The following is a 121,896-nucleotide window of genomic DNA, read 5'->3' as shown; positions in this document are numbered from 1 at the left end:
CCTTACCCCTTCCTGTATCTGTGTTCTTATTACAGAGGTCAGTCTCACTATTAATTACAACAATTTTTGAAACCATGCAATTGGTTGGACAATGAATTCAGAGCCTAAAAAAGCCTAAGAAAAATGAACATGTGTAAAAATGGCATGTAGAGTAATTTGTAGACCAATACTGTGACTGCTTTCTTTTTATTCCTAGCCTGAGACCAAGTTAGGTCCCTTTGAACCAGAGGATACCAGTTCCTGCCATGACCTTTTTTAAATCCATGATTAGCTTCTTTTGTAGACCATTTCCTCCCTAGCTAGATTCCAAATCTGTTAAATATGATATTTCACCCTAAGGCAGATTTATAGGAGGTGACTAAGTCAGGTCTCTCTAATATGTTCTTGACAGGTATAGCATTCTGTAACAAGTCATTTCTTTCAACTTTCCATGTATTACATTAAAATTATGAGTATAGAGAAGGAGTATATATCAAATCAAATCACATCAAATATCTTTATTACAATCTATGACCGCCCTTTACAATAAAAGATTACAATAAAAAGGGAAATAGTTTAATGAGGACTCCTTGGTGCTTTCTGAGCTTGGTTGCCTTCTTGCAGGCATTTCATTATTCAACGAAGGTAACATCATTACTTCAGCTAGCACTATGGTAGCATTGGATGATATTACCTACTTTGGATAATGAAATGGCTGCAAGAAAACAAGCTCAGAGAGCACCAAGGGCCCTTCATTTCAACCCTGAGCTAATGATGTTCTCCTTTAATACAATAATTCGTTATTTGGGGAAAGGAATAATAGGACAATAAAACAGCATATCAAAATTTTATAAGTTAGTGAAGATATCTGGCCCCAGAAGTACAGATCAAATCCTTGCTATCCTTACAATGGCATTTGCCTTCCTCTCTATCAAAGTAATGTTTCTACCCCCCCGCCCCCCGCAAAGCAAATAATAAATGCTATTGTAATATTGAACACCCACTACATGGAGATCCAGATTCTCTGCTATTCTGCTTCCCCCCCAACATACGTGTCAAAACAGCTCTTCTGCTAAATAAGCCAATCTATCTACTTTGTTTACTCGGATTGGAATCAAAAGCTCTTTTTTCCTCCCTCCGGAGCAGTTTTTGGCAGATCTTAACAGTAAGACAACAATTTAGGCAATCTAGAACTCTATTCAAATTACTGTGTTCATTGAGCGTGCATGGCTTCTGTATAATTTAAGACTTCCTTTATTATTCTGTTGATAATTCAAAATATACAGGTGAATAAATGGCAACACTGATTCCTAAGTTTATAGAACATTTTCCCCAACTACACCCATAGGGCTCCTGTGGGAAAAAAAGCAACCTTTCAACCTTTGCATTAGGCTTGTATGGTAATAAATAATAAAGCAATAATAAATAAGTAAGTAAGTAAGTAATAAAGGGCACTATGTTCACTTTATGGTGGGGAGGGAGAGACAGACAGAGTGAGCTACTTCACGCCTAACCCTATTCAATATACAAGGACAAACTCCATTGAACACAGTGGAACTTTCTTCTGCTTATATTTGTCATGCTTAGCATATTAATGTCTTTTAGAATTCTGCACATTTTCATGTGAACATTTATTAAGTTAGTGCTATAGAAAATAAAGCATGGCTTCTCTACCTTTTAGTAGTTATGCAGAATTTAAAAAGCACTTACAGCTCTATTACGGATCAGAACAGAACATGAATAAGCAGCATGATGAAATCCAAAACATCTGAAGTAAAAGTTCCATCAGCCCCAAACGATCAGGCTAATAGGGGGCTGTGGTGGCTCACGTGGTAAGACACTGGGCCTGCACACCGCTGAGGTCGGCAGCTTGATTCCCGTAAACAAATAAACTGCGTTGGATAAGAACGGAGCCTCCCCCGAATGTCTACCGGCATTCAGGCATCCCACAAAGATAACACCGCCCGAAAAAATTCCCTTCACAGAGGCAGCCAGTCACAAACAACTGAACAAACAAGGAAGCTCAGAGACTCCACAGTTCAATTCTGAGCTGCATATGTTTTCTTCTATTGGAAGATTGTACTTTTAATTATTGAACTCTTTTCTTTAAGATTACAGATTGTCATGGTAAAAAAAGTTAAAATTATATTTGTTTGAAAAAGTAATAGGAATCTATGTGCATACATCCTGTCAACACAATATAGAAACGCTGTAATGTATGATATACAAGTTTAGTAGAATGTAAAATCACCTATAGATTAACTTAATTGTCAGTTCCTGATGACTTGTTAAAATTTAGATTAAAAAAAAGTTAAACTGAGATTCACAAAGTTCTAAATCTGATCTCCCTACCAGATATTTTTAAGGTATCTAAGGTCCCTGCTGTGTTTTATATAGAAGTTAGGATCTTGCCTGCTAGAAATCAATAATAATGGAATCTGACAAATTGCTTGTCCATTGAATTCCAAAAATGGAAACCACTAAAAAGAAAGTGCTATCCATCACTCCTGCCATATTAACCGCTAAAGATAGTGGTGGCTAACTTAATACATTAGTATTTCCATACATACAAAATGGTAAATACTTCATTGAGTTGAACTCAATTGCTGGGAATTATGTGTCCTTGCTAGGATAATTATATAAAATAATATAAAAATAATAGGGAGACAATTTGCCATTACTTTCTTCCAAGATGTTTTTTGACAATGTACTATATAGTTGCTGGAGTTCATGGTAGTGTCTTAACTATTGAGCAGGCCTAAAGCTTTTGGGGGAAGGGCTGTAGATCAACCAAGGTTAATTAGTTGCTGTCACTGCTGCAACATTCATCATTGCTAATTATTATATTTATTTATGTATGTTAGGAATAACAAGGTTACCTAACGTAGTTTGGGTAAAATAATATATATAAACTATGATAGTAAGTTTAAGTGTGTGTCACTTTAAACTGCAAAGTATGTAATTTTGGGTGCGGTTGTGAAATCGCCATAAGAGGGAGCAAGAGAACCTGCTGGATTACTGATGATTGATGGTTTGCTGGATTGATGGTGTGCTAATGATGGTGTGCTAACTGCGTGTTCCCTGCTGCTGAAGGAAGAAAGGAGGTTTGACTTCTTCATATCTCTACTGCGAGGAGATATATTACTGGACTGATATTTGTAAGTTTACTGACCTGTTTTTCGACACTGGACTTTGCAACTGAATAATCCCCGGACGGACTGAACTAGTGAATGATATATGGACTGTTTTGACTATGCTAAAACTCTTACTGGAATAAACTATTTAACTAGCACAGTGTATCTGTTTTACTGAGTGTAAGCTACAAAAACGTTTATCTCACATATATTTTGCCTGCCTGACTGACTGCCGTGCAGATTCTGCTAGGGTGTATCCCTAACAATGTATTTATTTTTGTCAATTGCTTACAAGATAATAGGTATAAGTAAAAACATAGTTATGGATACATGGATACATATAAGAAAAATAAAACATAAAAGAAACAATAGGACAGGGACGGTAGGCACGTTGGTGCGCTTATGCACGCCCCGTACAGACCTCTTAGGAAAGGGGTGAGGTCAGAAGTAGACAGTCTAAGGTTAAAGTTTTTGGGGTTTGGGGAAGAAACCAGAGTCAGGTAGAGTATTCCAGACATTGACCTCTCTGTTGCTGAAGTCGTATTTCCTGCAATCAAGTTTGGTGCGATTAACCTTGAGTTTGTATCTGTTGTTTGCTCTTGTGTTGTTATGGTTGAAGCTGAAGTATTCATTGACAGGTAGGATATTGCAATGTATGATTTTATGTAGTATACTTAGATCGGACCGAAGGCGGCGTAGTTGTAGGTTTTCTAGGTCTAGAATTTCGAGTCTGGTGGCATAAGGTATTCTGCAACGAGTAGGAGTGAAGAACTCTTCTTGTGAAATATTTCTGGACTTTCTCAACTGTGTTAATATCAGATACGTAATGTGGGTTCCAGACTGATGAACTGTATTTGAGTATTGGTCTAGCAAATGTTTTGTATGCTCTAGTTATTAGTGTATTACCAGAGAAAAAGCTATATTAAGATTAGGTTAACAACTCTTAACGCTATGTGGTTACAGTGGGCTCTAGCACTTAGATTATTAGAGATGAGTACTCCAAGATCCTTGACAGAGTTTGGATCATCAACAAAGTCTTGACTATTCAGCCTGTATTTTATTTTCTGATTTTTTTTTGCCAATATGTAGGACAGAGCATTTATTTGTTGAGATTTGAAGTTGCCATTTGTTTGACCATTCTGATAGACAGTCAAGGTCTTTTTGAAGGGTAGCAGTATTGTCTGTGGTGTTGATTAGCTTTACATCATCAGCGAAGAGAAAGCACTTGCTCTTGATACGATCAGAGGTCATTTATGTAGATTATGAAAAGAGTTGGTCCTAGAACACTGCCTTGGGGGACACTACTATTGACAGGTGCAGAATTTGATAGGACGCTCCCAATTTTGACCATTTGTTGTCTGTTTGACAGGAATGCTTCTATCCAGTTATGCAGGTGTCCAGAGATACCATAAGATTTTAGTTTTCGGAGTAGTTTGTCGTGTATCACTGAATCAAAGGCTTTACAGAAGTCTATGTAGATTGCGTCTATTGCTTTGCCCTGATCGTGTTGTGTAGTCCATATGTTTTTGCAGTGTAAGAGTTGCAGATTACATGATAGTAATCTGCAACTCTGAATCCTGAAACCAAATTGTTTATTAAAGAGTATGTTGTTTGTTTTTAAGTGGAGGATGATGGATTGATTAATAATTGATTCCATGACTTTACAAGTGACACAGCATAAAGAGATTGGTCTGTAATTTTCAACTAGGCTGGGGTCTCCCTTTTTTGAAGATGGGGATGACCGTGGCTTGTGACCATAGTTTTGGCAAGGAGCTGGTCCAGAAAGAAATTATATCATTTAGAAAAAGCTTATCATGAGGTCGGTAGCATCTCCCATCAAGCTGCCTGCACCCATTCAACTAGACCCTAGTCTCCTATTTATTTTCAGTTCTTCTTTTGGACCAACAAGAGATATCACAGAGCATCTGGGAAGCTATTTGTCAGACCAGGATATTATGGTTAATCTTGACTTCCCTATTGCTATTTTTAAACACCCATATTTTCCAGGTGTGTTCCCAATTGCCTTACCTACATAGACTCCACCCTTTTCTAGATGTTGTCTCTACACAGCATAGCTTCTCTTTGAGAGAAACAAAGTTCAGAAAGTGGATTCAGCAGTTAGGACCTGATGCATAACAGTTGAAATACTACTTGCCTTGCTCCTTACAAATTCTATAGAAGAAAAGCCACACACAGAGCTGAAGGGTCACAAAGGGAAGGAAATGCAGCCTGCCTGAGCAGGGTAGGAAGCTCTCCTGCTCTTGATCTGCTAATTTCCTGAAGGCAGCATTAGGACCTAGGCAAAGTCTGAGGCAACCATTAGAGGGAGAGAGGAGAATAGCAGCTCTCTTGGAAAAAGGGTTCCACCCTATTCAGCTTAAAATTAAGTAATGGTTGTGATTCGTCTCCGGGAGAGCTGTGGCAGTGGGCTGCCTGCTGAGATTCCTGGCAGGCCTCTGGTACCAGCCCAAACTCCAATGTTCCTGTACCTTTCCAAATAGCCTCTTCTGGCAGCAACCAAAGAGGACAAAAAACTAGATTGTGTTTTCTCGGGGTTATGTGTAAGTGAGATATGAAAAGTTCTTTCATTTTACTAACTCACGTTGTCCTTCTGGATTTCCTAGCTACATCTCTTGTCTATTAACAGAAATGGTACCTTGGATTTCATTAAGTTTAAAAAAATCCTACACACTGTCTTCTTGACTATAAGCAGTAGTGTACATTAGAATGCAATACATTAAGGAAAAACAGATTCCACAATAAGTCCAGTTATTTCACAATGGGTTAATGAGCGAAGTCAAACCCGAAATACAGCTTGAGTGACAGAAGTTTACTGAAAACCAGGGAGGAGATATAGAATGGAGCAAATGCTTTGCAAATCAACATTCCCAAATTCAGTCGCTATCCTTCCCAGTAAAAACAATAAAAAAGTACGTAGAATTATTTCTCTTCTCTGAGACCCAGGAGAACTTGAGGACTGACCTGCTGTAAATAATATTTCATATAGCCACATTGCATATGAAAGTCCCAAAAGCTAATACTGTACATTGTTCTTATACTTTTCCAAAGATATTTAATTTATACTAGACAACACATGACTCACTGGGTCGTTTATTATATTTTTAGCTTTCACCTTTCTGCACTACCATCTCCCTCTTTTCTTTTATATATAATGTAACCTGGCACCCATTGCTCTACCCTTCCTGACTCTGAGCAAAACTCCAGTGAACCCTCTTCCTCTTCCCCTTTGGCTGATCTGTGGAATTGCCGACCACTGTGATGATTGGAGTGGGAACTAAGTCATAGACTGTGAGGAAAACTGCAACCCTGTTCCCCATCCTGGCATATTCCAAAAGGACCCCTCCCTCTAGGGAACAAGAAGGCTCACTCGTCAACTATCAATACCCACAGCCAGACTTGGCCAGCAGATTTCTGAATTGCTCCCTCATCCTTCTCTTCCTGCCCACCACCATTAAGAAATTTCAGATTTTGGCTTCAGTTCCAAAGCAGCCAATTGCCACTCATCCATCAGGCCTTGCCACCAGCCAATTTGGCACAGGGACTACGTTGAGGTGGAAAAGAAGGCGGAGATACAGCTTTCCATCTTCCCTTCCCTTACGCCCTGGGAGGTGTAATCAGAAATCATGATCACCTGAGTGCAGCCAATCACAGGGATGCCACAACAGCCACAACTTTGCAAATTAAAGCTGGCGGGAAGATGCCTGACATCACATAGGAGTAATGGGTGCTAAATTTTGGACACATTCTTTAACTTAGTCCATTTGAGGTACCTTGATTTCAAACTTGTTGCCCTGTGATGCATCATTTTGCCCAGTTGAAGGTTATAAGCAGGAGAGTTTTAGTAGTATATTTACATGACATTCTCGGGAATCTTCTCCAATGTTTCATTTCAAAGTTGTAAAAATGCTAATGCAGATTAATGCAAATATGCCAAAAATATTGTCTTCAGCTTGGCCAAAAGCACCTTACAGATCACCTGACCAGCACTGTGTCTTTAACAGATGGAATAATGAGCAGAATGAATACCATTGTCAGATTATCTCCTTTTCATTCTATCTGAAAGCCTGAACTATTAAGGGTAACTATCAACTGATTTATCATGGATAATTCTAGTTCATGACCCCCTTGGACAATTTAGAGTAAGTGTCTTCATGATGAATAGGGGAAAAGCCGAAAGCGTCTAGCAGGTTACCTCATTTCTTGAGAGGGCTCTCTTTCTGGCAGGCTACAGGCTTAGCATCCCCATAAGTCCTGGACTGCATTTGAACTCATCACCTTGAGGAATTCCTCAAAAAATGTCACTAATATTTCCTGGCAGAGAATAAACGTTGCAAAAACCGAAAGTGAATTGAGATTGGTACAATACTTGCAAAGCTCTCTGCAAAGGCAACTGCATGGAACATTTATCAATGCAACTATTATAGGAATGACCCAGTTGAATGTGCCTGTGTGCTTTCAATGTCATGCAACGGCACTCTGGTACGGCAGAGATGAGCTCAAATGAGAAAATATATCCCACCACAAATCTGAGGAGAGCAGTACTTATCTCATTTACTCCATATGCCACTTGCTATACTAAGGGAAAGACAACTTCAGGCAGTTTGGATTAAATCCGCAATCCCTTGCTTTGAGCCAAGCTGGCTGGTCCAAAGGAACTTTAGACAAAAAGAGGAATAATGGGGTGGAAAACTAAGACACCCAAAAGATCTGATTCAAGTTTCAAAATGGAGAGTGAAAGCTGGACAGCTTCATGCAGAAATCATGGAAGATATCAAACATTTATTTCTTATAGTGAACAGGCAGCTAGAAGTTGAGCTCATTGTTTTCAAGGTTTTTCAAAGAGAACTTACAGAGAGGTCAAGGGAACTCCTGTTGATAAGTGTGTGATAAATGCCATTCACTTTGTATGGCTGAAGCCACTTTCACAACACTAATAACACTGAAAAGTGGATTAATGCCTTCCAGCTTAAAAACCTAACAACTCCTTGTGCGTGCACAATGCAAAGGCCAATAATTGGAGCTTGTAATTGTCACAGGCTGCAGTCCTAGGCTTATTTCCAATAAACTGACACTTTTTAGAAAATTGCTGTGTGATTTGATAGGAAGAAAAATACAAAAAGCAACCACCAATACAGAGGTTTCAAGCTGAACCAATTAGAAAAATAACAGCCAAATTGTTATTTTATTCCATACTCCAACTTAAGCGTTACACTGCCCTCCAATGGAAGTAATAACTAATTCCCAACAGGAAAACAGAAAGCCAAAAGAAGAAATGTGCTTAGAAATCCATTTGTGAAGAAAAATATGGAATGGAAACAACCCAATTTAAACTGGTGAGTTTCCTTTTCAGCATTCAAGTCAAGACATGCTTGCTTACCTATTCCAGGTAGGTAATCTACTGTATTTGCTCTTCATTAAAAGAAAATCCAGGTTAGTTTACTGCTATAGAAGAAAGCTTATTGCCCTAAGATGTCTACATTGTATTCATTCTGTAATTTATGTATGTATGCAGCAGCATGTCAGATTTTGAGTGAGGCTCAAGGGCCTAATTAGAAAAATAATCTTAATAGTTCAGGGAAACCTGCAACATGAAAAAGGGAACAGCACAAAAGCCTGTCTCTGTAAATTAAAAATAGCCCCTTGTGTATTTGCATGCTCTTTATACAACCCCCCCCCAAAAAAAACCCCCATCAAATTGATGCTGATGCTGATTATTTATAAATTGAACAATATTTCCACTTTGTCATAATAAATCAATCTAAACCTAAATCCATCTTGTGTTATTCAAAGCACATCTACCAACACAACCATGCACAAAGATGTTTGCAAAATGACTCAGCCAACCACCTTGAATTGGACCTGGAAGCAAACTGGTAACCAATAGAGTTCATGCAACAGTGGTTGTATATGCCACCTGAGGGCCTCCCAGAATTGTGCATGCTACCGTGCCCTGGACCAGCTGTAGCTTCCAAATACTCTTCAAAGATTAGCCTGATGTAAAGTATGTTGCAGTAATCCAACTGAGACATACGTAAGGCATAAATGACTGCATGAAAGGGCCTCAGGAGCCAATTGCTTCTAACTCATGCTATCTAATAACAGTAACACCTTTTTGTTTTAAATTTTAGATGAAAAAGAATATTGGGAGAGTTAAGTGTGTATTTTTGTGTAAATGAACTTCGTATCTGCCACCAGTCACAAATGGCTTCCTCTTTAAAAAAAAAAAGATTTCTAAACTAAGTAAATGCAAATTCTGAGTTGAATATCTGTTCAGGGGCATTTTATTTGAGGATTTGGTTGTAGCTACTGAAAAACAAAGTAGCTATTGCAAGCCTGATGTCTCTTCCCATATCTTCTAGTATTTTTACTCACAGAATGAATTACTAAACCTGAATAAAGGTACATCCTATTGTAGTTAAAAAGCGCTACCCTAGCTTATTTTTAACTTTTTTCCCCAATAATTGCCTCCACTATTTTTTCTTATGCAGGGGAGATTCTGAATTGATTCCAGTCATCTTCACTAACATTAGCACTTCAGAAAACCAAATTGGATAAATCATATCATGACATCAAGTTCTTCCACAACCACTCTTTGTCTGGATTTTCTACAAATAATGAAGGAAAGGGCTTTCACATTAGGAAAATGGAGCTGAGACACCAGAATTGGAGCAATAATGGCAAGACTGAAAATATTAATACTGCTACATTTCTTTTCTGGAAAGTTTTCCAACAATGCAACTCTTTGGATTGAAAATAAAAACATGCAGAACACTTAGATAAGCTGTACATAATCATCCATAACAGCCAGCTATGTCAAACCAAAGATTGATCCAGTCAATGTCCTGTTTCTCACTCATCAACAAGTTGCTTCCAGAAAGCTTTCAATCCAGGCAACAACATCCCTTAGTCTGGCTTTCTTTGCCTCTTTGAGTGCTGCTGTAATCATTTCACAGAAGACAGAGATGAGAGGATCAATATTCTAAGAATGTATGATTTTTTTTCCTCCTATAAGTTCAGTAAATTGCCCTTTAAACCACAATACACAATATTTTAGCAAATATCTTTATCCAAGATACAAAAACGGGATCATACAAAAATTAGTATCATTTTCCAGCCTTGCTCCTTTCATTATCCTAAGGTTAAAAAAAGAATTAGATACATACATACATACATTTTCTCAAAAGTTAAATAAGAAAAGGAGAGTTTCAAAGATGGCCAGAAGAAACCAGCATAATTCTCAACCAGAATTTTCATTCTCAAAACAAAAGAAAACAACGGTGACGTATAATCCATGTTTGAAGATGTTTTTGCCTCTGATACTCTCAATTAAACAGAGGATAGAGACTGTCATGATGGAGGACACAAATGCACTGGCAGCTAGAATACCGGTAGCTCCCCAGTAATTCTGCAATCAAAATAATGAATAATCTATGCACTCCAAAGAAGTCCAGATCATTTCAACCTCTCCACCTTCTAGGACAGTTAACAATGTGCAAACTTTTTAAAAACCAAATTCCCAGACAAGGGAATTAAAATTCATGGCACTATTCTCTGCCACAAAGAAAAACAAACCCAGAGGGGAGTTGTGGGTCTTCTGAATGTTCGGCACTGGCTTAGAATCCTAAATCCTAAATCAAGTCTCTAGCAGATTTATTTTAAGAGTCACTGGCGTGACCAAACAGCTTCACAGTGCCCGCTTCTCTACTGCTATCGTATTTGCCATCTTTATCATCACAAGCGTAGGCTAACAGCGGGTGTTTTGGATGCCAAGCAACTGTGAAGGTTGGAGACTCGCACTGTACTTCCCAGAGCTTCTCCCCTAAAAAACAAAGACATAATTAGATACTGCCTTTGGGACAAACTAATATAGTTCAGGCCCTATATCCTTAGCTCATTATAGACAAGAATGCAAGTTAGGAAGTACTGTACTGTTGAAGAAATGTTTCTTTTATTCAGAATTATAAGGGCAATTTTAAAAACCCTCTCAAGAAGAAAACAGCAAGATTTTCAAAACAGGCAGGGGTGTCAAACTCATGTCATCATGGCGGTGTCATGTGCTATATCAGGACTTTTTTCCCTTTTGCTAAACGACATGGGCGTGGCCAGGGCGTAACGCATCCGACCCATGGGCTGGGAGTTTGACAGCCCTAGCTTAAGGCATACAGGAATTTTCATATAGTTCATTCATAGGTATTATGTTTGCCGAAGCATAACTCTGCCAGATATACAGTATTTAAACTGAGACTAAAAATCGTACAAAACAGAAGATAGGGAAAAAATAAAGAAACATCAATGTGTGCATGTATTTTACTAGCCGTTCTTTAAAAAATGTCTTCATTCAGTTGATCTCTTCTCCTAATAAAAGTTAAATTACTTTTCAGTAGGCAGCGAGAAAGCAATACTTACCTGTTTCTACTTCAGCAATATCAATGAAGTGATCTTCGGAGGCTGAAGCCAGCATCTTGCCATCACAGCTAAAGCTCAGAGTCCTGACAGGCCAATCAAGTCTAAGATCAGGAAGCAGAGAAGGAAATAGAGAAATACAGATTACAAGAGGCGAGGCAAGCGCCTTTGGGTAGCACAAAACAGTCTCGTTTGTCATTCTTAGAATCTAGTTTTTTCGAAAGGAGAAATATTGCCACTGATCATACACATGTCATTTAAGTACAATAACTAATTTTTATCCCAATTATTAATATTTTTTAAAATTATCTAAGGCAGAGATCACAATATCTTGCAGTAATGCATTTTGTGCTGTATGATTTTTGTTCTTAATCTACTGGCAACTGGTTTTGTTAGATTATTCCTATTTCTCATATTATTAGACAGAAAAGGACAATTCTCACTAGTTAGCAACTATACCACCTCATTTATGTAAGGTATAAAATAACAGTTTACTCATTGGCATCTTGGTCTCTATTTTTGCCTAAGAGAAAATCCTTTACTTGACCCCATACTGCAAATGTAATTACACTTCAATACAGGTGGGGCTCCACTTACAACAGTTCATTTAGTGACCATTCAAGTTACAATGGCACTGAAAAGTGACTTATGACCATTTTTCGCACTTACGAACATTGCAACATCCCCATAGTCAAGTGATCAAAGTTCAAATAATCGGCAGCTGACTCATTGATGGGTCCTGGGATCATGTGATCACTATTTGCGACTTTTGACAAGCAAAAACAATGGGGAAGACAGTCACTTAACTACCATGATACTAACGTAAGAACTGCAGTGATTCACTTAAGAACTGTGGCAGGAAAAGTCATCAAAGGGGGCAAAACTCACTTAGCAAATGTCTCACTTAGCAACAGAAATTTTGGGCTCTATTTTGATCATAAGTCAAGGAATATTGACTATGAGCACTAAGATGGGGCACTCCTATTTATTTTTAATAATTCTTTCAGAATTTGTTTACAATTTTTTTAAAATAGATTTTAGAAACTATTAGGTTTTAAACTTTAAATCATTTGAAATACCCAAGCACACTGTCTTTCTTAAAAACAAAGTAAGGTTTACTTTTTAGTCAACTTACTACATATATGATCTATTCAATAATAAATCACAGCAGCAGTGAAAGAACAAGAATGGAATTTAAACAGTGTAATAAATTTTACATTAAATCTTTTCTTGTTTTCCATTATCATCATCATTTTTTTCAGGATAACTATATCATCACAGACCGTAGGATATGCTTCCATTATATATCATTAGACTATACTGCATAGCTCACATATTGCACTATTGCATTTCTATAGTGCATCCTTCCAATTACTCTGCCCTTAGCACAGTATTTTGATTATAAATGTTTCCTTCTATTAATCTCAGAAAAGTAGCAATTATTTATCTACAAGCCTAACATCTGGAAAAGTACTTTTTAACACTTTTAATACAACTCACCTAGAAAAGCATCGTACACATACCAGCTCATCCACATCCCAGAGGCTAACCAATGCATCAGCACTTCCAGTAGCAAAATACTTGCCCGTTGGATCAAACTTAATACAAATGCAATTTGAGGGGTGGGCATTAATTGACTGAATGGGTTTCAGCTCTGGGTAACTGCAGAAAAGAAATAAAAACAGTTTATTAAATGCACATACAATTCACTGACTAGGACATACCCTGAAATCTTGTTTAACAATCTCTAAATGTAAGGCATGCTCCTTACATATTATATATCAGGAACCACAAGCCGCATAGCTGAATAGCACATCGTACTTTATTTTAGCACCAAGGAATTATAAGCAAATATAAAAGAGAGTGCATGATCCCTTTAATACATTTTAAAAAATTAAAGGCAGAAAAGTTTGTAGTTGATACAGGTATATGCTACGTCAATATGCAGATCTTTAAGATACCACAAAATTCTGTTCATTTTGCTGCAAAAGGTATGTCTCTCCTAATCTGAAAAGGCTGCTAAAAGGAAAAGAAAATTGAGATAGTGTGAAAAGAAGGGAGGTTGCTTCATGGTTTGCACACATAAGAAAATGGGAACACACAGGATAATAATTGCCCTTATATAAGTCAATTCAAATACAAGAAGAAAATTTGTTTTAGCATAATAAAGTTCTAATAGTGAAACTCCTCTTCTGCTAGCAAATCTGGAGGCCTGAATAATATTCTGGATCCAATATCCCAATATTCCTCATCTGGTTAAGTAATAAACTGATTAAAAAGAGGGAAAATAGAATATGACATTTTTTATTTAGTTTTTAAACTACTTAATTAGTAGTCCTTCATCGGAATAGCTTTCATTAGTGTCAAAATGGAGCAGACAATTGAAATACAAATCCCTACTTGGCCATACAGTCCACTAGGTGACTCTAGAACATCCCAGATTATTGCTGAGAAAACAAAAGGATAGGTCCATGTGTGCCATCTCACATTCCTTGAAGAGCAATTAAAAATGACTATCTAAGCTGAAGAAAGAAAAATGAGGCAGTAGCCACCATTAAGAGGTGAAGAATTAAATTCACGATACTTTGCATTTTAATATTAGTACATCAGGAATAATAAATAGAACAGAAAGAACTCTTATGGGGAAACAATATTCCTGAAAATGGAATGGTATTTATATTAATGCTGGGTTCTTGGTACACTCTGAGCTTGATTGTTATCTACCAGGCCAATGTGCAAGGAAACAGCCAAGCTCAGAGAACACCAAGAACTATATATATTCTCTTTTATTTGCTTTGCATTGTACAATCCTGAAATAAGATGATGAAATAAGAAAAAGCTTTGCAGATACTAATGTACCACTGAAATCCTCATATGAGCTCCAATTAGCAAAACTAGAAGGCAGAACAAAGAAAAAATATCTATATACAAGGCTGCATCTATGTAAAAGGCAAATATACTTTTCCATCACCACTTAAATCAAAAGACAGGACAGCCAACTCACTTGCTGTCCTTCGTAGCAAAGGCCACGGTGAAAGTACCTGAGGATGTTGATGCATCCGTTGCCATTGGTGAGGAAAAACATATTGTTGTCATTATTCCAAGATATCTCATTCACCTCAAACTTGAATTGCTCTTCAGCTTTGGACCGATGTGTCTTAGCATCAATGAATGTGACAACATCATCTTTATTCCCTACTGCAATAGTCTGGCCATCAGGGCTCCAGCAGATGTTAATGTTTTCCCCTGTAAAGGAAAAGAGAAAAACAAACCTTCTGATTTACTAATTGCAGCAAGAAAAATTTACATAGGCTTTTGTATTTCTAAAGCAAGGATGATAAACAGAAAATACAACTTTATAATATAGAAATTATTAACTAGTAATTTTATAATACAACAGTGCCACTATTGCGCATTTCAGACTTGACTATGGCCATTTATCTGAAGAGAGAAAAGAAAGAGAAAAGAAAAAGAATGATTTGGTCAAATACCACAAAAAAACTATTTCTCCCTTAAAAGCAACATATATTAAAATCATGGTGTTCATAGATATATTAGTCACTTTATATGATGATCAGGAAGCAACAGTTAGAATTAAATCTGGAATAATTTTGTCCCCAAGATCTCTTAATTAAGAAGAAAAATACCTTTTGTATTCACTGTGGTAATGCACTTAGTGGTTCGAACGTCCCATATACGAATGGTTTTATCACCAGATGCTGTGACAAATAGATCTGGGTTACTAGGATGCCAACACAACTGATCCACACTATCTCCATGACCACGATAATTGTTTTCCTTGACCTGAAGGGCAAAAAATACAACAATCTTCAACAAACTCTTCTGCCCTTCACAATCATTTTATCACATGCATTCATCATAATCTAATGGTCAAAAAGGCCCAGCAGAGATTATACTACCTGAGACTTCTCAAGAAACAACAAGAGTATTAACATCATTGCCCAAAGGATCATTGGTTGTCCTTTCCTCTCCTTGTAAGAGCATTATAGCTCCCACTGCCTTAAGAAAGTTCAAAACATTCTTAAAAATCCATCTCATTCTGGGCACCCTTTTTTTTAAAACTATTACCATCTGGCAGACAGTACAGGACAAATAGGCTGAAAAACAGATTCTATCCCAGAGCAATAACTATACTGAATTCTATTGTATAGTGCAATATTAATGCAATATCAAGGGTTTTCAATTCGATTGTATAGAATGAGAAGGATGTGTGTTTGTGTTTTATTTATATAGTTATAATATACACTGAAGATGGCATTTAATTTCATTGTATGAAGTGCAATGACAATAAAGTAAACTAAACTAAATGCTACTATATATCATTGACTGTGCAGGATTTGATTCAAGAATTCTCTGTATGCACTTTGACAGAATTATAGAAGAACAGTTGATAAATAAGGTAGAAGGTACTCTACTACATTGCCCTACAGTCTTCCTCTGTAAACAACTGTTCTCAGATGTTTAAAGATAACAATTTAGTTTGCTGATGTTAATATGGAAGTCTCTTGCTGTCACCTTCTAGGATGGTCTTTCAGCTTCCTGATTTATCCTAATCCAAATATACAGAAGAATTACATTTAAAAATATCTCAAAATCAAAGATATAAACATTAGATCAATGAACTGGAAACAAACATGCTAGAAAGTGAATATTGGTAACAACGAATTTGCAAAAAAAAATCAGCTATCACTTTTAAAATCTTATAAGGTGTTTCTGAAGAGTGCGACTTGTGCTTTGTAAACTGTATAGAAAACATAGCAAAGGCCAAAAAACTGAAAAGCATCCATTTTTATTTCAATACTAAAAAGAGGCTTTATTAAACAAGACTCAAAAATCATAAACAATTGGCCTTATGCCCCATATTAGTTTAAAAAATGTTCAAGATTTCACAACCCACGTTGCAACCATATTGTGGAACAAGAGGTAACAGATGAACAACCTGAATTCAGACGAAGCAATCACACTGCTCGGATCCATGGATAGTGGATCAGATTGCTGGCATCCGTGGATAGTGGAAAAATCAAAAGTGTTCTAAAAACATTTTTTTTTTTGCTCTATTGATTATATTAAGATGTTTGACTATCAGAAACTCTGAATAGTCCTTAAAATCATGTGTTCACGGGTACATGAACCATCACCGATGACCCAAGCAAAGGAGTTTTTAGGAACTCTAGAGAAGACTGGATCGCTATTGATAAGCCGGACAAAAATGATCTGCTGCCTTCGTTACGAACATCCAAAAGCCACCAACCAATGGAACCAAAGCGAGTCCCACCGAATTCAAGACGGGCTGATTTTCAATCCGTTATTGTCGCCCTTTCCCAAAAGAGGGGGGGGGGGGGGGGAGAACCACCATAAAAGGCTCCAATCTCCACATCGACCGTCGGGAGTCCAATCAAGCCGCCACGCTCTCCAGCACCTTTTTTTCCACTCCTTCCGTCCCTTGGACTCACCAACCGGTCTTTATCCAGCAGGAAGACGCTGGCGGTCTTGTCGAAAGAGCCGGAGGCCAGGCGATGGCCGCAGCAGCTCCAGGCCACCGAGTGGACCTTGGCTCCGTGCGCAGGGAATTCGCGGCTCCGCGTGTTAGCCCGGAACTTCTCCTGCATGTCCCTCACGTAAGGAGAAACAGCCATGGCAGCCCAAGCCCGGCTCAAGCCCGAAGAAACTTACACTCCCTCCCCGCTTCTCCGCCGAACCACTTTCCTTCCGAGTTACAAAGGTTCCACTTCCGGTATGTTATTCACGAGGGCGAGAGCCTCTCGAAGAACGGGTTTCTGGGCGCCGTAGAAGTATAAAATGACAGAGGGGTTCTTTTTACCACCGAGATGTGCTTTTACTAGTATCGCTTGGCATCTCTCGGATGGATCCCTTTATGTCTTGAGGGGTGGAACTTTCTCTTCATTGATGCTCGGGAAGGCGCGCTGTGCCTTCTAAAGGAGAAACGTCAGCTCGTTTAACTGAAGGGGAAAAAAATAGAATGCCGTATTTTACGATAAAATTTAGAACGCACAGCGAGAGATTTTGTGACTACTTTTTATACCTACTACTCAACCTAATCAATGCCGCCCTGCTTATGACATGCACTATAGAGAAAGTTTAGTTTATTTTCCCTGTTTCCTATCATAGAATAGAATAGAATACTTTATTGGCCAAGTGTGATTGGACACCTAAGGAATTTCTTCGGTGCATAAGCTCTCGTGTGCATAAAGATATAAGTGATGAATCATGATCATAGTCATCATAAATCATAAAATACAACACTGATAGTCATAGGATACTCAAAATCAAAATCATACTAGAAAATAAATAAAACAATATAGATACAAGATACAAGTAACAAGGTTATAATCATAAGTAGAAAAGGAGATAAGTAATAGGAAGGATGAGAAGAACAGTAGTAATACAGTCTTAATAGTTTGACAGTGTTGAGGGAATTAGTTGTTTAGCAGAGTGATGCCATGTGGACGAAAAAACTGTCCTTGTGTCTATTGTTATGTGGTGCAGTGCTCTGTAACATTTTGAGGGTAGAAATTGAAACAATTTATGTCCAGGATGTGAGGATTATCTAGCTATTTTCACAGTCTTCTTTTTGACTCCTGCAGTATACAGGTCCTCAATGGAAGGCAGGTTGGTAGCAATTGTTTTTCCTGAAGTCCTAATTATCCTCTGAAGCAGGGATGGGATCCAACAGGTATAACTACTGGTTCTGTTGCTCTGTGTCGCGTGTATGTGCGAATCGTGAGAGTGCAATTTACGACCTGCTGAGCTGCCTAGACAGCTGAGTAGCGTTGTGTGCGGGTGTGCCAGGTTGGAAAAGCCCTTTTTTCCTGCTTTTTCAGCCGCAGCTGTGCCATGCAAAGCAGCTGCAGTTGAAAAGCAGGAAATAAAGGACAGGTAAGAGCCCGGGCTGATGGCTGGGCCAAAACAGCAGTAGATACAGAACCAGTTCTGTGTCTGCTGCTCTTCAGAGCTACCGGTTCTGTAGAGCCGGACAGAACCGGTAGAATCCCACCCTGCTCTGAAGTCTGTATCTGTCTTGTTTGATTGCTGAGCGAAAACAGACAGTTATAGAGGTGCAGATGACAGACTCAATAATTCCTCTGTAGAACTGGATCAGCAGTCTGAGCTTTCTGACTTGGCACAGAAAGAACATTCTTTGTTGTGCTTTTTTAATGACATTTTTGATATTAGGTGTTGTGTAATGGGCTTCAATAGGCAAGAAGCAGAGCAGCATAATACAACAACATTTATTGACTGTAAACCGGAGCTGAGAAACAGCAGGCAGAGGCCTGTAATTTTACACCGGGGCTACAGGGCCTTAACCAATAATACTTGAAAAAGCCTGCCCAAATATGACTGTTCTAAGTTTCCCTCCAAAACAGTTGGAGTTATCAGTTGGGGGTCATCTAAAGGTTACTCTCACTTTAGCAAGGCCTAACACAACTTTATATGCTCAATACATAACATTAGGTGTCCATTTTAAGTCTTGAGATATGATAGAACCTAGAAACTTGAAGGTCTCTACTGCTGATATTGTGTTGTCTAGTATTGTAAGAGATGGTAGTATAGGAGGGTTTCTCCTGAAATCTACCATCGTGTCTACTACGGTTTTGGGTCTGTTTAGTTCAAGATTGTTCCGGTTGCACCACAAGCCTAACTGTTCAACCTCCCATCTGTATGAAGATTTATCATTGTCTCAAATGAGACCAATCACTATTATGTCATCTGCAAACTTCAGTACTTTAACAGAGAGGGTCTTTTGGGATGCAGTCATTGGTATATAGAGAGAAGAGAAGTGGAGAGAGCACACAGCCCCGGGGGGGCGCTTGTGCTAGTTGTACAGGTATCTGATGTGATTTTGCCTAGCTTCACCTGCTGCTTCCTGTCTGTTAGGAAGCTTATGATCCACTTACAAGTCTGGTCAGGCACAGCTAGCTGATTTAGCTTAGTTAGAAGAATATCTGGAATGATGGTATTGAATGGCGACTGAAGTCTACAAAGAGGAACCTTGCATAGGTCTTTGGAGATTCAAGATGTTGTAGGCTGTAATGCAGAGCCATATTAACAGCATCATCTGTCAATTTAAAATATCAGTTAAAATAAAATAAAATATCAGTTGTAAAATATCAGAAAGTGGGAAGTTGTGTCCATTCACCAAAAATAGATCCTCTTTAACTGAAACGATGTTGGTTTCAAAGCCATCAAAACCTCAAAAATCTATGCCTGTGCAGGAAAGTCAAAAGGGAAATAAATGAAAAATATTGCTAAGATTTTCAAGAAACATCTATGCATATATGGAAGTGAGCAGTTCACCAGACTTAAATTCCAAGCATTGATATAAATCTGATACCTGCACCCTGCCAAATGAAAAAAGTTAGGTTGCAGAAGTTTGAGATTATTGGAATAGCAAAGTTTGATGTGGCCAGGATATTTTTTGTAATGTAGATAAAAGCAGGGGTGGGATTCAAATTTTTAACAACTGGTTAGGTGGTGTGGCTTGGTGGTCATGTGACTGGGTGGACGTGGCTTGGTGGTCATGTTATTGGCTGGGTGTAGCCAACTTAATATCTCTCACATCGAGACATGCATCTCCTTGCCTGGCCTCTCATGACTGTGGAGATGCTGCAATAGTCATAAGTGTGAAAAATGGTAATAAGTCACTTTTTTCAGTGCCATTGTAACTTTGAATGGTCACTCCACACAAGCAAAGTACCAGAAAAGGAGGGGAAAACTCCAGAGAAGTTTCTGAGACAGGAAGTCTAGTCCTGCCAAGAATGTAATAAGGGTTAACAGAGAGGCAGTTTCTGTAAGCAACACCAGAATGTTTCCTTCCTGCCTTCCTTACAGGATTAGGCCAATAATTTCTTCTAATAACTGGTTCTCCAGACTGCTTAGAATGTGAACAACTGGTTCTAGCAAATAGGTGCGAACTGGTAGAATCCCACCCCTGGATAAAAGCTCTCTCCTTTGTCAATCCTTACTGTTATATAAGTTCACTAAGAAACAGTATCATGGAATCAGTAATATCATCTGATTTTCTACTCCAAAGTGATCCCAAAGCCACTCTAAAGTTTCCCAAATCTTCCCAAAACTAGCAGTTATAAATATTTGGTGCTGATACCATTTTGTTTAACTTATAATATAATATGTTTATAACCTCAATGAAATAATGTGGTGGTGTTGCTTAACATATTAAGGTTTATCAGCGTTCTTTTTCATGGTACTGCAATAGAATGCAATCAAAATTTTGCAAAAGTGGGATTTCAAGGGTTCATTGCCATATAATCTGAGTTTGGCATAGTGCTAACCAAAAGCAATTCAATAGCTTGTTATCATACAAGATGTTATAAATTAATAATCCACGTTGCGCGCTTATGTCAGTGGTTTATTTTTGTAAGGATGTTAGTGTTTGACAATCTTATTTCATCAAGAATTCACACAAAGGTTGATATATGTGTACAGTACATTTTTGGAGAAAAGATCGGTATAAATGAACTGCTGTTCCATCCCATTTGTGACTTACAAGCTTTCTATCCTGAAGATGAGGTTTGTTTTGTCTACTGTAATGAAAACAATTCCTGGAGGAGTGGGTGTGTGTTAGCACCGCAGACACATAGAAGGAATGTATGCTAATTGGGGCCTTGAAGTCCTCACTTCTCAGTATAGTTATCGAAACTGCTGTGGGAATACAAGTGATATTTTCTTTTTATTAAGACAATACAGGTAGCTCTCCACTTACAACCACAATGGAGCCCAAAATTTCTGTTGCTAAGTGAAACGTTTGTTAGTTTTGCCCCATTTTGCCCCATTTTATGACTTTTCTTGCCATCCTTTTTAGGTGAATCTCTTCAGCTGGCAAGTTAGTAACATGGTTGTTAAGTTTCCCATTGACTTTGTTTGTCAGAAGGTCGCAAATGTGATTACATGACCCACTGGATTCTGCAACTGTTATAAATATGAGTCAGTTGCCAAGCATCTGAAATTTGATAATGTGACCACGGGGGTGTTGCAATGGTCTTAAGTGCGATAAATGGTCATAAGTCACTTTTTTCAGTGCTGTTGTAACTTTGAATGGTCACTAAATGAACTGCTGTAAGTCGAGGATTACCTATAACTCTTTCTTGGGGATAATAACAGCAAATGAATGGAAAAGTTACTTGAGTCCTGCTGATTATGAATATTTATGCTTATATTATCTATTGAATATATATGTGTGTGTTTTCTTAAGTTTTCGCGGGTACTTACATGTATGGCATTCAGCTTTGTTCGGGTATCCCACGTCATTGTAGTTGTGCTTTTAAAGTTGTAGCAACGTTTCGGCAGAATCTCATCTGCCATCATCAGGCTTCTGTATTGTGTTCGTCTGTGAGTCAGACTTTTACAGTTGTTTCAGTTTTAAATTTGGGGCTAGCCTACTGCTGTGCCAGAATGGTTTTTTCTTCATCCTGATTGTTTGGGAGTCTTGGTCTGTGTTTATTGGTCTTGGAGTTTGCTGTGTTCTGCTTGATTGGTGTTTCTAATATCTTCTGTCTGTTTTGTGGCTTTTTTGTGTCTTGATTGGCTGGCAACATTGTGTTCCTGTATTGGAGGCTTTTAGTGCAGCTTGGCTCCAAGTAAATGGATGGCTATTATTTGTTAGGTAGCTAGGTTTCATCTGGGTGCCTGGTTGGGGTGTGTTTGAGCTGGGGGTATCGGGGGGATCTTTTGTGCCCAGGTGTTTGCTTGGCTAGTGGTGTGGAGATTTTTTTGTTTGTGAGTGCAGGCTTCCAAATGATTGACAGTCTGGTGGAGTCATCTCTTCTATTCATGCTTTCAGATCTTTTTTCAATCTCTATGGCTTCTCTGATAATTCTGTGGCTGGGATTTTCTATAGTGGCTGTGGTTTTGATGCCATTGAAGTTGATGCTATGACCTGTGGCTTTCATGTGTTGGACTAGTGAGGAAGTGTGTTCCAGCTTTTTTACTACATTTTTGTGTTCATCCAGGCGGGTACTTATTCTTCTATTGGTCTGTCCAATGTATGTGGCCAGGCATGATGCACAGGGGACTTCGTATATGCCTTGGTTTTCCAGGTCAATTTTAACTTTGGGGTTTCTAAGGATGGCTGCTATTTTTCTGTCTATTTTGAAGGCAGTCTTGATGTGATGCCCGTGTATATATGTATATATATGTTTTCTTAAGTTTTCACGGGTATTTTTCTTCCTTTCCTTTATGAGTGCATTCTTGTCTGTAGGAATCCCTCTCACTATTTTCTGGAGAAAAATTCCTCCAGCGTACACTGAATAAATAATAACTGCAGTGAGCCTTAATTATTTGCAGTGGGGAGTGGGTTTTCCTGTGTTTGATTCCACAGAAACTGGAGTTGGAAGTGGGATTCACAGTCTTTGAACTGCAAGGGAGCAATAGCTGTGGCGCCCCATAGGATGAGTTTTGTGAGATTGAATCCATGTCTGTTTCCACTACCACAGAAGGACACTGTTTAGGAGTGTGTGTAAGGCAACAGTCTGTGTCTAAATGTCTATTTTAGCTAGAGAGGTTTGTTGAATGTGGTCCCTTCCATTCCAGTTCTCAGCGGCCTCTGTTCTGCTGTGAGCTCAACTGAACAATGACTAAAGGTCATTGGAAAGGAAAGGGGAATTTGGCTTTTGGATGGGTGAGTATGATCTTTCTTTGTCAAACAAAGACTGTCCCCAAGTCTTGTTCCTCCCTGGTCAGAAACAAGCTGAGACATAAGTACAAAGACCACAATAATCAACACAGGAAAGGAAAAGGGAAGGCCAGCCAAGAATACTCTACAAATCCCAATATGGATAGAAATCATACAGATAGGTAATCTGAAGGGGAAATGTAAGAATCGCTGGGAGGAATGCAGATGAGAAATTTACAGTCTCAGTGCGTTGTGCAGGAGGCTCCAAAGTTTATGAAACACTGGTTTAGACTGGGAATGGTTAAATACACGGAGCAATGAATATAGTAAAACTGAGCGGTCATACTGTGCACAGGGAAATTGACAAATACATTGGATGCCTTTCATGGGAGAGGAGGTGGTGGGACTGGGAATCCTTTTGACTCAAGACTGCTGGGGACAGTCTGAGTGCAAACTGAGATGTTTAAAAGAAAACTATACCTTTCGCCCCTTCCTTTGATCTGCTAGCCCCATCTACTTGAAGAGATCAGGGTGACCTGGCTCCAATCTTTGGCTTCTAGGAAGATATCAGAGGAGAATGGAGTGGGAGTGCAGAATCTGCAATTGTGCAGGCACTTCCATCTGCAAAACAAAGGGTGAAGGCCAGTTGGAGAAGGAGCTATATTCAGCACTGACAGCCAGATCAAGTAAAGAAAAAGTGTGTGAACATATGGCATAAACCAAAGCCTCAGAAGTTTCCCACTTTCTATAAACAAGATAAATAAACTAGACTGCAGATAATGAAATCACACACACACACACAAAACATGAAAAGCTAGCACAGCTGAAAGCAGCCAAGACTCCCACAGAAGTAGTTGGACTGTTGTTCTTTTCCAAAATCAAAAGATAACCTTCCTTACAGAAAAATTAGCAGAGACTTTTGATTAATTATAATAAATTTGGACTTTGAATAATTATAATAAATATAATTAAAATGGAGAAATTTTAATTGCTGTCAACTGAAACTTAGAGAGACAGACAGACAGACAGACAGACAGACAGACAGACAGACTGGTGTACAATAACATACAACTGGGCTACTTTCATTTCTGGTCACAATTTTTGAATGAAACATGCTCCTTCAATTCAGCAATCAATTATATCATTGTCTCCAGATGTTTTCCTTCTAATCTGGTCAAGGATCAAAATTAATCCTATTGTTGGAAGTTATGACCCACCCACCTCCTAGAAAAATGAAATATTTTACGATATACTAAACGGGCAGAATATTTCCCCTAGAAAAGAGAAGTAAAAACTCAGTGGCAGAAAGTCAGCCCTCCTACCCTTGCCAATGGGGCCATTAAGGCCTGAGCCAGTCTATTTTTCATAACAAAGGAAAGATAAGTTTAATTGGACCCTAAACGTACAACTGAACCCATGTACATCAGCCAGCAGCATTCAAACAAGCCTGGGACACAGGCCCACAAAGTTAACCAGGACACACCCCCACCCCAGAAACCAAATAGATGGCAAACTGCAACCAAATACAAACTTCTTTTAAAACATCTGAGCTGAAGAAGTTGAAACTCCAAAACATATTAGATAGAAAACAGCTAAAGCAAACACCCAAAAGAAAATAAACCAAGCCAAAGTAATTAGAACTTTAGACACATTAGAAAGGAAAACATTCACCAGAACACAGTAATAAAAACATGAAGAAACCAGACGTGCAGGAAGATAGGAATTAAACCACTATAGCGAAGGAAAGAAAACAAACCCAAGAACATTAGCTAGGTATAAACAGAAAAGCCCAGGATATTGCAACAAATATACAAACAGATTAATTACCAAGAACAAACAGCAACAAAGGGCTAGGAAAAACAAAGGTTGGACTATAAAACAATTACTCACTCAAACACGCTATCATTCACTTGCTTTCCGCCCCAAAGTCACCCCAGGACGGAAGAACCCAATCACAAAAAACAAGATTTAACACCATAAAAACAATTGTGTACACAAATCAAAGAATCCCACTTGGAACTGAACCCAGAAGGATATTTCTTCCAACAATAGATTCCATGCAAACACAAGCGTGGAAGTGTTTTTGTTACATTGTCAATGTTAAGGCATTGGTGAGTTTACTTGTTTGTTTGTCTGTATTTATCTGTATAAATTTGTGTGAGAAGTGCATAAAACAAAATATCAATGTGAGAATCTATTGAATAAACAGAAAAAGTTTGGACATTATATTGTTGAAAGGTGTCAAAATGCCTTTCTTTCGAGGATTTGATTTTCCTGCTGGGAGAGCTCCGGTGCAAGGATACAGACAACTGCTTGAAAGCTGGATCTTTTTATTTTTCAGGAAGACGGGGGACAGCGAGAAGTCTGCGTTCCTGGGCTAGCTGGCTTCTTATAGTAAGTCCCTGGTTTTTATACCCTTTTCTCCCTTTGTGAGTTGATTTCGTGTGAATGTTTGTATTTGTGCTTAATGTTTCAAATCCTGTTTGAGTTTGCCTTTATTCCCGCCGGAGGGCAAACTCCGCGGGGTGCGGAAGGCAAACTCTACAGGGTGGTTAGATTGTATTATCGTTTTTTTCTAATTTCTTTTAGCTTTATAATGGTTTTTTTTTCATATTTGTTTTGTGGCAATCTCCTGTCTGTCTCTTTTGTAATTTATATTTTTTTGCGTCTTTTGTCTGTTTGTTTTGCTTATTTGGTCTGTCCTGTGTTTGTAAGGGTTTCCTTTTCTTATTTGTCTAGTTTTCTTAATTACTCAGGCTTTTGTCTATAGGGATTCTTTAATACCTTTTATTTGATTCCTTTTCCTATGTAAGATTGTTTTATGGCTGGCCTGATGTTCCCCTTGGGCTTTTCCTGTTTGAGTGACACTACTGTCTTCGTGAAGTTCCCTTTCCACAATATGTTGTCTCTTTAAAAAGCTGGATTTTTTTCTGTGGTGAGTGCTGGCGTTGGCCATCATCACATTCATCATTTACTCTGGTCTTTGTGAGTTTTGTATGAATTTTGTGAGAAGTCAAGAAAGTTGAGAGGTTTCTATTCCTCTTCTATTATTTATTTTTCATTGTTTGAAGTGCATGTTTTTTCTTGCTCCTATTTGCTTTCACCTTTCCCTTCTCCAGATTTTGTAAGATTTGCTACTACCATGTCTGTCTCTTATCTGATATATTAATTGAAGGTCACAAGGAGGAGGTAGAAAAAGAAGGGACACAGTACAATTCCAGAGAAAACCATTGGGAGCTGTCCACCCATATACCTTTTTCAAGCTTTTTTTTAATACACATAACAAATTCAATCCTTTGCATTTGCAGCAAGATTTCATTATCTCTACCTGTTCAGAGTGCAAAGCATGCAGGGTAATTCTTTTTTTAAAAATGTGTTTTCTATGTGTACTTGATGAAAACATATTTAGAAGAGAAACATGTTACAGGTGTCCTCTGCATATTGAGTTAATATGAGAGACTCCATGAAAGTGCTAAAATGGACAAAAAGGACAGAGAGAAGGTTCCAGGTGTTTTTAAGGAAAAGAAAATTCTCTATTAATGGCAATAGACACAAGTAATTCAGAAGGAGTGGCCAAACAGGAGGGAGAATGATTTCCCCCTCTCGAGCCCTAGTTAAAATGGAAGCACAAGAGACAGACGTTTGATTCATTATAGCAATTTTTTTTATCAATAGATTATGTTTAGAGAATACTGTATAAATGAGAACTAAAAGCATGAACTTTTTTAAAAATAAATTTTTCATTTTATTTTATATAAAGAAACTATCATTTAAACCGTGTGTCGTCTGGGTTCAAATATTTTGTGCAATAACCATTATAATTAGTACATATTCATTACTATCATATCATTACTCTATTCTCACTTCATACTATTACACATGATATACCTAATTATAATAACAATTCTTAGCATATTTAATTTCTTGTTCTCATGTTTACTATTTTTCGCTAGTCTTCTTAGATTTTCTAATTTCCATTTTTATTCTCCAGCCATTGATATACCATATAATATTCAGTTTGTTCCTTTTGTTTAACTGCAAGTGTTAACCTGTTCATTTCTGCACATTCTGATATTTTCTTGATCACATTCTCATCTGTCAGGATCTTTTCATTTTTCCGATTTTGTGCAAATACAATTCTAGCTGCGGTCAATACATGAATGATTAAGTATAGCTTTTCCTTACTATATATTTCACGTATAATCCCCAATTGAAATATTTCCTGTTTTAAATCAATATATTGCTGTTTCATCTTTTCCAACCACGTGTGCATTTTTGTTCAATATCTTTTAGCTTCTACGCATGACCACCCCATATGGTAACATAATCCAGGTATATGATGACATTTACAGCATTTAGCTGATTTATTTTTAAACATCCTTGCCGGTTTTGCCGGCGGAAGGGGCCATCTATAGAACATCTTATACAGATTTTCTTTGTAAGCAGTTGACATAATTTCTCTCCCACCGTTTCTGCCATTTGTCTAATTCTAAAAGCATGCACTTTTAACCTTGCACATCAAAAATGAAATTCCAGTTAAGTTGAATTGAACATGGTTCAATTTTTTGAAGCCAGTAAAATGAGGACCCAGCTTATTGGGGGCAATATGTTGATATTGTAAACTGCCCAAAGACTACTGTAAAGCATTATGGAACAGTATATAAATCTCTTACTATTTCTACACACACACACACACACACACACACGGGTGGGATTCAAATTTTTAACAACCGGTTCTGTGGGCATAGCTTAGGTGGTGGGCGTGGCTTGGTGGTCATGTGACTGGGTGGACGTGGCTTGGTGGTCATGTTATTGGGTGGGTGTGGCCAACTCAATATCACTCACATCGAGACACGCATCTCCTTGCCTGGCCTCTCATGACTGTGGAGATGCTGCAATAGTCATAAGTGTGAAAAATGGTAATAAGTCACTTTTTTCAGTGCCATTGTAACTTTGAATGGTCACTCCACACAAGCAAAGTACCATCAAAGGAGGGGGAAAAAACTCCAGAGAAGTTCCTGAGTCAGGAAGTCTAGTCGTGCCAATAAGGGTTAACGGAGAGGCAGTTTCTGTAAGCAACACCAGAATGTTTCCTTCCTGCCTTCCTTACAGGATTAGGCCAGTAATTTCTTCTAACAACTGGTTCTCCGAACTGCTTATAATGTAACAACCAGTTCTAGCGAATAGGTGCGAACTGGTAGAATCCCAACCCTGCACACACACACACACACACACACACACACACAAATCATTATTTACACAATTCCAGCATTTGCTAAACACAGGTTCCCTTTTTCTATGCAGTCATCTCTTCCCATGACTTTATTTGGTGTTTCATCAGAGTAAGCATTCCTGACAGTTTTAGTAAGACAATTTTTCTTGTCTGGAGAGAAATGATCAAAAAGCTATCCAGCAGGTCTTCAAACTACTGCAGTCATTGACTCCATTTTCATCTTTCATCTGTCTGCCATTTCTTCCCTAGAAGTCCAACACAATTATAAATATGATGGGGTACAAATTGATGACAAAAAACAAAGACAAAGTTTAAGACAGACTGATGTTGCTATTTTATCTCAGCCAGAGACGGTTGCCTGGGCTATAAATTTAATAATTTATTGATATTACTATTATTACCCACTAGATTATCTGCTAAATGTCAAACCACAGCTGATCTGGCTCTAGCTACTTTGATCAATTTCCTCTTGAAACCTAACCACGCATAATCATATAGAAACTTTTCTTTTGTAACTTCTTGTTTCTAGTGCTTACTAACTATTTACTTAAAACATTAATATTCAAGTGGGTTTAAATTCTTTCACAGAATCAGTCTCATAGCCATGCTAATGTCCTAACTTCATTAATGGCTTCCTTTATTCTATGCATCTTTAAGGAAAACCATTTATTAGCAATTGGGTGAAAAGCTAATTGCTAACTGGGTGAAAAGCTAATTGCTAATGGGGTGAAAAGCTAATTGCTACATCTTTTGTTTGATCTTTGTTTAACTACTGCATTCTTAAATCATTCATACACAATTGACTCCATCTTCATCTTACCTCTTGACCTCTTTAAACTTTTCAAAAAAACCTCTAGGAATTATTTTGAAACCTGCAGAGTTACTGATCCTGACTCAAGAGAGGAACTGTGCAGCCCCATCATTCTGACATTCTCTCATAAATCTCCCTATTTGTTGCTGATGTATGCCTATGCTTAATATGGAGTGAAAGTTGCTTTTATACAAATAAATAAGCCTTTAATAGCCTGAGTAAAATTGGGGAAGCAAGACCGCTCCTGTCATTTTGAATATCTAAGTTCAATATCCTTGTGCAAAACATCGACTATAATTAAAATTTCCTTTCCTCTATAATCGAGGAGGAAACTTCATTTTACATTCTGAAAAGATGGAAGACTGAAGTGGACACAGCACTGAGGCAGAGTAGTTAAGGGTGTGAGTTAACTAGCTAAGTCTTGTTCTTGGGTTATGTTCCTACATTTCAGGTAGAGAATAAAATGATCTCAACCTATTTAAAGGCTTACATTACCTTTTCATATATTTCCTCTCAGCTACCTTTGATTTTCTGTAATTATGATTAGAAGGAATGGGATCTTTGGAAAAACAAGGTTTGGAAGCTGCATGCGGCCTTCCTGTTGCTCATCCTTGTTTGTATTGAAGGGGTGTCAAACGTGTATGGTCACAGTGTTGTCACGTGACATATCACAACTTTTTCCCCCTTCCCTAAACTGGGCGTGGGCGTGGCCAGCACATGACACATCCAGCCCATGGGCCGTGAGTTTGACAGCCCTGTTGTATAGCATGCAGTCACTAGTGGTGGATGGACTGCCTCTGGTGTCTCAATGATCACAGTGCATTTTTGCTTTTCTTGTTTACCTTCCAGATTCTCTCTTTGAACTACTTGAAGATCTCTTGTTTCCCCTCTTTCTGGCATTACTGTGTTTTCCCCAGCCTCAGTGTCATTCTTTGGAAATGCTCCTGTTCAGTTTTGCTGGAAGAGAAGACATACAACAAGAATCATTATATCCCCTGTTTCTTAGCATATCTTTTAGATTGCCAGACTATGGAAGGAAGACAGAATGAAGTAAAGAAATGAAGTCCCTAGACTAGTAGGCTAGCCACAGGAATTGGTGCCATAAGCAAATTATGAAATCAGTCCCTCAGACCCATAGAAATACTTATAATTTTTATTCAATCGCATCCCCCTGTTCTTTAGTATCTTACTTAAAACCCAGCTCATCTCATGGATGGACCATATCTGAATTAAACCTTCTCCTCCTGATCCTAGTGATCCTAATTAAAAAGTCCAATTCTCTATTTTAGCAACAAGCTCAGCACTGGGAAGATAATTGTTTTCCTACTGCTGTAGGCAGAACTGTTAACAAAATCTTGATAATAGGAGGATTATCCTTCACCTCATTTTCCCCAAGGAGAAAGCAAGACTAAACCTTCCCCAAAGAATTCTTAGTATGATAGTGATGTCTGCATGAACGAAAACAGATGTGTCTGCTGAGATAACAGGAAGTATATACAAGTTATATGTGAAGATAAGGTTATGCGACAAATTGGAAAAAGAATTATGTTATGGTTCACCCATCTGTTTGTGCAGATCTGCAAGAACCAACAAAGAAGTACAAAAAGAAACTCTGCTCTTTGTGTAGGAAAAACAGTGCAAAGTACAGTTTGAATCTTTTTTTGTGTATTTTAGGAAAATAAATGTAAAATAATTTTCTTCTATTAAAACATATTCTTATGTCAAGATATAATTGGTCCTACATATCATTCACATGACATATAAACATATATTGTGAAATAGAAATTAATTTAAGAATTATAATTTATAGGCCTGTTTATGTCTTCTGTTATTTGTAAACCAGTCAATCGTGAGTTACACAACTATGGTTAAAGAGCATTGAATAAACCCAATCACAGTGTGGTTTTCAGAGCAAACTCTTTTTGTGATATTTTGTCTCAGAAGCCAAAAAGGAGTAAAGTGGGAATATATTAAAGAAAATACTTATTATATGCATTTCCAAAGTCTGGCAGTTATGGAAGGTTATACAATCTTCCAAGTCCAGCAATACACTCTTTCTACAAAATCAAGTAGGTCTTGATTATATTGTACATGTGACAATTAAAATGATTTGATATTGGTATAAAATATTGATATTTCTATATTGCCGCTATTGCATATCTAATAATATTTTTGGATTTGCAATTCATAATTTTTGAATGTGGGACAGTAGTTCGTTTCAGCCTCAATCTGCATGGCCAACATCTTGAGAGCATCAAATTAAGCATCGAATTAAATTGATTTTCCTTCCTGCTATTCCACTGTTATTCCAAATCATCTGCAATGTTACTAGATCTTTCCCCTATATTGAAGAGATTAGGTTTCTCAGATGGAACTCATCTAAAATTGACCCTTTCCTAATTACAAGTATATATTGCTTAATATGCTTATCTTAAGTCAAGACTTTTGTTCAGTATCTATATCTCAAGAAGTACTATCTAATCCTGTTTCTAATTATTGTCCATAGCACAGCTTCTTGACTATTAAATCTCACCAGACAGGTCCTGCAATCATTGTTTCTAATAGTTCCTCTCCTTTGTGTGCTGTCCTATTGATTTAAAGTTTACCTATGTACAAAAAAATAAACTATAAAACCCTTGTAGGGAGGGACCAAGTGGCACAGTAGTTCTTAAACTTGGGTAATTGCCCAAGTGAACAATTTGGGCATAATCTGGAGGTAATGGAAAAATTTATAACTGCTTGTGAATCAAGGATCCATTTTGGAACTGCCACTGCCAAGACATTTATGTAAACCAATAGAGTCTGACTACAATGTCAGTCTCCCAACAACTGCTTAAAGTGAATATTTCAAAGACTTAAGCCATTAAGTCAGTAATCATTCCATGGTTAAAGTATAGTGTTTCTATCATCTAGTAGTCATCTCAATTTTTGCAGCCCATGTCTGGTTGTTCTATGACCTGGAGCAGGTGTCGGCAACCCACGGCTCCGGAGCTGCATGCAGCTCTTTGGGTCCCCTGCTGTGGCTCTCTGTTGGGTGATCCCACCACTGGCTGTACCTGCCCCTTGCTGTCCCCTCCCAGTCACTCCTTGCCTGGTCTGAGAATGTAAGGGCAGCAGCAGGGGATGGAGAAGCGTCCGGGGCTGATTCTCTGGTGCCTCACACTTGCTGGAGTTTCTTCCAGCCCTTGTTGGTACTGGGCATGCCTCGGTTGCTTGGGGAGATGTGCAACCTGCTCTCCGCCCTGAGACACTGGCCTGATCCAGCCGCAACTGATACCGGCCTTACTAACACAAGGGCTGGCGAGTTAGAATGGGATCTGGCAGAAGGGATGACGGAAAGGGGGACAGGCCCACAGAACTGAGCCATGGCTTTAAAACTTGTATGGGGGTCAGGGGACTCCCAGAGGATGCTTTTCAATATGAAAGCCGCTGGCAACACCACTCCACTGGAGGAGTAAAGAAGCTCAGGGCAGCGGGAAAAGGGGGCTGGCCCCGCCAAACCTTGCACGCCCACTCCAGAGGTCAGGCTCGGAGAAAGCTGGAGTGCCCTCGCTAAAGACACTCACCCATCAGCTGGTCTCCCCCACTTTCTCTCTCTCTCTATAGGTAGATAGGTAGATATGTAGAGATATCTGTGTGTGTCTCTCTCTATGTCTGTGTGATATGTATCTCTCTCTCTGTGTGTCTGTCTGTCTCTGTCTCTCTCTGTCTCTCCCTCTCTCTCTCTTTCTCTCTTAAAGGCACAGCTGGGCCAAGCCAGCAAGCTCTCCTTGGGGCTCTTTGCTACTCCTTTCCTTTCTTCTTGGAAACTTTTGGGAAATCCGGGCTGGCTGAGGAATGAATGTGAGCCGCAGTGGAGGCTTCCCTTTGGCCAACCCTCCCCCCCTTCTCCTCTTGCAACCCCGACTGGCTATGGTGGGGCCAGGTAGGTGCGCATGAGTGGGGAGACCTTCCTCAACCCAACAGCTGGGCTCAGCCAAAGAGCAGCAAAGGCATGTGCAGGACGGGCAGCAGAGAGAGTGGGGGGGAGAGAGGATGATAGAGACGGGGGGGGGGGGAGAGACATAGGTACAGAGAGGGAGAGAGAGAGAGATGAGAGAGAAAAGGGGGAGAAAAAGAGAGAAATGAGAAAATGGAAGGAGAGAGAGAAAGAGGAAAAGGAAACGAATGAGAGAAAGAAGTGGGAGAGAGGGGGGCAAGGGAGAGAAATGAGAGAAAAGGAAAAAGACAGAAATAAGAAATTGATGGAGGAGGGGGGGAGAGAGAGAAGAGGAAGAGAGAGAGAGAAATGAGGGGATGGAGACCCTCTTCCCACAGAAAACACCCAGAGCCACAAAACCTGGATAGGCGTGGCTGGGGGTGTGTGTCATGTGACTGGATTGGAGTGACCTTGAGTTGGTTGTGCCCACCCAGGTTTTGTGACTCCTGGTATTTTCTCTTCTGTGGGAAATGGTCCAAAATGGCTTAAGGTTGTGCAAACCTGACATAGAGGGACAAGAAGAGCGGAGTTTAAATGAGTGTCTGGCTAATTTATATAGCACGCTTAACCTTATTAGTTCAAGATATACAGGCTGAAACTGCAAAACTTACTAAGTTTGGTTGATTTAATCCTAGTTATGTTTTATGATTTAGCAAGTACTGTGTACTTCCAGAAAATTAATTTAAGAACCAAGAGAATTTAAGTATATCATGTGAACTTAACCATGTGTCCAACTCCATTACTTAGTCCATTAAATCAAATCAAAGTATCCCTGATAAACAGGTTCCGAATCTCTGCTTGAACAGCGACTCGAAGGCATGCAGACACACACCAAATGTTTCCGTTTAATATTGAGATGTGACATCTTGTCACCGTATCGTTAAGCTTCCTGACACTATTTTGGCATCCAAGCAAAGCGCTTGGCTTCAAACCAGTTCCTTTCCCTTTTGGAATAAGTGAAGATTTCAGCTTCACGGCTGCCGCTGCGCTTTGAGGGAGAATGTCCTACCTAGCTTCAAAGAATAATTTTCAATACGAAGAAGTTAGGAAATCTAGAACGGGTCAGAGTTGCATTAAGCCGAGGCGAAGGAACAGAAGCCAACCGCTGCGTGGGCGAGGACCTGACCGGCCACGCCTCTTTCGCGGGCCACGCCCTCCGGAGGCGGACCGCGGAAAGGGGCGCGATGGATGAAGGTGCGCTGCACCCCCGAGAAGCGCATTCGGGAGAGGAAGACTTCGAGGGTCCCTCGCGGCTCCGTCGCGGGCGCATTCTCCAGAGGAGGAAATGGAGGCGAGGGCAACTGTCGCGGCCCCTGGTGAGTCGGGCAGGGCAGAGCAGGGCGTCGTTTGCCCGCAGTAAAGATGGTGGTGTTTCCTGTTTTCGAGGTTGCGGGAGAAGATTCCCTTGATTGTGGTCGCTCTTCACCCGGCGGCTTCTGGCTGTCCCGATTTTTCCCCGTCTGCCGGAGCCGCCGGAGCCCCCGCCCCCACCCCCGGTCTGTCCTTCCCCTCGAGCCGCTTCTTTTCTCGGCGCGTGCTGCGGCGAGACCGGGGGAGGCTTGCAAAACGCCGGGCTCGGGTTTCCCAGAGCAGCCGGGTTTGGCGAGCGGGGAAAGAAAGATCCGTCCTTCGGATGAAAACGCGAGTGGCAATAAAGCATGCGGGGGTAATTTAGGGGGAAGAGGAAGCGCGCTTCTGAAGCGAAGTTGCCCGTAGTGTCGTTTAATGCTGGGTTTCCCTCTTGCCCTGTAAAGCGAACCTGCGCTGTCTTCGGAAATCCTATTGCTTCTTTATCTATTACACGCGTTTCCCCTCGGCTCCCGGGATGGAGTTTATTGGGAGAGGTCCCTGCGCTGCGGTTTCCTTTGGAATCCCGTTTCGGCGCTTGATCGTGTCGTGCTCTTAACCCTCATTTTAGCTCCCAACCGGCTTCTCTCTCAACACCTCAGAGCCATTGGAAACTGCCACTCGCTTGTCCATCTCGCCCAGTCCTACTGGCAACAAGACTCCGGGGTCTTCGAGACCCCCTTCCCTGTCCTCTGATCTGCTTAAGTCATGAGGGATTGAACCTCGGGGTTTCTGCTTGTAAAATATCTGCTCCACCGCGTGACTCTAGTAAATGCCCTAATGTCGGCTTAAAAAGACAGTCCCGATTTAAATGACAATGGCCGATAACGGTAAAATTCCTTAAAATAGTCCAAGGGCTGTTGACAGATTAAACAAGGAAAGTGTCCCGACCTGAAAGTCTGTAGAAACCTGTCCCAACCTGAGCTCACCGTATGGTTCATACAATCCAAGCTATCTATCGCTTGAAACGATAGATAGCTTGAAACTGAAACCTGAGATTGACTTTCAGTTTAGAGGAAAATTGGTGAAAGTAACATCACTCTCGCTGAATCTGACTGGGTTTTTTCCCCCTTCGGACAGGGAAGTTTGCAAGGATGTATGTTATCATGATACAATGTAATGTAATGACTTAAATCACAGGATAGCAAAAATTAGAAACTATCTTAAGAAACAGAAGAAGAAATGGATGTTGATTACATGCAAATCCATGAAATGTCCATATTAAAACATAAAAATGCTGTATGCAGACATCTAGAAATAAGTTCATACAATTTCCCAAGTCTATACAATACAGGTGGACCTCAAATATTACCACAATAGAGCCCAAAATGTTTGTTTCTAAGCAAGGCAATTGATAAGTCAATTTTGGCCCATTTAATGTCCTTTTTGCCACAGTTATTAAGCAAATCACTGCAATTGTTAAGTGAATCATGTGGTCTTTAAGCAAATCCGGCTTACCCCATTGACTTTGCTTGTCAGAAGCTAACTGGGAAGGTTACAAAAGGTGATGAAATTCCCCGTCATAAATACACGCTAGTTGCCAAGGGTCTGAATTTTGATCATGTGCCCATGGGGATGCTGCAATGGTCATAAGTGTGAAAAACAGCCATAAGTCACTTTTTCAGTGTTCTTGTAACTTTGAATGTGCACTAAACAAATGATGGTATGTCAAGGACTACTTGTATGATTTGCTGAAAATAAAAGAAAGCCATCACATGCATCACCAGGAGAAAGGAAGGAAAGTGGCGTGTCTAGCAATTTCTGTAACAATCTTTGCAGCAGAGGATTGACACAAAATGAAAAAAGTAATGGCCAAAGTTCTATGCAAGATGATTTGATAGTACTATATTGACCAAATGTATTAATTTTCTAATATAGTCTTGCTAAAATTGGCAGCTCTTTGAAAACGTTGGGAGTTTAAGCTGCTTTGGAACAGGTGGAACAGGTTATTACTGAGCATGATTGGTGAAACATGACAGATCATTATTAAAATGTATTCAATTGTTTGCCAATTCACTTCCATTCAGTTCCAATTCTGGTATGGTCTACAAAATGAGTGGCTCCAGATGAATGAAGGTCATTCTGAATGTGCATAGTTTGGGTGGTGATTCTAATTGTTTTATTTTATTTTACATTGAACATTGTTTCTCTTGAACTGTGAACAAGTTTTAAAATATTTTGAAAGTACTGTTTAAGAAAACGGAGAAAGAATAGAATAGAATAGAATAGAATAGAATAGAATAGAATAGAATAGAATAGAATAGAATTCTTTATTGGCCAAGTGTGGTTGGACACACAGGGAATTTGTCTTGGTGCAAATACTCTCAGTATATATAAAAGAAAAGATACATTCGTCAAGAGTCAAGAATCATAAGGTACAACACTTAATGATAAGTATCTTTGAAATAAATAGTAACTATCATGTTGGAATTACACTTTCCAGAACTTAAAATTAAAAATGTAAAATTATCTGGCATAAATACAACTTTATCATGCCAAAAGATAAGTGTCTATAACTCCCTGGGGAAAGCCATCATTTGCTACCTTCTCCAAGCTAATACAGCTAATTTAGCATTGTACTGTTGACTAAGCAACCTTCTCTATGATGATACCCTCAAACACAGTGGTGCTTAAAAGTTTGTGAACCCTTTTGAATTTTCAATACTTCTACATCAGTATGACCTAAGACATCCATTCTCCACACAAGTCCTAAAACTAGATAAAGAGAAGGCAAGAATATATTTGTTCATTTATTTATAGAGGAAAATGAGCCGAAACTCTCAACTCATTCACCCTCGTTGCAGTCCTCATTTATTCCCTCTGTATCATCCTCTTTCAGCTGATCACTCACTTTTGTATTCAGGACATATCAACCATTTGTTCTTGGCCCCCTTTCTTCTTGTTTTGTCTCACACACAACACAAATAACTCCTTCCCGCTATGTTTTTTTCTTCTTCTTCTTAATATACCAAACTCTTACTGTTATATAACAAGGTGGAGATACACGTATTTATGCCGTCTTTGTTTCTTTCAAGTTTCTTTCAACTTACTGTGAATATTTGTATATCTTAAAATCATTCAGTTTGTTTATTTTGTTTAGCATATGGCATATCACACATGGACTAGCAATATATATGAACTTTTCACCTAGATGAATAAACACAATAAAATATAAATGTTAAAGAGTTCTATGTTCAAATACCAATGCTTAGGCCATCTAACCACTCAAATGCAGCATCGTTTATATTTTTTAAAAAATCAGTTACTGGACCGGTTTTTGCTGTCAACTTATAGCCAGTCATAATGTGAACTACAGTTTGACGTGTGACTCCGCAGTCACACTGAGGGGAGGATACTCTGCCCCATTTATACAGTGAGCCCCAGCAAAGGTGTGAGATGTGAATCCTGTTCAGGATTGTCCATTGCTGACATGGTACTTCAGTAGCCTGGCACCTTTTATGTGGGCGCATTCAGTGACGCATTTGGCTTTAATTGTTGTTCGGCAGATGTTGTGCCAGTGGGGGCTTCCTGGATATGAGTCTTCCGGTTGATAAATGAGGAAGGTCAGCATGTACTGGTAGAAGTGAGTTGCTCATAATTTTTCTGTATTCTCTCATAAGTGCATTTTATCTTTGTAAAGCTGGCAGTGCTATTTGGCTCAGAACAGGAAGCCAGCTAGTCAGGGTGGTTTTAATACATCCGCTTATAATCCTCATAGTGTTGAGCCTGGCATTACTAGTATGGCAGCTATTAAGCCATCCAAGGGCACAGTATTCTGCTGCAGAGAAGACAAATCCCAGTCCTGATAACCTCAGGGTGGCAGCTGAAGCTCCCCATTAATTTCACATAATTTCTGGAATATGTTGTTCCTATTATTGGTTTTTACCACTGTATTCCCTAGGTGTATCTTGTAGGAGAGAGTCCATTACTCCATGGTACTTTGGATGAGGATCATAGGGGAGGGAGTTGTTGTTTAAGTAGATCTTCAGAGCTTCATATGCTAGTTTGTTGTTAAAGTAGAAGCACATAATTACTATTTTTCAATTTAATCCTATATAACAGAGATGGTTAACCTTTTTCTCATCGCATGTCGAAAGTGCAGCTGTGTATGCACGCATGTGTGCAGGGGATTCTACCAGTTCACACCTATTCTTTAGAACCGGTTGTTAACATTGTAAGCAGTTGGGAGAACCGGTTGTTAGAAGAAATTACTGGTCTAATCCTGTAAGGAAGGCAGGAAGGAAACATTCTGGTGTTGCTTACAGAAACTGCCTCTCCGTTAATCCTTATTACATTCTTGGCAGGACTAGATTTCCTGTCTCAGGAACTTCTCTGGAGTTTTTTTCCCCCTCCTTTTCTGGTACTTTGCTTGTGTGGAGTGACCATTCAAAGCTAGAATGGCACTGGAAAAAGTGACTTATAACCATTTTTCACACTTATGACTGTTGCAGCATCCCCACAGTCATGAGAGGCCAGGCGAGGAGATGCTTGCTTCGATATGAGTGATATTGAGTTGGCCACGCCCAGCCAATAACATGACCACCAAGCCATGCCCACAGAACTGGTTGTTAAAAAAATTGAATCCCACCCCTGCATGTGTGCCTGCACCCATAATGCAATGTGCAGCCACACCGTACACCACATACCTCTGCACATGCACACACATCTCCTGCGCACCCCCTGCACATGCACAGCGGATACCTGGCAATCAGCTGGCTGGTGGGAGGTGCACGCACATGCGCAGTGGACCTGATCCGGGCAACAGCTCACATGCCAGCAGAGCTCACTTCTAGGTTTAAATCTAATCCCTCTTCACCCGCATTAAGCTCTTTTTCATTTGCTCCACAAACATTTTTTTATTGCCATCAAAATTATTCTCCATTTTCTCAGCCATTCAATCTTAGCAATTCCTTGTTTTCTTTAACAACATTATTTACAGCTATCTTGTCTATTGACACATTTTTCAATCTCTTTCTCTCATCTTCCATGTTTGAAGCAGTCATTTCCTGTGTGATTTTTTTTCCTTGTTGACAATCTCTCTCACTTCATTCCACTGTTTCATACTTCCTGTTCATGCAACTTTGCAGCCAACTGTGCCATTTGCAAAAATCATTTTTACTTGATTCTAAGTAGCTTCCAGGACATGTGTTGTAATCTACTTTCCATTCAATTAGTTGAGTTTTTCTTTCTAATATTTCTATCTGCAGATCTCATATTTTCACTTCCTGACCAGGAGGTTGGACTAGAAGACCTCCAAGGTCCCTTTCCTATCCTAGCCCATTCCATTCCCACTTGTATTCTTTTCTTTTTAGTTTTCTTTCATGCCCATTTTTTTCTCTTGACCTATCCAGTCCCCACCCCCAAATTTAATCTCATATTCAGACCATCTTATCATTCTTATATCCTTTACACATTATCCCAGTCTTTTGTGGTAAGCAATCGTATCATCCATGCCCTTAAATTGTATTTCTTCATGTATGCATGAATAAGCTGCATGTTTGAAACACATATTTAAGACAGACCTCCTTCTAAATGAATACTGTATGAACTATCACCATTGCATTTTTCATCTTTTCTTGGGTCTCTGAAGGATCCAGTCTCTTTTTGGTGCTTTCTGCTCTCAATAGAATAGAACAGAACAGAACAGAATAGAATAGAATACTTTATTGGCCATGTGTGATTGGACACACAAGGAATTCGCCTTAGTGTAAATACTCTCAGTATACATAAAGAAAAGGTACATTCGTTAAGAATCAAGAATCATAACGTCAACAATCAAATCATACTAGGAAACAGTCAATATAAATCGTAAGGATACAAGCAACAAAGTTACAGTCCTACAATCACAAGTGGGAGGGGATGGGTGATAAGGAGTGATGAGAAGATTAATAGTAATAGTAGTGTACACTTTGTAAATAGTTTGACAGTGTTGAGGGAATTATTTGTTTAGCAGAGTGATAGCTTTTGGGGGAAAAACTGTTCCTGTGTCTAGTTGTTCTGGTGTGCAATGTTCTATAGCATCATTTTGAGGGAAGGAGTTGAAACAGTTTATGTCCAGGATGTGAGTGGTCTGTAAATATTTTCACAGCCCTCTTTTTGACTCGTACAGAATACAGGTCCTCAATTGAAGGCAGGTGGGTAGTAATTGTTTTTTCTGTAGTCCTAATTATCCTCTGAAGTCTGTGTCTGTCCTGTTGGGTTGCAGAACCAAACCAGACAGTTATAGAGGTGCAGATGATAGACTCAATAATTCCTCTGTCAAACTGGATCAGCAGCTCCTTGGGCAGTTTGAGCTTTCTGAGTTGGCGCAGAAAGAACATTCTTTGTTGTGCTTTTTTGATGATGTTTTTGATGTTAGGTGTCCATTTTAGGTCATGTGATATAGTAGAACTGAGAAATTTGAAGGTCTCTACTGTTGATATTGCGTTGTCTAGAATTGTAAGAGGTGGTAGTATGGGAGGGTTTCTTCTAAAGTCTACCACCATTTCTACGGTTTTGAGTGTGTTCAGTTCCAGATTGCTCCAGTTATACCACGAGGCAAGTTGTATAACCTCCTGTCTGTATGCAGATTCATCGTTGTCTCGAATGAGACCAATCACTGTTGTGTCATCAGCAAACTTCAGTATTTTAACAGATGGATTGTTTGAGATGCAGTCATTAGTATATAGGGAGAAGTGGAGAAAGCATACAACCTTGTGGGGGTGGGCTGTGCTAATTGTACAGCTATCAGATGTGATTCTGCCTAGCTTCACCTGCTGCTTCCTGTCTGTTAGGAAGCTAATGATCCACTTACAAGTGTGTTCAGGTACCGCTAGTTGGTTTAATTTACTTAGAAGAGTGTCTGGAATGATGGTATTGAATGCTGAACTGAAGTCTACAAAGAGGACCCTTGCGTAGGTATTTGGAGATTCAAGGTGTTGTAGGATGTAATGCAGAGCCATGTTAACAGCATCATCTGTCGATCTATTTGCTTGGTATGCAAACTGCATGGGATCTAACAGTGGATCCGTGATAGTTTTCAGGTGGGACAGCACAAACCTTTCAAAGATTTTTATAACTACAGATGTTAGAGCAACTGGTCTGTAGTCATTCAGTTCCTTGATGGAGGGCTTCTTTGGCACTGGGATGATGGTAGAACGTTTGAAGCAGGAAGGAACATAGCACATCTCTAGTGATCTATTGAAGATTCGGGTGAAGATGGGGGCCAATTGGTCAGCACAGACTTTTAAGCAAGAAGGAGTTATCTTGTCTGGCCCTGGTGCTTTTCCTGGCTTCTGTCTGTGTAATAGATCTTGGACTTCTTATCATTATCCATTTGTTTCACTTAGCAAAATAGGTTTCCCCCTGAATTACACTTATTCCAAAAGTTGCTCCATTTCACCATTCATTTCTCCATTCACCATTCCCTGATATGTATCATCCAGCTCTTAACAAATAATGCTTTCATTCCTACCCAATTTAGTTAATGTCATTTCATACATTCTGAGATACATTTTAGCCCCTTTGTTCATAACTAAATTATTCCTTCACTTAGCTCTACTCCACAAGATCAGTCGCCTTCATCTACGGAAGATCGGTTGCTTCTGTGTCTCTCTCTTAAGAACACAGAAGATTACCTGTTTTCTTTGTCTCGTTTGAGTCATTAAAGCATGCCTTTTAGCATTTATTCTGTCTACATTCTAGGTCACAACTCTTCCATTTAACACAATCATCACCAAACAGATCCATTGATATGATTTCTGATGCCCACCATTGCTTTGGTCATCAGGATTACCTCTTAGTATTTTTTTTAAATTAGTTTTAGTTGGACCTGCCCTACTTGCATTATTCCCTATTAACAGTAACGACTTTCTTACCAGTCAATTCTGGCCCATTTTGGCCAAAGTGACACAAGTGCAACCAAAGCCTTGTTGTACCCTTAGTATGTTCATGCTTCCTAGGCAAGCTAAGATACCTAGAGACTGCCTTACAAGCCAGCTACTATCCCACCAGCTAGGAGGTTTGTGTATTGTGCCAACACTCAGGATAGTAGCTATTATCAAATAAGATTGGATTAATCTATTGGCACTCATGGGTATTTTGGCTATTCGAAACATGTTACTATGACACTGTTATTTTGGGGGGGGGCTTATAATAGGAAAGATATTTCTTCTGAGAGTTTGGTGAACCTTAGTATGAAGAAGAGCGAAGCAGCTGGAACATCTAAGAATTAGTAAAATAATCCTCCCTACTTTTCTTTTGTGCCTGCTGCAATTAGCTAAATGCTTTCAGAGGTAGCAAGGGCAGGAAGGAGTGGGTGATAAATAAACACTGACCCTGAGATTTAACAGTCTGATTACAGCGCTTGACCTCCGTTCCCAGGCAAGGTCATTATTCTTGTGCTTTCTGCATCTGTCAATGGGCAGTCAGAAAATTAAGGAGGAATCAACAACCATTTAGGAAAAAAACATCTTGCCAGCGCTCTTAATATGTGTGTTTTGCTGCTTTATATAATGAATTGAAGCTATGTTGCGAATGTTGGTATAAGCAAAACCAACTGCTACTTATTCAGCGAGAAATCTCCCCTTTGAATCCATCTTGTGCCCAACAGGTAGATCAGGACCATTTATTTTGAAAAAGGAGAAACCAGTTTAGCATACTGATTTTTTTTACTCTTTAAAATGCATCCTCTGTAATTTTTCACGCTTCAGTTACAAATTACTCTTGTTTCATTAAGCAAACACTGAGATTTGCAACAAAGTGTAGCAGTGCAAAGTACTTCTGAAGACATCTTGTTCCAGAATCCCAAATTCCCTTCCTTCTTTTCCCCAATCTCTCAATTCTCAATTTTTCCCTTGAATAGATAGCATTTTAATTAAACATGCTCAGTCTTTGTTGGACTGTTTTGCTTGCTCTTTTTTCCTTTCTTTTCTTTTTTCCTTTTCTTTTTTTGCCTCCTGCTTCCTCCCTCCCCAAACGTTTTCATCTAAAGCAAATCACATTTCTTAGGCTTTCTTCTACTTGTCTCCTTCTCCTATATGAATGATAACAGATGTCGATATGACTATTTTGACTACCTAAGGATCCACATTCAGAGACTCAGTTAATCTTATGTAGAGATACCAATTTAACAATCTAGTACCCCCTAGCCATATCATCAATAGCAAGACTACTAAAAAGTGACTTTTCAGAAGTATTGAAAAATACTGAATAAGACCAGATTTTATTATTATAATCCAAAAATCTGTGGAGCGCATCAGGTTTTCCAAACTCAAGTGGTAAACACAGAATTTGGCACTTGCATTTTCTACATTTCCCTGTATATTTAAAGTTTATCCAGGATTTTAAGTGTGTGTGTTTTTTCTCTTCAGTAATGTATTTTATTACTCAGAAAACTGATTGACTCTCAAAAGTTTGAAAGACTAGGAAATGGGGAAAGTAAGTTAAGATTGAAGCTTTTGGGGATTCCTGCTGGAAATAGGTCAATGTGCTTGCAAAGTCAATTAAAGTTTGTGGGTCACTTTTCTCCCCTAAAGAAATTCCGTTAACCCACTAATTCTGAGGCATCTTTCAAATATCACAAGATTCTAGCAAGAAGAGTTCAAAAACCTGAAGTAGTGGCAGTTTAGCATGGCAGTCTATGCCTTTTTTTAACTTCAAGAAACCATTTTTCTCTTCATCCAAAGGTCAGTTCCTGAAGTTAAACCTAGCCTTTTCAGAGACTAGGCAATATAAATTTATTCTGAAGTCTTTGAATATGTACTTACAAATGTTAAGAACAAAACAAACCTGGGTGAGAAAGAAAGGGATTTTACCTGATAAATTTGCTACTTGTAGAAAGACATCTAGGATCTAAGTCTTTTATTGATTGCTTCATGATGCATCAATCACAAATATCAAATGTATGTAATTCTATATAAAGGCATGAAAACCCCCTGTTAATAAACCCCTTTTGCTTTCTTTGAAGTAATTTGTATTTGGGAGGGAGATGAAAAACCAACTTTGCAAAAGTATTAAGCTTTCTCAAATTCAGTGACTGGGTTCTTTCCAGCTCCATGCCAATCGGGTGCCTGAATTTCATAGGCAATAACAATGTTTTTTTCTTCAGCTTCCCCATGTGAAGCTGAAAGGCTGTGCTTAGGCAGTAATGTCCTTAGTACCTGGGCTAAAGCAATAGTATCATATCTACTGGTGGGTTAACGTTCTCAGCATCCCTGTATAACAGAGATTTCCAAACTTGACAACTTTAAGACTTGTGGACTTCAACTTCCAGAGTTCCTAAGACCACAAATCTTTAAGTTGCTAAGTTTTGAGACCCCTTCTTCATAAGAAGGAATTGTTGTGGTGTTGAGTTTCTGTTTGCCGTTCTGCATAATGTTTCAATAAATGAACAGGAGGCGAAGCAACTGACCAGAAATTAATATATAGGAGTTTTCTTTATTTTCCAGATTTCCTGGAGAGTGCTTGTTGCTGCATCTGACCTGGCTCAAAGTCAACAAAAGTCTGGGTGTTCAAGTGAAGACTTGAAACTGTATATGCTTCTTTGGATCCAGTCCAGCCTTTTAACTACCTTAAATTATCTCCTCTCCCCTGTCTCTTTCTGTAGGATATTATTGATCTCACTGGAGAAGACATAGTTGTGCGAACAACAGCGTGCAATGACTTGGAGATAATTGATCTTACAGAGCCTGAGGAGGTCATGATCAACTCCCTCCAGAACCATAGCTGCTTTGCCTGGGATTTGAAGCCGTCAACTTCAGTCTGTCCTGAGCCCATCAGCTCTTCTAATGTTCTCACTGTTGTTGATGCTGAGAGCAAATGTACTGTGCCAGTGGCCATGTGGGTTCAGGACCGTGAGCGATCTTCCCCCAAAGTAGGTGTAGGAAAACTAGGCTACCTCCCGAGTAACAGCTTCTCCTGCCATTCCAACTACAGTGAGGAATCTGAAGGCAGCAGCCACACCACTTACAACAGTGATTTGGGATCTTTGGGAAGCCCTCAGCTGGAATCTGATGTTTTCTCTTTCTCATCAGGCAATGACGGTACTGAACGTCCAACGCTATTGAACAGGGTAGCGTCCCCCCAGGCTTGCTCATCTGAAAAAAAACCCAACTTGCAGTTCTATCCCCGGCATCAGAGACCACCCCCAAGCCTCTGCTCCTCTTCTTTGAACACTGCCAGATCTGTTCCTGGAACTGATCGGCCTTTGCACCAGGCAAACAAACCACGGCATGCCATGGAATCAAATGTTCAGGAACAATCCAAGCGGACTGATATCAAGGTCTGGTTGAAAACGCTACAGTATTGCCATGGAATCCCTGTACACCATCCTCTTCTCCAAAATGTGGTGGAAAAGGAGTCAAGAAAGGTAATTTGCAGGAGATAACCATATCCCAAGCAGGACTTTGAAGTACACATCCATCTGGATTTTAGAGTTTCTAAGACTCAGAATTGCAGCGAAATACATTGGCTCCACAACTCAGCTTTAGATTGTATAAGTTTGTTTGCAGAAAGCTATCAGTTCGTCCAGCTCAAATGAATTGATAGGACTACATTTCCTATCAAATAAAACAAAACATGAGGAAAGTCACACTTTTTCATCAAAAAGTCAGTGCCACTTTAAATTGCTGACAACACAGCCATTTTGGGGGAAAGTTGTTTGTTATAAATATTCTTGGGTATAGATCTAGTAGGTGGTTTTATGTACACAGACATCTGGTGAATTTGCAGATCATGAGATTTAGTCTTCTTTCTATCCAAAGCCAATGGTAGCATCAAAGCTGTTTGCACAACTAAACATCTTCCAGGTACATTACATTTACCCCATTATTAAGGCATAAGCATTTTTGTCCAAAAAGAATAGATTAAAGTTTTGCCATGTGACAGAAATGGAATGGAATGGGTCACGCTGGGACTTTCAGCAGGCATGGCCAAACATTTGGGCATTATGTTATGATTCCACAGTTCAAGGCTTTATTAATAAAAATTATGAACATTAAAACCTCTTCTCCAAAATATAGTTGATAAAAGCAGAGTTCCTCTCCGATTTTGTTCAGATATCATCTAAGCTAAAATATGATTTACTTTGTTTTGGCTCAGTATGTTATGGAAATTCAGCCAACTGTATTAATTCAGTAAATTACAAGGAAATCACTTATGGGTTCACACAATGTGCACATCTATCAAATCTCAACTATCAGGTGGTGCCTTGTTACATTCTGATTTAACTGTTTGGTATTGTGTTATAAAAACTTAATAACAATCTCACCTCCTCTAGGAGGCACAGAGTTCATATTAAAGTACAGATAGCAACATGTTCTAATTCATGTCATCCTAGCAGTGTATGTTTCTTGCTGAATCTTCTTCCTTAATTGAGTTGTCAAACAGAATCTCCGGCTTGGTTACTGAAAGGTGGAAGGCATCTCATCAAAGAGGATAAGGCTGAGACCAAGCAGATTGTAATAGCCAACATCAAATGAGGCTTGAGCCCAATAAGGCCATATGCATGTTCAAATTAATGCACCCGGCATGATAAACCAGAACGGAGATGTCTAATGTGGTACCTGTGGGCACCTCCTTTAGTGCTTCTCAGAACCACTATACTATTCCACTCATTGATTTCATAAAGACTGTTGAAAAAGCAAGTGCCAGCCTCTTTTTAAGAGTCCTTGGAGTCCATATAGACCTCTTAAAAATAATAATGGTAAATGGTTGTAACCCACAGCTTTGTTGATAAATATATCTAGTGCTCTGAAAAAGATCAAATGAAAGTAATAATGAGTATCCTGGAGACAGCAGCAACTTTACAAGCTACACTGATATTAAAATAATACATGCGAGATAACATAATTATGCAAATAGCATGATTATACAGTGACATGATGTTTAAAGAAAGTACAAGAGTCATGTCATTTGTTTGACGAGACCATCATGCAGGTACAGTCATTTCTTCTCCATCCCTACCCTCCAGCCATACATACCTATAGGGTGCATCAGGGAATCATATCACCAGCCATCTAATGGATATTGTATAATATTGGTTACATTACTGTAGCAGCCTTGAGAAAATGAACAATTCCCCAACGCCTCCCCACAACCCCATCTGTGGGGGTGGGGGAAACCTATGATGTGTGTCTGCTGCTCCAAGAGGTTAGAGATCACTGAACCAGAACAAACATTTGCTAATCTTCTCTTTTATTGTAAAAATAGTGCTTAATATCCCAGAACATTCCATTTAGTGAAATGGTTCAGTTTAAGACCAAACACACAAGTTTTGCAAGGTTTGATTTAGAACGTTTGTCATTTTCAACTGAAACTGAAAGAAATATTCTAACCAATGTCTATAATTTGTATGCAATAATCAAAATTATTTTTAAATATGGGCAATCTTAACAATAAAATTATGTGATGTTTTTCACCCCGTATAATTACTACCAGATACTATATGCATGTTGATCTTCCTTTATACACAGGATAAAAGACTAAAAACCCAACCTATTCCATTCCGGAGATTAAATATGGTGTCCAGTACAATGGAAGAGAATTTTTTCCAGGGAACCTTGGATTTCCTTATGGACTATGTATCCTATAAATACTATCCACCAAAAGATGTTACAACCTTTGTGGTCAGGCAGATTCTGCTGAGCCCAGAACATCAAGAGGGGCAACAGGAGATACAGAAGGATGCTTATATGTTGTTGATGAAAATCCAGGCGTAAGTGTTCTCCCACTCCTCCAGTTATTTGGTAGGATTTTGTATCAGGCCATTATTCCTTTCTTAGCTTTGTGGTTATGGTATCAGTTAAGATCATAATCGATAAGGCAAAGCTTTGTTCCCATAGCAGAGGTTTTCATAGATAATTGTTCTGCCCTTACTACATGTTAGTCTACGTGGAGCTCAACATGCAGCTAAACCCACCTATCCAATAAAACAGACTGTGCGTAGATCTGAATGCTTTATTGAAAGAACAGGATATGGTAAAACTGGGGAAAATAGGAATACATACAATGAGAAAATACAAGATAGACAGTATTGAGTTACTGCTGAACATAACAATTAATAAATACAAGTCATTTAAATCTCAGCAGTGATGTTCTGTATGTGGGATATAGGTTTGTCCTTGGATGACTTGTGCCACAGATTAAGATGGATTCTTCTTTGTGCTCCTACCTTCTCCAAATGCTAAAGCAAATGGAGTCTGGCTTCCCAGCATGCACTTATTTTGAAAATGCAGGCTGATAGGTAAAAAGGTGGGGTCAGCTTCAAACAATATACTTGGTATTTGTCCCTCCGGCCACTAGATGGGGCTAGAGAGCAACAGCATATAAAAGTTATATGCTGGGGCATGACAATATTATTTCTAAATGTCATAAGTGCCAGAGCTCAAAATGATTAGCGATCCCTTCCCTAAACTGAAGGGATCTGAGCGTTAATCTTTTTTTTTTTTAACAAATACAACTCAAAGAAACAACAAGTTAGTTTTAATTTGAAATGTACTACAGGCAAGCTGTTTAGCAGAATGTTTTAACAAATATGTGATGGTTTAAAAAGCTTAATTTTAATTTTTAGACTTCATCCAGCAACAACTGATACAGTGGTGTGGGACTGGCAACTGCTCAGTGAGGTCATGGAAGTGCAGGTATGTTGATGAGCCCCCTTTAGATGAGAAGAAAAATCTTTAATATGTAAAAGCAAACAGTTTGAATCAAACCAGTCTGCTTTGAAGATACAGCAGAAAAAGCCACTGAAGTTATTAGTAAACCGGAGCTTATTAAGCAATCACACCTGGAACCACATGACTGTTCTGAAAGTAGAGCTGAAATGAATTAACCCTATTATATGTGGTTTTGATGCAGCAAAATGCCCTGCTTCTCGTATCTTAGACATCTCTACGTGGCCCTTGTATTCAACCTGAAAACCCTGATTGTTCTTGAAAGCTGTCTTGGCACAGTGTAGCCTTCCTGCCATCCACTGCTCACAGTCAAGCCATCTGACTTCAAGTTTTCCTTAACCAAAGCTGAGTTACATTTTTCACCATCTCTCAGTGTTTTCCTATGGCGACTCACTCACATCCAGCCTGTTGGAGCACATGCATCTTGTAAGTCTCACTTGCTTTCTGCCTGGGATTTCCAAACAGGTGTAGCTAGAGCAGCCAGGAGACATAGCCCTAGTCAACAGCTAGGAAGTAAATCACAAATCACTTTCAACTGAGCTCTGGCACATCAATTATTTGGAGGAGATCCTATACATTTACAGAAGTAGCAAAACTGGTTAAAATATACATATTCTCTCTCTCTCTCCCCTCCCCTCCATCTCTCTGTTTCACACACACACACATACACACACACACACAAACTGCTTCCCGCATACTTCTCAACTAGGTGCCAGGCAGTAGCAAGTGGATCAGAAGGTGCCAAATCTAGACAAGCCTGGACAGGCTACCTTTTATCCCCAAAGTCCTTTTGTAACTCTGTATTTATTTGTACATCACATTTGTTGATTTACAAATCTGATTTACCAGCACTTGATGGGATGGGGGTGGGTGGGTGGGTGGAAGGTTGCAGTTGTGCTCGGACCCAGACTATTTTGTCTGCTTCGTGTGACATTTCTCCTTTGTTTACCTAATAATTAGTTTCCTTCTTATCTACCTCCTCCAAGGGTTTCTTTTTTTTTGACTAAGTTCCTGGTTTGTGTCCCCTCTGCTTAAAACTGCATTTTTTGGTTATGCCACTTGCAGCCTAATAGTGCATTAGAGGAAGCCTTCCTATTTGCACCAAATGTCGCTCTTTGGCAGCAGTAGAGTTGCTGATGCAATAAAGTGCAGGAAATGACCAGGCTGAGCCCGAGGGAGGGGTCAAAGACATCATCAGTCCTGAGTCCCTTTGCACCAACAAGAGATCGCTAGTTCAGCTCCCCTTGAATTCCTTCTACTCTTATCTCCCACTAATTTCTCTTGGCTGGTCAGCTTACAAGAGAGCTCAAGCTTACAATAAATGTTTATACCCATTTGAACTGTCGGGATCATCTGATTTTCCTGGCACTTGTCAAAGAGGTGGGATTCATCTGGTGAACATGTCAGCAGGCACAGCAGCAGATCTTGCACTAGCTAAATGTAGAGGATTCTCTTATCCCCCCTAATGACCTGCAGCATTCTGGGTGTGCAGGGTTGCTTTTCTACCATGACCTTCATGTCATGAAACAGACTTTCCTTGGAAGACAGGTTTTCCCAATAATCATTGCCTGCCTGAAGTTGGTTTAATAGGAGCACTTCTGGAAGGTTTAGTTTAAATGTGGGATGGCACCAATCGTGTGACTGTTCTGAGGAGGTGTTTTTTTTTTTTTTAGAATGCCCTAAATAGCTAAGTCTTGAATTCCAAGAATAGGAGTTGGATGCTGGATCATCCACAAGATTAGCAAATGTCATTAATAATTTAATTTTTCTGTCCAGTTTTTTACTGTTCACTTTCCCTGTTGGAAGGGCAGAAGCTGTATGGATCACATGCAACTGGCAGAGCCCTCTGTGACTACCAAGCAGTGTGGGTAGTACACATCACATTTTGCAGCCAAGTCCATCTGTGAATCAGGCCCCCCTTCTTGTTTTTGTACCGGCTGCATGCATAACACCCACAAGTCCCAACAGGTTCTTTTTTAAACCCTGGGTGGGTTGATTCCCCCTGTTCAACTTTAACTATGGGTTAACAAAACAAGGTGCTGCACTCACATACAACTCTATGCACAAACAAACAACATTAATGGATTGATACCCTGTTTTATATAAAATGCTAAAGCCACAAACTCCATCACAAATGAATCAATGAGGCAGAACATGGGACAAAGCCAATTGTTGAGAGATGCCTCGTTTTTATGATTTCCTCTTACAATATCAGTGTTCCACCTCAGTTTGTCTAGTTGGTAACCAATTTACTTGGGTGCGACTTCCACTATGTGTGCAGATCAGTTGCTTTCATATTGGTACACTACTGTGACTCATTATTCTGTCTTTCAAATTGTCTGACATCCACAGGGAGAGATGATTCCTGGCCGAATCCTCTTCTTGCAGTATATGATACAGACCTTAGAAGATGACTTCCAAAAGAAGATCAGGACTGGCGTTCTGCACAGATCCATTGCCAAGGCAGTCCTTTCCTGTGACAAGTGCTTCGGAAATGTCAAGTAATTTGCATTTTCACTCATTGTCAAGAATCCTGGGGCTTTGGGAAAATCCCTTGTTTCCAAATATTGTCCACTGTTTGGATGTATTGCCAAAGCAAACTTGCCTGAGCCTCAGCTAAAGCAGTGGGGCTGGAGGGTGGGGGACAAAGCAAATAGCAGGTAGGGCACTTCCTCTTCTCTCTCTCTCTCTCTCTCTCTCTGGCTTCTTCTGCTGTTCTTTTTCTTGTATGCATAGCAGCCTGCCAAATAAGAGACAGGTTGCTCTTTCCCTCGGTCTGATTTGCCGTCATGCAAAGAGCTATGGAATTTAGGATGGGGACTGCAAGTTCCTTATCGTCCACCTAAAAATATTGTGAAATATTGGACCAGCTACCTGTGTGAATGGGACTTCCAGGGATGAAATGACAAAGATGATTGTGGCAGAGTGAAGAGCCAGTGTGTAGACCATAATTCCTCTCTAGCTAAGGAGAGGACTTGAGATCACCCACAAATGCTTCGGATAGTTGCTTCTTGTGTAGAGATTGCAAGCTCTAAACCTGGTGGGTTTAGAGCTCTGGGAGATGAAGGTAATCACTTGTGGAAACTGCTTGTTAACTACTTTTCAGCTTTTACAGTGCCAGCTGAGATTCCTTCAAACGTTAGCAAAAAAAAAAAAAAAAGTCTTACATTTTCTGAAACAAACAGAAAAAGTGGCTAAAACTCTGATTTTACAAATCAGGTTTTAGATTTTACAGACTGAGGGCCCAGATAAATTTGAAATAAGATTTTGAAATTAATTATAAAGAATATTTCCTGTGAGAAAATGCTTTTTTTTAGATTATTTTTTTAAAAAAACCAAGAATTTAAAATTTGGACACTAGATGAAATTAAAGGAACGAAAGATTACATTTAAAAAAGAGAAGATGTCACACTGAGCATACAAAAGAAACCACCTGATGTCTTAATAAATAAAAGGAATATACAAATAACAAACCAAGGGAGTGATCTGGGTAATTTTCCTACATTGGATTTACAGAAAAGGCTGGTTTAAACTTTGAAGAACTTTGTGAAATAGGACAAGGAAAACGTGAAAAGAAATAAAGTTCTAGGATTATTTGAAGGGACTAAAGATCAAGATCATTAGAAGTAAAAGGAATAAATATAAAATTAGTTTATTTGATTAAGATTAAAATAGATATTATCTCTGGAAATCCTTACCAGACTTTTGCTGACAAAAGGACTAAAACAACAAGGCTTTATGGATTTGTTTATAAATAAGAGATGGGATATGGAAAGAAGAGAAAATGTGTTGTTTTTAAGAGATGATCAGTTATTAATTGTTTATACTTGTAAGGGAGGGAATCACTTCCTTTCAGTTACTATACTATATTAATATTTTTTCTTCCTTTTCTATTTTTTTTGCATCCTTATTTTTATTCTTAAAGTTTGTATTAGTTTTTATTCTTGTGAATTGTATCTTTAATGTAATTACTATTTTTAAAACATGCATGACCAATATCTGAAATTATATATCACATGTGTGCATTTCTAATTCCTATTTCTGTTCAGGGAAGTGATTAAATGGCTAATAGCCGTAGTCACTGGAGCCAGATTTTCTCAGCACAGAAAATTGCTGCAAGAAACCAAAAATGTATTGATAGACAAATCCAGAGGTCAGAGCTGTAACTCTATTCCAGAACTTTCCTTAAATGAGACCATGCAGAAAGACGATGCCTCCATACAATTTCAGGTTAAAAAGTAAGCAGATTCAAAAGTTTGCTTTCTTGGAAATTCACATTACAATGTTTTTCTCCTTGAATTCTCCTAAATCTTAAATGAAATAATATCTGTTGTTTTATGTAAATAAATAAATATTTCCAAACCTGGGATGGCCTAAACACACCCCAAAAGTGTTAATTGTATGGAATGCACTTAGTTATGACTGACTTAAAATGGAACTGTCTTTATCTATCATCTACTCTATCTATCTATCTATCTATCTATCTTTCTATTTATCTATCATCTATCTTTACCCATCTCACAAGTTTTACTATGGGTGGCTCATAATAATTAAAAACAACAGAAATAGTAAAACATAAACACTGCAGCATATAACTATCTTAAAACCATGTTTAAAAAATGAATAAAACAATTATGGATGATGAATATAAATCATACATCCATTTAATATAACAATTGCCAAGACTCATTACTACTGCTGGATCCTCAGATATGATGGCACATCTAAGTCATCAGGCCCCTCTTAAATCTACATTCTGGGGTAATGACCTTCCAGCAGGCAAGTACTATGACAGAAAAGGCTCTGTTCCTGGGTCTCATCAGATGTCATTTCCCAGTAGACAAGACCTTTAACAAGCCTTTCTCGGTGGATCTGATGGGATGGTAGATGTAATCAGGGACAGGCTGTCCCTCAAATTTCCCTGTCTCATTCCACACAGGGCTTTATAGGTCATTACCAATATCTTGAATAGCACCTGGAAACCAATGAAGGAACAAAAATGTAACAAGTGCTGCTTCAAGAGGGCACAAAAATGCCCGTATATTTGGCACCAGCTTCCAAATGCAGGAGGACAGCCCAAGTATAGCTTGTTAGAGCAATCCATTTACTGTATACACAGTATGTATTACAATGGCAATTAAAGATGTCCTTTATCAATATTCTCTTGGCCAGTGCCAAGAGAAAAAAGATCCATAGCCTTTCCCTCCTATTACAAGAGTGATACAAAATATAACAGAAGTATGTGATCTGGCTGCTGTTCATGGGAAGAGCATTCAGTTCAACCCCACTATATGGCAGGTCAAGCAGAGAAAGTAGTTTTGATAGCAACTCCACCTTAGGAGCAAATTGTTTGGCTCTCCTTTCATTTTTTTTTTATTAACCCAAGGCTTCATGAGTTTCATTAAATTGCAGATTCCAAATGGTATTGTCTAGTGTAATTCAAGAAATGAAAACAGTGTCCCAAGTCTTCTGATATGAGTATGACCTTAAGTTTGTGATGATTATCTTAGCCTGTGGTTTCACACTTCCACTTTTGAATTTGAGTAACATTTTGTTTCCTTGATTTAGGGAAGCAGCACTTCTACAACGGATGCTTTCAATAGCAGTTGAAGTGGACAAATCTCCAAATTGCAATGCCACTAAAATTGCAGATGTGATTTTTGCTTCCTTGTTGAATATTCCCAAGCGGGGCCAAAGGTAAGGGATAAATAAACTATTGAATTCACTCTTCCTCAACACTTACTTTTTCTGTATTGATGTGCAACTCTGCATTAGCCGTGTTCTCATTAATATTCCTAGATCGGTCAGGTATTTCTGAACAAAGAGCAAGTGTTGAATTTATGCTTTTTCTAAAAGAAGAAGATTAAAGATCTACCGCAGAGTTGGAGAGCCATGCCAAATTACTTTTTTAAATACAGAAAGAATGTAAGCTAACTACATGTTCTCTGGTGTATGCATTTGTATGCTGTAAATATAGGATTCCTTGGAAACCTGTGGATCTCCAGAGGTGGCTAAACTAATATCAAGTATCTCTATCACCATTATCAGCAATAAAGGTCACTAAGAACTAGAGAAGAGCCATGTGGGGAAGTCCCTAGATTCCCATCCCTCCCTAGTAAAAAAATAAATTTTAAAAGACCTTTCACAACACACAGAGGCTGGTCAACCAAACATACAGCAGAATGATAGCGGAGCTTGTAAAAGTCTACAAAAAGGTGGCCAGGAGAAATAAGTCACTGATCACTTTGCTAATTGTGAATTCTAAATACTTTCTCAAATGACCACCATGAATACTTTTGAATTTCTCTCACCCAACTTGGGGGAAAAAAAGATCCATGGAAGATGAAGGGAGACTATTGACGAGCATTATCTCCATGTATGGATTATATCTAATGACTGATTTTTTCCCCATCATTTATCAATGAATCCTGTCGGTAAATACTATATTTTGTGGCAATGAATTCTGGAATTACATTTCACAGAAAAAGTACATGTTTTACTGGTCTGAATTTGTTATAATTCAGATATATTGAATCATGCCAAAATCTAATAGTGTATGACTGAAAAAATAACCTTCCAGCAATCCAAAGCCCTTGCTCAGTTTTACATACTTCTGTAACATCCCTCTTTAATTTAGAAAATATATTCTGATAACACAAATTAACAGACTACTAATCCATTTGCCAGAATTTATCTGGTTCCCTCATCCATCCAGTATACAGGATCTAAATGGGTGTTTTGCAGTCTGCCTGCCAGGTGGTTTGACTGCAACTTCCGCTATGCCATGCTTGGGTGCAGTTCAGCACACCTAAAGGATGGCCAAGTGAAGAAAACTGGTTTGCTTCATTCCCATGGCAATAAGGAACAATTTGGTTAAAAATTAATTTTAAAGTACTTAGGGAAAATATTGTTGACATTTGGCTGTGTTCTAAAGAAAGGCATCTTTAAGATCTTTTAAGCTATTTAAATTAGCTCAACATAAAATGGAAGATACTATCTGGGGAATTTTTGAGGCAACATTCTAAAAATTCAGGCTTAAATTTTCCAAGTAATGTCCATTCTACAACTTATGCATTTTTTTGCTAATAGTATCTCTGTGGAACTATGTTGTATACCTAGTATCTTGGAAAGAGTACTATTGAGGTGGTTTTAGGACTGGATGTAGGTTGTAAAATTTCCAAGTTGTAGTATAGAAGCCTAAATTACATAGTAGCACATTTCAACTTCATCCCCAGGTCACTTAGTAAAAATTCCATTAGTCTTATGGCTACAGTTTTAATATTAAAAAATCAGCCATTTTGATAGTACAGCACATCACATTAATAACATGTCTTCAGGCTGTGAGTGTTGAGGTCCTGTTTATCAAACTGAAATCAAGCAGATAAGCTGAGAATGTAATCTACCCCAACCTTGACTGAACATTTCCTAGGTATCAAAGTAAACATCTGCAGCAGGATAGCATATTTTGATTTTTCTCTCGGCAATAATTGAAGTTTATAAGAGTGTTCAAACCTTTTAGGCAAGCTTCAGGGGTCTTAAAAAGAGCGTGAAATTTTCTCTAATCCACAGAGAATTGAGACCATCTATGCTGCTGGTTTGTCTTTGTCCAGACAAGTTTCATTTCATCCAATGATGCAGACTCAGAGAAGACTCTTTCATTTGACATCTTTGTTTCCTTATATTGTTCTTTTGGTTTAGACGTGAGCATCTTTAAAATTTCTGCTCCCAAACTAGTGCAGAACATAAAACTTACTCTTTCCAATGTGTCAACTTGCAGAGACATCTTTCTGAGCACCATGGATTGTCACCTTCTACGATGCAAAGTGTTGGAGCTCATTTTCCAACATAACTGCTCAATACCAACCAAAGAGCCTTTGTCTTTGACAAAAATATTGCATTTTCTGAACCACGTTTCCTTGCTGCTAACGTATCAGGTAATTTAGTGCTTTTTTCCTTCATTTAAAATTAATAGAACTGAAACCCAAAATGTGGTGTGCATCCCTACAATGTTTATGCATAGGTTTTAATATGTTGTTGTTGAAAGTTCTTTGAAATATAGTATTTCAAAGCCCTTTTAAAATATCAGTATGCAGCATTTGTGAAAACCTGAATAAAAATCCTTCTATTCACAGGACAGGGAAAAATTGTGGCAGAGATGGGATGAGATACTTCATCAAATGAATTTATTATTGCTGAGTTACCGTACAATAGTTCTAGGTAAGCAACTTGCTTATGGCTCATAAACTTCTTTTTATAACTGTCTGATTAGGGATCAATATTGTCAGCTAGAGGTATTAGGACAATCTTGCATGAATTAGCAGAGATACATAAAATAGTTTAAGCTGAAATGGCTATTTCAAGTATTACAAGCTTGGAGGAAAATGTGCCATACTCAAAATATTGTCCCCAGCTTTAGATAAAAATAAAGTACACTGCTCAAAAAAATAAAGGGAACACAAAAATAAGACATCCTAGATCTGAATGAATGAAATATTCTTATTAAATACTTTGTTCATTACATAATTGAATGTGCTGACAACAAAATCACACAAAAATTATCAATGAAAATAAAATTTAGCAACCCATGGAGGTCTGGATTTGGAGTTACACTCAAAATTAAAATGGAAAAAAAATACTACAGGCTGATCCAACTTTGATGTAATGTCCTTAAAACAAGTCAAAATGAGGCTCAGTAGTGTGTGTGGCCTCCATGTGCCTATATGACCTCCCTGCAATGCTTGACAATGCTCCTGATGAGGTGGCGGATGGTCTCCTGAGGTATCTCCTCCCACACCTGGACTAAAGCATCCCCCAACTCCTGGACAGTCTGTGGTGCAACGTGGCGTTGGTGGATGGAGCAAGACATGATGTCCCAGATGTGCTCAATTGGATTCAAGTATGGGGAACGGGCGGGCCAGTCCATAGCATCAATGCCTTTGTCTTGCAGGAACTGCTGACACACTCCAGCCACATGAGGTCTAGCATGGTTGTGCATTAGGAGGAACCCAGGGCCAACTGCACCAGCATATGGCCTCACAAGGGGTCTGAGGATCTCATCTTGCTACCTAATGGCAGTCAGGCTACCTCTGGCGAGCACATGGAGGGCTGTGCGGCCCCCTAAAGAAATGCTACCCCATACCAATACTGACCCACTGACAAATTGGTCATGCTGGAGGATGTTGCAGGCAGCAGAACATTCTCCACAGTGTCTCCAGACCCTGTCACGTCTGTCACATGTGCTCAGTGTGAACCTGCTTTCATCTGTGAAGAGCACAGGGCGCCAGTGGAGAATTTGCCAATCTTGGTGTTCTCTGGCAAATGCCAAACATCCTACATGGTGTTGGGCTATAAGCACCTGTAGACGTCGGGCCCTCTTACCATGTCATGGAGTCTGTTTCTGGCCGTTTGAGCAGCCACATGCACATTTGTGGCCCGCTGGAGATCATTTTGCAGGGCTCTGGCAGTGCTCCTCCTGTCCCTCCTTGCACAAAGGCGGAGGTAGCGGTCCTGATGCTGGGTTGTTGCCCTCCTGCGGCCTCCTCCACGTCTCCTGATGTACTGGCCTGTCTCCTGGTAGCGCCTCCATGCTCCATGCGCTGACAGACACAGCCAACCTTCTTGCCACAGCTCGCATTGAAGTGCCATCCTGGATGAGCTGCACTACCTGAGCCACTTGTGTGGGTTGTAGACCCCGTCTCATGCTACCACTAGAGTGAAAGCACTGCCAGCATTCAAAAATGACCAAACCATCAGCCAGACAATATAGGAACTGAGAAGCGGTCTGTGGTCACCACCTGCAGAACCACTCCTTTATTGGGGATGTCTTGCTAACTGCCTGTGCTTTCCACCTGTTGTCTATTCCATTTGTACAACAGCATGTGAAATTGATTGTCAAGCAGTGTTGCTACCTAAGTGGACAGTTTGATTTCACAGAAGTGTGATTGACTTGGAGTTACATTGTGTTGTTTAAGTGTTCCCTTTATTTTTTTGAGGTGTATTTCCTTTCATGCAATTTTAAGTCCCGGTGCTTTGCAATTCGCTTATTTCTGTTTGTTCATAATTCTTTCAAACCATCGGAGAGGCATGAGCCAATGTCAGGCATATCTTTTTATCTGCTACCATTGGTTGGAGTAAGTCTAACCTTATCTATCTATCATCTATCTATCTATCTATCTATCTATCTATCTATCTATCTATCATCTATCTATCTATCTATCTATCTATCTATCTATCTATCTATCATCTATCTATCTATCTATCATCTCTATCTCTAAATCTAGAATCTGTCATCTATCTCTGCCTACCTACCTACTTACCTACATGGTTGTCCATCTCAAACAAATGACCCCAGATGATGAACAATCATAAAATCAATTTAAACCAATTAAAAACCCAATGCAAAAAATAAATAGAAGTCAAGAAAAGTATAATACACACATATAACGATAACGAGGAAACAGACTCCTTCACACATTCAGGCCCTCTCGCCAGTACACATAACCAGTTCTTCAAAGGCCAACAGATTCTCAAGACCATCCTAATACATGAAGAGAGAATGTCCCAGAGGGCAAGTGGTATTGCAGAAAGGTACAAACTGTAGATCCCACAAACAGACATTTCTTCACTTAGGGACTCAGAGCATGCCCATCCAGACTGTATTGGACAGGTAGAAACACTGGAAGATGGTCCCTTGGGTAACCTGTGAGCCACTGCAGGTCACATAGTGATCTTGCATGTGTCGAGTTTGTTTTGTTGTTCAGTTGCCAAATCGTGTCCAAATCCTTGCAACCCCATGGACCACAGTATACCAGCCCCCACCCCCACCCCCCTCCCACCATCCTCCACTGTCTCCCGACCAGTCAAGAAGGGTATGGATCTAACACAGAAGTGATCAAACAGTTATAAGAACTCTGTCCTCTTTCTCAGGCTTGACAGGATGAAACTCTTCCCAAATTACTATGCAAGAACCAGTTCCCCATAACTCCCAACGGCCCTGCTCCAAGGCTGGAACTCAACACAGTATATCCAAGTAACTTTATTCACTAGATATGCAGCATATTTCTCACAGTGACTTGAACAGGGCCACGGAAGGACTATCTGTAGATGTAATAATAGCAGAAAAATAATTACTTTTTGCTATCTTTAATACAAGAGAGTCTCTAATAGCAGCTCTAGCTCATGTTTAATCATCCTCACTCTTTATCATTTGCAGCAGTACTCTTCATCTCTCTTTAGTTCAACCATAAATCTAGTGAGAATTCGGAGAGTCGTGAATGTAGAGGCTACTTGGGTGTAATCTGGTCCATAGCCACAGCCATTTTCTCATTCCAGCAGGCAGGAAGGCTTCGGCTGGACCATGTACCAAATTTTCCAGAACCCCAAATTCCCTCTGGAACCCAGTCAGGTCCATCAGTCATCTGAAGCAGGCCAATGTAATATGTGCAGCCTCCTTATGGAGTGGGGTGGTACCAGACAACTGGATACTCATCAGGGAGTGATCTGACCATAATGGGAGAAATTAGGTCAAAAGTAGGGTTAAATATATGAGATTAAAAACTATTCAAGACAAAAATTACTTGCTTGATAGGTTTGTTTCCGTTTTAAAAGTATTTGCTTTTGGGAACTTCAAAGGTCTCCATTTGTTCAATATTTCTCTTTAAGGCAGTAAGCCAACTGCAAAAGTAAACAATCCATTGTGTACTTTTTCTTTGCAATTGAGTTGGAGTCTGCCAAAGACAAAAACTGTTAACTCTTGCAGCAACACTAAATATAAGGGTCGTGCATTATACAAGCATACATGCGTTTTTGGAAGAAGCCTCAAGTCTGTAATCTTTTTATTTGTACTAGATGGATTTACTTGCTGACAGCTGTTTAGGCTGACACTGACTCCTTGCTTCTATGAATTCAGTGTTCCAAATGGAGTTGTTTGGTGCATCAGTATAACACTATTTTTATTTTGTGTGCAACCTTACAGGTTTGCCATCACTTGTTAATGCAAAACAATTATTTATGAAACAAATATTGCTATATTTTAGCATTTTTAAAAAAACTTATTTTTTTCACACATTAATATCAATTAACATGGGATAAAATTGAGATTTTCCTGTTACAACTACATGGGTAATTACAACTAAAGTATCAGTCTTATGGTAAACAAACTATAACTAACAATTGCTTCTACCCTTTTTTATAGGGCACTTAAGAGACTCAGTGTATGAACGTATTAATTTAATTATCAAAGCTGCTAAACCCAAACTACAGTCAAATGATTATATTGAAAAAAATAAAATAAAGCGTAGCATTTACAGCATCCAGAAAAAGCTCTGCCAAATTCTGGGACAGCAAATTCCCTCCCCCATCAAAGAAAAGATTGAACTACTCCAAGTATTGCTTTTCACTGCTATGGATATCTAACTCCAGGAGAACTATTGGATACTGACAGATGGACCTCTTTCTAATAAGGTCTTTAAAAAAAAAATTGAAGCTTTCTTTGATTGCAGTAAGTTGCACTGTATTCTCAGACACTGGATAAGTCAAGGACTTGTCAAGTTTATTCTACATTTCGGTTAATACCAGTTTTGTCTAGTTTTATTTCTATTTGTTTTATACAATTTTATAATAAATTTTACTAACTGAAAAGTGGAACGAGCTTGGTCTTTTTTAAAAAAAAAGATTACAGGTTATAGGAGATTAGATAGATATGTAAGACTATATTTATATGTAAGATCCACCAATAATAGGTCATGCTCTGAAATAAATCTTACATGCAGGGCGGAGAGCTTACTATTACAGTTAATTCTCAGTTTATTTTAGTACTTGAGACCAGAATTTTTGTTGCTAAGCAATGTGGTCACATTGCTTAGTGACAGCAATCCCAGAACTCCCCGTGCCATCATTAAGTGAGGATCACAGGTCATTAAACAGGTTCCAGGCCGTTGTAAGCAGCCAGTAGGCAGATAAAGAGGCTGTTGCCATGCAAGGGAGGGCGTGCAGGTGGCCTGTGAATGTGGCAGGGCTGCGGATGGCTGCTCTGGGTGGGGGAGGATGGGAGTGACTTACTGGAACCAGTTGTGGCCTTCCCTACTGGCTTCCCCATTGACTTTTCTCATGGGAAGCTGGCAGAGAATATCACAAATGGTAATTGTAAGACCACAGAACACTGCAACTGTCATGTCAATCAGCTGCCAAGTCCCAAATCACAACACTGTGTGGGTGCTAGGATGGCCAGGACCTTGAGGACCAGTCATACTCATTCAATGCAGTCATAACTTTGAACGATCACTGAAGAAGTAATTAAACAAGTAGTACTTGTACACTGTGCAATAATAGCCATACTAATCACCAGGTTAATTCATGTTTGTTTATTCTGCAAAAGTATTAGGCATAGAGACATGAGCGTAAAACACTACCAAATAAATTAAACATTAACCAAGAAGCAAGATCACTGTCTCCTGGGTACAAGCAGTGATGAGCTGACACAGCACTATCAAAGCAATACAGGTCCAAGATGCAGCTGTTGTGAAGAAAAATGGAGTGTTACGTCACTTAGATATAGAAGCACCCACAATTTATAGGAATTTGGATTGAATAAGGTATAGGACCAATTTAGGACATAAAAAGGGTTCGTGAAAATTTGCTATTCAAGAAAAAAGGTTTTATTGTAGAGGAATGCTTTATAAGTTTTCATCCCACTGCTGTAAAATACCATTCACTTGACATTTAACATTAGACTAAAGAAACAGAAATAATATATATGCTCATTTGCCTTAAAGCATATATTACATATTTTTATCTTTCAGTGAATGATTCTAAAATATAAATCTGTAAAAATAAACATTTAATCAATCATTAATTGTAACATTCACAAACTGAACAGCTGAATTAAAAATATTCTCATGTTCTATTAAGTAATTTTATTTTGGAATCCTTTGCCTCCCAAGGAAGTATGGGAATGTCTGGTTTCAGTGATATTCTATTTCAGTCTTTTCACAGAACCATGGCTACAATTTAGTAATGGGAGCACATATATTCAAAACAGTTTCAACTATTTTATAGCTATATTTTTTAAAGTTTACCTATGTAAAGCAGCACACAACTTGTGGTCCAAATTTCAGTGGTAGATCACTTTGCTTTATAGTGTACCCAGAGAGCCATTTGAGAGGGAAAAGGCAATAAATTAAGAAAGTTTTCCAGATCTCATTTCACCCCCATTTATAATTCTGGGCTAGAAGGCATAGAGTCACCTTTTTAAATCAGGGATTCGTGAGTGGAATGGAATCTACTTAAAGATGAGATCAGAGAACATACAAGAACATACTTGCACCACTTAAGTAGAAATACTCCTAAAAGCCAGAGGGAGCAAGCACATTCAAGTCCCGGGGTTTAAGATTGTGAGAATGTGAAGACCGCCTCTTCTCTTCGATAGGTGGAATATCCATCTTGGGAGGCTTAAAATTTGCAGAGTCCTCTGACATCCTAGTGGCCTGTATACGCATCAGTTCCATTGGAGATGGCTTCTGAGCACCCTTATATGTCTGAATGGCAAAGCCTCCTAAAACAATGTACAGTAATATGAAACAGATTACAATAAATGCTTCAATATATACCATTGCTACTACTAGAATTTCAGCAAAGATCAATTTGGAGAGGAAAATATTGCTAACAATGTCTGATAACAGCTGTTCCAAAGTTACCAGGAATTTTCCAACTCTTTGAAGATAACTTGCCATGATATTTCCAAACAGACTCCATCCTTCTCACCTTGATCTCATACAGCATCTCAGCATCCACCAGGCCAACCAACCTGCATTTGGAGCCCCACGACTTTCTGCAACCATCCTCAAAAAGGGAAAGTTGGAGACCAAGAAGTAGAAATAGCAATAGCACTTCACAGTGCTATTGGGGGGGACCTTACAGCCCTCTCTAAGTGGTTTAAAGAGTCAGAATATTGCCCCCAACAATCTGGGTCCTTATTTTACCGACCTTGGAAGGATGGAAGGTTGAGTCAACTTTGAGCCACTCAAACTCCTGAAGTGAGCAATGAGTTAGCCCTGCGCTACTGCATTCTAACCATTGTGCCCCCACATCTCAATAGTTGTCAATCTATCAAGATCCAGAAAAGGCTTCAGAAGAAAGCATCCGCCTCCTCAAGATGGAAGACTACCTGCTACCTCTAGGAGACATTAACTATCTTCCATATCTATACTTTTACTTCCCCACAATGTTCTCCAAAAGAACCAAGAAGGACATAGATCTAGCACACATGGCAAAGTTCATCCTGAGATAATCCTATCATTCAGAGTCCAATCACCCCCTCTGATTTAACCACAGTCCAAGCCAGAGGGAATGATGTGTAATGATTTTATTAACATGTTTCCTCAAAATTTTGAAGTGATGCTCAGAAAAATCTTCCTGCATCCCAAACAGGCACAGGGCACCTTAAATAGAACTGAAAGAACACAATCAGAGTAGAGAAGTAAAAAGTGAATGGCTTTATCATATCATCATCTTTATTACCATGCATAAACTCTTGTCTATTCAATGAATGGTCACTGCATTGAATGCCCTCCATATTCACTTCCATATTCCAGAGATCAACCAGACATTGAAAACAATTGAGTATGAGATTGATGAGAACATTCTGGAGTGCCTCCAGGTCTATCAGACATCTGGGGCAGGTCATTTTAAGAGCACCCTTTCTGGAAGTTTTTAGAAAAATGAGTGTTGTAATCACCAGAGTCTGACCTGGCCAGGCAAAGACTAGCTCTCATATTCTCCAATTTGATATGAGATGTCCATGCAGAAAAAACAAGCTCTCACATATGGCTGCCAATGTGTCTCAAACCTGAGATTAGTTGGAACAAACACAAGATTGCACTGTGACCACGAAATCCACAACCCTCTCAAGAGCATAAATATCCATAGCACTAGCAGTCAAGGACACTCCAGAGCTATGATGAGCCCTAGAAAGGATCTTGCTGCCCAGCAAGGTGAGCAGTATATAAGCAAGATACCTTGTTCCTATAATCCAACACAGGAATTCAGCATCTGCAGATAATCAGCTCCAACAGGACCAGGTATTCTATCAAGCAGCGCTACCCTACCTCCCCTTGGGATCAGGAAATTTGGGGAATAGAAACATTGCTGCTCTCCCATAATTGTATCTCAGTAATACTCTCCTGGGATTTACACACTTCTTTTCAATAATTGAGGATTCCAGATCTATTCTAATCCATTTACAAAAGTTTATCAAATTGTAATACAGAAAACATCACCATCAGCTAGGTCAGGGGTGTCAAACTGGCGGCCCAAGGGCTGGATGCATCAGGACAGCCCACCCCAGCTCCGCGAAGAGGAAAAATGTTGCAATTCATCACGTGACAACAACGTGATGCAGCAAGTTTGACACCCATGAGCTAGATCCTAAAAAGTAGGGAAATAGAAATAATAATCCTAGAAAGTAGGGAAATAGTATTCAACATTCAAGACAGAGTTAACGCTCTTCATTGTAAGTTTCATGAATGCACTAAGACCTGTGCTACCGTCTTGCAAAAAGTTGTATCCTTGTAACATGGCAGAAGTTCTGCAATTCCAATACAAAACTACTTAAAATTGTATTTTATTTTTAAGGCCTTTGGTATACTTTCTTCTTTCTAGCCTTAATTTTCTAATCTCAAATTGGATTTTTGATCTTAATTTATACTTTATTTATCTATCTCATTTAGAAACTATCCATCTCCCTTACAGAGCCACTTTTTAAATGCTGAAGCTTTGTAAAGTTTATTTAATTTATATAAAAATCATGTTTTCTCAAAATAATACTGTACCTGACTCAGTAGTAGATCTCTGAAGAGCTCTAGGTCCAAAAATGCTCCATTTTTCAGATGGTACTTTATCACTATCACCACTGTTGGAATCCACGGGGCCACGATCAGGACCAGCAACTGAAGTATAAGCTCCATGACTAAACCAGCTTCTTCAATGAAAAAGCAGGAGTCAAAACAGGGGGAACAGATTTTGTGCATTTACTTGATTACTTAATTTCCACTAGCACCTCTTCTCAACAGATACTCTCACTCCAAGTAAATTTAAAACAGAACATCAATCTGGAGGAACTTTACATGAAGTGTTTGATAAAATACTCAGCTGTAAGAACACCTCAGGACAATCAAACAGATTTCTAATATGAATATTTAAAATATGCAAAGGAATCTGGGTAATCAAGACATTCAGATAATTTGTTCTTTTACTTTCCTTTTATGAAATGTACCTGTATGAGCGCTTGGGAGAAGAATGAGGAGTGCTGCTTGGTGTGGACTGGGCAGAAGAGGCCTGTTTATCTTCTTTCACCATCTCTCCACTTTGCATTTTCAAATTCTGTTAGAAAAGCAACAGACAAACATCTGGAAACTATCTAAATTTTACCTAGGCCCTAGCAATAATAAAAAATGATTCCACATTTTTGGTCACTATAACTTTATGAAAGCGTTTGTTGGTATGTTTCAAAAAGCTTCATTCAAGATTGTAGGTTCTTATGTAAATGAGTAGACATATTTCAGAGCATACCATTTTGAAGCCACATTTCCCTATTGCTATTTAGCTATGTTGCCCAACTACAATGGGCAGCGAAGAAAAAAGACCAATATGGGTAGTCCTTGGCTTACAACAGTTCATTTAATGACCGTTCAAAGTTACAACGGCATTGAAAAAATTAACTTATGACTGTTTTCCACACTTACGACTATTGCAGCATCCCAATGGTCACGTGATTAGAATTTGGATGCTTGGCAAGTGGTTCATATTTATGATGGTTGCAGTGTCCTGGAATCATGTGGTCACCTTTTGTGACTCTCTGACAAGCAAAGTCAACGGGGAATCCCAGAGTTACTTAACAACCATGTTACTAATTTCACAAATGCAACGATTCACTAACAACTGTGGCAGGAAAAGTTGTAAAATGGGGCAAATTCACTTAACAAATGTTTCACTTAGCAAACATAAATTTGGACTCAATTGTAATCATAAGTCAAGGACTACCTGTAATAGAAAGTTGAAATGCCCTTCCTCTGATAGGCTAGATTGTGATGCCATGGAAACAGGTTTATAGTGTTACTTTTACTGCCAATGCATTGATACTGAATCAGAAATTCACAATGCTATTTTTACATTGACGATGTACTATTTCATCAAGAAGAGACCATTGTGTTCCCACTCAGAACACTCCATTTCCCAACAGATCATGCAGTTCTGGAGAAGTGGTTTCTAGAAGTAAATGATCTAGGCCAGAAATGTCTTGAGATGCTCCATCATCCTACATTAGCCACTTCTGGTTGGAGAAGATTCACTTCTGGGTAATGCCAAACCACACCCATATGGCAATGGCATAGTCCAAGAAAAAAATGGAATGTTGTAGGGTTTGCCAGTTCTGGATTAACAAACTTGGCACATTCCCCATTTACGCACACTTCAAACACACATCCGAGAAAGTACAAAAACACAAAAATAATGAATCACAATGTATCAAAGACGCACAGCAATAGATGCCTCTCCCTCCATACATGCTTTTGTAAAGAAATAACTAACCATCTCTACCAACTAGAGTTATAAACTGGCTAAAGCACAACAGGGCCCAAACACCTTACATGAAATGACTCAGCCACACGATGGTATTTTGTTTCTTCTGCAGTGAGGCCTTTGTGTGGAGTGTAGCCGACATCTCTTAGCCCTGCCTGCTGTTCAAATCGCTGAATGCTCTCCTGGGTTTGTTCTAGAATGGACAACAATACACATTCACACATTTCTCAAAACTCTGCTGCCTACAACAGTTTTCTAAGAGTGATGTCATAAGCACCCACAATCATTAACTAGTAAAGCAGAGTGTGGAAATACTTTAAATCATGTACAACAAGGGTTCTAAAACATTCTAAACTTGGAAACTTTAGAAAATGGAAAGAGGATGTATTGCAGATTTGTAACAGCAAGATAATGTAGAAAACTGTCAGGATTCTGTCATATACATGAAAACACACACTTTCCCTCTCCAATTAGTTCTATAAACAGATTGTTTAAGCTTTACCATAGGTCTTTCTAATATGTTGCAATAATTTATTACATATGTCTTATCCGTACAAATAAAAACTCACTAAAGAGGAAACCAAGCACAAGAGCAGTATTAAGTTCTACTATCCCCTTCACTTTTTTTTTCAATTTGTCAAAATCATTCCCGTTCCTTGTTGCTGTTTTTGGTTAAAGAGGAAGCAGATTTTAGTCTTTAACATGAAACAACAGCTGTAAACCTTGATCCTTAGATAGTCAAGCAAGGTATTTTACCACTAAGATATAGAGTTTAAAGTATTATAATCCATTTTAATTTTTCTTAAATAAAACATTGTGTATGTTAAGGCAATTAAAGTTAGACAATTTTAATTCAATGGGAAAGAAAAATAACTCTTAGATGATAGAGGTTTGTAGAATTCACTTTTCACACTATTGTGCTTACCAGATAAATAAGAATTCTAGTCCTGCCTTAGGCAGGAAAAAGCCAGTTATATGCACTGCCTGGAGTTCCACAAAAATAAAGGCAGCATATCACTCAATCTATGAAATAAATAAAATTCAAGAACAAATGTTTCTAAAGCTAAGGCAGACCAAACACAGAAAGGGGTCGAAAGCTTTAAATTGCATTGTATTATAGTCTTAATTCAAGCACTCATTATGAAGTTACATGGCCTATTTTCTAATTATCTGCCCATTAACAGAATGTATATTTTCGCCAACTTTTGATTTTTCAACCTAATTCTCTATTTGTTGGCATGTTATTTCTCACAAAGATGTAGCAGCTACTAGTATATACGTGTCAAGAAGTTGTCTCTCACTGCCATTTGTATGAAGACAACATTTGTTGGGCAGATGAAATATGTTAGTCGGAAACTAATGAATGGTAGATGGCAGCAGAGGATCAATACTGTCACAAAAAGTGCAAAATATGGTACTATAGGCCCTGGGAAACATGTTTTTAGTTTTTCAGCGAGGTATTCAACTACCAGAATCAAAGGGTTATTATGACATTTTATTTATATCAGTTGGGAGTATTGCTATTCTACCAGCTTCCCTGCTGCATGGCAACCTCCCTGCTGAGCTCCTGACTTCATTCCTCGTCAGCAGAGGATTTCCCCAGACTTATTAAGTTCTTGGAGGGGACTTTCCATCTGCCTTCCACAAAAACAAGGTCTAAGGCGGCTCAGGAGTTCATTGTTCCAAGACCACCATGGGTTTATCCCAGGTCATCAAGAGCCTAGCACCAGACATTGGTGATACACCAGATCTGGAATTCCTGTTAGAGCAATGGCTATGTGATCCTCAGCTGAGAGAGCTTTTGGTGTCCCCTTTGTCAAAGTCAGATCATGCCTTGATTCCCATGGGATTCTTTGGCACCAATATGCACTGCAAGGAGGCTGGATCTATTACACGGATCCACCCCGGTGACTGATGGACCCAGTGGGATTTCAGCGGGAGCTGAGGATTGTTCCTATTAGTCTCCTGCACAGTCCTTCCAACCTTGTTTACCACTAGGAATAAAGGGGCAACTGAGGTTTTGGATTAGATCCTGAGTATGCAACCTCTCCCCTCTCACAGAACCCATGGTTTACAAAGGAGCTGAGAGGGATGAAATGAGAGAAGAGGCGTCTAGAGACCCTCAAATGGAGAGGAACTGAACAGAACAAAGGTTAGAGCATTTATTAAGGCCTACTTTGTGGCAGTAAGAGTGGTGAAGCAGCAGAACTTCTCAGTCTGTCAACTCCTCCCCGCCCACAGTCCTGTTTTGAGTGACACAAGCCCCCTTAGGTAAAGGGGACCTGTGGAACCCTTTGCAGGGACATATGGAAGATCCAACAGAGAAGGCATCTTACAACACCCATCTGCTATGAAACTATGTTTGGCAGGCCCTAGAGGGTGGGTGCCCGCACTGTGGAATCTTCTCTACACTGAGAGAAGGCTGCTTTCACCACTTCTGAGTTTTCAAAGGTCCCTTAAGACTTGGTTAGGCCAGCAAGCCTGAGGATCCCAGGGCACTGTAAGATAGCTCCGTCCCTTCAGCTGCCATTTCCTTGTCTTGTTCTGTTTGTTATCGTTTTTATTAATGTGTATTAATTAATAAGTGGCTTTGTGTATTTATTCGCTGTTTTAGTTTTGTTATACACTGCCCATAGTCACTTTTGGGATGAGATAGGTGTCTATATATTTAATAAATAAAGAATTCAGAAGAAGGTCAGAAATAATTCATAAATAAATGGGATACAAGTTATTGCAAAATTCTCTGCAGAAATTAATTTGCCTACCAAAGAAATGCAAGAGCTCTTACTTGCAATAAGAGAATTCATGATGATGTGGGTGGCTTTGGCCTTCACTACTGGTGTCTTGTTCCCCTCAGATGAAGATGGGGGGATTTTGGCAGAGGCATGCATGCTAGTCTCCCCTTCCCCAACCTATACAGAGGAAGTCAGATGCAATTTTGGAAAAAGAGACAAAATTAGGAGAATTTCAGCTAAAATTTCAGCTCCTGATCTCATGGGCGAAAGTTTTGGAATTTGCATTGAACACAAAAATCTTGAGCTGGCATATTTCCACTCTCTTGCCTACAATGTGAAACACTATACAACATTTTGAAACCACCATTCTTGTAGCCATCCGATAACAAGAAAGAAGCTTCTTTTATTTCCACTAGAAAATGTCTAGCTACAGAAATAACTAAAAAGGCTTTTTCTGCAATTCTCTTTCTCATTAGTTTTCCTGCTTAAAGAAACAAGCACAATTTTCAGACTACTCACTATTTATTAAAAAGTAGACCATATATCAGAATGACAATCACAACTGCTTCCTTCCCTTATTAAGAAAAGCTCTTAGTTGTATAAAAGATACAAAGTTAAAATTGAGTAACATAGTTATCTTAGTTATTTAAGCCTAGTATAGCTCATTTATAAATTTCATATCTTCATATAGCTCATATATGTATTATAAGTATCAATTCCTTCTATATTAAAACAGTAATAAAGACTTTACAGAATGAGTAAACTGGGCTTGCAAATTTTAATCTAATTTCCTTTAATTTAATCTGAAGTTTGCAAAATAAAGTTTCAGAACAGTTTATTTATACTCATTGTAGAAGACATATAATCCTCAACTTTCATCTATTTGTCTAGTGACCTTCTGAAGTTACAACAGTACTGAAAAAAAATCACTTACAACCAGTCCTCGCATTTACAATAGGTAGTCCTCAACTTACGACCACAATTGAGCCCCAAATTTATGTTGCTAAGTTAAGAAATTTGTTAAGTGAGTTTTGTCCCATTTTATGACTTTTCTTGCCACATTTGTTAAATGAATCACTGCAGCTGTTCAATTAGTAACCCGGTCGTTAAGTGAATCTGGCTACCCCATTGACTGCTTGTCAGAAGGTTGCAAAAGGGGATCGTATGACCCAGGGACCCATATGCATCCATCATAAATGGGAATCCGTTGTCAAGCATCCAAATGCAAATTACGTGACTATGAAGAAGCTGCATTGGTCGTAAGTCTGAAAAATGATCATAAGTCACTTTTTTCAGTGCCGTTGTAACTTTGAATGGTCAGTAAGTGAACGGCTGTAAGTCAAGGACTACCTGAATTACAGTGCCCCACAGCCAAGAACCGTGACTCAGACCCTTGGCAACCAGCAAGTATTTATGATGGTTGCAGCATCCTGAGGTTATGTGATTACTATGTCTGACCTTCCCAACTGACTTCTGACAAGCGAAGTCAAGGGGGGAAATCAAATCTGCTTAACCACCTTAAGCAAAAAAAAGGTCATACAATTAGTCACTTGATGACTCACTTTATGACTGCATTGCTTAGTGGCAGATGTTCCCATCCCAATTGTGGCTGGAAGTCAAGGGACTACGTGCATTCTTTTTCATATAAAAGGTTTCAATTCAAATACATGCCTTTGTTCAAAGCACTCTAAAGTACTCTATACTTGCTCTCCATTGTTGTCTATCACTCATTTCATAAGAAACATTTTAGCAAGTCTGATCAGTGCAGAACTCTTGTCATTTTTAAAAATTTACCTCTATCGATGTATGGCTTTCAAAAAATCTATCCGCTCTTCCAATCAAATGCTTCAGTATGTTTAATTTTAATGGTTCATTGGGAGACAAACCACCATTCCCTCCAACAGGACAGTGTCATTAGAAATCTCATGCTATCTCTTTATTAGCTCAACAAACTGCATACCTGGGAAATCTTTTCATATTTGTGATCTGGAATGACTGGTTCTTTCCATAAGATATTGGTGGTCATGTTTGAAGGAGGAGGAGTCATTGGTGCTGTATCCTCCAAGGCATCATCGTAATTGAATGCCCGACGATTCATTCCAATTGGATGGGATATCTTCCCTAGAAGGCTTTCAGAGCCATGTTCTATAGCTAAGGACAGAGATTGAGATTTCACATAATAATTTGAACTTTTACTGTTTTACCTTTTCATTGGCATTGGATGATTCTAAGTATCATTTTTAGGATGTTAAATTATGGATATTATATGGATACAATAGTTTGCATACTCATTTATGTCTCATTTTTCTGGTATTAGAATATAGATCAGGGTTCCACAAAATGGCCAATATCAACCCACAAGGCTTGATGATTATTGTTGTGATGATTACTGTGCCTAATAGCATTAAAGTAATATTTATTAAATCATTTTCATAAAATAAATGTTTGGGGATCAATGAACAATCTGAAACTTCATGAAGGGATTAATGAGCTGAAGAGCTTAGGAACCCGATACTGATCTTTAGTCCCCAGACAAAAACAGTGTCATTCTCCAGATTTGCTGGATATTTAAATCTTCTTCTATGCGTTGACATATTTCTAGTATTTGATGTTCCTTTAAGCAGGTAATAGTTCTAAAGTTATATTGGATGTTGACATCGCTGTACATTTGTACTGTACTTTAGTATATACCTTTTATCCTTGATTGATCTTTGAATCAATTACTATCTATCCATTAGTGTCCATTAGCATACCAATTTGAGGTTGGACTCTTTTTCTGAATTCAGAAATCTTATGGAAGACTTTGTTTTTCCGTCTTCAGTTACTTTAAACATGCCATTGTAATACTGCTCTTGCCTAATCTAATAGTTCTCTGAAACCCTTTATTATATGCAGTTCACAATGTATTCAATTATCCTTGAATAAATTCAGGACAAGGGTCTAGCCATCCATTTCACTAGCCTTTGGTTTTGTTATACAGTCTCCTAGATGTAAGTAAGCCCTCCTTAAAGCAGTACTATAAAACCCTTCTAAAACTTTTAATTGGAAACTAAGTATTTTTACAATCACTGCTGCACCGTATTTCAATATACATGAATTTTGTATCAATTAGTTTTACCAGGAACATCTGTTCGTCTTGAAGTCATGATTGTAATTCCAGATGCTTCACTATTTAGAAATCCAGGACAGGACTGCTGTTACCTAATAAAAATATAAGATATTTTGGTCTGTAATAATTAGACTAGAATAAAATATCTTGGCTTATGATAAAGCCAAGAATATCACAATAAAGTTCTAATTTTTTTTTAAGAATGCATGCTGCCTAATATTTAATTTGAAGGCAGCAATATGAAACAACAAATTAATTTATCCAGGTATTATCCTAATGAAGTTGATTATGATAAAAAAATAAAGGCCAAAATATCTTACCACAAGTTATGAAGACAGAAAGATGTCAAAATAGGGCATTCTCTTGCTGAAGCTGAAACTATCAAATCATCCCCAGGAGCTTCCATGCAGAAAGACTAACAAAAATCAAGAAGCAATTTTTTTAAAAAATTAAAGCAGTAGAAACATTGCAGCAGATGTTTTATGTTTCCTAGGTATTATTAGGTATCCTTAAAATTGCTTTAACTACTTTAAAGACATCTGTGAAATTCTCCAATCATGAAATGGCTTTCATCTGGAGATCCTGCAACTTCTTATATGATAATACAACTAAAATATCTAGCTACTAGTAGTAATATCAAAGAAACCTCAATTTGGTTGGGGAGGGGAGAAAAGGACAGTTGGAAAAAACGCAAACCCATATGATTAAAGTATATTAGTGCAGGAAAAATGGCATAGCATTATAGCACTCAGCATATTAATTACAGCATAATCAGAATCTAGCATACTACATATATCCCTTTCCAGGTTCTACCTACATTTTTGCATTATAGTTTTTAGCCATACTATTAATATTCAGATTTGAAATACATGTAAGATTTTTGTATTATTTGTGTTAGTTATTTTGGTATAATAGCGGCACAGTGGTTAAACTGCAGAACTGCAGGCTACTTCTGCTGACTGCCGGTTGCCTACAATTAGGCAATTCAAACCACCCCAGGCATAAGGATGACTCAGCCTTCCATCTTTCCAAGGTCGGTAAAATGAGGACCCAGATTGTTGGGGGCAATATGCTGACTATGTAAACCACTTAGAGAGGGCTGTAAAGCACTGTGAAGTGGTATGTAAGTCTAAGTGCTATTGCTATTTATATAACTTTAATCATAGTTGATTTCATAATCCTATTTCTATGTGCAATCATCATGATGATGCATTGTTTTTATATTTATCCCAGCATCTTCAATTTTAGTTAACATAGTAAGCTTAGCACAATAGGATGGTTTTAATACTGAATGTAAACGATGTTGATCAATCATAAAAATAAGGATGATCAAATACATGAAGCAGCATTTACGCTTATTTTAAAGTAAAAGATCTTTAAAGTAAGGGTATTAAACTAGAAATCTTATTGAATTATCACATAATTAAAACCCAACACAATATTTACCTCACAAACCAATATAAGCACATAATTCAATACATAGATTGCTATTTTAAGAGAGATTTACTAAGAGGGAAACCCAAGACATATTCCCCCACAGCACTGTTCTAAGAATGATATGGGTATACTTAATAAAGTAATAGTAGCAATATCTGGATATGTAATAATAACTACAGTCCGTCATCTATTATTCTACCATTATCATTATTGATCAAAGTTATAGATTTTACTTTCTGGTGTGCAAAGGAATTTAATTTGATTATAAAGTCACCCATCACCAAGTTTCTGCATTATGTACAAAACATATCCAAACCTTACAGTAGTCATTTATGATCTCATAACAATTTGTCTGTCTTACATGCAGTTTAAAAAAACTGCATAACCAAGCCCTTTATGAATTGACAAATGCAAATAAGAGGAATATAAACAAAATAACCATCAGAAGTTTTGGCAAAGCTTCTTTAAAGAACAGGGCAGCAACATGTGAGCCTCAGAGCATAAAGCGCATATATATTCTAATGCAACCCTTCATCTAATAATGCAAAACAACTTTAAATACTGCAGTCACTGGAAAGCTTTACAATTGCAATCTGTTTTTCATAGAAAGTAAATGAAGGTGAAAAGTATATTGAGGTAGTCACTAGGAATCGAAAACCACCTGACGGCACAGAAGCAATCAATGAATCACCACTATCCATACATAACATGCTGCATTATTAAACTGAAGAATTCACCTCTGTTATTATAAAAGCCAAATTAGACAGTTTTAAGAGGGGACTAGCTCAACATGTTCACAGGGGACCTAAGTATCAAAGCTGCTACAATCAACTATATATAAATAAAATGATCCAGACAATATGCTGTTGACTAACCTCTTATGTATGTAATCTGAAAATATATAAACTGGTATAAAATCTGCTACAATCAGTGGCTGTTTATTATCCCTTCAACCAAAGAAGCATGTCCTAAACGCTGGCTCCTGGAAAGCAGCACTGGAAAGGAGCCATCGCCATCCAGGGTTGTGAGCTTCCGAAGGCCATCATCCCCTTGACTCCCGGGCTGCACTCCACCAACTACAGTACTATTGCCTAATCTGCCTTTTGATCCTTTCTGCTCAGCAGCTTCTTGATGAATTTGGAAACAGGGAAGAAAATGTGGCGTTTCATATTATTGTGCAATTTATTGATTTGTGTTTTTTTTTAAAGATCAGCTTTGTTTAGGTTATTAACCATTACCTAGCAGAAAATCTATGTGGAGGTTCTCAGTCACCCTTTGTCCCAAAGATGCTTTTTTCAGGAGGCAATTTGGACTTCCTAGTTTTTCTTTGAAGGCATTTGCGCTTCTCATGCCAGAAGTTTCTTCAGCGTTGAGTAGAGATGGTAGGGAATGGAAGGATTTCTATTCCTTGCGCATATAAATGGCTAGCTGCAAGGAGTATATAAATACTTCCAATTCCCCGCTATCCAAGTCAGAGCTGAAGAAGCTTCTGGGATGAGAAGCGAAATGTCTTCAAACAAAAGCAAGAAACTCCAGTTGCCTCTTGAAAACAAAGCACCCTTGCGACATGACTTAGTAGCTGCTAGAAAAGGGGGATAACGTATTTTCCGGGGCGAGCAGAGGAGCGGAAGGAAAACACGAAAACACCCAACGCTAAGCGTGCCGAGAGAGGAGCCGCGAGGCTCCCGCCCTTTAAAATCTTCGGCAGCGAGAAAACAAGCCCTGAGCCGAAGGGCGCCACGGCAGAGGCGAGTTTGCCCAGCAGCCACTGCGCCTCGAAGGAGGAGCCGGCTGATTCCGGTTTCATCCCGGTATCTTCGGCCTCTCCTCCACGTTTCGCTTCCCGGCAGGGAGCTTTCGGGGGTCACGGCTCTACCCCAACCCGCTTTTCCACGGCTTAGCCCCCCCTTTGCCGCGGGCCACCTCCCCCCCGGCAAAGCTCGCCCTTCGCTGGCCGCCAGGCTCAGCCCCCCCCCCCGTCCCCTCGTTCGCCTCCGCCTTTCGAGGACGTACCTGCCTTGGGCTGCCTGCAGCCCCGCGCTGGTTTCCCCCACCCGGTACTAACAGGTCTGCCGGGCCCGCAGGTCGGTCAGAAGAAGAAGAAGAAGGCACGATAGGTTCCGCTCAAGCAGGCCTGAGCCGCCGAGGCCCCGAGCCGCCATGACGCAAATGAAGCTGGGAAGAAATGAGCTGACAGATCCAGCCCGCCCACCAAGGCATTTCTATGGCTTAGACTCGCCAGTAGGGGGCGCCGTAGCGCCTAAGCCGAGAGTCTTGCGAGAACTCTGTTGGTCGCGTTTCGTGGGGGGCGGGGAGGGATGTTTGCGGCGTGGCCGAGGTGTGTGTATTTGGGGGTGGAGATGAAGCTTCCTCGAGTTGAATGGGGCTAGCGGGAAATCGAGCCGCTGGGATCGGGATTAAGGTATTCAAGCCAAAACGCGGGAAATTGTGAGTGCCAAGTCCTGCCTGAGGCACAAAGCAACGGGGTTTTCTTGGGTCATTCATTCTTTCTCAGCCTTAGGAAGGATATGGTGACAAATCATGTTGGAAAATCTTGCCAAGAAAAATGCAGGGACTGAGTCGCCAGGAGTCAAGGAATTAAAAGTGGGGGGAGGGGACTAATAGTAAAACTTGTTTCCTATGAAATAGTGGGTAGTGTAACGTTTATGGTTCTCTTTACTGCCTTTCTTTCAGGAGCTCAAGCCTAACCCCCATGTAATACTCCTTTGTTCTTGGTTTTGTGTAATTGCAGTCAATTTTATACCTTTATACAGCATACTTGGTGCATGTAGTTACTCAGCCGAGATAACAAAAGTGCAGAGTAAGTATCATTAAAGTTTGAAACTAGAAAGCTGATTAGAAGTGATGGCACATTTGCAAGTCATGAAGAATTTTAATGTGGCCATTTTAACTGCAACCCTTTTAATTCCTTCCAATTCAGCAGATTGGAAGAATATGTTGACTGTCAGCAGGAGAACTCTCCAATAAGACTAAATTCGTTGTGGCAGGAAGAGAGTGGCAAAAGAAAAGGCTGAAGTTTAAAAATGGGCTGCTTTTGGCTGAGGGGGTCACAGAAGGAAAAAAATATGACAAAATCCCCCCAGTACATATGTGGAAAAGGCAGGTAGGCAGCAGTTACCTTCTAAGCCCTTCTAAGATGCTCCAGAACAGAGCATCTGCCACCCAGATTTCCAGGGACATATTAGAGCACACTGATTTTGCTACAGCTCAGTAAATGAAGACAACTATTTTTAACATTTCAGCATTTCCTGAGTCTATTATTCTCTCAACTCAAAGCACTTCCCTTTTGGAAAAAAAAAATCTAGATATATCTAAAGCATATGAATCAAGGTAGAAATAATATGGAGCATGGTTTCTGGAATTCTTTCCAAATATTTTTTTTACCCATCATGGATATAAGAAGAATCTATTCTCTTGTGAAGTAATTTGTTAAATCTGCATATCCATATATGTGCTTCTGCTTAGCCTTTGTATTGTGTCTGTAGCAACATCAAGGGAACTCTGCAGAATAATATTATCTAAGGTGCTTTTTATCATGCTTAAATGCAATTGGTGAAAGTTAACACTGAATGCTGGTTCAAATAGATCTGTTTCTTTTATTGTTCGGGATATTCAGGTTACTTGTGTGTAATAAAAATACCTTACACCTCCTTTGCATCTTGTCATTTCAAAGTTAAACATCTCATGTTACACCCATTGAACTAACCACATTGCTAAGCCAGCGTTCCTAATATTGCAGTAGCCAAATTCCTACCTACTTCATACAGTATTTACTTGGAAATAAATTGAAGCTACAAATGAGTGTGTTCAGGACTGCAATCCTGAATCCAAATATTTGATAGGCTTTATACCCGACATGTAGAATTGGGAGAAAGGGGAAGCAATAAAGTTTGCTATCAAGGCTGAGGCTGAGATTGAATCAAGTAGATAAGATGTTAGATCAAGGTGGGGTGCATTCTTTTACATGCAAATGACCCCCCCACCCTCATCAGTGACATTTCTTAGCAGAATGGAGAAACATTCCTCCCTTTTGGAATCCCAGCCACAGAACAAAATGGTTCAGTATTTAACTACTGATAAAGCTAGGGATATAAGCAGGAAAGTGTACATATGCTGGCAATGGGGAAAACATAGCTCCTAATTGTAACCAAAATAGGTATAGGCAGGACAGTTTGTTCCTGTCATTCAAATCAGCACGGAACACCTTGCTTCGAAGTTAGCACGCAACAGGTGAAGCATATCAGCTTGAAGCCAACTCCTAACCATGGAACTCTTGGTGGAAGGTCCACCCCCTTTAACTGGTGAGTGACGTCACGACACTCGGCCCATAGCTTGCTGCTGTTGCTATTGCCGTTGCCACCGGCCGGGATATTCTCCCGCTGCTGCCTTAGACTGAACGGGAGCGGCCGGTCACCTGGATCTCCTGCCGGAGACTTCCTCGAAGGCGAGCCGCTAAGCTCGGTTGCGCCGGAGGTGGACGCGTGGCCGAATAAAGGCCAGGACCGGCGAAACCGGGCAGTAAGGCGGAGGAGCTTCTGGCCGAGCGGAGGTCGCTGGAGGCCGGTTGCCTGACCCGCCCATGGCTGCTGCTGTTGCCGCTTTCCGACACCTGAGCCTGGTGCTGGGCGCCGCGGTAGCAGCTCTCGGTTCGCTCCTTTTCATTGCATGGAAAGTCTACTTCCGAGACGCTGATGACAGCTGCGTCGGCTGGAGAAGTCGCTGGGAGCGGCAGCTGGAAGCGGAGCTAAGAGCTTGCAACGCGCAAAAGGAAGCGGAGGTAAGGGAAGCCTCTCTCCCGCGAGGCCGGTTCTTCCGCAGCCCAGAGCAAATGTTACTTTTTCGGAGAGAACTGGTAGCCGCATTCGGCTCCGTCTTAAAGATGGGGATAGTAGAGAAGGCTGCGAATTTAAGAAAGCGCTTAGCCGGTTCTCAGGAAACAAGGTTGTTGCTGTCATGTTCACCCGTGACGAGCTTAGAATTTGCTGGGTTGGGCATACACTTCAATACCTTTTTATGGGGGCCAAAGGAAGACCTTGAGAGTCAGCGTGCTCTAGTGGTTAAAGACATCGGGCTAGAAATTGGAAACCATTTGTTCTGCTCCTGCTTTACACACAAGATCAGTGGCTGTCTTGAGTTTCTTACACTCCCTCTCAGAGGCAGGAAGAAGTCAGTGAAATGTTTCTGAGAAAACTGCAGGGACTTCTCCAGTTATTTTTGAATAAACGCCCCCAAACAGAGTGAGGGAGTGGACTGGGGTGGAAGATACCCCAGCCCTATAGGGATCAACTTCTAGAGGTAGTGGACAAATTAAACATTCACTAATGATGACCTAGAAATTCAACTGCTAATCTGATCAAGTTGCATAATTTGTTTTTAAGAAAGTTGCCAGTACAGTATTTATTGAAAGGAGGCCAATAACAAGGATCAGGAAATAGCAAACAAGTTGTCCCAATTGAAGAAGTGCAAAGCATCATAAAAGGTAGTAGAATTATAAACATCATAAATATACATGCTGAGAGGAATTAAAGTGACTTCTAGAAAAGAAAGTCCTGCATCATTTTGGGGGGAATCTTGTAAAATTACAAAGAAGTAGGAAAGGTTGGATCCAAAATTATTCTTTATCTACAGTACCTCTTTTAGAAAACCTTTTTCGCTAAGTTTCTGAGAAGACTTATGGTAGAACTACAGGGGCATGCATATAAGAGAAACAAAACTTCGAAGAAGTGACTTTGAGCCCAATAATTGCATATAGGATGGCAACCTTCAGTCTTAAATTCCATGTGGCACCATAGAAATGCAGTATATCACAGGAGTTCACCCCCTCATATTTTGTAAATATTTAAGTATATCTTTTCATGTGACAACACTGAAGAAATGACACTTGGCTACAATGTAAAGTAGTGAATATACAGCTTGTATAACAGTGTAAATGTGCTGTCCTCTCAAAATAACGCAACACACAGCCATTAATGCCTAAACCCCTGGCAACAAAAGTGTATATACCCCTAAGTGATAATTGGGCCCAAGTAGCCGTTTTCCCTCCCTGGTGCATGTGATTCATTAGTGTTACAAGGACTCAGGTGTGAAGGGGGAGCAGTTGTATTAAATTTGGTGTTATCTCTCTCACTCTCTCATACTGGTCACTGGAAGTTGGCCAAGGCACCTCATGGCAATGAACTCTGAGGATCTGAAAAAAATGAATTGTTGCTCTACATGAAGATGGCCTAGACTGTAAGAAGATTGCCAAGAGACCATACAGCAGTTTAACAGGACAGTTTCCACTCAGAACAGGCCTTGTCATGGTTGATCAAAGAAGTTGAGTGCCTGTGCTCAGTGTCATATCCAGAAGTTGGCTTTAGGAAATAGATGTATGAGTGCTGCCAGCGCTGCTGCAGAAGTTGAAGTGGTGGGGGGTGTCAGCCTGTCAGTGCTCAGACCATATGCCACACACACTGTATCAAATTGGTCTGCAGGGCTGTCGTCCCAGAAGGAAGCCTCTTCTAAAGATGATGCACAAGAAAGCCCGCAAATGTTTTGCTGCAGACAAGCAGACTAAGGACATGAATTTCTGGAATCGTGTCCTGTGGTCCTCTGAGACCAAGATAAACTTGTTTTGTTCAGATGGTGTCAAGCGTGTGTGGCGGCAACCAGGTGAGCAGCACAAAGACAAGTGCTTGACTGTAGACAAGCATGGTAGTAGGAACGTCATGGTCTAGGGCTCCATGAGTGCTGCCAGCACTGGGGAGCTACAGTTCATTGAGGGAACCATGAATGCCAACAGGTACTGTGTCATACTGAAGCAGAGCATGATCCCTTCCCTTCAGAGACTGGGCCACAGGGTAGTATTCCAACATAACGACCCAAACACACCTCCAAAACCACCACTGCCTTGCCAAAGAAGCTGAGGGTAAAGGTGATGGACTGGCCAAGCATATCTCCAGACCTAAACCCTATTGAGCATCCGTGGGGCATCCTGAAACGGAAGGTGGAGATGCTCAAGGTCTCTAACATCCACCAGCTCCTTGACATTGTCATGGAAGAGTGGAAGAGGACTCCAGTGGCAACTGGTGAAGCTCTGGTGAACTCTGTGCCCAAGAGGATTAAGGCAGTGTTGGAAAATAATGGTGGCCATACAAAATTTTGACACTTTGGGCCCAATTTGGACATTATCACTTAAGGGTGTACTCACTTTTGTTGCCAGCAGTTTAGACATTAATGGCTGTGTGTTGAGTTATATTGGGACAGCATATTTATCATTATACAAGCTGTATACTCACTACTTTACATTGTAGGCAAATGTCATTTCTTCAGTGTTGTCATATGAAAAGATATACTTAAATATTTACAAAATGTGAGGTGTACTCACTCACTTCTGTGATATACTGTATACGGAAGGAAATGCAAAAGAATTGTGATTAATTGCTTAGATGTTAAGCGCTTGCGAACTAACCTCCCTTTTGGGCAGCTGCTAATTTTGCACTTCTAATGCTTCATTCCAGGATCACCCTTAAATGTTGAGTGTTGAGAAAGTTAGACAAAAGAAGCCATACACACAATTCATTATGTGGGTTCTAGACTATGCTACCAGAAAAATGTAAGAATTGCCACTTGGTTGGAGGGATTTAAAAAGAGGATTAGATTCAAATAAATGAAGGCTAAAAGTCAATTGCCTCCTATAACCACTCTCAATATTGTTTCCTGGTGAAGAGGAACACGAGGGTGGCACTACTCCACATTGTCCTCTTTTGTGGGTTTCTTATAGACACATGCTGGGCCTCTTATGGGATCCAACTCCTGGAAAAAACAAGCTTTTGATCTGTTCCATTGGGGCTCTGCTTACATTTTTATTTATTCAATTTGTATAGCCATCCACCTCAAACTATTTTGGTGGTGGCAGCTTATGAAAGTAATGCAAGAAGGAAAAGAACTTTTTGTAACAAAGATTTTGCAAAGTGAGCAGATTTAGAGAGCAGAAAACAAGGGCCTTGGCTAAAGATGAAAAGAGGCAGACTTCCTTAGTTGACTTCTGTTTATGTGTAGATAATTAAAGTCCTCACAAGGTCACTGTTTCTCTAATTGTCATAAAAGACTCCTTAGGAAGCAGTGCTAGTGAGAGCTATGCCTCTTCCCTGACTAAAGCTCCTGAGCTTTTATCCAGGTGGCATATGTTGATACAAACTTATTTGCTGAATAAATGTCCAGTTCATTCTAATGACTAGAGCTGACTGCAGTAATCCATGTCTCATTCATTTCTAGTTTGGTATACATAGAACTGCTCTTGAAATACATTTCACTTATAAAAACCCTGGACAGTAAGTTGCTTGTGGATTTTTATTTTACTCATTTTTTATTTGAGTTTTATTTTTCTCATACTCCAGTCTTGACTTCCTGTAGAGGACTGCTACCTCCACATATGAGTTTACGCATAAGTTTGTAATAATTTTAGGAAAATTGTAATGAATTCTTCCACCAAGAAAAGAAATACTGGATGGAATTTCTACGTAGGAAGGTTGTGTTGGCTCTTTCCTTGTTTTGTTTGACAACAGTTATCCATTTATTATCTGTAAGATTTATAAACTGCTTTACTCCATTGAGTTTTAGAATACAGAAAATACAGTTAATAAAACACTCTTTCATCTCCATTTCATCTTCACATTTCCATCTTAATCTTTTATGCTATCTCCACTTGACTATTAAGTCACCAAAGGCCTCCAATCTCTGGATTCTGTGAGACAGAAGACAACTTCCTACACTTCTAGTGAAGAGGGAGTTATATTCCAGAGAAGGGTAGACATATCTGAGAATGCCTCTGTATGTTTGCTGCTATCCTATTTTTTGATGGAAGGGGACCTTTGGATTAGGCAAGCAGAATGAATGGAGAGATGCAGTCTCAGTTACTAGGTCTGAGACCTTTAGGACTTTATGGTTGATGACCATTCCTTGAACTGCACTTGGGGAGAAACCAATAGCCCACACATCTCCCGTATCAGTGGTTTAATTCTTTTTTATATATAACAACCCACTCAGATTCTAGGCAGCTTACAAAATCCAGAAAATAATAAAACCAATTAAATATACATACCCATGCAACCTAGATAAAAAAAAAACAGAATGATAACCTGTACAACCCCCCCCCCCCAATACATTGTAAGCATATTAACCCCGAGAATTGGGAACAGAATCAGTTTTTAAGGGATTTCCAAAAGCCCAGAAAAACCATTCATGTCTTTATGGGATGAGAGTATGCTGCTCTAGAAAGCAAAGCAGCAACAAGGCAGATACACTTCTCGGTTCTACAAAATGGCAGCATTTAATAGAGGAGACAAAGGTAATTCAGGTCGTCTTCAATTTAAAACCATTTGTTTAGTGACTATTCAGTTACAACAGCACTGAAAAAAGTGAGTGTTTTTCACACTTAGGACCATTGCAGCATGGTCACATGATCAAAATTCAGCTCCTTGGCAACTGGCATGTATTTATGATGGTTGCAGTGTTTTGGTGTCATGTGATCGCCTTTTGAGACCTAACAAGCAAAGTCAATGGGGAAATCAAATTCATTTAACAGCAATATTACTAACTTAACAACTGCAGTGATTCACTTAACACCTGTGGCAAGAAAGACAGTAAAATGGGACAAAACTTATTTAACTGTCTTGCTTAGCAACAGAAATGTTGGGCTCAAATGTCTCATAAGTCTAAGGTTATCTAATTTTAATCCACTTATGCATGATTTTTGAAGACTTTTCTCCCCTTTTCCACATAGTGACTGATTCTTTATTGGCATCAGTTTTTTAAAAAAACTCCCATCTCCAAATCTTTCATAATCACATGTAGAGGTACAAAACCAATCATCTAGTATTAGAGGTTTGGAGTAATTACTTTTACGCCTTACTCATGTGTTTTATGATCCTTTCTTTCAGGATTGGTGTCCTAAATTAATCTACCATCAGCCTCCAAATTCTACTAGGCTGTCATTATTTTACCCTAAAGCTGTCAAGAATGAGTGACCTATTTGCTAAATTTATAGATCAGCTATGCTCTTGAAAAGCAGGACTATCCTAAATACTACCCACAACTTAATTTATTTGTTCCTGCTTGCTTATTGACTCATTTGACTATTTTAGAACAGCCATCTTTTCAGGGATAAGCCAGGGTTACAAGGGTTTTCATTACTTTAACCAATGACTTCCTGAACTAACCTGAACTCTTTTTCTCCTAGCAGCCACATTGCTGCGAATACCAAGTTTTGGTTCTCGGTTTGGACGGGGCTGGAAAAAGCACTATTCTTCACTATGTATGTAGTCCAGAAGCCAAAAAGCATATAGCACCTACTCAAGGCTTCAACTCGGTGCAGCTGCAGGCCAGTGGGCTCCAGGTGAACCTTCTAGAAGGTAAGCCCTGCTTGGAAATAGGGCATAATCAGCAACATACTGCATGTGTGGTAAGATAAAGAATATTAATCTGACACTAGTGCAGGAAAGATGAGTCCGGAAGTTCTTTCCCTTTATGATAGCAGTCACTGGCTTTGTTCACAGAAACCAGACTTAACTTTTATCTATGTAAGTCAGTTTGTTTACACCATAAACTAAGTCTCAAAAAACCTGATATCCAAATAACAAACTTTTTAAAAAAACTGACTTATGTTTAACATAGTTTTTAAAAATCTAGTATCATATTGAAGGGAAAACTCTTGAAACCCTTCTCCTGAATTAATTTCTTCAGTGCTGGGAATCTATGACTTGTCAATTTTTGTATTTTCAGCCTGAACAATGCATGGGAGACTATAATAGGTATTTATACATAATAAGAGAAAATTCTCTTTTATTAAAATCTACATCTGCATTTCAGGCATGTGAAAGATGCTTGTGATGTGCTGTAAAGAAATATTTTCTAAGGATTTGTTCCTTAGAAGTGGGCACTACAATTAAGCACTGGAGGACATCAGAATGAGAAAAAATGCTATCCAGTCAACTTGTATTTTTTCTCTTTGTTATACTAGTTGGTGGGAGCCAGAATCTACGCTTCTATTGGAACCAATATCTGAGCAAAGCCCACATTTTGGTGTTTGTTGTAGACTCTGCCGATGGCCCACGCCTTCATATTGCTCGGCAGCAGCTCCACTACCTGTTAGCTGAGGATCCTCAGTTGCCTTTGATAATCTTAGCTAACAAACAGGTGAGTCCCTTGCTATCTTTCACGTGGCATTCTAAAACTGCAGTTTGATATAGATCATGGGTGTCAAATTCACTGCATCATGTTAATGTCACATGACATTTTGAGATTTTTTTCCCCTTCGCAGAGCTGGTGTGGGCATGGCCTGTGCGTGACGCATCCAGCCCGCAGGCCGCCAGTTTGACACCCCAGATATAGATGGAAGAACAACTTACAATTATAGAACTGCATGTGACTCTTAAGATTTCTTTGACTGACACAATGAGCTTTCCTAGACTATTTTCTGTACTTCAAAAATCTCTTAAGGTTTGCAAGAATACAACCAAAATGTAACAGCAGATCACCAATAACAATTTCTTAATAATTTCAAGTGAAAAAAGGAGCACTAGTATAAGCTTAATTCTCACCCAAATGAAGAAAAATACAAAATTGTGGCATAGCTCTTACAGGAAAGGCCTAAGGTTTTTAAAATGATCGTTTGTACATCTATTCTAGGACAAGAATGATGCCCTGAGTGTTGCAGAATTGCAAGAGGAGTTGGCCTTGCACAACCTGGATAGACAAAGAAAATTCTTTCTCTTGCCCACAAGTGCAACTTTTGCTGGTCTGGCCACAGCAAACAGTGTTCTTCACTTGAAGCACCTGCTGGTCAAAATCCTTGCCCATTCAAGCAAGATGGACTCCCTGTGATTGTGCCTCTCTTTTTCAGCATGTTCAAGAAAGTCTTAAAAGTCCACCTGGCATTCACCAAATGCTTTTGGAGAAGGAATTCCACCTGCCAATATAGCCTTGAAAATAACTCCTACTGTTCTGGATAAGGAAGGAAAACAAAAGGCAAAGTACATTGCTTGAGGGGGCGCATCAATCAATCTCAGAGACTAGCTATTGAGAGCAGCTGCTGCTCTTTTCACAAACCTAAAGAATTGTAATACCAATGTTTGCACTAGGACTTTGCATTCTTCTTTACTGGATCTACTATACTCGACTTAAAAATAAGCAGGAAGAGGTAATGCAATGACTTTATATAAAGGAAGCTAAGGAAGTCATTTCAAAGGCTCTGTTTGCCTGTGACTTCGTTATTTTAAAAGCTGGGGGGTTAGTCTTGGCCCATAAAGGGCTTCTTCATCCTGATTGCAGTTAACAGAAATCAGTATGTACTGAAACTGATGGCTTAGCTAGGTTTGAGGACTCTTTAATGGAATATCTTTTATTTCTGCCTATGCATGTTGGAACAGCTGTGCCTTGAACTGATGCCAAAGCTAATTCAGTCACTAAGACACTGCTATCTTCTTATTTATTACTTGATTCTTCTGAAGTAGCCTCTACAAGGTCTAGATATTTGATATGGGCCAAAAGAATGGGAAACTCTGGGTTACACCACAAAGAGATGCATGAAACTGACATCCTCCAAACTAGTTGAGTGTCCAATTCCCAGGTTGGCTGGGAAGTTTGAGATGCAGGCCAACACATGCAAGTGTCCCTGATATGGCAAAGTTGTTCAGCATGTACTTGAATATCTCCATTTGATCACAACCTGTCAAGGGCTCTTTGAAAGTTTTTATTTCTGCTCCATTATAGAAACAAAATGTTATCTACGCAACAGCTATTCTGAGCTACCGTAGTAATGGCTGTTATAGCATACAGGTAGGCCACATCATAGGGACTACCTATATCATTCTCCTAAATTTCTAATGAAGAAAAAGAACAACCAATTGTCTCACCTCTGTATTAAAGCATAATTCTACATATGCAAGAAGCCAATCCCATCTTTAGGCAATTTGTGCCTACAGCTCTAATGATGTTACAAGTAAGAATGATGCTGTTTCTTAACTAGGAAAACGATGTATATACTATTACTCTCCATTGTTCCTTCTGTTGGCAGCTCAGGATCTTTGTTTGGACTAAGCTCCTTTCCACAGTTTTATGTTTTAACCTTCCCCCTCCTTTATTTATCCTACCACAGAATATAGGAACCCTGGATAATATATCTTAGCCATATATACCGAAGGTCATTGGTAACAAATGCTATGTACTATTTATCAATAAATCTTGTGTTGTAAGATATGACTCTGCTCTTCACCTCTTGCCGAATCCTGTGTACAATTCAACAGGACAATTACAGATTTTACTTGGGATTAGACAGTTTTTTTTAGTCCTGTGCTTTCCAGGTGCTTAAAAAACAGAGAATTCAGAAGATTTATCAATTGCAAATCCCTGTAGTAGCTGCATGACAATGTATAACTGCAGTTTGTCTTCAGAGATAAATAACTTTTAAAATAACCAAGGAAAGATGGCTTGACAGACAAGCCATAACCACGCATTAGGAACCCTCATTCCAACACGGTCGTCACCAGAACGGTGACTTCTTCCCTCCCATAAATATGAACTAGTGCTTATTGAGTTAGCATTTCTCTGGGATAGACTCTTATTGGAAAGTGTAGATAGATCTTTCCGGCACAAATTAACCAGTTCTGAGGCTTTAACCTTGAAGTCCACATCTTATTTCTGAAAAAGGAAACTACTATTTGAGGCTACTATTATTGTGCAGTCTTTCCAAACTGCTCAAGAAGCGGACAGGTTGGTGCACAATTAATCTCTGCTCTTGTAACTAACATTTTTTCAACATTCTCTATTATTGACACTAGGTTTAGGTTATGTCAATCAAGGTTATGTCAATCAAGGTCTCTACAAAGCAAAAATATTTTGTCACAAAGAGTTCTTTTACCTTGAAGAACCTTTAGTGAAATAAACAAACCTGAAAGCGGACTTAAAATTTCTGCAGAACTTTGGAGAATCAAAGTTTCATCTGTATTTTCTTATCTCTCTTTAAAAGGCAATATTTTATGTAATTCAAGTATTAGCTTTCCAATCTCTGTCATTTAAATCCATGCCAGCAGATGAAATAATGTTTCAACAACTTTTCTCCTCATAATTATTGTTCCATTTTTTCTGGTCGTAGAGATGAAATGAATGCTTGGTACTCCTCAGGATAGAAGCGTTTATACACATTGATCTTCCTCTTTATTTGTTTTGGTGTATCCTGGTAATAGTTCTTCTCATCACGAGCCATAGCCTAGGCAGTAAATTACAAGCATAAATTAACAGAGAAGCAGTTTTATGTTAACATATAGTTTTAGAAAGTTGCCACACCCAGAAAGTAAGCATTATATTAAACATCCAAGTCTCAGGGACACCCTGTACATAAAGCAAATGCAAATATAACTACAGAACTCCAGTTTGTTTGTTTTTTAAAAGGTAGATTCAGATGCTGGATGCAATTTAACCAGTTGCTCTACAGATATTTTGAATTCTGCTTGCAGCAAAGGATTGTAAGCACTCCAGTATAAACTACCTGAAGGGCCCTAGATTGCTTATTTCAGTTCAAATGTCCATTGCAGAACAATCATACATGTTGTCAAGCAAGAAACACCGCACAAAGCAATATGGGGAAAGAGAGGAAACAAATCCTTTTCTAAAGTTGCCTATATAATGCACAATGTATCAATAATCCTATAAATCAATGCAAGTCTTAAGCATCATGAAAGTCATTCATATTAAAACCCATGCCAAGATTTGAATAGTTTCTAAAAATGTGTGGGAAAAATAAAGATCCACCATGCAACCCAGAAGAGTTTCTCTGGAGAAAATGTAAGTACTGAAAAGATCTTCTGTTTTAAATACGTACTTGCCTGCGAGAGGAGATCTTACCCAGCCAAGCTGTTTCAAAGATTAAAACTCAATTAGAATTGGCCTTGGAATAACTGGAAACCAGTGCAGAAGGCAAACAGATTGGCATGAAATAGTAATAACAGCCAGTCCTCCCCACTTTCAAAATCTAGCTATTGTAATTGGGAATATCTAATCTGATTTTCATATAATTTTCTAATTATGTATTGCAATTATCTAAATAAAATAATACTAGTTGGAAATAATTACCAAATTATCTCTGGCCAAAAGAATGAGGGTATCTACCTTATAGTTTTCACCATGATTCTGAATCATGTGTTTGACGTAGTCGATAAGATCTCTGGAGAGGGTCTCGGATTTTAACTCTGGGAAGCTGGCTTCATATTCCAATTCTGGGCAAGAAAAGAAAAGAAAAAGCAATAAGGTATTAAGAAATGTTTGCACACTGCAGAACCTCCTTTTGTGGAAACAGGATAGCTCTACTCGACCATTACATCATGGAAGTCATATCCCTTTCCTCCAATAGGAGACATGCCCAGGCTTGCTTGGAAAAGGTGCATTATTTTCATATCAGCAGACACAATGTCTTTGTTCTCTCACCCTAATTTCTAATGATTTATCCAGCCGATTGTAAAACACAGTTTGTATTCAAAATCACAAAAAAGGTTGAATATCTGCTACGTTTGGCAATAAATGAAGAAAACTGCACTTAATTGGAATAGCAAGAATTCTAATGAAGGATTTTCCTATGAAGAATGACATGCGTGTCAAACTATGCCAGTATGAAGTAATACCCAGCAGTGGTGGGATTCAAATATTTTTTACCTCCGATTCAGTGGGCGTGGCTTGGTGGGTGCGCTTTGTGTGCGTGCATGCACGCACTTTGCGCACACGCTTCAAATGTGCACTTTGCACAGGCGCAGAGGCGTTCTAACTCGCTCGCAAGCCTGCACTCTCCAGGTCGCTTCAGCAGCTGCCGCGCAAAGCAGCTGCACTTCAAATTCAGAGGATAAAGGTGAGTATGGGAGCCTGGGCCCAACAGCAGAGAGAACTGGTTTGGTCTCCGCTGTTCATCACCGCTACCGGCTCGGCAGAATTGGGCAGAACCAGTAGAATACCATCACTGATACCCACCATTTATTACATACGGCTTTCTAACAGTTGTTGTCCCTGCCTCTTGTCCAAGTTCCATTTTTGTATCCTGTAATTTAAAAGACATGACAACTGATATTTTACAAAAAAGCAGGAATTATTTTGTATTTCCTTTTTACTGCATTATTATCATTTTATAACAATTGTTAACTCATTTTAAACATTTAAAAGGATCGATATCTTTCTTTTGCTGTCTAATTGGATGCAGTGTTACATCGCACCATTTCAAATTATTATATAATACAAATGGTGATAGCTATTTTATAAGTCTAACCAGAATGATTAAGGGACTGGAGACTAAAACCTATGAAGAACGGTTACAGGAACTGGGCTTGGCTAGTCTAGTGAAGAGAAGGACCCAGGGAGACATGATAGCAGTCTTCCAATATTTGAGGAGCTGACACAGAGACGAAGAGGTCAAGCTATTTTCTAAAGCGCCTGTAGGCCAGACAAGGAATAATGGATGGAAACTAAACAAGGACAGATTTAACCTGGAAATAAGGAGAAACTTTCTGACAGTGAGAACAATCAACCAGTGGAACAGCTTGCCCTCGGAAGTTGTGGGAGCGCCATCACTTGAGACTTTAAAGAAGAGATTGGACTGCCATCTGTCAGAAATGATGTAGGGTCTCCCGCTTGGGCGGGTGGTGGTGGACTAGATTACCTACAAGGTCCCTTCCAACTCTGATTATCTGTTAAGTCTCTAGCACTATTTCTCAGCATAGCGATGGATGTTAGCACCAGGGGGCACTAAATGAATAAGACGGTGATTTTCACTTGCCTAAATGAAATGCCAAGAATTGCAAATAGCTCTTCAACTATTTCAATTTCCTAAAAAGTGAGATAGTCAGACAAAAGAAGAATTTATCTCTAAACCAAAAACTGGGTTAATGTCAGTTTAGGTACAATGTTACTTCTCATGCACACTTTGTATTTAACCAATACCATCTGAGATTAACTGAAAAAATTCTAGACATACAAACATTGTCATGATGTACTTTTCTAACCAGTTATGCTATTTTCATTTCCCAATTATTGTCTACCTGGAACAACCTCCAAACATATAATGCAAGCTCCTAAACTATAAACCTTGCATTATAGTTATTCAACTTTCAAGTGATTCACAGTTCTTGAAATTCATGCAGCACTAACCTTAGGAATGGGAATTGCCTTGTTTGGATCAACAGCCAAGCCCATTTCTGCCAAATTCTTAGAAACCGATTTGGTGCTATCCCAGGCATGTCGGATTTGAGCACTGAAGAGAAATTGGAGGGAGGGGAATAAAGCAGGGCATCAATGCTATGCAATCATGAAGAGATTCCTCCCTTTTCGATAATAATGACCACACTTTTGCAATCAAGACAGATTTTGCACCAACAAACGGCAGCCCTCTCCCTCAATTCAAGGACACAGAACAGTGGAGTGCTGATTAGAGACTGAAAACCTCAAATCTATATGTGCCCCTGTCTTTCCACAATTGTAAAAGTACAAGAACACTTTAAATGACAATCTGTTGGTATTTCATTATATATGAAATTGGCTGCCTATGGCAGCTACCTCAACTCTGTCTCATGATAGGACTGATCCTGTATAACTGTCTAGTGCCTAAAAAAAATCTATGTATTTTAACATACCTAAAGATATTCCAAGCATCATTAAGAGGCAGTCTTTAGCATAATTTGGGTTCACTTCATTACTCTTTTTAAACTTATCCATCTTCTTGAATATCTTACCTTTTTCATACATGAAAAGGAGTTGTTATAGCAATGGTAATGAAGCGCTCGCCATAACTTGAGCCATTTTCATTCTATATGTTTTTTAAATCAAATCTAACTCTGGCATTCTTCATGTTATTCCACATTTTACCAATTCTTCATTTTAATTATTGTTTGCCCCCAAACCCTGTGTGCACCAGTAGTTTTCCAGGGGAGGGGAATTAACATGGAACAGAAATTATAGATAACTAAAAGAATCAGGAAAAGTTGAACCAATATCCTGCATTCCATGGTTGCAATCTCAGTGCGGAGGTAGTAGTAGTCCTCAACTTATGATCACAATTGAGCCCAAAATTTATGATTTTATGTGAAAAATTTGCTAAGTGAGTTTTACCCCATTTTATGACTTTTCTTGCCACAATTTTAAATGAATCACTAAAGCTGTTAAATTAGTAACCTGATTGTTAAGTGAATCTGGCTTCCTCATTGACTTTGCTTGTCAGGTCACAAAAGGCAATCACATGACTCCGGGATGCTGCAACCGTCATAAATATAAGTCAGTTGTCAAGCATCCTAACGTAAATCATGTGACCATGGGGATGCTACAATGGTTGTAAGTATGAAAAATGGTCATAAGTCTGTTTTCAATGATGTTGTAACTTTAAATGATCACTTAATGAACTGTTGTAAGCCGAGGACTACTTGTAGTTGAATAGGAGATGTTACCTATTAAAATGGGACCAAATGCAGGGATAAAGGAGCAGCTACTTAAAAAGTGTACAATTGAGGAAAAGGAAAGGAAAGGTGAGACAACAGGGATGTAGGACTTACAATTTTAATTTTAGAATAAGGACACATGGTTTATGCCAGTGGTGACTAACCTTTTTGGGCTCCTGTGCCAAAAATTGTTAGCGTGCCAGCACACCTGAACTTGCGTGCCAGCACCCAGAATGCAATGCAGGCCCCCTTCCCCACACCCCCTGTGCATGCGCATGCAATCCCCCCCTACCCTCTTACTTGCACTGCACCTCACAGCTGATTTTTCGGCTGGTTTCAGGCCTTTTTTGGACTCCCAGAGGCTTGGAAAAAGCCTCTGCAAGGCTTTTCAGGTCAAATTATAGGCCCATTTCATCATTTCCGGTATTAGAGGAAGTAACGAAACGGACCTATAATTCGGCCTGAGAAGCCTTGTAGAGGCTTTTTCCAAGCCTCTGGGAGGCCGGAAAAGACCTCAAACCAACCCCCCCAAAATCAGCTGTGAGGTGCAGGCATGCGCAGTGAGGTAAGTTTGCCTGCAGCACACGTGCCAGCACAAATCAAGGGTTTATGTTGTTGCAGTTTTTATAATGCATTGTTTTCCTGCTCTTAGCCACATCAAACATCCCAGATCCCTTTTAGCTGACAACATAATATGCAAATAAAACAATACACACACTGAGCTGCTTTTGGAACTGAACCCACGTTGGCAGGTTTTGAATAGGATCTAACCCATTTTTTCATTATTATTCTTTCAATACTTAGTTAAAACAGAAGTGGCGCTGCTATTACTGTAGAGCAGGGGTCTCCAAACTTGGCAACTTTAAGACTTGTGGACTTCAATTCCCAGAATTCTCCAGCCAGATGGCTTGAATTGAAGTCCACAAGTCTTAAAGTTGCCAAGTTTGGAGACCTCTGCTGTAAAGAAAGCGGGATTCGACGGCCTTCAGGAGCGACGCTCAAGCTGGGCAGACGAACTACGACCCAGCCTTCCGCATTTTAAGCCTAACTAGCGTGTTAAATGAGCCCAGACCTTACGGTTGGTTCCAGGTGTATCGCAAACGCGGAAAACCGGCGGGATAAATGCAAAGTAACTCAAGTCTGGGCAAGCACGTCGTGCAAAGGCAGCCCAGGAGAACCTGGCGCTTTTCAGACATCTCAAATGACCGAGGATAGGGACGAGCCCCCACCCCCCAACCCGACCCCATCTAGCCCAAATCATGACTGGACAGCTTTCTTTCCCTTAACTCACCATTTTATTTTAGGCGCCGACCGTTTGCGGAAAGCCCGGTTGAGTTTTTTGCGGTCGACGTTATAATTATACTTCTTCCGACGCTGCTTCTGCTTGGCTTTCGGCATCGCGGCGGTTCTCGAGACCCGAACTTGGAAGAAGAGCCACGCGCTTCCCCCGCTTCAAGCCCTTACGGTTGCAAGCCAAAGCATCCGTCGGGCCAATGATCGCAATGGCGGATGGGAATGGTAGTTCTGGCGGTTCGGTCAGCGTAGCCGAGACGCGTTTCCATTGAACTACATTTCCCAGAGAGCGAGCGCGCGGGGGGAGTGGGGAGGAATCATGTGAAAAGCACGATTGGCTGAAGACGGCGCTCGACGCCTCCTTTAGAGACAGCGGAAGAGCTGAACCACGTTAAAGCGAATCCGGAGGTGACCTTCGTGCGTTGGAATCTGGCGAGATCTGTTATGGCTGGGAGTGCTCCGCCGCCATTTGATCCCTACCGACCCCCCGTTATTGAAGGCTTTACTCCGATTTCTCGGGGAAGTGGCGAACGCTTCCAAAGCAAATTCGTGCGCAAGTTCCGCGAGAACCCATTTGTGCCCATCGGTGAGCCTGGACGAATATTCCTAGTCTGGACGAATAATAAATAGCAGGCGAATTGGTCGGGGGTTCGCAGAGCGCGACTTTGGGGGGAAAGCAGTGCGGTTATATTATTTCAATATTGCATTATTTCTTTCAAATATTTTCATTCTCCCTGTCCATCCCCGCCTTCTAGACAGTGTTGAATAGTGAAAACAAAAGATTGATGTGAAATAAACAGCCGGAAAAACCTAGCAATCAAACATACGTAAAAAGCGAAAAACAGTAAAAAGGATTTTATATTAACGCCCATCCTAAGAAGGAACCAAAAAAAAAAATATTCCGGACAATAGCTCCGAAGTCAGCCAGCCACCAGAAATATCTTTTTGTTGGTCTCAATCAAAAGGTCCTAAGAGCTTCCTAAGAAAATAAAACCTGCTTTTTCTCATTTAGCTCAATGCTTTACAAACTTGGCAACCCTAAGATGAGTGGAGTTCTACTCCCAGAATTCCCCAGCCAGTTCTGAGAGTTGAAGTCCACATCTTCCAAATTGCCAAATATAATAGATTTTGTTGTATCAAACAGCATAAATTATTTTGAGAAAGGGAAAATAAGCATGGCTTAAAGCATAACTACCAGTCCCTGAGACTGATCAGGAAAATACTAACATTTTTTTAAAAAAATCAGTGTTTATCCTTAACAGAAACATGAGCCATAAAAGTGATATAAATTACTGTAAGTTTTTCCTGGTGTGAGGGAATGGAAAAGAATGCCCTACCTAAATACTTGCGTTTAGATCTTTTGTTAACCTTTTTAATATGTGAGAATTGAAGATCAGTGAACCAAAGTTTCTTGACAGAACTGGGAACTCTCAATGAAAAGATGGACGGTATATTCAGGAGATAGCCCAAGTCTGTAACAGAATTTCTTTCTTTTGTTTCCTTTATTGCTCTCTCCTCCAGGCTGCCTTGGTACTGCTGGAATTTTGACTTATGGACTCATTTGCTTCATAAATAATAAACCCAAGCAATCCCAGATGATGATGAGGGCCCGTGTTATAGCTCAGGGCTTAACTATTGCATCCCTATTAGTGGGCATGGCTGTTACAAACCTGAAGTCATCCAAGTGAACAAGATGCTGCTGTACAATAATATGAAAGTTGTCCACTAATCAGGGTAAGAACAAGCCCGCTTGCCTGCCACCACACCACATTTTACAGAATGATATTTCAGTGCTACATAGGAAGTGACTTTTCTAGTACCAAGGAGGCCCAATTTTATTAAATAACATTGTTAATATATCCCATCAATACAAATTTGCCTGATGTATAACATTGTGTATCATAGCCATATTTTAAGCTTGTCTTTCTGATAAAGCCAGTAAGATTATCTGATGTAAATAAAACAGATTGTATGGAGAGCCTTTATTATCTATTAGACAGTTATGTGGTTAAAAGTGCATCAAAATAACACATTTATTATGGAGATTGGATGTAATGAACCACATTAAGTTTGTGTTTAAAAATCATAAAGTTTCTATTCTTGGTGTATTTTTTTCTGAAATGTTTGTCACTGTCAAGGGTGGACAGAAATCAGGAGGAATCTAACTGTGATGTATTAAAAACCATTGTCTTAAGACCTACTGAGTTAGCCTGAAACAATTGTTACTTGATAAGGTACTTGTAATCTGCCTCACATACAACTTCTGTAAAACTGCAGATAACTAGAGTAAGACCTTTTAGCTGAAGCATTGATCAGTGGGTTTGTTAATGTAGTAGCCTTCATGCTGTATAGTAACATCTGGCCTAAATTACTGGATTCCTTTGGTGGATTAGGATGGAGTCTCCAAGGCTCCTAATCTTTGGTGATTTCAGCCTTTCCCCAAATAGCATTAAATCATGGGCACCTTAGAATTCGTGGCAAATGCCAAGCTGACTTGTCATCAAGAGCCTGATGTACTTTTTGTTTCAGGGAAATTACTACCTGATCTGAGAGTTGTAGACATTATCATCAATCTATTACTGGGGATACATGCTCTGATTGCTTTACATTTTGCACCTCTTGCAAAATGGGAGGTGGAATCTGTTAGACTACTAGACCATCCAAGGCAACCAATAAACCCTGACAAGTTGTAAAAGGAGGTTGTTTTTGTTTTTGTTTTCTTATGGATTTGATCAATAATTTGGCTGATAATTTTCTGCCTGGCTGAAATGGACATGTAGCAAAGGCCTTAGAACAGTTTACACCAGTGCAGCCTCTCGCTGTGGATGAATCCTGAGGTGATCCTTTGATTTTCCAGGGCACTTAGGAGATAAAATGCCAGAAGAGCCACCTAGAGTACTACAAGAAGAGCACTACAGAAGAGCCACCTAGAGCCAACACAAGTTAGAGCACTCTTCCTCTCCTTTTTAACATCTGCTTGAGAACATTGGGTGAGATCATGAATTGGTTTGGGGTCAAATGCCATTGGTTTGGTCATACTACTTGTTTATCTCAACCCAAGGTTGGCAGAGATCAAAGTCCTGTACCTATACTTGGAGGTTATCAGGTTGTGTCTCTGTGGAGGAAGAGACTCATTCAACATAAGCCAAGCGGCTATGTGTGCTGGAACTGGGGATATGTTCCATCTTTAGGCCCAAATGGGAATCCATTTACTCCTGTTGCACAGTTTGGGGATCTTCTTGGACTCACAGCTCCAGCTCAAGCAGGTGACAGCTATGGCCAAGAGGCCTTTGCAGAAATCCATGTAGTGCTGGGATTGCACCATTTCCTGGGCTTAAGTAAGTAAGTAAGTAAGGCTTATTTCTAACAAGCACTCATGCTTATTCACTTCTTATGGATTATCATAGTATGCACTACATGGGGCTATCATTGAAGACCATCAAAATATTCCACTGATCCAGAATATAGCAGCAACTTAAGCAATTACGGGCATGCCCATGCAACACCTCTGCTTTTTGAATTGTACTGGTAACTGGGAGGCTTCCAAGTAAATTCACTGCCCTGGTTATTACATAAATGCATCTCATGCTATAGAGACTTTCCTGTAGCTTCTGCCCATGCTTTATGATTAAACAAATTTGTCATATTCTTAGCCATTAAACAGTATCATTAGATGGGACTTATATAAAAGCATGCCTTCTTGGTCACAATGCCTGCTCTTTGTCCGCATGATGACCTTGTTAAAAAAATATTTTAAAAGCTGGCTTTTCACTTAGGTCTTGGATTGGAATGATACAGGCCTTTGAGTGTTATATGGTTCCTTTAAAATTTGTGGGGGGTTTCTGTATGTCTATTTTTTTGTATTCTTTAATTGTTTTACTATTATATGTTCCCCAGAGTCACAACAGCCTTATAAATTAGTAAATAAACTGGCCTATTGTCCCCTCTCTCCACCCTACTTTATTCCAATTTAAATCCAATTCATTCCAATTTAAATCCAATTTAAGTCTTGTTTTCGAATACCCATTTCAAGCATATGAAGAACTGAGTTGTATTTCATAAAAGTTTATACCTTTTAATAAAATTTGCTAGTCTGAAAAGGTGTGACCAGATTCCTGATTGTTGGCTGTTGTGCAGCTCTCTTACAGTATTAAGGGTAGGATAAATTCCATCTCTTTTCCAGTCTGTTCATTTTTGAACTTGCTAGATTGCAACAGAATTGTTAACTTAGTCTTGCTAACTAATGACATCTTCCATGTATCGTAGCTTTTCTAACCATTTATACTTTTTAAAAAGTTTCTAGCAATGCCTTGTGCATTCAAACTGCTAAATTACAAAGGAGCGTAGGGAAAAATTACCATTCAACAATAGGTATGTATATTTTTAGATGTAATCTCATGCTAATATATCTGAAAGTAAATCACACTCAGTAGGATTTATTTTTAAATATCTTTACAGGTACTTAATCTTTAAATTTTAAATAGGATTAAACCTGCTTATCCAGCTTGGTCATACCTATTGTGCTTGACAAAGTACATGTTGAAATATATTTTGATAAGAGCCAGACATCCTAAAGTACAAAATTTAGGTTTACGAGAGAAATTAAAAGAAAACTTGTGACTAGCAAAAAGTAAATGGAATGGATAAACAAAAAAATGTAAAAAGATGGTAAAATAGTAATAAGAGAATGTGGAAAGGTTCCAGTAGAAAATACTGTATATTTTGAACTATGGGTTGAACTATGGCAGGGGTGTCAAACTCCCGGCCTCTGGGCCGGATGCATCATGTGCTGGCCCTGCGCCCACCTGGTTTAGCAAAGGGGGAAAAAGTCACGTAATGCTGCTGTGAGGACACAAGTTTGACACCCCTGAACTATGGAGTCCTTGGTATGCTCTGAGCTTGGTTGTTTGCTTGCAGACATTTCATTACTTGACTAGGTAACATAATAATGTACCAAGAACTCCACAATGGGGAAATGTCATAATCTCCTATTCTATTTCACTCTCCCCAAAGGGTTTCTAGGTTCAAATTAATGTAACTAAAGCAAGTGACTCAAGGAAGTGGTAACTTAGACTAGTACTATAAGCAAAGTTATGTGTCCAGGAGAAGCCTAATTCCAGCCAAGGCTCTTGGAGGAGCTTGCATATATTTCAGTGTCTTTTATTAAAAAAATTAATGAAGAATAGATGTAATGCCAGAAGTTTAGAGAACAGCAAAACTACAAAAAGAGGACCATGGTAATTTGTCTTGGTATCCATACTGGGAAAATAATTTGGGAACATTTAAAAAATAATGCACTGGTCTCCTGCAGGGTTTAGCAAGTAGAGTTAACCCAAAGACATTTGATATGCTTTAACAGGAATGACCAGCTTAGCTGTCCATTGCACTATAGTCATAGTGTACCTTGACTTTAGCAAAAAGTTCAGTGAAGTATCTCAGGAGATTCTGAGAGAGAAGATGGTGGAATACAGGCTGGGATATGCTACTCCTAGAACTATGATGGCTAATCTTTTTGGGCTCCTGTGCTGAAAATTGTGTGCATGCTTGTGCGCACATGTTTGCGTGCCACCACCCAGAAGGCATTGCGTGCGGGGGGGCCCACTGCACATGTGCACGCAATCCCTCTTGCCCCCTTATCTGCACTGTGCATGCACATGCCTCCCAGCTGATTTTCGGCCCGTTTGAGGCCTTTTTCGGCTTGAGGAAAGCCTCTGCAGCCTTTGGAGGCCAAAAAACGGGCCTGTTTCGTCACTTCCGGTATTTCAGCTGGGAGGCGCGCGCATGCGTAGTGCAGGTAAGTTTGGCTGGGGCTTGCATGCCCACACAAATGGCTCTGCGTGTCACCTGTGGCACACGTGCCATAGGTTTGCCATCACGGTCCTAGAAGAAAGAATTGAACAAGTTTGTACCAAGCTAGAAAGAATAGTCAAGTAATATGCCTCAGGGCCCTGTTCAGCACCTCGTGCTATTCACATATTTATAAATGGCTTGGACAGAGTTCAAATCATCAAATTTGCAAAAAAAACAAAACCGTAAACTGAAGAAGCAGCAAATACTTTAGGTAGAAACAAGTGAGACGTATTTTAATAAATGCAAAATTCTACATAGTAAGGGTTCTTGTTCGAAAGCATGGGCATTTTTGTATTGTAGGAATTGAGAGCTTCAAGAAAACTTATATTGGCTGAATTTATGTGTCATGTTAAGCCATGGTTTATTGACTAAATTATAATGGCTGGCCTAGCAACATCAAACCTTGAGTTACTGAATAAAGCTACAGCTGAATTACCCAATGCTTTCAAGTTATTATGTTTTAAAGCTGTGCTTACCCAACACTGCAAGCCAAAACCTAACAAAGGGCCTTATGCTTTGTCACCAAAAAGAATCCAGGCATTTTGTGCTAATTATCTCGCTGGCAGCCTAAGTTGGGTGAAATAATGAGGTCGATGCATAATCATAGGTGTTGTGCGTAATTCGGGGGGAGGGGGGGAATCCTCTTTAACTATTTCCTTGCATGGTAGATCAATTTTAGTAACAGTTTATATCTGATAATTATTACTCAAATGTGTTAAACGGAGGAGAAAAGTTTAGTCCGATTGTCACAGCAGATCACTTTTCTCTACTGCGCCTATGGATGAATTCTTACAGCCAGTTCATAAAAGCTTCTGCCCACCAAACAAGTTGAAACTACTGTATGCACTTTCCATGTGCTGGTTTAAACAATGCAGAAGTACGATAGTAGGCAGAATAGAGCAGATATCCAGCATGGTTCTGAAATCGAGCAGTAGTGTCATATGAATTACACGGCTAGACTAGATTACATTTCCAGGGAGGTAACAGCATTGGGAAGATTGACTGATTGGTGTCTATAGTGACTTTACATTCTTTGGTAGTTCCTGTAATTAGAGTTCAGTATTTTATATTGCATGAACTTAGCTCTCATTGAGTCACACAATATCTACTAGCAGCCTTTATTGGGCAATTACTACACTGAAGTAACTTGTAATCTATGCTGGACTGGATGGTGGCTTTTTGTTACCTTGGAAAGCTGTGAGCACCATTGAAGCAAAGTCTTACAATACCGGTATATACATATAGTAAGATGTTAAAACTCTTCCCGTTCAACTTAATACAGTTTACAGCTACAATATATGCCCCTTCAGAAGTAAAGGTTATGGCTCTGTATAGGGGTGTGGTTTGATCCTCATACTAATGAACAGGCAACTGTGTAAACTATAGCTTGTTATATTGAAAAAATGATTTATGCAAATACTAAGAGAAGAAAAGGCTATGACACTGATCTTGTTGCCTGTTTAGACATGAACCATGAATGTTTGAAAATTTAAGTCAAATAGCTCCTACTCTAGGAGGTACTGGATTCCTTGCTTCTTTTCTGGTAATATTTGCTTTATAATGACACTATTTTGCAGAAGCTGTTCTGCATCTTGGCTTTCTTATTAGCACCTTAGTATTATTATGCAGGAAATTTTGCTACTAACTATAAGGCAGAAGTAGCTTATAGGATTTGAAGCACAGCAGCCACATTCTTATAAAATCTTGTCACAATGCCTGTGTTTTTAAGGATTTATTTAAATGCTGGATGTGGCAATATTTAGCCAAACTTGGATGACCTCGGAAACCTAAGCAACTAATCTGGATTGTGTTTGGATGCACAAATCATCCCAATCTAGACTAGGAAATTGAAAGGCATCCCAGAAAATGGCAACGGCAAAATTTGTGTACTACTGCCAAGAAAACTATATAGGCATATCTGCATAGTTCATAAGAAGTTAAAGGGATCTTTCTTTTTATATGCACAGAACTCTTTACCCAAAGACTAGCCAATTATGTACATAAATTATGCACAGGGAAACTTTTAACTATTTGAGTGATGGCTATTAAATTTATTAAAATTTAAAATTTGCATAAATTTGCATCATTGTGTAATTTTACATAATTATGGAAGGAATTGTAAAATATCCCGATTTTTTAAATTCTGACTAGCGTGAGGATTGGTTTGCAGGGTTTAGAAAATTACAAGCCTTTATATCAGGAGATCTCGATGTATCTTCTTTGAAAATTTAAGAAATCATTTAGTTGAGGTTCTCATACATACGTGCCATTAAAATATTTTGAATTTCTTCAAAATACTTTGCAGGAAACACAAAATACTAAGATTTCTTCATACATGAATCCTGATGATGGTCTTTATGTAAAAAAAAAATTGAAAAATGCATTTTGATACTTTTTCAGTTTAAGAAATGTAAAAAGCAAGTATTCTGTGGTTTTACTCTGATTCTAGAAGCAGCTGTTGGTTTAGCAATCCCACAGAAAATTGGGAGATGAGTTTTAATTTTTCTCAAGCTGAAATGGCCAGACTTTGATTGCTACTAGGGGCTCTTGGCCGCCTTCTTGGACTATAAATTTATCAGTAGTCAATGATAGGACATTATCCTTAGAACTGTAATTGCCCCTTCATTTCTTTTTTGCAGCCTTGCCATCTTTGCCACATACACCCGAATGAGGAGTCTTTGGCTTCTGATAAAATGGTATTCAGTAAACAACTCTCAAAAGAAAGTTTGTGAAAGTATTCAAATTTTCTCTATATTACTTCTCTTTCCTCCCGTGTTTCAGTATGTTTTAAGATTCCTGTGAAATTTTCATTTCAAATGACATCATCTTGGACCCACAGGATGCAAGCCAAGGACATGCAAGAGAAAGATTTGTTAAAGCCTTAAAAGGAGTAACCTGTGATGGTACTACCACCAAATGATATGCCCCCCCCCCCCCCAATCCTTTTGGGAAACAATTCTTAGGTCTTCAAAGGATGGTTTCTAGTATAGCACTTTCTGGTATAATATAACCCACCTATAAAAAATACTGAAGTTATCAGATTAGAGAAAATACTGGAAAAAGTTGTCTTCCCTGGACTAATAACTTCAATGTGTTGTGGCTCTTGAAAATGTTTTACTATGCAAAAATCACATATTGAATTTACCCCATTAGGACATTTTACAAGTCTAAACCTATGCTAAGTTATGTAGTGAACGCAACCTGTATATGCTGTATTTTCATGAATGCCTGTATTTCAGCCCTGCTACACAACAGCTAAGATGAAGTAGCATGCCCAGTCTTTCTTTCTACAGCCACATTTTCAAAAACTGATTTTACAGCTTTACACTGGGTTTTTTTTTTTTTTTTTGTAATCTGTGCATTTGCTCAAATGAAAAATCTTCACTAAAGGAGCCAACCTTCCTTTTCTAGTAAAACATACACCCAGAGGGAAATTGGAAGAATTGTTGAGTCTTCTTCAGTGACAGCAAAAGAGATTGCAGATTTCATCTAGTAATATGGAAAGAAAGAAAGAAAGAAAGAAAGAAAGAAAGAAAGAAAGAAAGAAAGAAAGAAAGAAAGAAAGAAAGAAAGAAAGAAAGAAAGAAAGAAAGAACTAGGAAAAACTTTCATCATCTGATTTTGCTGCTGATACAAAACTTCCTCTAGGTAGCTGGATTGGAAAACCATCCTAAGTAGCAAAACTCTGAAAACTGGATGGACAAGTATCTTCTGGAATGAAAGTGACATATCTATGTCTGAAACCTTAAACATATTTATATGGGAGTAAGTCTCACTGTATGTTATGGCACTAAATGCCAAAAAAATATGAAGATAAAACATAGTATTGAGCTGTGTATATTAAGTATATTAAGAGCAAAACCAGAACTGGCTTCTGTTTGTTTAAATCTACAGCTATCTCGGTGGAGAAGATCCAAAGAAGGTACCTTTTAATAACAACCAGTTTAACTCTACATTGTAGCTATACATTTAGTTTATCCTTAAGCAAATATGGAATAACCTTTGAAGAGAGGACTGAAAGTGAAGGTATCTGCTCGTATGTACTTCCTAGACAACAACTAAGCCTAAAGATTATCTCAAAAAGAGAAACCGCATTCTCTTTAGTGCAAGCAATTCTTTGTGCAGTGGTTTAGCTTGGACTGTAGTTTTCAGATTCATACAAATCTCATTTTCAGGTTTGCCATTAAAAATGTTCCACACACATCTATTATTACTTCAGTTGTCTGTTCTCTCTCTTCTGTACATTTGCTCTTGAAGGACTCATTTGTAAAGGGATCTATCTCTTCAACCGGACTATGCCTGTGATATCCGGCACAAGTGTGAAACTGAATCCCAACCCTCTAACCGTTGGCCATTCCTGAGAACCATGCTTATCATTCAGGTTAAAAGAAAAAAAAAGAACAGCAACAGAACTGGGACCAGAATTTTGTTCCCAGCCCTAAACTCAGTTTTAACATTGGTCCCCCCCGCAGGTCCAGTATAAATGACTAGAGAGGGGAATGATGTTAAACCAGTCAGGTCTAAGGGGAGTAGACAGCGGCAACACTGGAGGAGTGGGAAACTGAATGATCTTGCCTGAAGGCAGCAGGGAAGAGAGCAGTTGCCCAAGGACCACACCATTAATAAATATGTGTAAAAAGATATCAGTGCACCCTTTAAGCAAAGTAAGGTTGGGGTTGGGGTGGGGGAAGATACAGGCAGCCACCCAATCTAAGGGACAGGAACATACTGAGAAGAGAGAAAGAGGCAGGAGTGGGATGCTTTTGTTTGTTCCCCCATTTCTGGTGCCCTTCTAAGCCTGTGGTGGTGTTGCTGCTAAACTGGCTGGCACAAAGAGCCACCAGCACCCTCACTCCAGCCCCAGCCTCTGTTCAGCTAGGCTAGCGGGCCAGAGGGATCTGTTTGAGGGAAATCAACACTGAGCGCATGCGTGAGACATCCTTGGACTGCTTGCTGCTCTTGGGATTGAAGTCGCAGAGTTGAGCCACTTTCTCCCATTCAGTGCCGGTTGTCTCTTCTTTCGACTCCTTTAGGAAGGCTTCCTCCGAGGCTCTGGAGAAGGCAAGTAAGACGCTGTCAGGCCAGAAAAGAAGTGCAAGTATGTTTGCCTCCAGACAAGGTCTGGACTAGCACAAAACATTCACTACGGGTAAACTAACCTATGAGATACCAAATGAGCCACATTTTTTGCATTCACATGGTGTGCTAAATATAAATTAATTAGACCTGACTTTTATCACGCAAAAGATTACATTTGGTTGGTTTGTGATTTGGTCTGTTATGCAAATACAGCCATTTAGATCTGTAAAAAAAAAAGAATTTCCTAGAACTGATTTTCCTTCTTTTAAGAACGTTCTGACTAACAAACTTTGCAACACTGACCACCATGTAAAGGCATAGATTCTAAGAGTCATATCATCTGGATGTATAGATATAAAATATGCTACCAGCTAAATGCAGTTTATTATTAGCTATAGTTCAGATCATGGATAATCATGATCACAGACTTGAAAAGTACTCTAGGTTTTCTGCTATCTCAACAAGAAAATAAACCAAAAAAATAAATAAACAAGAGGGAAAACAATAAATATATGTATAAGTAACAACAGAGATGGCCAAGATGTATACCTTATACTTGAAACCAGGGTTAGGAGCAAAAATATGTAAATCCTGAAACGAATTGCATGGACAAACTTGAGACTAGAATGATTATTTAAAAGAAGCACTGCAACTTTTGGAAGGACAGTAGGAGCATACAGTATAGGATTCAAGAACTATGATATACAGTATTTAAACAGTGTCTTTTAGATTCTGCAGTATGGGGAACATCCCCAGACTAGTATCTGGCACTGCACGAAAACAAATAGAAAAATAATTGCAATGTAGGCTATGTAGAGGATGCTTATATGACATGCTTTGAAGCACTTATAAATCATCATAAGCCTTATAATTAGCAATAATAGTAATTTAATCAAGTTAAATGCTCCTCCAACTCCCAGTGACTCTGAGTAGCATACAAATGTTAAAACATTTTTAAAACAATATCAAAAAACAAAACAAAACAAAGGAACAATGATGGAAGAAAATAAACTCAAGGAGAACAAAAAGGGAAAAGGATATCAGTTGTCTTCTCCAAAGATCTGGGCAAAAAGCCAGGTCTTTGGGTCCTTCAAAATACTAGTAGGTATTCCTTAATAAGAAATCTGTGACATAACATAGTCTTTGCCATTTGCTGCTTCACTTCATAGACTCCTCTGTCACTCCTCTACAGTATATGTAAGCTTTTATATTTCCAACTGCTTCATCAATTTATGCCTTATCTTTTTGCTGTGCCAGCAAGAAAACTGTTAATTTAGAAATAGAAACAGAAGAGACCCTTCTCCTTTATCTGCTTAACCAAAAACAATACATATAAATTTATCCTAACCATGGATGATAGGAAGTGGAGAGTAAATAATATTAAAGCAAGATCGGGAGTTGGGAAACTACATGATTACAATGATTATTCTCACACCACAGTGAATTATGAGAAGAACAAACTGAGGCAATTCTGGGCCTGTTTTTGCTCTTATGAAACATCTAGGCAAAAAGCACACACTGTAGCTCCGCGTGCGTGGTCCCATTCAGGAAAGTAACCCCCCACCTCCTGAAAAATGAGCAAGAGAGACATACACATAGCCAATCACATCTGCATCTGGCTGCTGGTAAAAGGCTTTGTCAGCAATCCTGTGGCAAGGTCCAGTAACAGGAGAAAGGGCAGAGTAGAATGGAAGCAAAGAGTTAAAGAGAGAAACACAGATTAGTAATGCCCTTAAATTGGGAGAGGCAGAACTAGATGCTACTTGAAAGCATCAGCAGCTCAGTGAGTTAGAGGTTCATTAATCAAATGTATAGGAAACAAAATGAGAACATAGACATAAATACTTATCATAATGACCCCACTGTGCAGAGACAGCTCGATTCTGAGAACTAGAATTAACCCTCCCAAGGTTACCTTATTTACATTCAGCTAAAATAACCAATGAATGTTTAATTCAGTTACAACTGAGTTACAATTTACATCCAGTAGGATTCCCTTTCATTGTTGCAGATCCAGATATAAACAAGTAGTTAAGAAACGTTTTTCCTAGCTGTACCTGTTATTGGCCTGGTTCCTCTCCATTTGTTCATTCTGCCTTATGTTCCATTCCTCCAAGTCTTTCTTAGCCTTTTCACGCCATTCCTGTTCTAATACCTTAGAAGCAGCATCTAAAACCAAGAAAAATCTATCATGAAAGATACAAAGGACATTCCTATGTGTCTTAGCAAGTTAACTAGCCTAAATCCAACCTGGCATGATCTAGATGTATAGAATGACATCTCCATCATCCCCAGCAAAAGTGAGGTACCCTGGATAGATACTGTCGTAAAGAACTGCAAGTCATATCTCAGTTTAAGAGGAAGATATCAGTTATTTATTGAAAGAGAGATTGCTAGAAGCTATGACTGGCAAGGATAAAGGTATAGCCTAACATCTACATGGAATTTATAGAACAGAAACCACTACACGAGTTAGTAAGGAGAGAAAAATGCTTATTAGCTAATCATCATACTGATGTATTTATTCAGTTGATGCTCAAACTAAAACTTGAAATAATATATCTTATTATTTCTTATTCCACAATATTGTTTTTATTTCTCTTCCCTCTTCCTGATATACTTATATTCATTGTCTACTCTGCTAATCTGGGAGCCCTTTTCAATTCTGCTGCCCAGTTTATTACAAAGAAGGAGATAAAAAAAAGATGCAATAAAGCTGGTGAGGAGGGATAGCACAACTTAGAAAAAGTAAAAAGAGCACACTGCACTTTGTTTAATTATCCAAGGCTCTTATTATAGCTCTCTTCTCCAAAATCTTATCACCATTTTTTCCCCTAGGTTTCAACACCAGACTCCAGCTGTTGATTGAAACCCAGAAGAGCACCTGCAATAATACTCTCCCATGCTCTTCCCTCTATCTTATCAAATGGCAATGTCCTTGAAAAAGAGTCTCAGTTCTTTCTTTCTCAGCTTTGTCTGGTCACAGGGAAAAGAATGTTTTCAAGCCTCTAGTTGGCAGTGTTACAAAGTTTCTTTGCTCTCACTTTCCCCCTCCTTTTCCGAGCAGAATATAATGAGAGTTAATAAAAAGAAAAAAAGGATATATTTTTTTAAAAAAGAATTAATTAAAGGGAGCCTCTAGCCTAAAATATTACAAAGTCATAAAGAAAAAAAAAAGATAAATAGATATGAATGAAAAAACCAGTCCAGTTTCAAAATATAAGATCGTATGTAAAAAATCCAGCAATGAGAAAAAAAAACCCAAAACATTACTTTGGCACTCCTGTTTAAAATCGCCGCTTAATCACTTCTGTCAAAACTTTGACAGATTCTTTCTTTCCCTTAGGGTGTCCTTTCAAATCTTAGAGTAAAAAAAAGTTCTCACCAAACCGGCACACCCTCTGCTCTCTTTCGTTTCGGAGCTGTCCCAACTTCAGCGGCTTTAATGGCTGCCTCTTGGCAAGAAGAGCTTCTTCTGGATCTACCAGGGACTTTGCGGTGTCCCTGGGATCGACAGGATGCGCTCTTTATATTCACTGTCTCTTCGGGACGGTTTAAATCCGATTGGACCATCCAGGAGCAGAGATATCAGCAGCGATCTCAGACCTCCAAGATCGCATGCCGTATCGTTGCGACGCCAGCCCCGCCCTCTCCCTCTGCTGCCCAGTTTATATTTTCTTTTTGTGTGAAGAACCCTTTTCTAAACAAATCCCAGAAGCATTTTTTGCATCATTTCAGAAAGCTTTTCTGCAGGTTCTCTTCTCCATCATCTTGTCTCCTGCTATATAAAAATTCCCCTTATACATGCAATTCCCATACAATTTTTAAAATATAATTTATATGAGTATATAGCTATATTTGAAGTCCAGCTGAACTCCTGAGCAAATGTTTTCATCCCTACCCAGCTCCTGCAGTCTCTTTTTCTGTTCCTCTCGCCATTTGCGAATGCTCTCGGGCTCCTGTGTCAATCTGTCAGCTTTGGCAATGGCTGCATAGGCATCTGTAGGTCCATTAGATTCCTTGGGACAAAAGAAACCATGGGTGAATTATTGGTCTTCCCCAACGAGGAATGGTTAAGAAACAGAACATAGGAGTCTCCAATCCTGCCAAAAAGTCTTATATAAGATTGTAGGCAAATCCTTATCCTAGCTGATTGGGGGCTTATTTAAGCATAATCTAGTATTCCCCCCAAAAAAAAGATTAATTAAAAGAATGAAATTTAGAAAACTGAAATTATGAGGACAGCCTGAAGGCTCCCTCATGCAGAAACTAGCACAACTAGCTGCAGTCTTATGAAAGCAGATGCTTTTCAGAGTTACATATTCAAGCTGACAAATGAGTATCTTCATCAGCCATGTACCTGACCTCTCTTAATCAACTTGCCTTGTCATTCACGGCCAACATGATTTTCATATCTGTGCTTCAGATGAATTCCTGAAATTCTAAGGGGTGATAGCTGTAAGTCAGCCGTTGTGATACAATTCTTATGATGTCACAATCTTTAAAGGGCCAATGTCCTGCTGCAATCTTCTCTGAGCAGAACTAGGTGTTGATTTCAGTTGAGTTTTAAAACTGCCATTTGTGTCAACTGTTGTCATGGCAAGAACCATTTTCAGAATCTCAGGCTGAAATTACAAGAGAAATGCTAAAGGTGGTCATCTTCATGTAAAGGATAGTAAAGGTAGCAATTACATAAACCAAAATCAAAATTAGAGGAACCCCTCAGTACTGATTCTGTTTATAGACAATAATTCTTAAAATGTTGGGTCCAGCATCAGGTTCCTATAGTTATTTCTAGAAATCTGTGCTATAGCTTGTTTTTACATAAACAAAATGATCCTGTGAACAAACTTTCCAACTTATCTAGAATCATCCAAAAGGCTGGCTTGTTTTCTTCTGTACCTCTTATTGCACTCTCCAATATAAAGGAGTAACTGAGATTTATACAGTACAGGCAGGAATGATGATTCTGGTTCTACTACTTCAGGTTGGGCTAGATTAGGTGCACCTACAGCTTCAAGTTGGACTAGGTCGTTTACAATAATAAATTGTCATCTGGAATTGCCTTCTCTAGAGGTGGGTAGAAGAAAATGAGTGGGAGGCAGATTTCTCAGTCCAAAAAAGGAACCTCTGAGGTACAGGGTTGTTTAAGAGATGGGAAGAAGAGAAAAAGGGGCATGTGCACTTGGAAAACTCTGTTTCTATAATACTGCTGCTTATAGTGTTGAAACATCCCAATTCAACCCTCAGCAAGCTAAATTGTCTATAATTTTTTCTTCTGTTGAATCATGTCCAATTCTTGGAAACTTCCGGGACATATCATTGCACTTTTCTCAGCAAGGTTTTTCAGAAGTGGTCTATTGTTGCCAATATAATTACATAAATCAAACTATAATTACGTGACTCTAAATCACACCCAAAAGCAGCCAACGGTTCCAGTAATAGCCACTGCTTTTCCCACTGATCTCAGCAAACAAGAGGCTGTCATATGCTGTGGAATGCTATCCCATGAACAGTTATGCCTCTGGTCCTACTTAGTAGCCCTTTTAAATGAGTTCCTATATACACATTGAGCTACAAGTGCAGAATAATACAGAAAAGTGAGAAAGATAAAGGATTTTGCTTGGGAAAAAAATGAAAAGTATATTGTACAATTCTACTAGCATGATAGGATTCCTCTACAATGTAAAAAAGCACAAAGTTGCTATTTGATAATTATTATCTTGGTATGCAGATTACCAGAGCATTGCCTCAAGGAAACTATTGTCTTTTTCAAATATCTACATTGTTCCAAGATAGAAGGAAAAAGTAGATAAAAACTACATAGAAAAATGCTTTCTGGGTGAATGTTGGAATTAATAAAATAAGAATATACCAGCAATTTTCAGGTCAACATTCTTTCATCCAAAATAAAGAAACAATGCCAGCTTGTTTATATTTGTGAAGGACTTGATATAACTGAAGCAGAACTATTGCATTGAAATTTTCAAAACTAATTTTTGTATCCAATGGAGAGTAATGTAGCAATTCAATTTACTGGTAGTCTGACAAAATTAAAATGGATTTAGCGCTAAATAAACATACGCTAAATATACATGGACTGTTTCATGAATCCCTCAGTACAAACAAACAGAAGGAAAAAGGAACAATGCCTTTTTTGGCTTTTGGATCTGGTAGAATATTACTGTCTTTTCCAATCCAGCATCTTCCAGACCAGTTAGACTTTTTTTAAAAAACTATTTCACCGTATCTGTTGAAAATTAAGATAGCAGAAGTCTGACTCGCCTAGAAGGTATAAAAAAGCTATCAATATCAATGCTGTCCTTTCTATACTTCCATACCATGTCTATGCTTAATTGGATATTCAACCTTACAGCAATCTGTCTCTAAGTCATTCTCTTCTTACAGTCATAATTATCTCCCTCAATAATTTCAGTGCCTTCAAATGGCTTCCGGTTGGTTTTAAAAGATATATTTACAAGCTCTTATTGTAGATGATGGATTGGAACATGGATAAGCACCATTTTTGTGGCTTTAATTTCTATCAGCCCACATCAGCACAACCAATGAAAAGGAACTATGGAAATGGTAGTCCACAATAACTAGGGTAAAAGAATCTGTAGCTCAGAGGTGAACTGTACAGTTCTTGGTGTTCTCTGATCTTAGTTGTTTGCTTGCAGACATTTCATTACGAGTCTAGGTAACATAATCAGAATGAGTAAGTGTGGGACTGATTTCCTGTTTAAACGCAGTAATATATAAGAGAATTCTATTATGAACAATTTCAGTCAAAAACTGAAGAAAGCTTAGTAGCGCTGCAGTAAGCATTACTTTCCCTTTCCCCTTTTCTTTGAGTGACCAGCAAAAAAAGCCAAATGCCCCAGTTAAGTATTCTTAAAGAATTATCTCTTAGGTTTCACAACATCTATTCTTCTGTACATTACATCAACTTATGAATGTTGATATATGATTCAGAGCCCCACTCAGTTCAGACTCTCACCTGAAACACATCACCGTTCACAGTAGTTCCTCCTGTGTTTTCAAAATTAACTGCAACAAAGGGAAAATATTAAAGTATTATTCAATACTACCGTATCTCTGAGTATAAGAGAAAACATTCAGGCATCAGCTACCTGCAAAGTTTAACCTGAAAAAAACAGGCCAGCACCAGACATTATTTTGAAAAGTACCTTCTTGTTTGGCTAGGTAGTGGTGAAGGATATTTAATTAAAGAATAGAAACTTGTAAAAGGTAATATGGGTCTCCAATAGAGCTAAGGTCAAAAATCTGGGACAGTTTTAAAAAAACTGTCAAAGGAAAAAATAACCTGCAAGGTGAGACTTTTGGTATCTTCATAGCTGTAGCCATGTAATATTTTTGGTGGCAATATAGCTGTGGTTTGTGTTGCCTTTTTCTGAGTTATTTTCAGACTTTCAAGTATATATCAAAAGAATGAATATATTTGTACAAACACACTAACACAAAGTTATTTACCATTTTGGTTACAATTATAGTTATCTTTATACATTGGCTGGTTATTCAACACTTTCAGTTTTTCATGCTGGAATAAAAGTATAATGGCCCAATTAGGATTAAGGCTATTGAGTTTAGGGCAGACTCCCTGCCATATTTATGTCTTCATTTCACTTCTATCCATACCTGTTGTGGCTCAAAAATGAGATGAGAGACAGCAGAAATGCTGCATATGGCTTATGCAATAAGCCACTAAAAATTATACATCCGAAGTGGTATAGAGGCATTTGGAATAAATTAATAAATATTATAGCCATCCATCTCTATATCTAAAAACCAGAATGGAAAGTTAGTCATATGAAAGATGAATAAATATATCAGAAATCATGAATACAAATTGTGATTAAAGCACTTTAGCTATAACTTCAGGGTGTAGACATCATTCTTGACAAATTAAAAATGGTTCATCTGCAGTTTAGTACTCTGGGGTTATTGGTTTGTAAAATTTACCAAATATATCTCTGTATATAAAATTGTTATTGTCTGTGCATTTAATAGTCCATACTTTATTTTACAATTGTATTAAATAAGCAGTAGTGATTTGGTTCAATATAATCCTGTCATAAATAATAATTTATATACCCTCTGGATTCATGCACTGGATATTCTATTTTGCATTCATCCATTTTCTCATGCAGACGTTTTTCTATTGGGATCATAAAATGAGAAAGGGGTAGATCGTGACATATTATACTGTATAGCTCATTAGAACAATTTACTGCCCTCTAGTTATTTTGGATAAAAATGCCCATAATCCATACCTAAGAAATAGATGTGTAGTCTGATATATTGGAATGAATATTAAACATTTGAAAGTGATCAGGCTGTAGATATAATTAATCTATTCCTGGATTGTAGTGGAAGAAAATATTTTAGTTTTAAAAGCACAGAAATTCATCCTACCTGTTGCTGGGAAATTATAAGGATTAACCATTGCCACATGCTATAAAGGTTCTTGAGCTTACTTCAAATTTCCCACATTCAAGTGATTTTTTTTTAATATGTGACATTTGGTACCTATGAAATAATTTTATTTCCAAAGCACCATTTTACCAGACTAGGATTTATATATTACAGTAAACTACATTGTAAATGACACTTTATTGGACATAACAGTATAATAGTTATTGGGTTTGGATAGAATGTAACCCATAAATCACAGAATATAAAGTACAGGAATTTGATTCACATGCTGCAAAAAGCCATAAAACCATACTATTGCTTAGCTTTATTTTTTTACTATATCAGTCATGCATCCTGCCTTTTTTTTTTAAAAAAAAAGATTGTTTGTTTGTTTATGTGAATTTAAGAGCTACTCAGCTCAAATGAATTCCTAGCATCCTGGAATACTTTTAAAGCCTTTTCTTACTTTATCTTATTGATTAAAAAAGCCAGTTTGGTCTAGTAATTAAATCATTAGGATAGAAACCAGGAAACTGAATTCTGACCCAGCCCTAGGCATGAAAGCTGGCTGGGTGACTTTGATCCAGTCATTCTCTCTCAGCCTGTGATTTTTGGGCTTGGTCAGCATGCAATTTCTATCACAATTAATGGATCAACACTTGACTGATCTAAAAAAAGCGGACCGTGCACTTCCAGGGAAAAATGCTAGCAAATAAAAACTGTCATAGAGAACAATATAGATTTTAATATAGATGTACACCTGGCTGTAATATTGGACTAAATAATATCAAGCAATCCAGAGGAGAAGATTGATAAACATCAGTCACTGAATATGGCCTGGATATGGCCATCAAATATGGATTGCAAAAAATTCTTGCTAGCCAATAGACAGCAAAGAGATAAAGAAATCTCTTACATCCAGTCTGGGTTTTGGCAGACCAAGTCTAATATACGATAGTACCCTTAGGTCTGCACTGTATGGTAGTAAGAAATCCTTATCAACAGTTTAAACACTTTCTGGAATTTGGGGCTCCTTTCCTGCATCTGTTTGAAAGGACAAGAAATATGAAGTATGAAAACGGGAGCTGGAGCTAAAGAATGTTTTTCTTGTATAGAATAAAACAAGTTGCATCCTAGCAGTAAGTAGCAAATATAACAATTTAAAGAAAAAGCTATATACCACCTCCCACTTATTGGGGAGGTCCAAAGTCTTTAACGTGAAACCCCGACAAAACTATATGCTCTCCACTCTGGAAATGTAAATGAACAAGAAAAAAACCAAAGGTGTATTTCCATAGCATCAATACAGCTTAAACTTCTTGCTGGAGAACCAGATATGTTTCATGACTGCTGCCATTCGAGAAGCAAGAACAGACCCGTTTACTTGCTCTGAATCTAGCACTAGGGGATACAGAAATTAACTAGTACAGCTTTGTTTTGGCAATGCACAGAAAAGACTGCCTGGTAAACTTCCAGGTGTCCCAAATAGTAGGAAAGTATGACAGTTTTAAAACAGAGCTTTAGATGAATTCAGCTATAAATGAAAATAGCATTTGGGGTGTGTGAAACATTTCTGTCATTTGCAGATTCTTTTTCTTTTCCCTGATTTCACCCACATTTTGAATATTGGACTACACCCAGATCTGGTCTGGCAACCTTTGCTAGGCCTCCTCCCAAAGCTAAACAAGAAAGTCAGTATGACTATGATACATCAGCTTCTAACTGTCATCTCTTCCTTCTGCAGCCTCTCTTCCCCAGCCCAGTGCTTGGGCCAAATGCCATCTGTTCTTGTAGCCAAAAAAAAAAAGCATTACTCACAAAAACAGGGCTCCTGATGGGTCTTGCAGTATTCTTAGTGGCTCTTGCAAGGCCTACATTACAGACAAGACTTGTTTCTCTTTCCTTTTGTTAGTTATCTAAGGCTGCACTGAAGAATCAAAGGTGTTTGCCTCTAAGGAGAGACTTAACCCACAGCTGGTCCCTGACACAGAGCTGATTCCAAAGAGGCAAAGGGTGAAAAATCAGCTAGTTCCCCAGAGCTGAGATTCAGAGTAATCTCATATATATGCCTGGTATGCTCTTTGTGCTAAGCCATAGTTAGTTCAAACAGCTCACAGAAGAGCCCCAGCTGCTTTTACATGAAGCCAACACAAAACCAGGTGACCAAGTGGCTTAATACAAGGCATAAACCCAGTCACAGATTTATTATGCAGCCATAGAAGAGTGACTATTGTGGAGTCTCAGAACTTTACATCCTGCCTTTAAATCAGAGTAGGGCATACAATGTCATGTCCTCTTATTTCTTCTCACAACAACCCTCTGAGGTTGACTGAGCGGAGGAGGAGCGTGGGTCCGGCCACAACATCCCTTTCACAACTTAAGAACAAAAGGGTCCTTCTCGAAAGAACTGGCAAGAATGCACCATGGCCCCCTGTTTGGAAAGATATATTTAAGACTACAACTCCCATCACCGCTGGACTTGGTGGCTTGGACGCGGCCTCTCAACACGCGACTCCTCCGTTTTTGCTGGCTTTCTCTGGCAGGCTGAGGCTAGGCAGCTACCGAGATGGCTGAGGGCCGCAGCTTCTTCGGGACAGATCCCGTTTGCCCGGCATGCCGCTGCCCCCCTCGGTCCCGCGGCGCCGTCCCTGGGCAGGCTACGTGCGGGTCCCCTCGGTGTAGGAGCCCCCTGCCTCATCCCGTCCTCCCCGCGCGCTTACCCCGAGGCTCCCCGGCGGCTTCCTGGCTTCCTCTGGCGGCTCCTTCGGCGCAGCTGATGCCCTCGTCGTTCTCGATCCCCGCAATCTCGTTCTCCTGCTGAGCCAGGAAAGCAGCGGCCGGGTCCTCTTCGGCGGCCTCGGCTGCTCCGCTTTCCGAGGAGGAGAAGAAGCCGAAGTCATCCGCCATGACGGCCGTTTCCCGAAGCTCTCGAGGCCGCCTTTCTCCGGGGTGGGCACGACGAGCAGCGTCCGCAACCCTCGGGGCGGCGGGGAGAGGAGAGAAGCTCAGGGAGCCGGCCAAGCCAAGCAGTGGGCGACCAGGAACCGCCGGCTCAGCTGTCACTGCGGCGCCTGCGGGAGGAGACTGACGCGGCGAAAGGAGGTGACCTCACCCGCCGAGCTGCTAGCGCGTTCCGGAGCCATTAGAGGGAAGCAGCGGCCGCCCTGGATTTCGCTCAGCGGCAGCGGCAGCAGCTCGGAAGGCAGAGTAGTTCCGCTCCCGGGAGCTGCGGCGTGGGAGGATGAACGTCCAACCTATTGTTGAGGATAATGTCGCATCCCAAAATTCAACGGCGTCGTGATTGCCCTTCAGAAGAGGTGCTCTCTTGCTTTGGTGATGCCAAGCCAGCAAATGAAGTAGCAGTGTGCCATCTTTTTAAAGCCAGCCCTTTGAAAAGTTCTAGTTAGTCCTCGACGTACAACAGTTCATTTAATGACTGAAGATACAGCGGCACTTATAACCATTGCAGCAATCCCAGTGAAAATTCAGATGCCTGACAATTGACTCACATTTATGACGGTTGCAGTGTTCAGGAGTCATTTTTGCAACCTTTTGACAAGCAATGGGGAAACCAGATTCATTTAACCGGGTCACTAATTTAACAACCAGTGATTCACTTAACAAATGTAACAAGAAAAGTCATAAAAGGGGACAAATTCACAACAAATTTTTCATTTAACAGCATAAACATTTGGGCTCACTTGTGATCGTAAGTTGAGGATTACCTGTACTTGCTTCCTTGTCTTGTCTCTTCTCCCCTTGCATCTAAACACATTCATTGATGACCCTTTTTTAAAATGTTCCCATAACGCTGCCTTCATTCAGTCCCGAACCTAAAAATAAGCCAGCTTAAGTCTTAGCTGTACTACAGGTAGTCCTTGAGTTTTGACTACAATTGGGCCCAACATTTCTAATGTTAAGTGAGACATGCTAAGTGAGTTTTGCCCCATTTTACAACCTTTCTTGCCTCCATTGTTAAGTGAATCACTGCAGTAGATAAGTTAGTAACCCGGTTGCTAAATCAATCTGGCTTCCCCATTGACTTTTTGCTTGTCAGAAGGTCACAAAAAGATGAACACATGACCTTGGGACACAGCAATGGTTGAACTGGTATGAACCAGTTGCCAATCATCTGAATTTTGATCACATGATCATGGGGATGCCTCAAAGGTTGTAACTGTAAAAAATGTTCATAAGTCACTTTATTCGTTGCCATTGTAACTTTGAATGGTCTCTAAATGAACTGTTGTAAGTTGAGGACTACCTGTACTCTATGTTAAAATAATGTTTTCCCCCTTAGCTAATGACATCCAATAGCACCCACATCTGACCAAATCAGGTAAACAATGCAGGTAGGGGTGGGATCAAAGCGATATTTAGTGGTCAAGCACTGTCTTATTTGGATCTGATCAGCTTCATCATTGTCTCTCTAGAGCAAGGGTATCAAACTGGCGGCCCGTGGGCCGGATGTGTCATACCCAGGCCACGCCCACCCCAGCTCCGCAAAGAGGAAGAACATCGCAAAACATCATGTGATGATAACGTGATGCAGTGAGTTTGATACCCGTGCTATATAGAGCTGAATATAGTCAAAACTGTGCAACAGCGTTAGGTTGCAGTGGATGTTTTAAGACTATGCTCCTCAACAGTTTAGCACAAGGCTGAAATAGTGAAACAGACTATTTCATCCCATCTCATCATCACTGGATCAGCACACATAGGAATCCAGAAGTTGGCATTTGTGGTCTTTGGAAAGCAGAGGAAAGATAGAGAAATTAAAAATAAAGGGACTGCTTATGATTGAACTCCAATTTATTATTTTTTTAAAAAAAATTATATTCAGCTTGGGTTAAAATTGGATGTCACAGCTATGGCACAGGGAAATGACAAGGTGCTGCAGCCAAAGATGTCCCAATCCTACTACAGCGCCATGACCGATTGATGTTTTTCCCATCAAGCAAATGTGCAAAAGAGGTAGGGGACAGCAGAATTGGCAGAATCAATTTTATCAGGAGCTACACATGAAAAATCAAGACAGACCATTCATTGAGTCAGTGATGTTGACTTTGGTGTCGAGATATGAAAGGGATCACCAATGCAAGCAAGATATTTCATGCTAGTAGTCTCATGCTTGCTGAAGGATGGTTGGCTATTATTTTACCTAAACAGACAGGAAAGGCTAAGAATGAGAATGAATGTGCCGGTTTATAACAGTACTGTATATTCTCACAGATAAACCTGGTTATATTCCTGAAGTTTGTAATTATTTATCCTGGTCTGTCGTGGAATTTTATTCAGTGCGGTTTGTTTTTGGTTTTTGCTTCATTATCTGCTCTTTGAATTTGAATTTCTGTCGGTTGGAATGTTATTTTGAAAATAGTTTAATCTTCTATTGTGAACAATTAAACAGTGAAGCCAAGTTGAAGGCATTAAAGGACCTTTATTTACATTTTTTGTGTTTGTTATATTTTTGATACACTCCGGGTCATCACAATTGCATTAAACTACAAACAAGTCTTCCTATGACAAAATATGGTCCCAATGAATACACTATTTAATGAGTATGTTGTTCTCTGTAATGTACCATGAACCTCATTGGTGAAACATACCTATGATTCTACAGAGAATTCTCTTGCATACTTGATATAGTGGAGTTTTGTTCATGAAAGCTTATGACTCACTATATTTCTTAGTTATGAAAACTATTGTCCAAGCTTGCTGAACAAAGCTGTGATTCAGCAAGTTGGACCTTAACCTTAACTTAAGAGTCCATAATCAGGGAAATGTGGAACACAGATTAATTATCTCCAGTTAAAAACTCCTGTAGTATTTATTATTACCTTTGTAATTTTGTATATGCTTAGTCTAACACAAATTCTATGAAATTGAAGTCAGTAGGCATCAGATTACAGCTTTAAAACACATCAGTAGATCATGGGGATTCTATATGTTTAATGATTACTTTTTTTAAAAAAAAGTCACAGTACACTAAATTCAGCAGTTGCAATTTGAGTGATACTTTTTTCCCCCAGTAATGTGCTAGGCCAGGGGTCACCAACCTTTTGGACCTCAAGGACCACCAAACTCATAATTTTAAATCCTGCAGACCAGAGACCCTGGGAAAATCACAAAAAAGTCTGCAGGAAAATTCCCCACCCTGTTTTCCTACCAATCGATCATTCTTTATTTGGGATTGCAGGATACCATCTCCAGCTCCGTTCTCAGTGGGAGAGACAGAGAGACACACACACACACAGAGACAGAGACAGAGACGGACTGACTTTTGGCTTCATGCAAAGAAAGCAGCAGAAGTCTTTCTTTCTCTTTCCCAAACTCCGCCAGAAATTAGTCTTTGTGAGACTTGTCACACCGACACAGCCTTTTGGAGCAGGATGCCTTGCAGGATCCCAAAGACTCATTTCTGGTGGAGTTTGGGGGAGAGAAAGACTTTTGCTGCTTTCCTTGCATGCAGCCAAAAGCAAAAGAAGAAAGAAACAGAAGGAAGCACCCTAGTGGCCAGGCCAGGCGTGTAGGGTGAGTGGGGCAAGTCCCCCCACTCCGCCCTTTCCCCCCTCTCATTACCTTGTGTTGTTCGCAATGTAAGCGATCCAAAAGCCTTGTGTTCCCATGGGTCATGTGGGCGGCGCAGCCTTGTGTTCCCATACAGCCTGGATTAATTGCTTTGGGGGGTGCTTTAGGGGTGACATTTATCTGCGGACCACCAAAATTTTATTGTGGACCACCAGTGGTCCCTGGCCCACTGGTTGGCAACCACTGTGCTAGGCTATATTGCCAATAGCCTCCTTCATTCATTTGTTCTTGAAGGTGAAATATGGGATTGAGCCAAAAGCCCCTTTCTCAGGGGAAGTAAAACTGTCAACCCACCCATAAAACACTTACAAGGTCATGGAATGCTGATAAGCTTGGAAAAGATACTGAGAAGACAATAGAGCTCCGGGGAAACAAAACCAAACTGACTCCCTAGAAAGAAACTATGTCGTAAAATATTGTCTCTTCTTTCAAAACTTCAGTCTTTGTAGTCCTGCCTCATTATACTTATTGCTTCACTGATCCCACTAGGTACATTGTATGCTGTATGCAATCAAGTACATACATACATACATACATGTTTTATTTGCAGTTTTTCCTTTAACAACCAGCATTTTTTGTGGGTTAACATATTTTTCACACAGTGCTCACAGTAATAATAAAATTACATAGAAAAATTTTATCTTCCAACTTCTGACCTTAATGTGCTCATTATAATTATAATGTATTATTTTATATATCAATATATATTCTACTATTTTTCCCAATTGATACTTTTTATTTTATTTTCTCCATTTGTTGGGGTTCTTCTACATTTACTTCATCTTTAAACAATACTATTCTCTTTATGATTTTTTTATCACTTCCTCCAAAATATATATAAACATCAATAACATTTCTTCATACCGTATACTTATTAACCCCTATTAAGTCACTAATATTTTAATATTATAGGTATCACTTAGTATTCCACATTTTCAATATCTCAATTTTCTACAAACACCAATAAAACCAGTTATCAATGAGATTTAATCAATCCCCAAATTATATCTCTAAATCCCCTGAATTTATAGTCCTTGAAAATTATATTTTCCAATATGTTTTTTTGCATCCTGTTAATCATAATAATATATTTAGATGTA

At 39.2% G+C, this 121,896-nt stretch overlaps 7 protein-coding genes across 13 annotated transcripts; 3 read left to right on the top strand and 4 right to left on the bottom strand.

The window, feature by feature from the left end:
- Positions 1–10,182: 10,182 nt before the first annotated feature.
- On the bottom strand, positions 10,183–17,296 carry THOC3 (THO complex subunit 3). The gene is made up of 6 exons (XM_026696692.2): positions 17,012–17,296; positions 15,185–15,341; positions 14,579–14,783; positions 13,038–13,199; positions 11,541–11,641; positions 10,183–10,953 (listed from the first exon to the last, which is right to left on the bottom strand). Exons 1-6 carry the CDS (start codon positions 17,192–17,194, stop codon positions 10,790–10,792), a joined length of 972 nt encoding a protein of 323 aa, XP_026552477.1. The 5' UTR covers positions 17,195–17,296; the 3' UTR covers positions 10,183–10,789.
- A 17,075-nt stretch (positions 17,297–34,371) lies between these two features.
- On the top strand, positions 34,372–61,868 carry SIMC1 (SUMO interacting motifs containing 1). Of its 2 annotated transcripts, none has more exons than XM_026696698.2 (10): positions 34,372–34,547; positions 45,164–45,925; positions 48,030–48,271; positions 49,127–49,196; positions 51,582–51,730; positions 53,279–53,467; positions 54,798–54,926; positions 57,007–57,163; positions 57,362–57,446; positions 61,423–61,868. In XM_026696698.2, exons 1-10 carry the CDS (start codon positions 34,416–34,418, stop codon positions 61,641–61,643), a joined length of 2,136 nt encoding a protein of 711 aa, XP_026552483.2. In that variant the 5' UTR covers positions 34,372–34,415; the 3' UTR covers positions 61,644–61,868. The 2 variants fall into 2 exon arrangements, with proteins under 2 accessions (XP_026552483.2, XP_087780327.1); XM_087924201.1 differs by having other exon boundaries at positions 34,381–34,547; positions 45,006–45,925.
- Positions 61,869–62,575: 707 nt separating this feature from the next.
- On the bottom strand, positions 62,576–77,468 carry KIAA1191 (KIAA1191 ortholog). 3 transcript variants are annotated; one of them, XM_026696699.2, is made up of 9 exons: positions 77,097–77,468; positions 73,967–74,061; positions 73,656–73,738; positions 72,498–72,688; positions 70,591–70,714; positions 67,871–67,995; positions 66,499–66,605; positions 66,056–66,204; positions 62,576–63,780 (listed from the first exon to the last, which is right to left on the bottom strand). In XM_026696699.2, exons 3-9 carry the CDS (start codon positions 73,681–73,683, stop codon positions 63,572–63,574), a joined length of 933 nt encoding a protein of 310 aa, XP_026552484.1. In that variant the 5' UTR covers positions 73,684–73,738; positions 73,967–74,061; positions 77,097–77,468; the 3' UTR covers positions 62,576–63,571. The 3 variants fall into 3 exon arrangements, with proteins under 3 accessions (XP_026552484.1, XP_026552486.1, XP_087780328.1); XM_026696701.2 differs by having other exon boundaries at positions 66,056–66,201; positions 77,097–77,276; XM_087924202.1 differs by lacking the exon at positions 72,498–72,688 and having other exon boundaries at positions 77,097–77,275.
- Positions 77,469–79,334: 1,866 nt separating this feature from the next.
- ARL10 (ARF like GTPase 10) lies at positions 79,335–88,340 on the top strand. 3 transcript variants are annotated; one of them, XM_026696703.2, is made up of 4 exons: positions 79,335–79,881; positions 85,327–85,495; positions 86,104–86,279; positions 86,772–88,340. In XM_026696703.2, exons 1-4 carry the CDS (start codon positions 79,684–79,686, stop codon positions 86,964–86,966), a joined length of 738 nt encoding a protein of 245 aa, XP_026552488.1. In that variant the 5' UTR covers positions 79,335–79,683; the 3' UTR covers positions 86,967–88,340. The 3 variants fall into 3 exon arrangements, with proteins under 3 accessions (XP_026552488.1, XP_026552487.1, XP_087780326.1); XM_026696702.2 differs by having other exon boundaries at positions 79,408–79,881; positions 85,324–85,495; XM_087924200.1 differs by lacking the exon at positions 86,772–88,340 and adding an exon at positions 86,404–86,705 and having other exon boundaries at positions 79,460–79,881; positions 85,324–85,495.
- A 19-nt stretch (positions 88,341–88,359) lies between these two features.
- NOP16 (NOP16 nucleolar protein) lies at positions 88,360–95,068 on the bottom strand. Its single transcript, XM_026696704.2, has 5 exons — positions 94,839–95,068; positions 92,268–92,370; positions 91,098–91,164; positions 90,249–90,355; positions 88,360–89,349 (listed from the first exon to the last, which is right to left on the bottom strand). Exons 1-5 carry the CDS (start codon positions 94,943–94,945, stop codon positions 89,209–89,211), a joined length of 525 nt encoding a protein of 174 aa, XP_026552489.1. The 5' UTR covers positions 94,946–95,068; the 3' UTR covers positions 88,360–89,208.
- Positions 95,069–95,200: 132 nt separating this feature from the next.
- On the top strand, positions 95,201–98,940 carry HIGD2A (HIG1 hypoxia inducible domain family member 2A). Its single transcript, XM_026696705.2, has 3 exons — positions 95,201–95,426; positions 96,362–96,574; positions 97,698–98,940. Exons 1-2 carry the CDS (start codon positions 95,285–95,287, stop codon positions 96,526–96,528), a joined length of 309 nt encoding a protein of 102 aa, XP_026552490.1. The 5' UTR covers positions 95,201–95,284; the 3' UTR covers positions 96,529–96,574; positions 97,698–98,940.
- A 5,657-nt stretch (positions 98,941–104,597) lies between these two features.
- On the bottom strand, positions 104,598–117,269 carry CLTB (clathrin light chain B). 2 transcript variants are annotated; one of them, XM_087924199.1, is made up of 6 exons: positions 116,926–117,269; positions 112,770–112,819; positions 109,671–109,788; positions 107,827–107,938; positions 107,363–107,416; positions 104,598–105,742 (listed from the first exon to the last, which is right to left on the bottom strand). In XM_087924199.1, exons 1-6 carry the CDS (start codon positions 117,110–117,112, stop codon positions 105,571–105,573), a joined length of 693 nt encoding a protein of 230 aa, XP_087780325.1. In that variant the 5' UTR covers positions 117,113–117,269; the 3' UTR covers positions 104,598–105,570. The 2 variants fall into 2 exon arrangements, with proteins under 2 accessions (XP_087780325.1, XP_026552491.1); XM_026696706.2 differs by lacking the exon at positions 107,363–107,416.
- Between the last annotated feature and the right edge of the window lie 4,627 nt (positions 117,270–121,896).

Source organism: Pseudonaja textilis, chromosome 2 (genome assembly GCF_049901715.1).
Source record: "Pseudonaja textilis isolate UNSWEBS1 chromosome 2, rPseTex1.2, whole genome shotgun sequence".
In the NCBI taxonomy this organism is placed as follows: domain Eukaryota; kingdom Metazoa; phylum Chordata; class Lepidosauria; order Squamata; family Elapidae; genus Pseudonaja; species Pseudonaja textilis.
This window is presented reverse-complemented; position numbering and strand designations above follow the sequence as displayed.

What these genes read in the sequence shown, in the direction of transcription:
- THOC3 (XM_026696692.2), bottom strand. Translation starts at nt 17,194, where the DNA reads ATGGCTGTTTCTCCTTACGTGAGGGACATGCAGGAGAAGTTCCGGGCT. An exon ending in TACCACAGTGAATACAAAAG is followed by an intron (nt 14,784 to 15,184) that starts GTATTTTTCTTC and finishes TTTCCTTTACAG; the next exon opens with GGGAAAACATTAACATCTGC. An exon ending in GGATGCATCAACATCCTCAG is followed by an intron (nt 13,200 to 14,578) that starts GTACTTTCACCG and finishes TCTTTTCTGCAG; the next exon opens with TTACCCAGAGCTGAAACCCA.
- SIMC1 (XM_026696698.2), top strand. Translation starts at nt 34,416, where the DNA reads ATGGATGAAGGTGCGCTGCACCCCCGAGAAGCGCATTCGGGAGAGGAA. An exon ending in TTGTTGATGAAAATCCAGGC is followed by an intron (nt 48,272 to 49,126) that starts GTAAGTGTTCTC and finishes TTTAATTTTTAG; the next exon opens with ACTTCATCCAGCAACAACTG. An exon ending in GTGAGGTCATGGAAGTGCAG is followed by an intron (nt 49,197 to 51,581) that starts GTATGTTGATGA and finishes TGACATCCACAG; the next exon opens with GGAGAGATGATTCCTGGCCG.
- KIAA1191 (XM_026696699.2), bottom strand. Translation starts at nt 73,683, where the DNA reads ATGACTTCAAGACGAACAGATGTTCCTG. An exon ending in AATATGAAAAGATTTCCCAG is followed by an intron (nt 70,715 to 72,497) that starts GTATGCAGTTTG and finishes TCCTCTGTATAG; the next exon opens with GTTGGGGAAGGGGAGACTAG. An exon ending in GAGATCTACTACTGAGTCAG is followed by an intron (nt 63,781 to 66,055) that starts GTACAGTATTAT and finishes ACATTGTTTTAG; the next exon opens with GAGGCTTTGCCATTCAGACA.
- ARL10 (XM_026696702.2), top strand. Translation starts at nt 79,684, where the DNA reads ATGGCTGCTGCTGTTGCCGCTTTCCGACACCTGAGCCTGGTGCTGGGC. An exon ending in CCAGGTGAACCTTCTAGAAG is followed by an intron (nt 85,496 to 86,103) that starts GTAAGCCCTGCT and finishes TTGTTATACTAG; the next exon opens with TTGGTGGGAGCCAGAATCTA. An exon ending in TAATCTTAGCTAACAAACAG is followed by an intron (nt 86,280 to 86,771) that starts GTGAGTCCCTTG and finishes CATCTATTCTAG; the next exon opens with GACAAGAATGATGCCCTGAG.
- NOP16 (XM_026696704.2), bottom strand. Translation starts at nt 94,945, where the DNA reads ATGCCGAAAGCCAAGCAGAAGCAGCGTCGGAAGAAGTATAATTATAAC. An exon ending in TCGGCGCCTAAAATAAAATG is followed by an intron (nt 92,371 to 94,838) that starts GTGAGTTAAGGG and finishes ATTTCTCTTCAG; the next exon opens with TGCTCAAATCCGACATGCCT. An exon ending in AGGCAATTCCCATTCCTAAG is followed by an intron (nt 91,165 to 92,267) that starts GTTAGTGCTGCA and finishes TTTAAATTACAG; the next exon opens with GATACAAAAATGGAACTTGG.
- HIGD2A (XM_026696705.2), top strand. Translation starts at nt 95,285, where the DNA reads ATGGCTGGGAGTGCTCCGCCGCCATTTGATCCCTACCGACCCCCCGTT. An exon ending in GAACCCATTTGTGCCCATCG is followed by an intron (nt 95,427 to 96,361) that starts GTGAGCCTGGAC and finishes TCTCTCCTCCAG; the next exon opens with GCTGCCTTGGTACTGCTGGA.
- CLTB (XM_087924199.1), bottom strand. Translation starts at nt 117,112, where the DNA reads ATGGCGGATGACTTCGGCTTCTTCTCCTCCTCGGAAAGCGGAGCAGCC. An exon ending in AGCCGCCGGGGAGCCTCGGG is followed by an intron (nt 112,820 to 116,925) that starts GTAAGCGCGCGG and finishes CCTTTGTTGCAG; the next exon opens with TTAATTTTGAAAACACAGGA. An exon ending in AAAGAGACTGCAGGAGCTGG is followed by an intron (nt 107,939 to 109,670) that starts GTAGGGATGAAA and finishes TCTTGGTTTTAG; the next exon opens with ATGCTGCTTCTAAGGTATTA.